General features: G+C 43.5%; 8 protein-coding genes across 14 annotated transcripts in view; 5 read left to right on the top strand and 3 right to left on the bottom strand.

Moving 5' to 3' along the window:
• TTC34 (tetratricopeptide repeat domain 34) overlaps positions 1-6,004 on the top strand; it is a 17,658-nt gene extending 11,654 nt beyond the window's left edge. The window contains exons 7-8 of the mRNA XM_075721745.1: positions 1-206; positions 5,486-6,004. The exon at positions 1-206 is cut by the window's left edge and continues 9 nt beyond it. Coding sequence (XP_075577860.1) covers positions 1-206; positions 5,486-6,004 — 725 coding nt within the window. The remainder of the gene's footprint in view (positions 207-5,485) is intronic.
• Positions 6,005-24,618: 18,614 nt separating this feature from the next.
• On the top strand, positions 24,619-53,647 carry MMEL1 (membrane metalloendopeptidase like 1). 2 transcript variants are annotated; one of them, XM_075721550.1, is made up of 22 exons: positions 24,619-24,782; positions 32,845-32,904; positions 33,734-33,895; positions 34,322-34,402; positions 34,888-34,983; positions 35,600-35,718; positions 36,423-36,488; positions 38,776-38,910; positions 39,548-39,637; positions 39,905-40,041; positions 40,537-40,630; positions 40,868-40,996; positions 41,278-41,376; positions 42,032-42,115; positions 42,397-42,500; positions 45,479-45,537; positions 47,659-47,778; positions 48,897-49,030; positions 49,598-49,663; positions 51,956-52,051; positions 52,983-53,059; positions 53,485-53,647. In XM_075721550.1, the coding sequence occupies exons 1-22, from the start codon at positions 24,629-24,631 to the stop codon at positions 53,582-53,584; spliced, it is 2,262 nt and encodes a 753-aa protein (XP_075577665.1). In that variant the 5' UTR covers positions 24,619-24,628; the 3' UTR covers positions 53,585-53,647. The 2 variants fall into 2 exon arrangements, with proteins under 2 accessions (XP_075577665.1, XP_075577666.1); XM_075721551.1 differs by having other exon boundaries at positions 24,629-24,782; positions 32,869-32,904.
• Positions 53,648-62,534: 8,887 nt separating this feature from the next.
• Positions 62,535-67,794, bottom strand: TNFRSF14 (TNF receptor superfamily member 14). Its single transcript, XM_075721590.1, has 8 exons — positions 67,726-67,794; positions 67,414-67,519; positions 65,786-65,911; positions 64,838-64,993; positions 64,336-64,426; positions 63,639-63,796; positions 63,308-63,324; positions 62,535-62,711 (listed from the first exon to the last, which is right to left on the bottom strand). Exons 1-8 carry the CDS (start codon positions 67,792-67,794, stop codon positions 62,604-62,606), a joined length of 831 nt encoding a protein of 276 aa, XP_075577705.1. The 3' UTR covers positions 62,535-62,603.
• A 7,487-nt stretch (positions 67,795-75,281) lies between these two features.
• On the bottom strand, positions 75,282-76,076 carry LOC104023753 (transcription factor HES-5). Its single transcript, XM_009486493.1, has 3 exons — positions 76,014-76,076; positions 75,652-75,832; positions 75,282-75,523 (listed from the first exon to the last, which is right to left on the bottom strand). Exons 1-3 carry the CDS (start codon positions 76,074-76,076, stop codon positions 75,282-75,284), a joined length of 486 nt encoding a protein of 161 aa, XP_009484768.1.
• A 13,307-nt stretch (positions 76,077-89,383) lies between these two features.
• Positions 89,384-90,437, top strand: LOC104025657 (transcription factor HES-5). The gene is made up of 3 exons (XM_009486491.2): positions 89,384-89,464; positions 89,774-89,954; positions 90,172-90,437. The coding sequence occupies exons 1-3, from the start codon at positions 89,399-89,401 to the stop codon at positions 90,435-90,437; spliced, it is 513 nt and encodes a 170-aa protein (XP_009484766.1). The 5' UTR covers positions 89,384-89,398.
• Positions 90,438-98,498: 8,061 nt separating this feature from the next.
• LOC104026342 (transcription factor HES-5) lies at positions 98,499-99,283 on the top strand. Its single transcript, XM_009486492.2, has 3 exons — positions 98,499-98,629; positions 98,764-98,929; positions 99,030-99,283. Exons 1-3 carry the CDS (start codon positions 98,576-98,578, stop codon positions 99,281-99,283), a joined length of 474 nt encoding a protein of 157 aa, XP_009484767.1. The 5' UTR covers positions 98,499-98,575.
• Positions 99,284-101,139: 1,856 nt separating this feature from the next.
• Positions 101,140-128,311, top strand: PANK4 (pantothenate kinase 4 (inactive)). 6 transcript variants are annotated; one of them, XM_075721557.1, is made up of 20 exons: positions 101,140-101,374; positions 104,662-104,744; positions 105,606-105,814; positions 107,955-108,138; positions 108,689-108,781; positions 110,823-110,976; positions 111,937-112,118; positions 113,634-113,715; positions 114,874-114,974; positions 116,901-117,056; positions 118,020-118,132; positions 118,748-118,835; positions 120,773-120,924; positions 122,353-122,408; positions 122,994-123,043; positions 123,985-124,119; positions 124,453-124,560; positions 124,767-124,867; positions 125,388-125,456; positions 126,198-128,311. In XM_075721557.1, the coding sequence occupies exons 1-20, from the start codon at positions 101,215-101,217 to the stop codon at positions 126,409-126,411; spliced, it is 2,490 nt and encodes an 829-aa protein (XP_075577672.1). In that variant the 5' UTR covers positions 101,140-101,214; the 3' UTR covers positions 126,412-128,311. The 6 variants fall into 6 exon arrangements, with proteins under 6 accessions (XP_075577672.1, XP_075577675.1, XP_075577673.1 ...); XM_075721560.1 differs by lacking the exon at positions 123,985-124,119 and having other exon boundaries at positions 124,456-124,560; positions 126,198-128,310; XM_075721558.1 differs by lacking the exon at positions 123,985-124,119 and having other exon boundaries at positions 126,198-128,310.
• Positions 128,312-128,314: 3 nt separating this feature from the next.
• LOC104024982 (putative glutamate receptor) lies at positions 128,315-140,650 on the bottom strand. Its single transcript, XM_009492969.2, has 10 exons — positions 140,572-140,650; positions 136,843-136,874; positions 134,335-134,394; positions 133,396-133,575; positions 132,280-132,506; positions 131,750-131,847; positions 130,996-131,213; positions 130,204-130,429; positions 129,331-129,578; positions 128,315-128,424 (listed from the first exon to the last, which is right to left on the bottom strand). The coding sequence occupies exons 1-10, from the start codon at positions 140,642-140,644 to the stop codon at positions 128,323-128,325; spliced, it is 1,464 nt and encodes a 487-aa protein (XP_009491244.2). The 5' UTR covers positions 140,645-140,650; the 3' UTR covers positions 128,315-128,322.
• Between the last annotated feature and the right edge of the window lie 600 nt (positions 140,651-141,250).

Raw genomic sequence — 141,250 nt, 5'->3', positions numbered from 1 at the left:
AAGAGGCCCTTGATCACCTTTGGGAAGCGTTTGGCCACTCTCTTGCTGATGATTTTGCTAGTGCAAGACTAGCTGTGCTGCAGCTGAAGAGGAGGAACGTGCCAGCGGCAGCTCACTCATTCAGCATCCTAGCTAAGAAAGATGAAAGAGAGTTGGGGTTTCTCCTGAACTTCGTAGACACTAAGCAACAGCAGCATCTTTCTCAGGTACAATCCTTTTTTGATGCCACATCTGTGGATTCAGTGGGGAAAGAAATAGGAAGCAAAATTAGGCTGCAGAGATTTTCCCTGCCTTGTCTTTAACAGAAGTGTGTGGGAAGACCATTTATCAGATGAACGAGGAACAAACTGGCTTCTTCCTCCAGCCTTCACTTCAGCCAGAACAGGGAGTTGAAGCCAAACTTCTTTCACTGCAGTGACCTTGCTTCAGTCTCTGATAATTCATAGTTACCATTTCTTACCACTTGGGGGAATTTCTTGTTGGTCTCCCTAGCACAAGACCTGTTTAATCCCAATGCTAAAATGCAGGGGATGTGAGGGGCAGCAGCTAGAGATTTAACAAGATCTTTGCTCGTATTGTACTCTGTATGAGTTACACGGTGCTCATAGCTGGCTTCTGAGGAAGGAGAATTCATGGCTTGTTCATTTTCTTGATGAAATAAAACTGAAGGTTCCAATTAGTCATGTCACATTAAATGCTTCAATCCTTTTTGCCCTTTTGTGTAACATTTAGAAATTTAAATATATTCACATTTTTATAAAATGACTAGCCTTTGAGGTTGGTATTGGTTTTCTTAGCTAAAACTGTTTGACACAAAAATGGCACATTGCTCTAGTTCACCCAAGTATGTATTTTTCAGTATTTTTTTCAAGTTTCTCCCCCAAAGTGCATCCAGCTCTGAGAAAGCATCTCCAATAATAAGGCAGGACAAGGTCAGATTGATGGTGAGGAGTTTTAACATTCACTCAAGCATCTGCAATTCTGATTACCCAGAAACTCCGTGTTCTGAGAATCAGCTTGCTTCCTTTTATTCAATTTGTAGATTGTGCGCGCCCTGGTGAGAAGCTATATTGTTATGCTTTCTCCCAGGTTATAAAACAAACAACATGCTGATATACTTAATGCATCTTGAGAGGAGTACTTTGTATGTATTTTAGCAAAACAGCAGGAGGATATAAGTAAACAAGTATTAATTTACCGGTCCCTAGGTATACCCCATTACAGAGAAAAGAGCCCCTCTCCTCTGAATAATGTAAAAAGTTCAGTCTTATGGGGAAGAGTTTGAAGATTTTAGAACAAATTTGCAATCTTTCATGATATGAAGTTGATAAAGGTACAATCAAGAATGTGTCTATGGAGGCCCCAAGGAGGTGTCTATAAATGAAGATACGTTTTACAGCTGAATTTCCCTTGCTGCCACATCACTCATTCTGTATGGAAGTCTCACAGCTAAGTCCATCTGTACTGCTTTCTGAGAAAACACAGGAAGGGTTTTCTTATGCTGTCAACAAGAGAAAAAAAAAAAAAAGAGAAGGAAAAAAAAACAACCCCAAACTAATTTTTGTACATCTTAAACTGCACTGATGTATTAGGAACTGACTGGTGCCTTTCACTAGTGAAACCTTTAAAATGGGAGAGGTGCTTTATTTCTGTCTTTTTTTGGCAGCTGTCCACATGCTCTGGAATAAAACCCCTTAGTGGTGGCTTATTTATCATGAAAGATTTCTCTGCCACTTGAGAAAATAGGGGTGGCTGGACTGATTTCAAGACTGGAACTCAGTAACAGTGTTGGAAGTAAAACAGAGTAATTTTTTTTTTTTTTTTTTAATCTTTAATCTTGTGCTTTTGTTCAACTGAATAAACATTTGGACTGAAGCACCTGGGAGTCATTCCATAATCTCTAATCTTCAAAGATTTACTGAGTGTGATTACTTTTATTACTGATTAGCCCAGAATCACAAGAGTTTTTTAATACATATTTTGTGACATGGGGATAAGTATGTACGCTGCTGGGGTGGGGAAGGAATTGGTTAATTCACCTGCCCCGTGTCTCAAAGGATTTTCCAGTAGCACTTCCTTTTGCCTAAAAGGTTATTCCAGTTTGTGTGTGAAAGGAAGATCTCAGTGAAAAAGCTTACAGACAGAATTAGTGCCCAAAACCCCGATGATGGCCTTACTTTGCCATGGCTCCTAATTACGCGCTAGGGGAGGGTGTTCTTTCTGTTACCTCCATTTCACAAGTAAGGACACTGAAGCAAAGAAGAGTTTAGTAGTTTACGCTCAGCCCTCAGCCTCAGCACTCCATGCACAAAAGTATTACTGCTGCGTTGTTTTAGAGTGTTTGGAGATTACAGGCATTATAGAAATGTGTCATCATTATCCTGGAGTCTGGTCTGAAAAGCTAAAAATAATGCTACATAAGCTGAATAGGAAAGGGTGGAGGAAGGAGAGCTCCTTGATGTACTGATTTTTTTTTCATGAAAAACAAAGCAATGAAGTTCTTCCATTATTTATAGTCTAAGGGGTCCCATGCTAAGAAATTTGTAAACAACTGGGAGAGCCACATGGGAATAGGAATCTGAAAGATTTATTAAACTGCAAAAGGTCAGAGGAAGGGAGTTTGCTTGCTGCTAGTGCAGCTTCAACCCTTCGGTTTCCTATGTCAAAGGTTAAATGCATGACTGATTGCTAGCTCCTTGCCCAGATCCTCCAAGCTGCACTTTCTGTTGGCTGTTGACATGCTATAGGATATGCAGAGCCAACTCCTATAGAAATGGTCTCAAAGGCTATATGGTCTGTGTCAGAATTAGGCCCTCAGCCTAAGGTAGAAGTTGCCATTCCACATGCCTTCACGGCATGTGGACCCCAAATGGGGTCTGCAGGTAAAGGAAAGACTTCTTCCAAACTGTTCTGAAAACATCCAACCCTCTTCCAAAGCTCAATGCTTATCAATCCGTCTTCTGGTATTCACTGCTCAGAGACCATGGCCATAATTCCATGTCCATTAAACTTCTCACTTATTTTCTTTCTAAGGAATTGAACCGTGGTCAACTTCAACATAAGATTAGCCACTAGGGACTGGAACCAAAAAGGCAACAAAAATATTTGTATTTTCAGTCCTTTACCACTCAGTGAGGTAGCTAGATGGTAGAAAGGGACAGAGAGACCTAATCCAGGAAGCAGTCCAATAACCAGTCACTTACGGCCTGCCAAGCCCTTTCCAGATGGGACCAGAATCATTTCAGAAGCTGTAATCAAATCTTTAGTGACAAGTTTGAAGATGGACTACAGTTCATCTGTGAATGGACTACATAGCCGGCTCTTGGCCTTCCAAAGTTACCTGCAGTGAGGCTGATGGAAAAAAGTGCTTCTCAAAAGCCACACGCAGAAAGCAGCTGAACTCAGTTGTGCAATATCCTTCTGGCTTTCTATGCACTTCCGTAAGTCTTCTTTTCATATTTATCTTTGTTCAGAAGATGATGTGCAAGTAATTTTAACCCAGCTGTGTTATACACCAAAAATGGGTCCCAGCTCAGTTCCTTTAAGTCAGGCAGAGCCAAAAGAGAATCCAGCTACCTAATACCCCTGTTTACTCCATTGGTGAAGATGAGGGAGAATAAATTATTCTCAGATGTGCCTTTTTCCTCCAAGTATGGCAGGAAATCCAGAGTCTCGTGGCTTGCTTACTTTGGAGACCGTCAGTGGAATGTGAAGAAGTCAAAGCAGTGGCTCAGTTAAGAAGTGGCAATATCGTATGTGGTGCAGTAAACCAAAATGATCCTGGTTAGCACGCTAGCAGGTTCAGCATTACTCATTCAGGAGAACAACAAAAATTACATTTTTTTCTGCCATTGAAACAACAATTGCACTTTAAAGGCTGAAAATTACAATTTCTCTGTACAAACGCAAGGTATTTTGAGGAACCACACTGTGCTCTTTAGAACAATGTGATCTAGAACTTTAGAATTTCTAGGGGAAAAAAATCTTCTCTTGTCAGGATGCTCCTCACAGGCAGATGCAATTCTATCTTGATCCCTTGTTAAAATCCTGCCAATGAGAAAACACTCGCATTGACTAGTTGCCTTAAAAACACTTGAAAGGATAAACTACATTTGCTACACATTTAAATGTATACACAAACAGACATCTGAGATGGTTTTGGACAGGCTGCCTTACAATTTATGGCCAGAACTATTAAAGCCAGTGATTGACACCATTTGAGTAGAGGTCCTATCTCTATTTCTATGTTTAGAAGCTGAGACACTCTCTAACAAATATGCCTACATAAAGGATTTTACATTCCTTTAGAGCAAAATAACTGGGGTAGAATTCCTCCTAAACTGTTATGAATGGGTAAATTATTTCATGGCACTGGTCTCAAATGAGGTGCTTGGACTTGACCTGCAATATTGATCCATTTCATCCAGAACCTGTTTTCCTTAGTTCTGTTAAACAGCAATCAATTCTAATCTAAGTCAACCAAAATAAGAAGACAAGGCACACAAAGAGACTGAAAGACCTGGGCCGGCTGTCAAGGGTGGCTCCTGACGCAGTGGCTGGGCTAACTGAATTTTGGGGAGCCACAAGCATCCAAAAGCAGCGTGTGATATCCCATGGAGTGAGACTGATGAAAACATTTAACTGATGCTTGAAGCGTCAGCTTGTTTAGCTCAGCCTTCTGTAAGACCTAAGCTGCTGGTGGCAGTCTTGTTTATAACTTAAATATTCACTCTGCTGCAGCATGTTAAAAGCTTTGTTTATTACCAATAAAGGGAAACAATGAGAAATCCATTTGAGGTTAATAGTCCTAATGGAGTTTTCTTTATTGACCTTTGTGAACCTAAAAATTATGTGGCTCTTTCTGCCTTCTCTGTTTTCTTGTTTTTCCCTTCACATAAGGGCAGATAGTTCACTTGCACTTGAGATTAATGATTAGCAAAGCCATCAGTTGGCCATTTTTTCCTATAGCTTGGGTAAACTTCAGTAGAGACCAGCCTTCATTATTAGCACATGCAAATATTTGTGGGGCAGTACATGGGGCTAACTGTCTATTGACCAGAAGATGCAATTGCCATATAGTCACCTGTTAGAGCAGACCGTGGCAGAGATTTGGTTTTGTGAAGAGAACACTGTCTTCTTTTAGAGTTTGGTCCATTCAGTTTTCAGTTCACATATCGTTCCTAAGGAACGTAAACAACTTCAGAAGAAATGTTCAGAGACAGTTTTAGCAAAACATGCAGAAACAAAAAAGAGTGGGTCAGAAACTCTTGAGATAACAGCAAGTGCCCATTGATCCAAGATTTTTATATCTGCCTGCAAAAAATATGCCAATTATATGTTCTCCAACTAGATGCAATTTCAACATTTAAAAAAGTATCCAAAATTTCTTACTGTCTGTGTCTACCTGTGGCCAGTCCAGACTAGATATTTTACTCTTTTTTTTCCCACTTTTAGTAACTAATATTAAGTAACTTTCTGTCCGCAGGTAGCAGCCCAAGAAGGAAATGTGCTGGTTAAAGAATATCACTATGAGAAGGCTCTTGGTTATTACACCCTGGCTGTCCTGACAAGCAAAGATAATCAGAGGTATCTCCGGCAGAGGGCTGCTTGCCTTACGCACCTGAAAAAATATGGCAAAGCTTTAAAAGATATGGAGAAAGTGATCCAGAAGCATGGCTGTGACAGTCTTAAAACACGCGTTGAGGACCACTGCTCAACAGGACACCTGCTATTGTCAATGTCTGAGGAAGAAGCAGCAGTTAAGCAGTATATTGAGGCACTGCAGTTAGACGAATCTATGGCATTGTGCAGCATCACGAATGGCCCTGGCAGTGAAATTTTAACCAAAACATTTCACAAGATTGCACAATGTAATTTTGAAATGCAGCATTATGAAGAGGCCTGGAAAATCACAGACTATGGTCTTAAAATTGATAAAAGTACTGAACTTAAAAAGCTGAAAACAAGACTTAAGCGAGAGGCATCAAGCTGTAGCATACATTAATTTATCTGTTTTGGGATTTTCCAGTGTCTGCTTTCTAGTTTGTCTGTAATGCTGCAAGAATAAGGGAAAGATGAGAAGCTCACGATAAATATGCAATGGACATGGCACTGAACATGGTACAGCAAGATTAGAAGTAGAAAGTTTCAGGTAGCGAAACAAAACTGACCAAGAGAGCTATAAGAAAAAGGCAAATTGCAGTATTCAGTATTCTTTAAAATTATTGTGGATGTATATAAAGTCCCCCTTGTGAAGAAAGTGTTTTGTCTGGCTGAACTGAACTAATGCTACCACATGGGTTCCAACCACAGTGAAGGAAAACATTCAAATAGCTTGCAGTTTATGAATAATAACCATGCATTTCCTTGCTATTTATTTGATTAGCTTTAACACATACTGTTCAATTAAGTAGCCTTATTTTTGTGGGCCAGTCAAAAAGATCAGTCAAAAGTAACATTTGTAATGTGTTTGTGAAGGACCATATGTGTTACACCACCCAGATGACCTACTCGTGAATGGAAGGAACTGCCCTTGTCATAATCTAGTGGATTTGCAATGATCAGCACCAATATAGGGGAGTGGAGCAGTACAAATGCCAAGTAAACTGTTTTTCTATCCCAGAGAACATAGATAATATGAAGGATGAGACTCAATAGAGATGAAACATCCAATCTAGTGCCTAATACCCTGTCATCTGGGACACACGGGCAGCTATAATCCAGACTTCACCTTTGACTTCCAGATCCCTGTGTCTCAGTTTGCCAGTGCAGAGTCATGGAGATAATCTCTTAGCAGGGGCATCAACAAGAGCCCGCTAAACATCATCCTTCATACTCCTGGGTATTCGTGCACAAAAGACAGCACCGGAGCATGAACTAATCAAGAAGTGATCAACGTACAAGTAGGAGGTCGGGTTGGAGGCAACAGCCAAGATGGTAATGTGATTGCTTTGCAGTGATTCAGCGCTCATTGTTCATCATCTGTACTGGACGGCACGGGAGTCATCGCGTGCTCTGAAGGGTTTTGCCCTCTGTCACGTATACAGCTTCACCACCTGGAAGGACAGCTAGGCTTAGGGAGCAGCACGGGGATGGTGCTGATATACCCAATTTCCGCGTGGTTCGGTGTTTCATCTGTGCAACGGGAGTCTATAGCTTAATTTGGAAGCAGAACGCCTATGCTGCGCAAAAAGGAAACAATGAGGTGGGGCCCAAACCAACAGACTTGTGTATTTGTTTTGACTGCTCCAAGTGAATTCCTCCCAATGTTTTTGGAGTGTGATGATACAACCGTGAAGAAAAATAGAAACTACTATTGAAAACAAAGATTAAAGCAATACTGAGACCTGCTCTCCTGCTTTGATTAGGATGAAAGGGAAATGGAACATTTTCTTTTTTGTTACATTGTTTTGTGAAAGGCAACATTCCAGAGTGAAACTTCATTCAGAAGCTGTGCAATCAACCCAATAGGCAATGATACCATCTGTACCCTTGCGTCTTTTTTTCTCCTCTGCATGCTCCTTTTTTTCTTCCCTAAGAGCACAGGTAAGCGTGGGCTTCTTTCCTTTCAAATTCAAGAAAAGTTACTTGTGTTTTAATCATACTGACACTGATGAGTACTTTTTGCTCCTAATTGGCATCAGGATGCTACAGGGTAGTTTCTTTCCAAGCATGAAATTATATCCTTAAACAACTATTGGCCACATTTGCAAGCTGAAAGAGTTAACTTTGCTCATTTTTCTTCAAAGAGTAATCAACAGATAGGAATTTCTCTGGGTCTCATGGTGAAATTTTTGAAAAGCAGTTGTTTAGGGCTTTGGATTTTTTTTTTCTTTCCTTGAGTTTTGTTTTGCTTTTTTGATTGACTGGAATAAATAAATCTCTTTAGAGTTTCACACTGGCTATTCTGTTAGCATTCCCTCTTTTAGTTGCAGGTTTGGTTCAGTGTCAGTCAGCTAATAGTTGCTCTCTTTAGCAGTTTGATCCTTCTGTGGCTTATAGAATAGAATAGTTCAGGTTGGAAGAGACCTACAAGGATCATCTAGTCCAACTGCCTGACCACTTCAGAGCTGACCAAAATTTAAAGCGTATTATTAAGGGCATTGTCCGATTGCCTCTTAAACACTGACAGGCATGGGGCATCGACCACCTCTAGGAAGCCTCTTCCAGTGTTTGATCACCCCCTCAGTAAAGAAACTTTCCTAATATCTAGTCTGAGATGTCTATACAACGTATTTGCATTATATACACAACTGAGACAACATATAATCTCCTTTGCCACAATTAATATTGCTAAAGATGTTATGTAAGCATGGAAATCTAGACACACAAAGAACAGACACACAGATGCTCAGCTGCACTCAAGCGAAATAACTTCATTACAGAGAGACCATGAATCTGGTTCTCCTCCCACTTATCCATGCTGACAGGTAGGAATAATATCAGTACAAAAAAACGTATGAAGAAAGAATCAGGGTTTAAATCACAAAGAGAAGAAAACAGTCCTTATAGCCTACTGGACTAGTAGCCTCTCTGCTGAGAGAAGCAGTCCCAACTTTCTGAATTTTACTATGTACTTTCTAGTGAACCGACATTTTTCTCAAAGCCCCAAGTCTTTCCATCATGTAAAAACAGGATACCCTACTTTTCTCAGACCACCTGATAGTCATGGAAAGTACTGGGAAGACAATCTTGTTGTCCTGTCTCCCAGGCTAATACTCCATCCATTGGCCTGGGCTGCCTCTTAGGAAGTTTGGGGGTTTTGGCATCTTTTGTTTTGTTAAGTAATATATATTCTTCCTTGCTGCTCTGAAGAGAGTGCATTTATGGCTCCTAAAGAAATTCTTCTTTAAAAATAGGGACCACATGCATCCATGCAAGATTGCTATAGAGTTATGCTGAGGAAAAATTTGTTTTCAGGTGCCTACGGCTGCTGTTTCTTTAAGCACCAGGAAGGCACATAACTTCTTATCTATTCCTCGTGGTCTAGATTACTGGCTGCTTCTCTCAGCAGATCCTAACTGTTCTCATCAGCATTTTTATTAGTTTCTTTTATCTTCTCTGTCCTCTTTCTGTGCCCACTAAACTACTGTGATCAAAGTCCTTATCTTTGCCTGTGCCTAAGCTTCTGATTTGTTCTTTATTTCTCACAGTAGTTTATGTGCTTGCTCTTCCAACTAATTTCTTGGAATAGCAAATAGATCTTTCTGATTAGTCACAGTGAGAGGGGTTTGATTAGCAGCATCACTGCATTATGCACGCCTAGCACAATTTCACACTCACCACAACCCATTCTGACGCTCCTTTCCTGGAGTCCTGGGGAGCCGACAGGTTTACATGTGACCCGCCTATTGCAACTGCTGCCCAACCCATGCACCTAATGGCCAAAAGCATCCCTATGCCTGCACATTCGCATACCTCCACCACTCTCTTACGCTCTGCTTTGCCAGAAGACGGTATCTTCCAAAAAAACCAACACGCCGCAGTTTGCAGGGCAGGAGTCCGTCCTGAGTACCCAGCATTTTTAATAGACCGTCACCATCACTGGCTTCGGTTATAACTCAGGCTAATTGTGATCTTTCATTCAGTGCTAGGGAGGCCATGAAGAGCATTTAAGATGCCTTAATAGGATCACTGCACTTGAGTCTGGCTCTAGCCAGACGGCTGCTATGTTAAACAAGCTATCACAGCAATCAGCAGAGAGGACATTGTTCTCGCTAGGGAGCCAGCTTTGGCTGCTTTCCTTTCGGCCCAGGCTCCCCCGCCAGCAATAGTTATGCGCCAGAAATCTATCAGTATTTATCAACAAACATCTCCCTCCGCTCCAGGCTGATAAATCTCATTCTCATCTGTTGCCATACCCATGTCAGGGTCTGGGACCACTCAGCTGAATCACCTACTTCATTATATACATGCCATTTTCTAACAGGATATTGTTTCCGCTTCTTCCAGATTGAGGAATCTGGATAGAAAAACTGCAGTGGTCATTTCTGTATGTTTCTTTAATGTCAAGCTGCAATTCATCAAGATTGTGGAGCTGTTTCCAACTGCTTTGAGACGCATCCCTCATTCTGTGCATGCAGCCAGTGGTTGAAATTATTTAGAAAAGGAACGCCGTTGTAACGCTTGCTCCTTGAAAGTCTCTTGTGCAACATGCTTTAGGACATATTCTTAAGGCATGCTGTTGTAAATGTCAGATAACTGCGAAGAATTCAAGTATATTTATATGAAGCAACACTAATGTAATCAAGAAGAGAATATGGCCTGATTGCCTATGTAAATAGTGGAACTGGATACCCATTGATTTGTAAACCAGCTTGAAGCTACATTCATCCCAAGGAAAGATAAAATACCTGTAGTTCATTCAACTCTGAGCTGCATACAGACACTACCAAATACTTCTTTGCTCCCTATGGATTTTGTTCCTTTACAGTATTCTGCAACCTCAGTAACGCACCAGTCAGGCTGTAATAACTGCAGAAAGGCTACCTTGTTGCACGCTGTCACCAGGTAATGAATAATAAAAGAAAACTTTGAAATAATGATTGAGAATGTTTTTACACAAACGATTGCCTGCCAGTCTTGCCTCTATGAAGTATTCAACATTCCTTACAAGAATATAAAAGGAAAATCAGATGTGAGAATATTTGCATCACAAATACAGTTACACAAGTAAAGTTTCCTGACCTTATGCTCTGTAGTCCAGCAGGCAAAAACCAGCTTAGAAATGATGGCAAATTGTTTGGAATTAAGTATTCAACTGGAAGCTTTTCCTCAGAGTTAAGTCAGAGCTAAACTTGGAACTTTAGTGATCTCAAAAGGTTTTATTTCCTTTACAATCATATCACTCCCATTTCTTTTTCCTATTTCAGTTAGCTATGTGCTTCCAGGTACTAAGAGAATCTAAACACATCAGCCAACTTCAGCAACTGATCAAACACATTTTTGAAGATGACTTATTGCCTAGGAAGTCATCTTCCTGACTTTCAGTATAATTCATTGTGCTTCCCAGATTTAGATCATGGTGGAAATTTGGCTCTGGCTTACAGCCATGCAAAGCCAGTAACTTTAATGAGTTTCCGTGTGCCTAAGTGAGGACATTCCACTTGACTTGCAGAGGCAGATGTTTCACTTTAATGACAGCTAATCTAAAAGCCATTTCTTTTACTATCATTTCCCTGCAGAAGATTAACTATGTTATCATTGTACTGCTTCTGCATGAAGCCATTTCCAATTTGCCAGGGCTCCGAGGAGTCGCTGTCACCATTAATTCAATGTGTTACATGAAATTACCACTGGCATTACAGTCTGCCTTTGGAGTCCTGGCTATTTCAATCATGTTTCAGCTAAGCTGGCCTGTGTTGGAATCTGTTGGTTCAGCCAACCATTACTCAATGGCACCTTAAGGAAAGCGACTCATTACTTAGAAGGCACAGCACTCCAGAGCTGTGGGATTCGGAAGGCTCCTTCTCCTCCTACTCCTGCCGCGGGTTCCAGGAATGACTTTTTTTATGTTCATTTGTTCTGTAGGATGCCAAAGAATACTGCAGACCTGCACCTGCCTTACAGATGCGTACAACTCTGACACCCCAAGCACAGGACCAGTGGTTTATTTGGTCACAAAAGTGCTTGGAGGGCAGAAGACAAACGCAGAATGATATTGCTGTTTGTAGCACTCAGCAGTTGAGACTGTACGAGGACAGGTGGGGAGCAAATTGCCATCCCAAACGACAAAGTCAGAGAGAGAACACAAGCCAGTCCCAAAGGTATGTCAGCAGAGAGTGGAAAACAATCATGATCATAGCGATGTTATTTTCAGTCTCACCAATGGACTGGCAATAAGTGTGCAAGTGAAAAAACATAGCTTCTATTCTGGTCAGCTGCCGTTGCCCGGTCTTGGCCTTCCCTTTTGTCACAGTCTGGTGCCACTGACCCTCTGGGTTCCGCACCTCAATACAAATGCATAACCTGCACATCTAAGACCTGTGCAACTATTTAATTGTCAATTAATCTCATTTCCAAAGTTTATTTGGGGCATATGATGCTTGGTCAAAACCTCCTTGAGACCTTGACAAATCTATGCTGTGTTCCTGAGAACCACCGAGTACTTGTTCTGCGTGCAGTGCGAGTTTAACCTGCCAGATTAGCTGTGGCTTTAGGTATCTTACCATCCAACCTGGTTTTTGTATTTCTCTGTTCCCTACACGATTCCAAAAAGTCAAGAGAATAAACTAGCATAAGGATTTCCCCACAGACTGTAAAGGAAATTAAGACCAGTATCTGATAACAAGTTTGCATGTCTCATTCCTGAACTGCGTCACAGTAAATGAGAAAATTTAGCTGTAAAGCCAGAGGGGGAGCATAGGAGGGAGCAGGAAACACAGGAGGATGTTAATGATTCCATTCCATTCCTGGTTTGCATTTTGTTATGCCCCTCAGTTGTACTTTCATCTCCAGGTCAGTGCTGTGTACGCCTAATGCAACCTAGCAAATACGCTTCATGGGTGTCACATAGCATGATGTATAGGGATCTGAAGTCACAAGGGGGCCACATTTTTAGATGCAGATCAGTAGTGGATGAAATGAAACACTGACAGTGATTAGTATTTCCCCACTTAAAATGACCATCTCATGGAGCATTTTGATTGCTTAGAAACCTCAAATGACATATTATAAGACATTCAAACACTGGTAATATACCAATATGTTCTCTAAAAGTCACATTAAAATCTTACAATATTAGGAACACCTCTGAGGGCTGGTAAAAGTGTAGCATTTGTCCTTTTATTATAGAGTTTTAACAATAGAAACATTTAAAGCTTGCCATTTTCTTTTTTTTTTTCCCCCCAACCTTGCCAACAGTATTTCTGCAATACTGTTTCTTTTCTTCTCATGCATCATTTGCCCATTCCTGTGCAATAAAAATCTACTTTCTGGAGAAAACAGGTAATTAGCCATCTACATAAATTGCCCTGTGTCTACATCATTAATGTGTTTGGATGTTTTAATTGATTGCATTCTCAACTGTTTTGGATGGCTTAAATGCCAGCTAATGCAATCCAATTAAGCCTCCTAATAAACCTGAATGATGAACTGCAATATAATCACACATCAAGTAGAAATGTAGAGGGAAATGCCACAGACCTGACAGTTTAGAATAGACTGTGTCATTTTGAAAGACCCAAATCACTTCTCAACAGGGAAACTTCTAATTGACTCTAACTGGTGGTGGATTTGATATCCAAGACCTGATTCAACACACCTTTTAAGCACCGCTTAAGCCAATTCCTATCCACAAAACATTTTTCATAGAATCACAGAACAGCCCAGGTTGGAAGGGACCTCAAAAGATCGTCTGAGCCAACCTCTCATGGGAAAGGGAACCTAGACGAGATTATCTAGCACCCTGTCCAATCGCATCTTGAAAGCCTCCAGTGATGGGGACTCTACCATGTCCCTGGGGAGGCTGTTCAAGTGATTGAGTGTTCTCCCTGTTTTAAAAAAAAAAAAAAAAAAAAAATCTTTCTTGTATCAAGATGAAACCTTTCCCAGTGCAACTTAGACCCATTGCCCCGTCTTCTCCATGTGGCTCCTTCTGAAGAGAGAGCCTCCGTCCTCTTCGTAGCTGCCCTGTAAGTACTGGGATACTGTGACGAGCTGCCCCCAAGCTTTGCCTTCTACAGCACAAAAATACCTAACTCCTTCAGTCCTTCCTCACAGGGCAGGTTCTCCAGCCCTTCGATCATCGTGGCCCTCCTCTGGACCTTCTCCAGCCTGTCTGTGTAAGGCTCTTACTGACTAAGGTTCCTCTCAAGAGCTTCCCCTAAAATTATCCTCTCCATTCTGTAAACATTTGCTAAAATTTATTGCCATTTCTGAAATTATGCATTTTCTAGACTTTTCAAACTCATAGCAACATCAATTTATTCAATTCATAGACATCTAAAAAGTTTATTCAACAAATATGTGAAGTGATAAGAGTCCTAGAGGTAAGATTAGGAGTTTTACTTTAAGCTAAGCTAAACTAAGCAGTAATTTTACCACAAAACTGCCTTTTAATAGTCCATGATCAGTCACCTGAGTACCAGCTGTAGAGTTAAGGTTTCTCAAGTTGACTGTATTGCTATTATTTTTGTTATATTTTACACAAATAGCAATGCATGTAAGACCTTATTAATGAAGGCTCTAATTCTACAAACACTGGACCACTCATATTTCCAAAGATTCTTATACTACAGGCATTGTAATAGGGGCCAAAAATTTAAAAAAAAAAAGCAGCAGACAAATAAAACAACGTGGAAGAGAACAAATTAACAATAAATACTATAGACACTTTCTAAAAATCATCTAGCATTTTTTTAAATTTTGAAAAGCCTAAGTCCCGTTACCTAAAAGAATGAGTTAACAACATGCGTAGACTAAAGGAATAGAGAAACTCAGTGTTGTCAGCTTATCCTGGAGAAGGCAGCGACTTGATAATTATCTCTAGAGAGCAGAAATGCAAGAGATTTTAGGCAATATGGGGGCCTCTTAAAAAAATATTCTTCAAACAAAACTAGATGAGGCAGCTAGAAGTTAAATAGACTCATACTGGAATATGATGCAAACTTCCAATAGTGCCCTGCAAGTAACTTACTTAAAGGTGGCGTAGCGCCTTTATGTCAGCTCTGGAGGTCTTTTCCTAAGCCCAAACAGAGGTGATAGATTTAATGGACTAATCCGTGTGAAATTCTCTGCTCTGTTCTGCCAGATGCCAGACAAGACACAACAGCTCCTCTGGCATCAATGTCTACTAATCTCATCTTGACTTTGATTCTCTGTGAGATTTTTTTTAATCTGTGAAATGGGGATAATACTCTATTTCAGATACTTGTCAGTATCTCTTTGTTCTGGGTACAAAGTGCTTTGAAGATGACATTATTTTTACATTTTACATTGTTGTTAAAGAGCTGCAGATTGTCATCAAACCCTTTCCCCAGTCAGCGATGCTGGTAAAGGTCGCCCTGCCGTTCCGTGTCCGCTACCCACTTGTTTATTTGTACAGCTGTCTCTGGCACAAGCAAAGGCAGAGCCTCAGCCCTCAGCGGGAACAAGAAGGCATCCTAGGCATCCCACAGTATGCAGCCCGCTAGTACTGATTTTGCATTTACTTTAAACATTTAGATACCTTCCTATAGGCGTGACACTGCCTAAGTTTTAGCCCCAGGGTCTTTGCAGTACATTGGAATCCACGTGCCACTTAGGCGCCCTGTACTGCATGCAGGGTTGGCGGCTTCTGAGGGTGAACCATATGCCAACCAACTGGTACCTAATGGGAAACTCGCACCACAGAGGGGCAGCTAGAATGCAAATCCTTGTCTAGCGGGCAGTCAGGTACCTCTCTGCATCTCCAGAGCCAGGGTCCACTCTAATGTAAGGCACCTCCAGCAGTTACTGCGTGAAAGAACTGACCACACCTCTACCTTCTTGTATCCTGCCGCTCCTGGTACTGCCACAACCACTTTCCACACAAGCACCAATTGTTCATTCAGGATGCCAGTGCGATTACATCTTCAGGCTGAATGATGCAAACCTCCTAGCTTCCGCAGCAGCATCCTAATTGTCAGTGGGCACACAAGAAAGATGTAAGGTATGGGTGAAAAGGGGAAGTTTGCTAAAAGTTGAGCGTATTTATAAGCATTTTGATAATTCAGGACTTCACACCATGAACAGTCTTGCCGAAAGCAAGCGTAACACTTTATTGAAGAGGATCTTATGGTTTGGTCTTCTATGTTCAGTTAAATGATACGTGCATGGTGTTTAAATGCATATAACTATGGTTATATACTCTAAATTTTTCAACTAGTCTGAATATCTTTCCTTGGAAAATGGAACTACTTCTGTCATTTGTAAGATATAGACGGTATATTTAATGGATATTACAGCTGAAATTTATATGTGCTCTGTAGGTGAAAACAATTTCAATAAAATATCTTAAATTCATTTGGTTTGTAATCCATCTTCCCATACAGCAAAATAATGCAAAAACATACCTGTTAAGTAATGCCCATATAATTTTAAAACTTTGTGTCATTAAAAATGTAATTGCAATATTCATCACTATACTGAAATTAGAATCATAGAATCATAGAATCGTTTAGGTTGGAAAAGACCTTTAAGATCTCCCAGTCCAACCATTAACCTAACATTACCATGTCCACCACTAAACCAGTTAAGGGTAGAGCAGCAATTTCGTGTTTCCTGGCTTGGTGGCTGGATTACTTTTTAATGAAAGTAAAAACTAGGAATCATTAAGATTGGAAAGGACCTCTGAGATCATCAGTCCAACCATCAACCCAACACCACCATGCCCACTAAACCATGTCCCAGAGTGCCACTCTGCCCGTTTTTTGAACGCTTCCAGGTGTAAGTGTATGGAAAACGAGACACTGCCTTCCAGAAGAAGTCCTCCTGCCACAGAGAGTTGAAAAATCTCTTGGGAAAGGAGTAAAGTGTGTCACATAAAATGAACACTTTCCTAAGAATGAATTACTGTAATAGGAGAGACTTCTCTAAATGCTAACAAGCTAGGAAATCATCTTGTCCACCTAAGGACAGCATTGCTCATGCCTGCTGCACAATCTGTATTCCAGTCTAGACATAAAATCGACTGATTTCACATATGGTGGAAAGGGTTAACTCTCCCTGATAAGTCTCTGAGCAGAGCATTTAGTTCATTGGGCACTCTAAGCCACCTGCGTGTGAGAGTGAATGTACAAGGGAAAGAGAGAGGGAGATTTAGGCACCGTACTTTGCAAAACCAATGCTGGGGACAGCCTGTTAAAGAGCTCAGTGCTGATCATACAAATAAGCATTTGTTTCTGACTACCAGAAAATGTAAACATTCCAATTACATCCCAGAAAATACACAAGCCACCTGACCTCTGCAGCTGAAAAACACTCTCCACAAGACAGAGGTAAGACAACCTCACATTTTTACCTGCTTCTCTGCGCAAAGTGCATGCATTTAGAAATTCATTGCAGAAATCATTGCATACCTTTTACACATAATACCGCTAATGTCTGGTATATTTTCTTCTGATGATGTTCAAAACATCATTATCTCTAAAGGGAGGGTTAGTGAAGAGTTTTGAAACATTATCTAAACTTCAAGGTTTTCCCAATTCTAATCTGTTTCGGATGTGCATCTACTAGGACTTATTTACACTACACGCATCTGGTAGCCAACAGCTATAAGAAGGTATTTGAGTACTGATTTTTTTTTTTTTTTTTTTAATGCTAGTTGACAGATGACAGGGTTACACTGGCTCTCAAAGACAAAGCCGTTATTTTTGAACACAATGAGTTATAGTCTGTAGTCGGTATCCCTGCTACAATAAATCAAAGGGTAGCATCCAGCCGTTGTCCTGGGGTCATTCACTGTGCTGATTTACCGGGGGCTGGGCTGGCTGGTTGGTTGGCTGGGTTTTTAACGTCACCCTATAGCTTCAGATTGTCCTCTGTATTTAAGGTAAATGTGTATACTAGACTCATTTCTATCACAGTTTCTTAAATACTCCTTTCACTCTTCAGAAAAAACCTGCTTAGACTGAGGAGACTGAGGTTAATGAAGATATTTACTAATATTCAACAGTACTGGAATAGTGCATACTGTTTTGGTTACTAAACAAAACTAGTGATGTTGATAGTAAATCTGACAATTTTAGACATGCATTATAAATCTTGGTTCAGGTGAGTTTTCCTATTCAGATTAATTCATATACACAGAAGAAATACATCTGTGTATCTATGTAACCTGAACATTGAAACCCAGGTCACAACAGAGATTAGCTATCTTTCCAGACTCCTGGTTTTTTATTGTACTAATGACAAAGAGAGATAAGCAACAAAGGATTTTTTAAACAGTCTCTTCAAAGAGTTTTGGAGCTACTCTCCGTACCCCTGCCTCTCTCTCACACACACACAGAGGAGGGGGTAATTTGTAATCTGCACTAGAGAAGAAATGCGAAATATTTCACATGCAAGTGATTTCAGATCCGGTCTTGCACTTCTACTGGGATACGGGGATAGATCCAGTCGCTGGATTGTACATGGTGAATAAAACTGACCAAAAGGAAAAAAATGAAGATTTCACATGTTTAAAAAAATCCACTCTTCACTGACCCATCTCTTCTGAGTGTGAAATATTTGTTATCTATCAGTAGCAGAATCCAAAGCAATAGAATCAAAGTGAAACGCAAAGCCGCAATGCAAGGTAGCATAAGCATGCGCTTTGCCTGTTAACGTATTCATTGACATTCTTTATTGTGCCCCCACTACACTTAAGGTGTCACCCAGTCCTCAAACTTCCATAAGTTAAACAGAACACAATATCCCATATTGCTGTGTTTTCCTCTACTGAAAGAGGAAAGGGCTCAGAAAGAAATCAGAAAGGAAAAAAGCAGACATGTAGGACAAAAAAGTATGAAATTCTTTTTAGCAACCAAGTAAACTACTTGTCTTTGTGTTCTCACCTGTGGGTGACTTTTCAAAACAAGCTGCTTTTGCTGTTTCTATCAGACAAGGAAAATACATTTCCACAGAGCAATTCTTGTTGAATTACTGTTGGAAGAAAACTGTCCATCCAACATACATTACAGAATTGTTGCTTGCTAGACTTTGCAGTGTCCTCCTTTTTGCATGTGTGAGTCAAAAATCCCCATCTATGTATGGTGTCTGTTTATGTGCATACATTATAGAATTGGGAAATGAAACAGTAAGAGAAGTTTTCCAGCCAATCGGTTCTCATTTCTAAAGCCAGAGACAAAGCATCTGATCAGCAAGTACAAAAGCAATGCCCTTTCTGCAAGATTTGTGCTGAATTTTCAGAGACTTCATTGCATGATGAAGTGCAGGGTCCTTTCCAGTCCTTCCTCGGAAGCTGCATCTGCATTGTGCCGGTTTGACAGCAGTGCTGCTGCATCAACACAGAGATAGCTCTTCACGCTTCGATGTGCCAGCAATACCCAGAACAGAAGGTTTGGCCATTCCAGGGGAATAAATTTATAGCAAAGTTACACCTCATAGCCACATCACACCCCACTAGGAGTTGCGCTGAATGCTTGTGGAGTGTCACATTGCAAGCAGTTGCCAAGGCCAGCCCGTTAGAGCCCTTCAAAAGCCTCTGCATTAACCACCTTGGATGGACGTGATGTCGTGACAGAAGTCGCGTGCCCACATCACTCGAAAGGCTTTGGATGACTGCCTAAAATCAAGATTTATATGTGACTTTTTGCATGGACAAAGTACAAAACCCTGGCATCCAGAAGGAGGTGCTTTTCTCTCGCATCTTAGTACGGATCAGTTTATAAGGAGATACAAAGTGCAACAGACAGAGATGGATACTTTGTTTCCACGGTAACAATACTTAAGACACATCACACTAAAGGTGATGTCAGTGCCATGTCCTGTTTGGTTTTGATTGCTTTAGGACACTGAGTTGTTTATACATTTGATGTAGCTGTTTAATTCCTGCAGGAGAAAACCCAGAGCATTGGCTGGGAAATAACTTCCCTATTGTTCATGCAGTCCCTGATTTTCTTGGAGTATACAGAGAGCAGCAACCATTAGAACACCTATTCAGATGACCCAACGCATTCAATCACATCAATACTAAACACAACCAAGTGTCTTAGTGCAACCTGAATAAGTTGTTGGGAGAAGGTCATAGTCAGCACCGAGGGAAGCCTGTGCAAAACCTCAGGATGGCAGGGAACTAAATTAGGTAATACATTATCACATAATCCTAGCACAGGGTTTTTGAGGTGCGCATCACCGATGGTAAAGCAAATATATGCAGAGAAAAAAAATGCATAACCCTTCAAAGTTTTTATTTTCAGAATCAATTCCTTCTAACTGAAGAGTTGAAGGTCAATTTGACATTGTAGGCAACTAAGACACAGCAACCAAACTTCTGAGAAAGGCAGCAGTATCCTTGAATACTATCTTCTCCCAGTGCAGCGTCCCAGGTATAGCCGTGGTTATTCCAGATTCTCCAAGGGAAATATGAAAGCAAAAATATTCACAGCCCTGAATCAAGTGCAGTCTCCCAGGCAAAACTGCAACCCTGCCATTGCAAGCTCTTTACAAATCCAAATTCCAGTAACAGAAGAACCTCCTTTAGTTACAAAGCAAGCAAAAAGGAAAAAATCCTTTCAAAGCAGCCCACTACAAACAGCAAATGCCTCATTGCTTCATATGTTTTGCATCTACATTGCTTTGGGGAAAGAGCATGTTTTCCAAAAACTGAAACCCCCGACTGTTTCTCAGTTTCTTGGAAGAAGAAATCCCCAGATCGCTGTTCATCCTCACGTTATTGTAAATAGAGATTACATTTTTTAAGCTAATTTGTAAAATAAGAGTCTACTGGATTGTGAACTAGAGCAGCAGATGAAAGACTGGTACATGAAACGTTCTGCAGGCAGCGACTGCCACTGTAACTTCGACAAGTGGCTGCACTGTCTTGTGCCTCAGTTTCTGCATTAGGGTATAAAGGAACTGAAGAACTTTTAGCAATTTCTGGTTTAAATGCACTGCAGAAAGAAAAGATTTTGTGAATAACTTAGTTGAATGTGAGATTTAGGAAAAAACAAAACAAACAAACCCCCACACACACACTTCCACCTTGCATCATCAGATCTCCTTTGCCGTAAAGGCTACAAGGTGATACCGAGACTGTGTCAGAAACCAAAATAGGTCTTTCCCCTTAGAAGCAATGAACAGAACGGGGACCTCACTGCACTGGCGGAGAGCTGTCAAAATGACAGATGACTCTATTTCAGTGACCACACAAAGTTGCTCAAGACAATCAAAATTAATGATTCTGCAAATATGTCCTTTACAGTTGCTGGTGCTTCTCCTCGTACAGAAGAGAAGCGCTTTTCTTTTTATTTTTCTTTTTTTTTAACTGTCTTACAGCACAGCAATACTTGTTACCAGATTTCCCATCATGAAGAGAAACAGCTAATCAAAACAAGATACATCCTTCTTAAATCAAAATCATACTGTCTAGTACTGCTATCTCTGTGTCTATCAATAAGTATTTTATAGCTCATGTCTCCCCTCACAAACTTCAGCACAAACCAGAAAAGTATCATGTCACAAGATCCTCTCACACCCATGAAAGTCCTGTAACAAAATATTCAAGTCTTCCCACCCTCAGCGTGTCTATACTAAGGGCATAATTCTGCTCTCACGTACATAATTACAGCTCCCTTGACTGCCTTTAATATTAGCTCTGCTTGGCCCTCCTTAGGGGCGGAATTTGCCAGTAGATGCATCAAGTAGAAGGAAAAAATATTTCTTTCTGAGTTAAAAGGTACAAGGGATTCTCTTCAGCAATGTCCACATCAAATTTTCCCAGTGTACTTCATCAACAAAAGTGCCCGGTGGTTTATTTCACCAGTACCTCAAGAACAATGACAATTCCAGCTTCTTTAGGTCCAGCACATGGGATTTTATTATCCGCTTTCTGCATATTCTCTACAATTTAGTTGTCTGGAAGCACAGGCTGATGGGATGTCCGTTAGCTGTAACAATTACGGGCCACTCCGATGGTCACAGCCTGCCCTGGCTCTGCCTCGCCGGCAGGCACATCCTGTTGGCTTCCAACTGACCTGGTTATACGTGCCTGGAAAAGACAACGTATGAACCTAAGACGCTTAAATTATATGCTGTGTTTGCCAATCAGTCTAAATTAGAATCTTAAGAGGATAAAAACAAGTTTTCCCACTAGAAAATGGTATTAATAGTCAGAAACTTCCTTTACTTCTCTGCAACTGCTGCAAACTTCTGGATGACTGCTTTGGGTTGTGCACTGCTATTGCTCACCTATATGCTGACTTAGTCTAGAAAACAGGTAAAAAAAAAAAAAATTAAAATAGGACCTGAAGGAACACGATAAACTTCCTAATCCATTTTCTCCCTTTTCTGACGTTCTCTAACCCACACGGACTCAGCACTGCCTAAACCATTTGTCACTGATACCTGCCTGAGAAGTGACAAGGGACGTATTTTCGTTACAAATACTAAGCAGTTTATTGCAGCGCTAACCTGCAAGAGTACAAGAAGTACAAAATATTTGCCACTACTGACTTTCCAGTCCAATGTTCAGGCTGGCCTAACATAACCTTTAGAAAATGCAGGCCAATGCCATTGCTACAGCCAAAGTTCCTTGTGCTTCCTATTGGAAACAGTGCACCTTTCCCTCAGCTCTACGAGGAAGCAAAGGCATTAGAGATACAGGAAAAGATTCTTGATATGGTTCCCACTTCCTCCCAAAATGTAAAAAAAAAACAAAAAAAAAAAAAAAGAGAGAGTATTTCTTTGTGATAGGTTAATGCTTTTTGAGGGAATCTATGAATTTTCTGGGGACGCAAGAGAGATCTACATTCTTGGTGCTCCTGTATGACCGCAATTAAGTCACTTTGGGCCATGCTGAAATAATTTATTACAGATGTTGCTTAGGACTTTGTAAGTCCTCTTATCTCTTGATGCCATGGGGGCTAGGGTCTGCGCCCTGAGTAGCGGGCAGTCCGAGTCACTCATAGCGTTCCCAGCCTCAGAGACCGCGTTAGTCACAGCGGCTACAACAGGCGTGCATAGAAAGCAGAAGGAATAAAGCCCTTAGATTCTTGGCATCTTGGTTCTCCACCTGTGAAATGGGCAGAATAATGCCCTTCCGTATCTTACAGCCACGTTACAAGAGTAACTATATTAAATCCTGTGAGGCACTTGGCTCTTGCAGCGTTACGGACCTTAACCAGGTAGACCTTCCTCGGAGCCAGCTACACTGTAAGGTAACACTAAAACTGCTCAGCAACAAGGAGGATTGCCATAAATAGGAAACTAAGCTTTTGTTAGATGTAGAACTTCCTGCAAACAGAAATAAGTCACTTATCATTAAATGTATAGCTTTGTCCGTACAAACAACCTTCCCTTCTGTAGCTAGTTTTCACATATGGACACCCAGGATCTCCAAGTGCATCGATTTATTTCGGATCTTTGTGTGCTTATACTCCTCCTCAGATGGTGGGATGAGAATAGCTGCCTTCACACTTGACAGAAGCCTAAGGTAACATGACTCTGAAATAAAAGGCAAATTCTCACTGGGGTTTTGAGGCAGAACGCTGACTAGAAGAGGAGGCTTAGACTCTCGGCAGAAGAAATGGCATTCATCGTCTCCTACCCCGTTCACGGAAACGGGTCTGCGTTCACATTCTTGGAACATTCTGCGCGTACGTTCCCAGCAAACAGGACTGCCGCAGAGAAATCTCTGCTCTGGTCCAGCGCTTCCCCCTGAATACACACAGAACTTGGGGTGCTGGTGAAGCGCTTGGGGCGAGAGAGGTACCAGCCTTAAAATTTATATAGTGTGAACTTTGGCAGCGAGTTCCACTAGCTCAATAAACCAGCCTGCGGGGGGGGCAGAAGGGGGGAACCGACCTGCTTCTCCCTCATTCCAAAGTCAGTTCTGGAAAAGAATAAAATAAAAGCCAAGGGAAATCACATGCCTATTCTGCCCTTGCTTTTACTGTCTCCCAGTTGTTACCAGATAGATTTCCAAGCAGTAGCGTAAAAGAATTCTGTGCACAGCCTGCAACAATCTGTAAATCGGTGCGACTTCACGCAAGAAGCCGTTCCCCTGTATTGCACCCAAAAGCTGCCAGCACTCTCAGAGCCAGAGGGTTTCAATAGGTTTGCACCCCTCTGACTTCACGCTCCTTCCGTGAGCGCAGCAGCCAAATAACCTGGCGGCAGATTTCAGGAAAGCCAGAGGAAACTTGGGGGAAGCTGCAGCAGAGCGGAGCTCGTGCTGCTCGCAGGCTGCGAGCGCAGAGCCCTGTCTGCTGCTGCGATGCAACCCCTCCTCCCGCTGCTGCCCAGGAGCATTTGCCTGGAGCTGGGAACGGCACACGGCTGCGCTCCGAAGTTTGAGCATGGCTCTGAGAAGGCTGAGAAGCTGGAGGTCCCAAACTCCTGCAGACCTGGGAGCCGACGCACGTTCTAGGAGCCTTCTACTTCCCAAACCCTCTGTCTGTGCTAAGGACGGCGCAGACACAGCTCAAAGGCGCTCGCACCTGGAAGGAGCTCTCTTTGGATTCTACTGCTGTTAACAGAGCTCTGCAGACCTACTCGTATCCACAGAGGAAAAAGAGGAAGATTCCCGGAAAGAGCAAGACGCTTCCGAAGCAGGGAGTGCAAGGAGGCAGGTTTTCCCCTCCTTCCCTCTTTGGGAGAAAGGAGTTGCCCAACCTGGTCATGAGACTTTTCCATACTTCCGAAAGCAGGCTCCTGAAGTTCTGACACTGCACCGCTGAGAGCCTCGGGTCGTGCAGCCCAGAAGAGCCCCCGGCAGCACACCCCGCGTGTGGCCAATCTGGTAGGCACAGGAGATGGAGAATGAGGTTGGCAAATCTGTGGACAATCAAATGGACAAATACATGTAATAATTTGGAAGTTTTCTTTACCTATCTTTGCTTTTATTCTGCTTCCTTTTTCTCCCTGACCTGTCATGCATTTAGCCCTATATTGATTTAGCTGTGCTGTTAATTCTTTTTTACCCTCCCCTCCTCAATTTAGAGTTACAATAATGGGGAAATCAGAAAGTCAAATGGATATTGTGGAAAAATCAACAAAATCAGGGAAGAAATCCTGGAGCTTTGTGGCAATCAGTCTGGCTGTCTTGCTGCTCCTCATGACTTGTGCAGTGGTCGCCCTGGTGATCCTGTATGCCAGCAGCAGAGGTAAGGAACCTGTGAAAAATTCTCCTCTTCCCCTGCAAACAACATGCAAGTCTTTTTGCAGAGCTAAATGAAAACAAAAACACAGGGAGACAGCGAGGTCACCTCTGAGAGGGAGCTGGCTGTCTCTGCCTTGTTCCAACCTCCTGCATGCAGAGAGGATTACGTTGGATTTTATTTCATTTTTAAATTACGTGATGTAAGATTCTATGTTTTTAATTAATTCTGTGCATTTTATTGAGTTCAGCATTGTTTTGACAAAGGTAAAAAAAATGTTACACTGTTTTAGAGGAGAAGATGTGCATCTGCATGTAATGCTTGACATTTCCTTATCTTATAGAAGCCCGAGCCAAGATTCAATATTGCCAGGAATTATAAAGCAACAGCTGCGTAGCAGATCTAAAGGGGAGATTGCTTATTACAATGTGAAGGCTTTTTTTGTTTCTTAAAAAAAAAAAAAAAAGCCAGTGTGCTGCTGAGGGAAGGGAGACTTTTTTTAGTATGACATCAGGCAGCAATTGGATCTCTAGGTGAGATTTGGTTCAGTGACTTTCATGCAAATGTCACGCCAGGAACCTGATGATGAGGCATATTACTTTGAGGTGCTTTGCCTAAATATGTTAGCTGCAGAGCATGCTTACTCAGAAAACTAAGTTTTTCCACTAGCACACCAAATGCAAAGTCCTATTTCAAGATTCTGGGAAGCAATCAACACGACCGGTAGCAGCACCTGCCTCATGTTTGTCATTTCCATGAATGCCTCTTGGATTCAGAGCTTTGCTAAAACACCAGAGAAGCTTAGCACAGCTAAGGAGTATGAATAGCAAAACTGAAGCAAGGCTTTGTTTTCCCCTTACATTGTCTCTGCATCCCCTGCCTGCAGTGAGCTGCTTTCTTCAGCACTTGTAAGTACAACACTGCACAATTCTGAGTAAAAATTCATGAGTAAAGACTTTTTATTCTTCACTGCTCCTGCTACCAGCAAATTGAATGTTACCAGCATTTGTTCCAGTGTTAGATGAAATCTCTGAATATTTGGTATACATAATAGTCATCAGCAAGTTACTTGCATCTATTCTGTTAGCTCAGGAGACAGAAGGAAAAAAAATTCCCCAAAGCTAGGTCCTAGGGTAGGAGTTTCTGTATCAAAATATTGAGCTATGCAGAATTTTGTTGCTTGCATGCATACAGGATTTGAGAAATCTGCTCTACACCTCGCTTCTTGGGTTCAGGCATTCATAATATTTGCCCAGATGTTGGTGTCTCATCCAAACCCATGGGAAGAGTCTGTGCAGGCAAAGCAAGTGCTAACTAGTACATTTTTTTTTCATGAAAGGTCCAAAATCTAAGTATTTTGCAGGCTCGTATCAGCAATTAAACTCTCATTGGAAATGTTTCCCGGATTGAGACATTCCTGAGCAAACTGGGAGAGCAAAGCGATTGCAGAGCTGATACGCGGCTTGTCCTGTGCAGCGTGCAGCTCCTCCCGCTGTTTCCTCACGCCTTAAAGGAGTGTTTTCAGCACTGCCCAGGAGTCAGCTGCTCCCTCTCAGCCTACATTTAAGTGTACGTAGTTGCACTGCTGCAACAGGAGGCAGCAGGATGCAGTCGTACCCTGGAGCAGCCGCGAGCTTTCGGTAATTCACGGGGAGGAATTGAGCAGCAGGAACTTTAGCCTACACATCCTTTAGCTGAGCGCCTATATGCACTGTTTGGGTCCAACACTGGGAAAGCAAGAGCTCTTCAGTGCAACCCCAGTGACTGTTCCTGCAGAACAGGAACGGTTTTGGGCTTGAAAAGTTTTGTCCGAATACTCCACTTGGTTCTGTTTTGATCTAAGGCCATACCCAGTGCTCAGGCAAAAGGCTGAAGTCTCTCAGGCCTACCAAGTGAAGAGCACCTATTGCTCAAAGCTCTGTAATGTAAATATAAACCCTCCACAGCAACAGGAAAAAAATATAGCTGAGCGGCATTCTTGTGATAAAACCAAGAATGTTATCCTTGGGATTCTTTTATTTCTAATTTCACTCAAATGTTCATTTTGAAATGTGCATGGGACGCCGGATTGTTTACTAAGAGCAGATTCAGATTCAGCACTTCATCTTTGTACATCCTTTATCAGAATGACACTACCCGGACAGCCTGCTGAAAAATAATTCTGTTCAGCTAATGAAAAATTAAAAGGATTACCCATCCTGCCTTACGTTCTCTCTTTTTTAATATATGAAGTTATATGTAGGCTTTGTTGTTCAGGGACTGTATTTTTGTTCTGCTTGTATATAGCTTGCAGAAGAGCATTGTGGTGCGTGAACAGGCCTCTGGTTATAGCAGTAATGCCAGCAATACATGTTAATACTGACTGATTTTTGTTTATATACCCAGAGAACAAAACCACTGAAGCTATCACAGCAATGCAGTTACATAGTTCTAGAAGCAGTTTGGGGATTTTCGACATCCAAAGAAGTTTTTGTACCCACAAAGCCTTGTCCAAATAAGCTAAAAGAAAACATAGTAAGACTAGCAGAGTAGTATTTGGGTGATCACAGAAAGGGAAGCAGACAGAACTGAAGTCATTCGGTTTTGAATCTGAATGCACCACGCTCTCAATCTTTCTATCACACCCACACATACATCTTTGCAGCCTTTCCACAGCTCTTTCTCAGCTATGTTCTACAAATATTTACTAAACTCCAAATCTCATCACTTGTTGGAAAGGTTACAGTCTGAAGAACATTTCAACACTTACTGTAACTGCCACATCAAGTCCCAGTCAGTGGCTTCTCCAGGCAACTTCGTTACAAGCAACTTCCATTCTCACCTACTTGCTGGTCCTGACCGCTCAGAAATCACGTTATCGGTTTAACTGATATTTTATTCACTTTCTGGCTTCCAAGTTTGTAGGGTTTCTCAGAATTAAGATTCACAGGTAGGGTTTTTTGTTGTCTCTGCATCCCCACAGGTTGTGACTATTCACATCCATTACACAGGCCGTTGCAAAGCTGGAGGGCACGCTTGTGCACCTACACTCTACCCTTCTAGGCAGGCCACAAACAAAGAGAAATACAACACTTGGACTAAGCAACACCCTGTTCTGGGAGTGGATGTCAAAAAGCCATGTTAGGCTCCGGCATTTCCTATGCTGTGAGCGTGATTAACGTGCACTTGAATAATAGATTTGCAAGAACCTGCTGTCTGGGGGCCGTATCTAAACTGGTCACTGGCACGCTAAGAAAAGGTTGTGGCCGAGACCTGGCTTGTCGCCCAGACTGATGCCTAGTCATTCTCTGACTTCGTGAGTGTTCATTAATGAGGCGTCTACTCAAAGGAGGTGGAGAATTTAAAGAAGTGGCAGTGAACACAAAAGTCACGAAAAAATGACATTTGGGTGGCCAGACTCTTCTCAGTTCTGCTCAGATGGGGCTACATGACTGCAAAGCGCGACTGGAGAGACAGGCCATACAGGGCTGCAGAAGTGGGCAGATAGTTTGCAGATTCTCATATGAAATTCTGTCTCAGCCATGCTTATAGATAAGCTATAGGTAAGAAATCGTAAGAAACGTGGAGTAAAAACCAAACACTTGCGTTATGGAGTCCATTTGAAGACACTGACATCTGGTATAGACAGCCTTCTCAGAGGAAGAAAAGCTAAATTTGGCAACCGCGCTATCTGTTGCGACCAATTCGCTGTTGTAACAGCGACAAAGGCAGTCTGCAGCGCTGACAGCGTTCTGCAGATGAGATCTGTGTCAGGAATAGATAAGGTGCTGAAAGGTAAAGCTCACGCTTGACTGCCTGATGGCAACGGTGGATCTAATTGTTCCAACGTGTGCCATCCCCAGCCATCTGGGGGCCGCAAAACACACAGCGGGAAAACACTAAACACAAACCGCGTGCTTCAGAGACTGCACAGAATTATTTGCTTCACTTTTGCTGTCTAAAAAGGAACCTCAATAAGGCTGTGAAAAGCAACCTGTGTTCTAAAAAGCTGTCATTCAAAGATGAGCTGCTGAGGAGGACTCCAGCGCTCTGCAGATCTCGGCAGTTATTCTTACACGCTGCTGCTGACCAGTAAGCGTAATACTGCTCACTGGCTGCTTGGAGAGTCACATTAAGACAACAGAATTCTCTGGAGTGAATCCAGTGGGGTCAGAAGCTCGTCCCAGCTCTGCCATTTTTCAGGTGAGCAGTTGACCTCTGAAGCAGTGTCAAGGGCTTATTTTCCCCCATTTTCTTCCATCTGGAAGTCCCACAGCTAAGGTCATTCTACTAGCTCTGTTAAAGCTTACCTTCCCTTACCAGTTCTCTGATGGTGCTCAGGTCAGACTGAAAGCGAGGAAAGCCCGCAGTCTGCAGAGGGTTCAGTGGCTCATTTCTACTTACGAGAGTATCAACAGAGCAAGCGTATGACTTTCTTAATGAAGTAAATGCAAGGGTAATACTGTGGAGGTTGTGAATTTCGAGAGTCATGAGGAAACTTAGTACTGCACAAAGCAGTTCCAGTGATGAAATCTTCCTGGCCCATTTCTGTTCTTTTGACATCCCTCTTTGATAATTTTAAAAGGTATACCCAAGAAAGGGGATCTCAGAAAGAGGTAGGAAAATGCAGTGATTCGTTCTAAAAAGAAAAAAAAAAATGTTGTAAGCAGCTAGATCCTAGATGAACTTGGCTGTGGGAGAAGACAAGTGGGAGGTAAGGTTTGATAGGAGGAAACAGGTATCAATTCCCCACAGACCCTTCCACTGGTGCGTTCACTTTCTGTGCGGCAGGGGGAACAGGGGATTCAGAGCTGAACAACCTGTGCCAATTCTCCTCTGCTACAAATCACTATCTTCATGCCTTACATTATTGTCAAATGTGAGCCCATGTCCCACTTGCGATTTTACATTTCTGAAATTTCCCATCACATCCATCTGAATCCTGCTAGAAATCTGTTTCAACCTTTATGCTTCGTAGAACATTAACGCAGGTTGTCCCTCCCACGTCTGTGCTTGCAGCCGTCTTTGTCCACAGATGTCAAAGGAGAAGTCTCTTGTCATTCTAGCTCAATCTGTCAGCGATATTTAACCAGGGAGGAAAAAGAAATATAGAGAGAAATACCTATATTTATACTGAGAACGTGGGCCGTTGTTTTTAGCGAAGTAGTTTGAGAAAATGAAGTACATGGAGTTGTCTAGCTGCGGCTTTAGAAGGTGCATTTTACATTTGCTTCTAGTGATTTGAAGTTCAAGAGGTGCAGCAGACAGAGCCTCAGTCAAGTGAGCAGAGACCCAACAAATGCATTGCAAAGTACAGCAGGGCAGCGTTGGTCAGATCTCACACAGAGTCAGGTTGGCTCGGTTCTTTGTCAGGAATGGTACTGAGGCATAAAAGAGATAATTGATAGAAAAACAAAGGAGCCACTTTTAGAAGTAAACTGAGAGCCCCTCACCAGCCATTTCTAATTATCTGGTTTTGTGGCAGAGCTTCAGAGCCCCGAGTGTGCAACCAAGGTTTCAAAACAGATTTGGCTTCCCTGCTTACACAGCTCAATTACATTTTCACAATCACAAGGGCTTTTTTGAATGTGGGGAGTTAGAATCTTGTTGAAAGCAGTTGGGTTCCGGAAACTGAAGTTAGACATTGTCAGGTTATATTAAAGAGAGGAGCTTTGATTAAAAAAAAAAAAAAGAAAAGAAAAAAAAAAGAAGAAAAAGGCTTCATTTGAGTCCTGCCTGGTCCCTGAGAAACGATGAGAGAAACACAGCATACTTGTAGTGCAGTTATCTCTTTCTCACCTTGCCCATTGCTTTTTCTCCTTTATGGAAAATTTCCATATGCCTTTGAACTACTAGTTTCTTTTCCCCAAAAGAATTTTTTTTTCTTGGAAATACCCTGGGCTGGGGTTTTTTATTAACTTATTAGGGTTTATTAAAATATTAGGGGGTTTTATTAATTTAATTTTTAAAAAAAATATTAGAGAGTTTAGGAAACTCCAAAAATTGGGCTTAGCTTCACCCAGTAAAAAAAAAAAAAGGGGGTGCTCAACCCCTTTATGTGAAGCTTCACATTGTTACATGTGTTTTGCTCATCCCATGTTCAGATTGCTAGACAGTAAACTATAATAAGCCGCACAGTTATTCTAATGCAGATCTACTCCCACACAGCACGACGCCACTCGGCTGAACCCTGAATGTTACATTCCAAATCACAGTGGGGGCTTTTTATGTTGCTTCCACTGATGAACTTCAAAGCCCTCTTTTCTTCCCTACTGTTTTATTTTATCTGAATTACTGTAATCTTGTTTGCTCTCATGTAAAACGCTTGTTTTCGTTGGAAGGAATTTTTTTAGTAACTCTTTTCCACAAGCAGCCTAGCATAAGGATCAAAAAAAAAAGTTTAAAAACATGGCTAATCCTGTTGGAAAGTGAGGGTATCAAGTTTTTGTTTTCCAGTGTGGAACCAAGTAGCTGCCTGTTTAACATAAGTAGACACTAAGCTAGTCCAGTTTCACAAATGGGACATTAAAACAGCAAAATTGGTTTTCTTGTGCCCAGGGCCAAGGCCACTCCACTCAGAGTGGGGCGCTCAGATAGCTCCCGTTCCAGTTCTGTAGTGAACGGCACACAAGAGTGACACAACCAGCATCACAAACACTCTCACTTTAGTATTCAGCATAAAAAGTTCTGTGTTCATGTACAAAGGCTTCAGTGTAAGCCTGCAGCAGAGCTTACAGCTCTGAGTCCACATCAAGACCCTCTGTAATCGCTGCCGTGAAACGCAGAGCGGTAGAGCTAGTGCGGAGCACCACGCAGTAAGAGCTAGGGACCCCTCCAGTTCCAGTTTCTGCTCACCACTGATGCCTTAGAAGTGCCAGGCTTGTTGTGGATCATCTTCACTGGAAGAATTTCACAAACCACGACGAAGTGGTCAAAAATAGAAAATTAATAGCCGAGAGTAACACTTCCCAGCTTCTGCTGGAACGAGCATACAGACCCATTTCCCCATGCAGAGGCACACATAATTTTCTTCTCTTTTAGAAATCACAGCAAGATGCTTCTGCTAAGGTTTCATTGCCTGTGCTCCATCTCAAATTCCTTGTCCCTTCACTCATTGCTCCTTTTCTGCAGGCTGAAACCAGCAGGTCATGAAGGTCCCCAGAATTCCTAAGTTTGATTGCTTTCAGACTACCAAGGAGAGCGATCAACAGGGCTGAGCCAAGGTCTTAATGGAACAAAATTCATATTTTACTAGAGAGGTGTCTCACGTCACAACTGAAACAGCTGATGCTAGTACACCCATTAGCTTTTAGCACAGTTTGTACTACACGTACTCAGATCTGCTACTTGGGAATACCAAGATGCATTGAGATAACTGATAATGACTCCACTGGACTCTTCCAGGCTCATCTCAAAGGCAAAACACAGACTTGAGCATAGGTCCACAGTCTCCTTCATTATACACCATTTCATCAGCCCTAAACATTACTGATTAGGGAGCAACCTCTCTGCTGAACAGCAAGGAATAACCTTAAAGGGCATGTCTGAAATTTTCCCCAAACACAGGTCTGTTACCCACCTCACCCCCTGCCCCACTGCAGAAGTAAAAATAATTTCTTAAATTTGCTCTTTGACTAAAAAGAGTGTGAAAGCAGTAATCCAGCTACAGACTTTTTGTTCCTTGTTTAAACCTTTCAGTTGCGGTGACTTTGAAGATCATGAAAAAGCTCAGATGCTCAAAGCATCTTAGTAGATTGTCTAGAAAGGGATCTCATACTTTCAGTATGTGTCAGAAAGACTGTGGAGACTGTTAGCGGGTTAAAAAAAAAAAAAAGTGGTCTTATTCTCCTTCCAGGAGAGTTAAAACTCACTGTCAAGACTGTTGTAATACTGCTTCCCTAAATCTGCAGATAAGGGATTTCTTCACCGTCGTCATTTGGTATCTTTTACTGGCACTAATACTCACTTGGCTTGCTCTAAAACTAAAACAGAGCTGTCGCTGAGGCTGGGCTGCTGGCGAGTGGCATTGGTAGCAATTTCTTTCCAAAACAACTAACTCCATCTGCTTTCTTTATTCCTGTCCCTGCAGGCACTCACTATGGCACCAATTCAGGCAACATATGTACCACACCTGGATGCGTTACAGCAGGTAATGGCTGTTACCATGGGTGATTGTCGCAGAGGTGATGTGTTACATGCTGTTAGTTCTACTGAACTTGACTAACCAACAGTTCAGGCTTTTAAGGCTGAAGAAGTTGAAAAGGAATGAAATTTCCCCTTGGGCTAGGTGCACATTGCTATTACTGTCAAAGGCAGCAAGTACAGCTGCCCTCAAATACAGTTCCACGTGTAAACACTGAGCAAACCCCCCTGTTCTTCTCCATTGTATACTTTCTTTGTCACCAAGAGTGTCATTGATAAGGAAGTAGTACGGTAAAGTTGCCACTGTGGTCAAGAGTTCTCCGGCTCTCCGAGCCGCTAGGACGCGATTGACCAACACCGTCTATAGAAGTACAATAAGAATCTCCTTAGACTGAATTTTCTCTCAAAGAGAATGCATTCTGCACGTGGGGCTATTCACCTTCTGATTTTTGGCATCTAGTTGTACACCTCAAGAGAGGTAAGGCACCTGGAAACACTGGCTTCGCAGGTGGGTAGCTAAGGTGGGGCCCCAGGCGGAGCACGGGGCAGCACGCTCATGCCTCTGAGGTGCTGAGAATTGCTCTACCGGTCAGGGGCTGCCTCTGGAAAGCAGTACAACTGCAGTGCAAGCGTCTGCTGCCAGATGCTTCCTTGCATTCTTAAGCAGCAAATAGGATCCTTTGCAATCTGTATTATGATACATGAGAATGAGTCTTATCCACTATAAGCAGTGCAAGCAAGGTGCCTTCTTGCCAAGCAGCTTCTTGACAGTCTTTGGCAGTCCCAGAGATTACTGGGCAGTTTGTGAAATGCAACTCTCCGATTTTGATACCCAGCTGCTAGAATAATTCAGAATATGGACCCAACAGCTGACCCTTGCCAGGATTTCTACCAGTATGCCTGTGGGGGCTGGCTGAACCGGCATGTCATCCCAGAAACTAGCTCCAGATACAGCATTTTTGACATCCTGAGAGACGAGCTGGAGATCATCCTAAAAGGTAGGAATGAGGCTACTCTATCCCTGGTTAGGCACTTGCGTTCCCTTTCAGATGTTATTTACTGCACACTACACAGAGAAATAAACTTCCAGAAAAGTGTTGATTGTGATTTTTTTTTTTCCTCTAGTCCTTTAATCTCTACATCTCTTATCTTACTACACCCATTTTGTGGGAACATCCTGTTCCCATGAAAAATTAGCCATAGGTGATTTGGTACTAACTGCAAAAGGAGCAGGACAAGCTGTATGCGTGTCCTCCTTCCTGACACTTTTTCCATTAATAGCTCCTTTAAAGAGCACTCTAGTTTCACAGTAATTGAAGCCTATAGTAACAAGTATTTATCATAGCCCTGAATTCTCAGCGATTTCTATGAAAAGATCAAAGCTCTCCAGGGCAAAAATCTCACTGCAATGGTTCCTTCCCCAGGTGTGCTGGAGACTTCAGATCAAGGGGACAGAGAAGCATTTCAGAAAGCTAAAATACTTTACAAGTCATGCATGAATGAGAGTGAGTCTCTTCTTGTTCCACCGGTTCTGTTGTTCAACACCAAATGTACAAAAGCAGCAGTGTGCTTTTAAGCACAATCAGTCAGTACCTACCTAATCTGCATGGCCTTGCCTGGAAAGCTAATCTTCAGATGAACGAAGATGCCTTGGTACATCATTAAGGCTTAATATACACCTTCTGGGCTGTAGAAAGGATGGATGTTGGTTACCTGCCGCTGGTATCAATGCAAAGGCTTCCCTTCGGAATGCAAAATGTGCCCCATTTCAACCTTCCCAAACCGATTCAGTCAAAATCGGTACTGAAGCCAACAGAAGTATTTTCATTACTTTTCTGAAGACTAATGTAGGAGACAGGTGATTTCATGGTGTCTCTTATTTCCTGCTATGACAAATTCAGTTTCAGATTTAAACTGTTAGGCCCATTACCTATTTTTCTTCTTTTTTTTTTTCTATGAAAATGATTAGTATTTGTTTTTCCTCTCTCAGGTCTTATAGAGCAACGAGATTCATTGCCTCTGCTAGAGGCCTTAACAATGGTTGGAGATTGGCCAGTGGCTTCTGCAGACTGGAATAAGACCAAAGGTAATGCGGTGCCTGAAAGAGTTCAGTAGTGTTACATCAGAATTATTTACTGCACTAAGGACACTACTGTCATTGAATTAGATCCTCCGTTTTAACTTTTTCTTCATAAAGTCAGGGTATCATACATATTTAGCACACAGTGATCTGTATCAATAAGGTAGTATAAATTGAGTACCCCTATTATGAGGTCTCATCCAGGAACAGTATACATTTTAAGATGGGAAACCTAAAGGACCAACGTGAATAATGAAAACAAAAGCAACAGAACCAATATAGCTGTGTCCTAATGCTTGCATGTGAATTAGGGTTTGGAGCATAACTGCCTAACTAGGCAAGGTCGTGGTGATTTATACTATGCATAGGCAACTGCATATATATATTTTTAATATATATTTTTATACATATTAAAAATATTTTACTGACTACTTTATATCACTGAGACAGATCAGGCCAGTCTCACAATTTCTAGCCACTGCAGGAATGTCCTGTACAAATATTCTCACATCATGTCCAGTCTGGTTCTAAACCATTTAAGCAATAAGCTTGCAAACTATACAACTTAATCAGTCCTGATACATACTGATAAATGATGTATATTTTCCCTTTTACCTTGCAGAGCCAAATTGGAGCATGGAAGAAAAACTCTCCATAATGAACTCCAGATTTAACAAACGTGTCCTCATTGACATGTTTGTATGGAATGATGACCGGGATTCCAGCAGACACATAATTTATGTAAGAAAAAAATTGCAGGGAATTATTTATATACCAGAATCATAATGGATAGATACAGATTAGCTTTCCATAAGTCAGTGGGTATGCACTATACTGGCAAAAAAAAAAAATTATGCAACAGTTCTGTACCCCAAGTGACAGATCTGTCTCAAAGTCATATTGGGAAACATTTTATGGTAGCATAATTCTTATTTCAGTTAAAGAAATTAAAAAAAAAAAATTAAAAAAATCAATGGACCTTTGCTGATTGACAGCAAAGGGTTGTAAATTCTTGTGACTTGCAAAATGATGGTGAGGTTTAATACATAGCAGGAAACCATATTTTTGAAACATGTAAATAGTATTTCAGAGTGCGTTTGTGTATGCTTATGCATGATGTCTAGACCTCAAGTCAAGCAACTTCTTTTCTAAGGTGCTTAAATTTATTCTTAGATCTCAATGGTTACTGAAAGATTTTGCTTAATAACCCACACTAAGTATCCATCCTGTCCTTATCTAGAAATCCGGAGACAAAAGTTGTACCTTCCATCTCACCCCTGTTCCTAGAAAGCTAAAGCTCTTTGATTGTTTGGTAAGAGTGTACTATTGTCGTTGCAACACTGAAAGGATGGCACATGCAGCATTTCGCGTTGCCTTTCAAGGAAACCTTTGGACAACACCAGTTCTGTTCATCACTAACTAAAGAAATGTATGATTTCCTTCAGATTGACCAGCCAAGTTTAGGAATGCCATCCAGGGATTACTACTTTAATGGGGGCAACTATCAAAGAGTAAGTATTTCTTGTAATTTATTTACTATGTGCTACTAAAACAACTTTATTCCTTATCTCTGTGTTTCGGAAAACTCAACTACGTGACTCTTCATGTTATGTAACGATCAGAATTAGACTCTGACATTTGTTGTTAGTTTTTTTCCCCGATTGTGCCAAAATTTTGTGAAGTTTACAAAAGGACTGAACAACTGTATAAATATCAAGCCTCCCCAGAACTGGCCAAGTCATACAGATGAGAAGGTTATGGCAAAATAAAATCATCACATTTTATAGTTTAAAATAGTCTCTATTTTTGAAGGATAGGTTCACATTTTCAGTGCAAGTTATCTGGGATTCACTTGTATCTTCTAAAGCCATTAGTTCTGGCTACTGTTTTACAAGATGCTGGAAAGATGGATTATAGATATGGAAGAAGAATTGTCATACTGGATCATATCTGAACATACAATACTGCAAAATACATTTTGCTGAACACCAAGATATTCAGAATTTTTCACATGTTCATTCATGGGAAAAAGTTAAAAAATTTAAAAAAAAAAAGTGTTTTATATGGAGCAGCAAAAGCTATATCAACAGAACAGATACTCAGCTAGTAAGAATCTGCTGCCACTTACTCCCCCCTTTCCCCCAAATTACATGACAGTTGTGAGAGATTTTCTAGCTGCTTTTCTCTGCCAATGCTCAGAGCAAAAAGTGTGTTTCTGTAAATACACAGAAAGCTGTTGCAAACATAACCAGATAATTTATCAGTTTCCAAGATGAAAATACTGCTTTAGTACATTTTTTTTCCCCTCAATTATGTCATACTAACAAAGAGTATTTGCAGCCTAACATCAAACTAATTTTCCTAACACGAATGGAAGGGAATACAGAGAGACAGCAATCAGCATTTTAGACTCTTTTGTCTAGTGGTTGTAAAGGCAGATGAAAACATCAGTGTGACTAGTTTTCTTCTTACTTCAACATATTTGACTATGTTCTCATATATAATATAGTCCTGCAAAGTTTTTACGAGATTGGCAGCTTATAAATATGTGGAAACAATTTCCGTTAATCTGTCTCATGATACAAAACAATCTCCACGTAGTTGTGTTGGGAACTGCAGATAGCTGCTGGAGCTAGGATTCTATTCTGCAAGTTTCACCTATGTTGTGGCAGTTACAGTAGAAAAAAAGGGATATTTATGCATCGTTGCATGAAAGTCAGGCTTAGATTGACTTGTAGGAGGTAGAAAATCAGGTACAGTACACAGACGATCCTAAATTAGCAAAAGAAAACCAATACTACTTAATACAGTTTTAATTTGAAGCTATAAAGAAGAAAGGCTAAGGCTGTGTTTTTAATCTTAATGAATAAGGAGGAGACACAACCCCTTTTTATTTGCTATTTAACAGCTCACTTCCCACAGACAATGAACCAAACTCTGATGACCCAAACTCCCCCTGTGCTTAGTCCAGCATCTTTTGGCAAAACTCATGCTGAGGCCTGTGGGAGTCTGGCCTGATTAACGCCTCAGCATTCAGCCTAAAAACACAAATCATCATCATGTAAGTGCCCAGACTCAATTTCACAACAGTTACTGTATTTATCTGGTTTCCAAGGTCTGTGGAGGATGAAGAGTATGTAGGTAGTATTAAGCTTTCCTGCATCAGAGATCAGTACTCCCTCGGCAGGCAAATATCTTTTCAAGGTCCGTTCTGGGGCATAAATCACAGCCATACCCTCCTATTAGAAATAAAGCAAAGGTATCACTGGGAACCATCTGAGACAGATCTTTTATTTCAGACAGTAAAAGCAGAGAGTTTACAAGACATATGGTATTACTTTCAGAGAACTTAAACCTTCCATGTTTACCCTGGTCTTTTGGCTAGCAGGCATCACTATTCCCACAGCGTAACTCAAAGCACAGAGCTTTCTCTTTGCCCAAGTAGTAATTCTAATCCAGAATGCCGGAGAGTTGGATTGCACAGGGAAGCAGAAAGCATTTCTTTCACTATGTATTTTGAGGCTGGCAACTGCACTGTAAGGTATTGCAGGATGAACTTAGGTCCTAGGTATTGCAGTGGTGTCTATTATAGTAGGAAAAAAAAAAAAAAACCCACAAGAAAAGTGGAGTGGGGAGGGTTGCATTGGAGACAAGGGCAGAGGCTGTGACCCCTGGGCCAAACTTCTTCACAGCACACTGTAAAGCTAAATAACAAAAAGAATGGTTTGCTGAATGAGCAGTGATAGACAGCAAACCTTTTCTTCACAATGCTACATGCGTTCCGTTTCTTGTGCGCAGGTGAGAGAAGCTTACCTGCAGTTCATGATCACCGTTGCCAAAATGATCCGGGAAGACAAGAATACGTCTAAAGATGATTCCTTTGTCCAAGAGGAAATGACAAAGGTTATGGAGCTTGAAACAGAGATTGCAAATGTGAGTACAGAAATCAAGAACTTCCAGGATGTGGGGGGGGTGGGCAAGGGGTGAGGGGGACAGTCTTGCTCTTTTGTGCAGCAGTTTTCAACAGAGCAGAAAGCTCATGGCCTAGAAGAAAGCAGAGGGAATAAGACTGCTTGTGCCATGAGCAGCCCAGAAGTCAGAGCCTCTGTGTGTGTAATTATGTCTACTGTATACACTGCTGCTGTGTATGCTCTAGTCCTAGCCATATTTATTTTTGGGAGTCTCCTAAAGCAGGATAATCTATCTTCTGCTAAACCTACACTATGATAACAAGAGGGCTAGCTCCCTTGCATCCTTAGAAGTCTATAGCACCGCTCCCCCCCCCGCCCCAAAAAAAAAAAAAAAAAAAAAAGAGCTTAGTCTTGCATGCTAAAGAGAATAGAGGGAACCACTTGGCTCAACATATTACTGAAACGTTATTGAACTGGGGGCGCCCAAGTTCCTATACTGAGATTTAGAAAACAGCACCAGATACCTTCAAATGAACTTTCTTTTCCAAAATAAACTGTTTTATTCGCATATTATTTGAGTGTGTATATGTGCATGCAAGTGATTTCGGCCATTGACACTTGTCAGTTGATTCTAGTAATAACCTTGTGAATGTCTTCAGGCAACTACCCCAGCAGAAGAAAGGCATGATGTAACCTTGTTGTACAACAAAATGACCTTAAAAGAGCTACAGGAAAAGTTTGCATTGAACGTAAGTATTTAATGAGCAGTCTAATACTTTCAGCCTCCTCTTATTACCATGCCAATTGAAAATGGCTTTGTGAATTTATCAGTGATGCAACAAGGAGAGGTATAAAATCATTCCCATTCTTAATCTTGTCTTCAGAGTCTCTTAAAAAGCATTTTTCTACTGAACAACACTACAACTACATTCAATCCCATAGACTGTGCAAAGTCCAGACAGTTAGTAAAGGCACTTGAACACCTAGCATTGGTATGTGTCTTTCTGTCTGCCTAGGAATTTAACTGGACCTTCTTCATCCAAGGTGTCATGTCTTCAGTAAGCGTTCAGGTTGACCCAGAAGAAGAGGTTGTTGTATATGGCGTGCCCTATCTGCAAGAGCTGAAAGCAATTATCTCAAAGTACTCAGCAAGGTAAAGAAACTGGAGAATATCCAAGACAAGTGTTACGGAAGTATTGTGGAAATGTAAATTATTGGGCCCGCTTGCTAGTTCTGCCAGAGCTTCTGCGAGAAAAGTGACACCACTTCACCGTAAAATATGGGTGATGTCTTCTAAGGCCTTAGGGTGCCAAAGTACTGTGGTACTAGGTGTGTCACCCACTCACATGCTTAGAAAAGGTTAAATAGGAAGAAAAAAAATATGTTACAGGCTTAGCTCTTGTTACACTCTAGAAGGGAAAAAAAATTAGTCCCTGAACAGACGTGGTAGTACAGTCCTCGGTCTGGATGCCTCTACAGTTAGCCAGCCTGTTAAATAAGAACAGTCACCTGTAGATGCTGTGAAACTGATGACTGCCAGCAATCAGTTGCTTTCTTATCTCCACTCAAAATTAAGATTCCCCCCTGACTGTCTGCACTAGTGTTGCTTTTTACGTGGGATTAAACTCAGCTTTGCTTTCCCACACAGCACCATCCAGAACTACCTCATTTGGCGACTGGTAATTGATCGAGTCAGCAGCTTGAGTCGGCGTTTCAAGGATGCTCGGGCCAGCTACAGGAAGGTATTTCCTCTCTTCCTAAAGAGACCGTAGAGCACAGTACTGGAAGAGAGTCCTGCAGTCACCAAAACAAGTCCTTGTCAATACAATTACGTTATTATGTCATGCAATCCCCAAATCAATCTAAGAACAGCAATCACAACAATGGAAACCTTTGTCTTGGGTTAACCTCCTCTTTAGGCAATGATTTAGAAGAGAGATGCGCAGGCAGAATTAATCCTGTGGTGTTTCGTCTTGCAGGCACTTTATGGGACGACGCTGGAAGAAGCCCGCTGGAGGGAGTGCGTGAGTTACGTCAACAACAACATGGAGAATGCAGTGGGAGCAATGTATGTCAGGGAGACATTTGCTGGTGAGAGCAAGAGGATGGTATGTAGTTTACCCTTCGTATTATTGTACATCCACAATGTCTACAGTGCCCTTTCCCCTCCATCTGATCTCCCAACCTATTTTGTCTGTTAAAGACACCAATCAGCCAAGAGTCAGAAGGCATAAGAACTCATTTATGATGCTCTTTTAAATGCCGAGTACCATGTTTTAGAGCATAGAATTTGGGGACATCATCTTTCAGTAGGAAGCTTTTCACCCTTCCTTAGTTGTGCCTCAAAAATAGCATGTAAATGATTAATTTCTTACTGCCTCTCTTTTAGGTCCGAGATTTAATAGATAAGATTCGTGAAGTGTTCATTGAGACTTTAGATGAGTTACAGTGGATGGATGAGGCATCTAAAGAGAAGGCTCGTGAGAAGGTCAGAGATAATAAGGAACTTCAGTATTCTGTCATGAATATAAAATCTTTGGAGTTTTGTAGCAGCACTATTCCCAGTTCCTCTACAAATGAGAGGAAAAAAACCCCAAACTATGCTGTTATCCATTATCCTATTACATTGTTCTTTTCTTTTTAATCCTTTGTTAGCTCATACATTTTTATTTCCTCTGATAAGTCTTGTGAACCATGTTATAAATGGGGAGAGAAGATGGCACCCAATGCATCAACTAGAATGACAGCTGAATACAATGCAGGCCCCCAAAGAAAACTTTTCAAACTTTTCATTGACTTTAGGACTATCAGCACTGTTCCAATAGCAAGGAAAACAAAAGGTACTAAATGAGGGTTAAGCCCAATCCCTCTCAGATGGCGCTGTAGGGTCTGCAAGTCTACCATAGTGGCTGGACACCAAGAGATGAGGGGAAGACTGTATGTTCCATATTAAAAACAAAAAGTCTCACTAAGCAGCAGGGTGCATTTGAACAGAGTCTTTAAATATTTGCATCCAGTTTCTCACAAACAGGTAGACAACAGCAATAAAGAATTTGAACTATTATATGTATTGAAACTTAAAAAAAAAAAAACCACAAACAGAAAACCCACAATTAACAGGAAACATTAAACTCTTTTTCTAGGCAATGGCAATTAAAGAACAAATTGGCTATCCAGATTATATTTTGGAAGATCAGAATGAAAAACTAGATCAGGAATATGCCAATGTAAGTATGCTGTGCATACATCAGTAAGTACCTCAATATAAGAGCCTACACTTATTTTCTTGCCACTTGGAATACTTATACCTGTGCAACTGTCATTTTCAAATGACTGGACAGCATACGAACTTGATAGTGTTGAACATTTTATAAATAAATGCATGCAAAGAGCTAACTATTAAGTGATACCTTGCAATCAAAATACTTTTTACAAGATACATCCAGCGGCATGAGGAATTCCTCTTTCTGCACAGCTTACTAATATACTTGGATATCTGTTTCTTCAGTTAAACTTCAGTGAACACAATTACTTTGAAAACATTCTGGAAAACCTGAGAGCTGGAGCCCAAAAGAGCTTGAAAAAACTTCGAGAGAGAGTTGACCAAGATATGTAAGTTTCCAGACTCCATGCTACAGACACAATCTAAATTCTGAAATGATAGTTATCGTGTTTAAGTCATGTGCTGTGGATAGCTAAGAATGCTTATGTCTGAGACCTTCCAAGTTATTTCCTGGAATTAAACAAGTAGTTCGTTGCCTCTTGTGGTAGGAATTCATCCACTTCTCTTGGAATCTCTCTAATCCTCCATCAAGCTGCTTTACATTCAGATATTACATTGAAGCTACTTAACACAAAAGCAGTGACAGATCTTTCTGACAACTCAGCAAAAAGGAAAGGAGATAGGCATGGAACTTCTAAAAATTTATAATCGGGGGAAAAAAAAGCTTAAAATATTCTGGCCAGAATTCTGTTGGAAATATGCCCAATCTTGGGGGAGTTGAGCACCAGATCTAATTTATGTCCATTTCCAGCCGATTACTTCACACTGCACCTAGTAAAGTGTAAGTGTATTTTGCAGAAAGTGCCTGTCACAGGTGCAGGTTTGGCTGCTTCACGATCCCTTCTTTGACTCCATGGATGGATGCATCCCGAGTAAGTCTCAGGTCTTAGCCTGTATTGCCCTAGCTGTTACCTCACAGTTCTCTGCTCTTAGGCAAATCCTCAGCTAGTGCTAGTCTTAAAACAAAAGTAGCACGTTCATAAATTGTTAGTAACAGCTCCAAGGTGAGCAGTTGGCATCACTAACCAGCAAGAAGCATGACTACACAAGATCACCAGGACAACCCCTCCAGTCCTTCAAGTGCAGTTGAGCTCCTGCCAAGTCCATGACATGGATACGTCCCAGAAGCCCTGGCTTGCATGTTCAGCAACAAATGCCTTGGAATATGACCCGATTTCCAGAGCTATGAGCTAGCCAATCTGAACTTTTCATAGTCCAGTTAGCCAGGTTGGAGGTGTCTAGCTCAGGAAGCTGTCTGGCAAAGCTACTGCTGAATACGTTAGTGACAGATACACTGCGATGGAAGGCAGACGTCAGGAAGCTAACACCAACTGGATGTGTTGTTCACTAGTAGGCTGCCAGCCCGTGTGATGCCAGAAGAGAATGTCTTGAGACAAAGGAAAGTAGATTCCAATAAGAATTTAAAAAACCTCTTCACAAAATGTAGAATAACACAGAGTTATTAATAAGCAAGCAAACAAACCTCCAGAGGGAAGCATTAGTCAAATTAATTGTTGCAAAGCCTATTAATTTTTTTCTATTCCTTTTCCTGTGAGGTGGTTTTAACTCAAAACGCAACCACACAGTGCAGCCACTTAGAAGCCTCCAGTGAATTACTGATGAATAATTCACCAAGAGTTTTCAGATCAGTCAGCTAAACAACAGAGCATTTTTTCCCGTTTCCTCATTTCTTGAGGAATCAATCATGGTGCTTTTCATAGCAAAAATTCTTGCACAGCATTGGTGTTCTTAATCCACAAACTGTGTCATAGATCACTGCTGCCTTTTACAGCCCGTCTACAGAGACGGATGGCAGCCCTGTAACTAAAAGTCCCAATTCCTCTGCTCGTTCTAGGTGTGGTTTAAGCACATTTGTGGGAACCTTTTTATGGATTCATGAATTAGGCCTTTGCCTGGTAGTTTGATGAAATGCCAATAATTTGCACTTTTTCCATGTAATGAACTACATCTTTCTAGTGATGTCTCGCCAGTGGCTTGAAGAGTTTCCCCAGGGAGACATAAAACCACTTATCACTCCAGATCACTGTTTAATTAAACTGAAGGAGAATATATAACTAATATTGCTGATACTATTAGCTAATCATTGCAATTAAGAAAGTTAGCCATTGTTCATAATCATAGCCTTCTTGGGGGGGGAGAGGGGTTAGTTATTACAAGCTACACAGCCAGCTACAAACATTTCATGTCAGGCATGCCAAGGAGAAGCTTGTGGACCAAGATTGCCTTTTCACAGCCGACTGGCCTTCAGAGCAAAACTGTTTTGAAAAATTCTCAAGTACCCCCTCGAATTCAGGAACAGATTCCTACTCCCTCTCTATGTATGCATTACACGCAGGTTAGTGGCAATATCATCACAACCCATTTCTACCACTTATTCCTGTTCCCTGGCTGAGATGAGCAGTCCTCTATTCTGTTAGTCCACAACAACCAATGTTTCAAAAATGGAAAGATACAGACCTGTGCTGTATCTCTTAAGGAGGAAATCTGATTCCATTCCAGAGCAGCCCACAAGCAGTTAGGTCAAAGTAACGGCAGATACAGCAACTAGGGCATCACAAGACGCTCTAAGGACAAGAGATGAGGGAAGAAGAATGGCTTAGGCTGATGCTGCTGAACACCTCTGATAAGTTCATGGCTTCAGACTGTTATTGCATAGCTCATTAGAGCAGGGTGACTAGAAGTGTGTGTCAGAGGTAGAAGAGAGGGGAGGAGAAAGAGAAATACAAAGAATAAGAAATTATCAAACTATTAGAGTTTCCAGAAGTAGCCTACTTGAAAATTACTTCTCAAAGTTAACACTCATTATCTACGAAATATTGGACTCCAAATGCAGACATTTATGTATCTGGCTGCAATTGCTCAGTTTTAATTTTTCAAAGTTTGGTCTTAACATCCAATTTGAGTAACTGCCTTCTGCCGCTCAAAATGTCCTCTAAATGCTAATTTTCTTTTGAATGCAAACTATTTGTTTCTTCTCAAGCTCAGATAGTGTTAAGATGAGCTGGTAAACAGTTACCACATTCCACCCCAATGCGGCTGTTGAACAGTCAAGAGCAAAAACATTTCTCACTTTAAATTGGCATCGTTTTGGGTGAAAGGTGCCCATAAATGAGACACCAGTTATTTCCTGGTATTAGTGTTTCATGACAGCTGTGTTCAATGGCACCCTTCTTCCCTACCTCAATCCTTCCTCTATATGCAGCCTGCATTTTTTAACAATAATAATTCAATAAAAAGATTGTCTAAAAAAATCATGACTAACTTTGTGTGCAACATTTATTTTTAGATGGATAATTGGAGCTGCAGTGGTCAATGCATTCTATTCCCCCAATCGGAACCAGATAGGTAGGTTTACAACAGCTGCATGGAACTAATTCATCGGTTTTTTGCACCACAAGGGTGCAAGCCTGCTATCCAGAGGCAAACCTGCCTGCGCCCTTATGGAAATTCTGGGCAAGGTAGACAGGCTGTTCTTTTCAAGCAGTTGCTTTGTGGATGAATATTCAGCTCCCCCCACCGCTTGGCAGGCGCAGTTCATATACTGTAACTGGAACAGCCGTGTGTTTGAAAGCCTGAGACAGTAACTGCAACTACACGAGCGCCAGCTTCAGAGACCAGAGAATGCTTGCAGTGTGTTCTGGGCTGTTTGTACTCATGTTTCCACATTCCTGATAAACATACGGGCAGCTCTCCAGTTTGCTGTCTGTACAGACGGTACCGAGTTCTACTGATAAGAGGCATACCAGGCTACAGAAACCTGCCTCTGCTTAACAGAACGTCAGATCTGTGACTTTTTGCAGAGTGGCTGGGCTGACCTTTCTTGTTCTTAGCAGAGAAGATCATCTTCAGATGCTAAGGCACAGTGAACCTGTCTGGCCCCCCGTGCTCCCTGATCTCTGAGCTGGTGCAGGTGGCCAGAAGTCCAGGTTAAGCCTGCAGATGCTGTAGAGTCTGCGCTGAATTCTGAGCACCCCAAACAGGAGAGGAACCAAGTAATTTCTACTAAGTAGTGCTCATTCAAATTCCCAGGCTGCCAAGAAGATCTACTATCCAAGTACTGCCAAATACCGTAAGAGGAAAAAATCCATGCCTTTTTTAGGCCAGATAGCAAATGTGTCCTGCTCACAGGGCAAAGGCCAGAAATGGAAAACAACCCAGCCAACCATCCATCACAAGGGAAAACTTAGATAATTGCTAAAAGCAGAAACATCCAAAGGGCTCATAATCTAGCCCTCTAGCCTCATCAGAAAGAACTGTTTTCCATTTGTGTAGCTTCCACTTACCTCCATACTGCAGGTCCAGTAAAAGCTGCAACCAGTCCTCCAGCCATAGCAGGGCACTCCCTTAGCTTGCTACTGCATGTCATTCATCTTGGAGCTATCCTTGTAGTCAAGCTCAGGCTCCCTATTTTTCCAGGGTGGTTTTACGCTGATCGTAATCAGCTGTGAGCCAGCTTTCCAGGGAGGGAACCCAGGTCTTAAAGAAGACTGGTTCCTCTACAACTTTGCCTGTGTAAGTAGTATGGAAGTAACTGGTTTAAGCAACTTGAAGATGAATATGCCAAAGATGAATATGCCAAAAATCCAAGCGTAGCATTATACCCATGCTAGTGCAGATGTCAGTTAAATCCTGTTTCTTCCTGTCTCTAGTTTGAGGAAAATAATCTTTCAGTTTCCTGCTTCTGTCTTACTGTAGTTCTGTCTTACATATTTCTCTCCAAAATGGTACAGATAAAACCTCTATATAGTCAAAAAAGTTCTTGTCTCTAAATGAAATATTTGCTATATAATTTCAATAACTCACTTCCTAGAAAGTATCTTATTAGAATGAACTTCTTGCAGTCCTTAATTCCTCTAGAAGTGTATATGCTTTTCATCTTATGTACATGGGATGAAGACTAAATGCCATTGATTCTATAGAAGGCTTTCACCAGTAGACTGAAGGAGGACAGACCTCCTACTGCCCCCCCCTCGCCCCAGCCTGGCATCCAAGTGCACTCGGTGGTCTGTAGGAATGACTGCTGTGCGTGTTTTACACACCAAGTATTGTGGGTAATCAGCATATGATTGCCAGCCTTTCTTTAACAGCAATAAAGCAATAAAACATCCATTAGTTCCCTTATAAAATGGCTCTAAAACACAAACTGTACTTATCTCTGTTACTAAACATTTTGTTCTTGACTTACTGCAGCATACGTTATAGACCAAATTAGGCTAAAGTTGAAATGTAAATGATGCTTGGTTCTCAAACAAGGAGATATTGCAGTTGCAGATTAAACCTTTATTAACTTGCCATTTTCCATTTATCAAGAGAAACAATTTCACATGAGGAGGCATGATGTTGTTTCTCATCATGTTATATTTTATGTTCCTTCCTGATCCTTAAACCAAGCAAACAAACTGTCTGCAAAGTGTGCAAAAATAAAGCTACCTTACAGCATCCTCCTCTCTCTTCCCCTCTTTGCAGTTTTTCCTGCTGGGATTCTACAGCCCCCCTTCTTCAGCAAACACCAACCACAAGCCCTGAACTTTGGAGGGATCGGGATGGTTATTGGGCATGAAATTACTCATGGGTTTGATGACAATGGTGAGAAGATAACTGAGAAAATATTATTCTTTCAGTTGCACTCATTGCACCATAAGAAATTAAAGTTACACACTGCTGTGACTGAAGTATCCGTGCACACACGATCACACACCCGCTAAGTCACTATCTGGGAGCAATACAGGCACATTATTAACATTGTGTTGAACACTCTGTAGTGGGTGTTTCATGAAATAAGCAGGTCACACAAGAAGTAAGCAGATGTTAAAAACAAATTCAGTCAATGACAATTCTCAGGAAAAGCTGTTACTTTTGCAGCATTGTCAGACTGGAAATACAATGCAAGCAGATATGCTGGCTCCTAAAGTAAAATGCAATCTGTGAACTACATTCTTGGGATAGAAAAGCTGTCGGTAGTGTCTTGAAATCACAGGAGACTTTTTTTGTTCAACACAAACGTTTGAAATAAATTGACTTTATTACCTTTCTAGAATGCTATGTAAAATAGTTTTGGGCAAAAAACTCACTTCTGATACCGTAAGCCAGTGTTTTCTTATACATGGGTTTTCTTCAATGTGGTTTTTTTATGTTAATTAAGCTGGTGCAGATTACACATAGGCACACAGTATAGCCTCAGAAATCAACATCCATAGGAAATAAAAAGCATGCTCTAGCCAGAGAGCTGAGAACACAAACAGCAGAACTTCAATTCCAGCTTTCTCCTGCTGTGGCAAAGTAATAAATTCTCTATGAACCTCAGTTCTGTCACATGGACACAAAGAATAAGCACCTTAAACACCTCAAAGGTGGTGGTAATTTTTGTTACGTGATCTCTGCATAATCCAATTTGAAACAAAACTAGGCCTTAGTGCTAAAACTGAAGTCAGGGCTGCTGACTGAAGAGAAAATCGTGGAATAATAGAGAATAGAGATGAAAGGACCGCAGCTGATCTTGTTGATTCCCGTGTGCCAAAGGAGAATCAACGGAGCCAAAAGCATTTCTGATAAATCTCTGTAGCACAGACCATCTAAATCAAAGGAGGAAAGAGGGGAGGAAGTGCAGCTTTAACATTAAAAAGAAACAGGTGCTACACTGGAAGAATGGTTGCTTTAACATGTTCTCACTCAAAACATTCCCTTTTTCTTGGATTTTCATACAGGTAGGAATTTTGATAAAGATGGAAATATGTTTGACTGGTGGAGCAATTTCTCAGCTATGCATTTCAAGGAGCAGTCTCGTTGCATGGTTTATCAGTATGGGAACTACACGTGGGAGCTGGCTGGAGGACAAAATGTAAGTAAAAACAACCACTTCCACACCACTGGCTTTTTATACAGAAAAATAACTGATGTAAATGGGGAATCTCTACAGACGGTAAGCATAAAATCCCACATACTACAGCATAATTGTTCCGGAAATAAAATGCCAGGGTTGTTTCTTGTAAATTAGGGATACTAGTGTAGCCTAGAAAACCAGCAATATCTGCGTGCAGTTGGGTTCACGGTGAACTGTGCCCACGTGTGCTTTCGCTGCCAGACCCCGAGAGGTGTTTTTCCAAGGGGGAGGGAAATTTGGTGTTTGCTACTGTATTTTGCCAGTCCTGCTAGCATATGTTCTGCCCAGCAGCCCATGTGCTATTCATGTTGTATTCGTATATATTCTCTCTGTTCTAATCTACAGCTTTTACCCCATTAATTTTTTATTTTCATTCTCTCCTTTCTTTGCCCCAGCACAAAGTCACTGCTTCCATCTGTTCGAGACATGACTGCCTGTCTGTGACGCATGACTGTGCTTCTGCTTGTGGTTCTTAGGGTTGCTAATGCTACTGACTACAGTCAATGAATGATCATTCTTTTACAGGTCAGTGGAATAAGCACGTTAGGAGAAAATATTGCAGATAATGGAGGAGTCCGGCAGGCTTATAAGGTAACTTTCAAATACACTGCGAGCTAACTTTACCCCTGGGATTCAGCAATGGGGTTACCTATTCTGTCATAAAAAATTTGACAATTAACGTGTTATTACCATATTCAAAAACTTAAAGCCTCAATTATGTATCTAGAAGGTTATTTCCCTGTAGACCCAATCACAGCGTAGGACTGCTGGCATTCTTGCACCCAGGAGAAGACCCCCTAACTCTCCTAGCTATGCTTCGACGTACTGCAATGCTTGATGCCGCATACTTCTGTCTCAGCTAAACAAGGGCGGTGTTCATAAATAGGCATAGTATTAGCTAGGAAAAAGGTAAAACACCCTCCATTTTCTAAAGCCCGTAACTCTGAAAACAGCAGCTACAACTTCAAACAGCTTGTCACATGGCAACAGAGCACTAATTTCTTGGCAACACAGTTTGGTGATATTATGAAGCAGAGCAACTGTTTTTTCCAAGTTTATTTCTCTCACGCTTTTCATCTTTGATCTCAAAAGTGACACGTCAGGTAGGATATGAAAAGAATAGATGGAAATACCATCTTTTTCCCAAGAGGGATACAGATCATATCTACCAAAGTACCTGTCTCTAAAAGCCTAGCTCCTTTTGCTGCTTTCTTTATGTGTTTTGTAAGCTTTAGGAAAATAACAAAAAGGAGTCCCTTCTACCTTGCTGCTATTCTTCATGCAGCTAAAAAGGAGAATAAAAATGCAAGGATTGATAATCTCAGAACTGCCTGCCTCTTTCCAAGGTAAAAGGTTGCTTCAACCAGTCAGTTATTCTCAAAAGAAGAGAAATACAACTGGTATTTCAGAGCACTACCGCCCATGCTGTGGTTCAAAAACTTGTGTTGTTCAGCATGGTTTTATCCGTTACAAACACTACTGCCTATCGCCTTATTTCTCCCACTCTACCGGGGGAAGTCAGCTTCCAGACTCAGGGAAGTCCAGTATCTTTAATCCTCCAGGTTTACAAACCATCATTATGAATCGGTATTTATCAGCACAAAGGCTCTTTCCATATAGAGCTCAGGTGTGAGCATGGAATGTTCTTTTCTACGAATAATCCTAACAGGTCTCACGGTAAAACAACTTCTCTCTGGTGTTTTGCATATGGCAACAGTTAAGGGCGTTCATAGAAGAACATCCTGAATTTTCCGAAATCTAAACCGACAATTCTGACTCTGAGGGATGCCATTAAAATTAATTACTTCATTAAAATGAATATGTACTTTGTCCTAAAAGCTATTACAAATGTGGAAGAGTAGTGTGGTGTGACATAAACTGCCTGCATGCAGAATCCTCTCATGTTCTGTGGTGCTGAATGTATTTTTACCCTCAGCTCTACCTTTTATGTTTTGTGTGCTTTGGGACTATCTCAGCAACTGGGAGGATAAGGTGATAGAACGTTTGAAATTAACCAGCAGGAGGACACATTAACTTGTCTCCATTATGTCAATATACCTAAAAAAAGAAAATTGGCCAATTAATCTGTAACAATAATAGGTAATGGATTTAACATTGAGCAAGGTTATTATCTGCTATTTTATGAGCAGTTACCTGAGGAGAGAAAAATCATCACCACAGAACTGTGGAGAAGACTTAACACTTCTCTTCCAGATACAAATTCCTATAGAAAAAGTCATGTGAAAGCTGATGATTTTACTTCAAACTGCAGTCATGGGCATTCAGTCTCCGTAGCATTATTGATTTAATATGTATCAGCAACTATACTTAAACATGATTATTAGCAGTCACACTTTGTCATGTTTGCTCGCTGAGATGCAATAGCAAACTAACGGTCCATCGGGGTAGTGGCATAGCTTTCGCTAAAACGGTGTGTGCCACCCTGCTGGAGAAATTCAGAATACATCTCCAAGTGACTCCATAAAGAACACGCATAGCTTCTTGCCCTGAAAGTCAACTGGCCAACAATAACTACTACTCTAAACTCCACTTCCATATGACAGTTTGGTCTTTTTTCCTGTTTTATAACAGTTTTCAGTTCAGAGGTTACTGTACTTAAGGAGCTGAATGCAAATTATCTTTGTGTTTCATTTTTTTACTAGGAAAGTCAACAGAGTACTTATGTTGACAGCTTTTTCGTAAAGTTAGCTGTACTATTTCTATTAGAAAGATAAAAACTACAAAAATACAGAGGGGAAGACACGTTGGGTTCATATACATTGTGACTAAAATCTCTCCCCCCAAAATAACATTCAAAACACCCATCGTGCCTGAACAGACCATCCTGCTGCTTCTCCGAATTGAATCTGTGATCATTTCTAGGCCTACTTAAAATGGCTGGAACGGGAAGGGAAGGAGCCAAAGTTGCCTGGACTGAATCTGTCCCACAAACAGCTTTTCTTCCTCAACTTTGCCCAGGTAAGAATACTTGGATGCAGCCACTACACGCTGCATGAAAGTGTAAATTGGGTGATCCTAAAGGTTAGAGAGAACATCAGTCCCAAGCTCCACTTGGGACAGTGATTCACGATCAACTGCGCTCATCAAAAGGTCATCAAGACAGATGTGAAAAAGATGGTTTAGTGATGAGAGGACAGTTTTCAGTAACTTTTCTGAGGGCACTACTGAAACCTGCTGGAGTGAGGATACAGAGAAGGAGGGCATCTACCAGCAAAACGGCATCAGACAACTTATGGGGGACAACTGAGCTTGCTGTTTCATGTAAATATAGATTCCACTAACATTTATGAGAAAACTCCTTTTGCTTTTGATACAGACAGGGTTTCATCCATTTTTTTAACATGTGCTGGAGAAAACAATGCCTGAGAAATACCAAGCCAGCAGCCCTCAAACAGGAATACATATTCAGGTCACAGATATTGCTACAGATTCCACTTATCTTCCTCTATACCACTTTATTACAATGCAGAAACAATAAGTTTGCTGAGTTGAATTTCACCCTTCAGCCTGGATGAGAAACTCCCGTATGTTTACACTCTTGGAGTAACAAGTACTTAACAGTAGGTCAAATATTTGACAGTAGGCCAACACACTTAGTGTTGAGCCTCAGACGCTTGGACTTCAGCTCATCTGTTTGAGGAAACACATGGGTGAAATCAAGAGCTAATATATCTATCCCAAAGCATCAGATCTTGATCCAAGAACTTAATACAACAAAAACCAATTGCTAAATAATTGCATCTGTTTTGCCTCCTCTATAAAACGTACACCAACTGTATTGTAACAAATTGGGATGGCTCTTAGGAAAAACTTTGAAAAACAGTGAGAAGGTCCCCAAACTGAATTCCCTTTAATACTGACCCACTAATGATTAATCCTCCTTGTCTAGGTTTGGTGTGGTTCCTACAGACCAGAATATGCTAGCCAGTCAATAAAGACAGATGTTCACAGCCCTCTGAAATACAGGTGGGTTTTACGAACTGATTTACTAATTGATAACTTACTTGGTTCAACCCATTGCACCAATACAGGGCAAAAGGAGAGATCATTGCTAGCAGCTATATTCTACCAGACAAGATGAATCTAGACTAACTTTCAGAAGTTCTCCCGTAGCTGGTAGGACACTGCTGAAGAGAACATTCCTTTACTTGGCCTGGTAAATTTGCCAGTTAATAGAGAATGGACCAGAAGCCGCTTACTACATGCTCTGTTTGTTCTAGCATTTCATTAGTCATATTAGCTATATTTTTCTTGCATAAAGTATCCCATATTCCAAGACTGTAATTGAGTTATGAGACTCTAAATCACTTCATGGACATGGCTTTCTGTTTTCCAGAGCAACAATCTCCACACACTGTATCCATGTAAATAAGTTCCTCCTCTTTGTTTAGGGTGATGGGATCTTTGCAGAACTTCGAAGCATTCTCAGAGGCGTTCCACTGTAAAAAAGGCACAGCCATGCATCCCGCAGAGAAATGCAGAGTGTGGTAACCAAAAAGAACACTGGTGAGAATGACGCATACTCTGGCGACACAACAAACAGGTCTTGCCAATGACGTGCCTGATGTCCTCCCATTCAGTCACAGCCAAGGTTAATGGTGCAGCTACTGTAGTGAGAATCAAGGAAACGACGGCACGCAAGCGCGTACAGTGCCACTGGGAAGCGCGCAGGTATCTCAGCGACTGATGGGCTGTGCTGAAAGCCACAGCGTGCTCCAGACCAGAAACGACTGTTTCAGATGACATCCTGACTGTTATTAAGATACTGCATCAGGGTTACAAAGACTAAATCTTAAATTAAAAAAACAACAAACTATATATCTATTTTTCAGAAAGGAACAATGATTTTAATATGTCTTACAACTACGCTTTCTGAGACTCAGCAAACCTGCTTGAAATGTTTCACTGAACTGTTTTCCAGTATTCTGATTCCGTTTCTGGTGCATTCTTCCCAAATTCAGGTTAGAGCTAGTTTAAACTCTCGCGCCGTCTGTATACTTGCACTTTGATTACCGTTTTGTTGTAAGAGATTGCTATTTGTCTTGATACGTCACAAAGTGAGCTGTATGTGAAGATGCCTGCGGCTGCTAACTTAATGCAAAGCTGCACTCTCCTACTGCACTTGAGTTCCTCTGCTCCAAAGAACAACTCTAACATGACCTTAAAGTGAGGTATTACTAGGTAGAAAGATCACATTTTTAGCAGTACAAATTCTGTTGTTACGGTTAAAATTACAGGGTCCCTCCCTTCAGAGATCTATTTAAAATGATGCTTATTCTTGTAGAAAGTGTATAAAATCCTTTTTGCTAAATAGCGAACATGTATCCATGGAAACAATTAAGCTGTTTTTAATCCTGTGCCTTTTCATTTTGCCGTAGGCTATTTTTCAGTATTTACACTTGAAAATGTAACAAGTATTAATTTTTAATTAAAAAAAAAAAATCATGGTAGCCAATTCAGCAAGCATTTTACTATAGAGTTTTGGCTGGCTTTCCTCAGTAAGCATTCTAATATAATGATAATATTTTAAACTGCCAACACTTAATAGTGAATTTTAAACACTCTTTCAGCAAACGCTTTTCTTTCTAGCACAGAAATGACTGGAAAGCAAGATAGTAGCTACTAGTGCTTAGCTTACGAAGTGCCAAATCCCACTATTCGTTTGCTTCACAGATTTCCTTAGCGCACCACTAGCAAAGGTTTGACTATCTAAATGACAGGGAAGGAAATGAAACTTAACGGAAGCAGCTTTGCCATAAGAGATGGCCCACTGAATTATTCTGGCCATCTGACAGTAAGAGCTGGCCAAATCACTGAATGAAACCCTCCTGATTTTTGCATGAATTTTACCTGCTAAAGTGAAATCAGTCTACAGATAAATTGCCGCTTTTACTGCAGCTGAGAATATATAGTTCAATTAGAGAACATATAGTTCAATTACATTTTATTTCTATCTTAAAAGTAATCTTGGAAGATAACTTTCTCAGAGAATCAGTGCTACCTCAGGGATTAACCACTGTTCTATGCCCTTCGCAGTTTGAGAGTTAAGTACAGAAGGAGAATAAGTAGTAAGAGGCTTTAGTTACAAGTTTATTTAATCTCTCTTCAAAAGACTAAGAACAGACTGTTCAGCACCCAGCAGTAGAGTTGCCTACTGCAAACAAATACTACACAAAGCATAAAATTTGGCTTTCAGTGCAGTTAATAGGAATAGAAAAAGTGTTTCACATCTAATCTTCTCTATGCTGCACCTCAGATGGCTAGATATACAGACCTCTTTGAGAGAACGCAACCTGAATCACATTTGGGTTTTGTGTTTATTTCAGCTACATCTATTACCTGAGGAGAACTGCACTTGACCACATGAATTCTAACAAAGATCCTGATTCAAGGCAGATTAAGTGGGAGGGAAGGATATTTTTTTCAGATGGGAATTGTTGGATTCACATGTATTAAGTGCCTGAAAGCCTTAGGATTGACCCACACTAAAAAACAACAACAAAAAAATGGTGAATAGGAGAGTGCACTAATGAGCTCTGAGAGCCCTTTTTCAAAAAAATAAAAAGTTATAGCAGTCTACCCTAGGATTAAGCTCCCCTTTAAGTGACTGATAAGCTCTTAAAGGCAGCCTGGAGGTACAGAACCCGGCACGTATGTGTCCTCCTCACGCCTCCATGCAGTTTGAAGCGCTTCAGATGTTAAAACTTTTGGTTCTGCTGAGACACAAGATGTGTATTTCCTGTTAGATAGTCGGATAAGGTACTGTGCGTTCCTGGTACTTTACCTCAGATCTGGATTAGTTTAGAATACACCCCCCCCCCAAATTCACAGTAGTATTACTATACTTAATGCTTGTCCATTTTGGTAAGTCCCAGTTCTCTCTGATACTGAACACCAAAACCTTATGAAGTCAGACTTCATAATGCTACTAGAAGACAAGAGGAGCAATGTCATATAATATTATAGTAAATCATCCGTGCGACTGAAAAGATTAACAAAGAGGATACAAGTTAAAGCTAGTTGGGAGATAATACAGACTCTGTAAAACACAGATGGACAGTAACTAATTTAGACATTAATCAAGGTTCAACTCAAACTAGGACTGACCATGAGCTTTTGGCTCCATCCAGGACTACAACCACATAGTTAGGTTACAGATGTAGCAGCGGATTGGTGACGTTCTGATGTCCTAAAAGGCTTCATGCCAATTATATTATTTTCTGCCTACCATCATTAGGGAGGTAAGAGGCCAATAGATGGGTGATCTGGTGAGAATTACGAAGCCTAAGTTCTGCATAACAACAGTACTTTAAGATGTTTGCAACTGGATGTTGAAGACAAGCCTAATTATGTTCCATTCTGGGTTTTGTTCACCTTAAAAGAGTTTTGGCTCTTAAATTAACCAAATGCTTATGTCCCGTGCCTTGTTAAAACTGTCACACAGACTAGGTTTGTATTTGCTCCTGGATTGGACTGGACACATAATAGGCTAGGGACTTTATTTTTCTAAACTGCTCTTTATCTGTATAAAAACTGACACGATCTACAACCCTCCTTAGTATGAAATGCTGTCCAAGCTTTGTTCTGGCCATTAAGTGAGGTTCACCTTTCTCATCACATCTAAAACTGATGTTCACAGAACAATCATTTGACTACCATTTCCTACTGGAAGGATTTTAATTTGTTTTAACATTAAATGACAGGTTACAAGACAGTCAAGTGCTCTGATAAATCAGCTTTTGTTACTTAATTATTTGTGTATGGTGGCAGGCAAAATAAACTGTATTTAACTGCATTTTGTCTGTCTTCACTTACTCAGATTTTCCATGCCAGAATGCATGCATACAGTAAAGCTAAATTTCAGAGCCAGGTAATAAATCTTCTTCCCCTGTGCAGCTGATATTTTCATGTGGCACATCCAGTAAGCTAAGCTGGCCAAAGTGCTTTTCTTTCCTCTGTCCTCACATGCCTTTAAAAGCCAGGTGTTTACAGTGCAACTCTCCAAGAGAAGTGTCCTGGCCTGAGCTGCCTTTAATATTTGCCCCCTACGTATCACAGTAACAGACACCTATCTTTTCAGCTTGTTCTGAGAAAAAGGAGTTATCCTCGGACTCCTCAGGGGAGTCCTGCTATGCTGTGAACGTACAATTCCTTTTGCCAGCTTCCCCTCAGAGGCTCATCCTAACAGTTAGGTCTAGATTAGCATGACAATCACAGATTTCATAACAAGTTCAGGGAGTTTGCCTGCCATCGTGAAAATGTTTTTATTGTAGGGTTATTAAGAAAAGAGTGACATTTTAAATACTACACGGTTCAATAGTTTAACTTGTCTATTAAGTCACCAGTAATCGTACCTCAGGTTAAATTACAATTGGAATTCTTCTTTAGGGACAGAAAAGTTAGGTAGCCTACATCTTTTGGCAGCAGAATATCAGAAAAAGGAGCAAATTTGAAGAGGAACTTTTTAATGTAAAATTAAGAGATACTATGTATGAAGGGAAAAAAAAGAAATAACACAAACTATTGATTGCCACTATGAACAATATCACAAAGGATAGAACCTGGCACAGTATCTTTCACACAGAACACTTACTCATATTTGCAGTATTCCAACTATCATACAAGACCACTAATGCAAAAAGGCAAGTTTACCGCAAATAGGGAGTAACAGAACAAAGACAGTCCTTGCCAGCTTCATTTTTGCTTAGGTATTTCATGCTCCTGGTTTTTGTTATCAGATGTAGACTTTTTCATTGCACTGCAAGAAATACAGAAGTAATTACAGTTGGGGAGCAGGGTGTATAGCCACTACGTTCCCAGCATGCTGGAAAAGTCCCTTGCTCACAAGACGGGTCACAAGACAGGCACAAGAACAAAAGCATGAGATTATGGAAGAAGAGTCAAACCCAACGTTGTGACTAGTAATACAGTGCTATTAACTGTTTTAATTGGACTGTAACAGCTGCAAGTATACTACAAATATTACAGTAATATTAACTTAGCGTGTACTCTACAGATAGCAAATGGTCCTAGGGCTAGTCAGATTTGCATGCAATCCTTCTCTAAAAGTACAAGTTATTGTCCTTTGTTACCACAGTCACAGGACAGTTCTGGCCTTGAGAATTGCATTCTTTTATATTTGGGCACTTAAGTCTTTGCAGAAGGACTATGAAACTGTCTGACACTGGACTGCTAGGCAGTCACTGCCTACCGTGAGGGAACTCAGGAAAGCGACAGAAGTATTTATATGCCAAGCAAGGGAAACGGCACACAGCCGTGCAGAGGTCAGGTGGAGGAGGTTCACATGGCTGACAATTTAATTACTCTGCAAAATCATTAAGCTCTGGAGATGTGCCATTAGAAGTTCTGGCACATGCAACTGCTAAAGGGATAATTAAAATGTGCCTGGGAGGTTTTATTCCAAGTTATTATTACAGCACATGGAAGTTACTTTATTTTTTCATGTAAGTTTATTACGCCTCCCACCTGCAGAAGACTCTTTCCATCTGTCGCTTCGCGCCTGTGCCAGCACAACCCAAGTGCATAAGCTACAACCTCCCTTTACAGTCCCACACACGTCCTTCTATTTTACCGCTACTGCATTCACACCTCCCCTCTCCAGTTACAGCCCCCCACATCACACCAGCTACCACTGACCTCGATGAAACGAGAACAGGGATAAGCGACAGGCCCAAACCAACCAAGAAACAGCACTCTATTGACCACTATGCTGCTTTTCCATAATTGTATGCACAAGGGTCACAGAAGAAGCGAAGATGTGCTACCACAAGTGAGAGAAAATTCAAGTTGAGGACAGGGGCAGCAGTGGAGTTTCACGGACCTCAACCTATCAGTGAGTGAACATCTACAAAGAGATAGATGCAGAGGACCTTGAAATTAAGATTGTGGCTTGTTAAGCAGGGTCTGTTACCGTGAGCCTAGTTCACCACATGGCATTAGGTTTCCACCTGACACCCGTGCCATCTGTAACCTTCCCTTCCAGCTAAGTTTAACGCAACTGCCAATTCAAAGTTCAGAGCAGAAATGATAATACCTTTCCAGGAAGACCCAGCTCCTGACCAGATGGAGCTTCAAAAAGCTTCAGTCTATCAAGTAAAATCTTCCAGCACAGCACGCATCGCATGGTACAGTCAATCACCCTCGTGTCCAGCCATTCTGCTGGACTGTCTGGCATCTGACCATTATGTTGCACGTTGCTGGCGGCAGCATACTCGGTTTGTGAACACGAACGGTAGAGACAGAACACAGCTTTACCAGCATTCCGTGTTTGAGAGCCAGGGTTGGTAGTAGAGGGACCATTTGCTGGGCTCCTGAGACACCAATTATCATTTATCCCATGATCAGGTGAGGTTTAAGCTACAACTGGTTTCCCCTTTTCAAATCAGGACAGCAATTTCAGCTACAAGGAACACCTGCCCCTACCTGAGGTTTCATACTTTTTCATTGTCAGCCTTTGCGATGACTTTGCAGTTATTTTCAAAGGAAAAGAGTCACCTGGGGAGCCCTGTACAAAACCATGTTTTTCTTCACCTGCACAAGTAAATAACATATTGTTAGGTAAGAATGAAACTGTTTGTCCCCAAAACAAGGTCTGTAGTATTTTTTTAAAGGAATTCCCCAAAATCCAGAGCTTTCACTACTGAAAGAGGGCTTATGCACTCCAGGAAGGAACAAGATGCATATTCATAATCTGCAGAGCTTTCAGACACAAAGCATTCTCCACACACATACTGCCCGACCCAAACCAATACAATCTGTCAGACACCAAGACTGACGCATGCACACAGAGTACTACTTTTGTCATTTACAGTCGCTTCCAGGCCAAGTTATATATAACGTATGTTCGTATGTCTCAGTCAGAGACCGGTGAACAGCCTCCATTTTAACCCCCTCTAACACCCCTCACCCCCAACCACAACAGAGCACCTTAATAACTAAGACAGTGGACAAACAGATGTAACCAGACAGAAATTAGCAGATCCCGCAGAAAATACTTTAGCCTAGTAAAATTCTGGAAAATTCTGTACCCAGAGGTGTTTTCCTGCAGATCTGATTCCATTTTAGACTCGTGGGCAACTAAGCATCAGAGAAGTTTTATTACATGCTTAGGAAAAGAAGAAAGATTCAGATGTTTTCCAGAATTAGAGGAAATGAAGTCTTTCCTTCTCCCATGCTGCCACCTGGTGACAAATCAGGCTCCAACTTCTAAAACAGACCAAAAAACACATCTAAATGTTAGCAAGTTTTTCAGACTCCGTCAACCACGCACTTGCTGTAGACATTAAACAGCAGGCACACACAAAAAATATTTTTTGGTTGGTAGATTGCTGATCCTAGTCTGATGCTGCATCCTATCTCTTTACCTGACTGTGCAAAGCTCCCAGCTTATCTACAGCATCTTCTTCCAACTCCAACTGAAGCCATAAAAACCAAGAGTTCCCACCCAAGCCCAAGTGCCTGCCAGTATCTTTCAAAGGGTCTTTCCAGTGGTTAGCAGGACGAACTTGGTTTCTCAAGTCAACAGGAAGTACCAGCTGAAACATTCTTTGTGGTGTTGGCCCCAGAATTCTAGTCATAGGCTACTTCTTCCTACAAGTCTTGCCTCTCCAGTCTTAGGAGTAATGAAACAGCAAAGTCTCTGCGCTGTTTTAGATACGCATCTCTAGCTTCTGATCATCTAGTAATTATGGGGCTGGAGGACAGATATTTCTTTGCAAAAACATCTTTGGAGCAATTGCTGCCTGAACACTACAATAAATCCCTCCTCGAAATGACAACACTGAACAACAGTAATATTTAACTCCTCTCCCTTCTTAAGATCTTCATCTGCTTTCACAGCTGTTTAATTAAAAGTTCATCTCAGTAAAAAGTAATACTGAATAACTTAAGCTCCAGAGTATGCCAATATAATTTAAAAATCACACAGACCGTAAGGCAACCAGACAGCCCACGGTCCAGCAGCAGCCTGTCAGCACACGTGCAGCACCTATAAAGGGTTTACACATGTCTAGCACCTGTCCACAGAGGTTTACAAAGTGCTTTACGAACTCTCGTTAACCCAAAGTGAGAATTAACAGATCTGGATTACGCAGAGACGAACAGCAATGAAATCTTCAAAACTTGAATACCACTGTATTGAGAGCAAGCTCTATGCCTGCCAAAAAGCCAGGCACCCTGTCAAAAATGTTACTGCCAGGTAATGAACTGCACAATTGGCATTACTGGAAGAAAACAACGTACATGTCGGCCAGCAAGGCCTGCTACACCTGCTACCTGTAAGCTGAAAGAAGTACTGAGAGTTGCAGAGTTCTAAGATTCGAAGTCTGCTCAAAGCCACACGTATCACCAGTGCAGGTGCAAAAGCAGGATGCGACCACCACCAAAGTAGACTGTCGACAGTAAGATTAAGTCATTAGAAGAAAAAGCCAGAACTTACGCCATGGTTGGCATGTGGCACAGAGAAGGCCAAAGTTTCCTTGCCACTGTTCTCTGCTCATTCCATCAGCCCCAGTACCTCCTCCCAGGCATCCCACTGCACCCATCATGTGTCTTCTCCATCTTCTTCTACATCTTATTTTATATACAATTCTTTGCCTCAGGCTCAGCTGGTAAATAAAGCATTACTGTCCTCACCAAATCCTTCCTCAAAAATCTGCGTCCACATTACGCTCTGTAAGAATAATGCTTTTCCCCAAGATAATGCCTGGTGTTTTCACTTCCTCAGGTAACAGGAAACTTCTTTTACAGAGAGAATGTGTTGTCATGAGTAAAAACTTTATTTCTCGACATAACTTTCACGTAGGACCTTAACTTTCTTTGTTGTAACACACGGTCACACATTAGAGCAGAGGTGAGTAGCAAAAGCTAGTAATTGTGTACATGGCATTCATTACATTACCAAAAGCTCCATGCCTCTTGCTGTGCAAGACTGCATTTTTCATCAATATTTTCTTCTAAAAAGGAAAAACTTGTACAAAACTAATTTGGAAAAATATTATATATGTGGAATCTTTAATATTAAAAAAGCGGGTTTTTTTTCCCCACTAACAAACATATCTTGGAATAATTACATGCGTACCAAGTGGTAACTGTCCGAGTTGGTAAGCAAGCAAGAAACTCCAGGCATAACACACGAGCCACGGCTCCACAAAGTGGGGATGTAAAAGGGAAGAGCCTTACAGCCTCTGATGGTACTTGATCACTCAGCTATTTCAAACTTTGATGCTTCAGAAGATGCCACTTGGTGATTTGCTTGGCTCCTTTACAGATCCTCCTTCTCATTTTCCAGCTGTCTTTTTCTCCGTGAGTATTTGGAAAAGAGGTTGGGCTTTTTTTTGTCAGGGTGTTTTGGAGCTTTTTTCATCACTGGTTTTTTGGGCTTGGGCTTTTTTGTTGCTTTTTTGGGGTTAGTTTTTTTTGGTTGTTTTTTTTTGGTTTTGTTTTTTTTTTTTACCATCTCCATTATCCACAACAGTTCAACCAAAAATGGCTATTTGGGCCTGGTTTCTTCAGGATCGGCACCGGTTTCCTGCAGAGGAACAGTTGTTTGATCACCATTCTCCACGGTTGGTAGCAAAGCCTGACCATGCTGTCCAGTCTTTAAAACATGTCAAAGGAAAACACAGAGTATGAAGAGTCAGCTTTTATTAGCAAGTGCCTGCTATTTTCACTAACAGCTAGACTTTTGCTTCTTCCTTAAGAGCAAGAGTCACTGCAGGTCCCCTCTCAAATCAGAAGTGCAAATTACACCTTCCATGCAATATTTTTCCTACAAAACACATCACACTCTGCCCAGATCTTGCAAACCATTAACAGGAACTTTTAGAGAATACATAAGACTGGAGGATGGAGAGATAAACAAACACAGTTACGTAAGACAGACTTGTATTTTTTAGTAGGAGTCCACCTCCTAAATCCCCTTAAATATTCATTCTCAGACAACGTCAGGAGGTAACAATGGCCTTGGGACTAGATCCCAAGCCTCCTAGCGAGAATCACACAAAATGAGTTTACATTGCACAGTCTTGGGGATTCTGGAACTCGCAGACACTCCCAGTATCCACAAGCTGCTCCAATATGCACTGAGCCCATCAAACACATAGTACAAGCAAACACTAAACAAAACCCCTACTTCAGATTTCAACACATTACAAACAAAAAAAAAAAAAAAAAAAAGAAAAGAGAAATACTCACCACTGATTCCTGCACCGCTGCAAAGAAAATGAAACAATCCCATCAAAATGCAGCAAGGTCAACTTTATACTAATGCATTTTTCTAACCATGTTATCTTGTCCTTACACACATGTAGGAGTGGTCAGCAGTGAGCCTGCACAGGCACACCCCAAAAGGGAGGCCTCATTACAACAGGTTAACTGTGGCACACAGAAATGTAGAAGTTTCCTTGCAGTTCACTTCTAATCGGCTGTTAAGGTTTCAGCTCAACATCTAGTGAAGCAAAGACCACTCACTCTTCAGAATACTATTACAAAACTACCCCCTTATACACATGCTGTTCGTACTTACGTGGCATATAATTTTTCCTTTTCTTCCTCCGCCAGATATATGTAAGGACAACTGCGACGAGCAGCGTGGTTCCAACAACAGAAACAACAATTGCTGTAACAGAGGAACCTGAGGAAGGATTCCCATTCTCTCCTTGTACCAAGCCATTCTCCTTAAGTCTGATGTGAGAACAGAAATAATTGTGGTCTTAGAACATGTCAGCAGACCTTGCAGTGGAACTGCTGTACTGTTTTGAACATCACACCTCCACATCCAGGGGCACTCACAAAGTCTTTCTGACTTGGTGGGTAATCCAAGGAGCTGACTTTTACCTCTTTGTTTTAATGCTTGTAAATGCAAACTGATTCTCCTCAGAAGCAAACTCTCACCTGTTCTACTATAGCTAAGGGATGTGCCAGCTGAAACCCAGAGGAGCGCACTGCTCTTCATGGGTCCAGATCTAGCTCTGTTAGAGCTGTCTGAGAGTCTCCTATGCAGTGACAAGTTATGACAAGAGGCCGAAGGCTAAATCTGTCATGTTAATGAGTTTATAAAGAGAGAAGTTAAGCTGTTCCCAAGAAGAAGTGGGACACAGGAGCAGGATTCCACACTCGGTGCCTTACTGGAAGCAGGCAACTGCTGTTTCGAGGACAACAAAATGCAGACCCAACAGTTAAAGAGAATAGTCCCATGCTCATAAAGGGTAAGAGCTGCTTACTCGTGCTGCGGTATGCAACTGTAGGACATGTTGGCTGTTGAGGTGGTTCCAGGAGGACAGGCTTCACACATGTTGTCAGTGGTCTTTGTGCCTGTAAGGGAGAAGACAACAGGATTTCTATCTGCATCTGTGGCTAAGGAGAGCTTCAGTTCAGCATGGTCTTTGTAAATGCCCAAGTAATTACTGCAGAGACTCTTCACTACAGACAAAAGCTCACATGCATCCATCTTCGCAGACAGGAGAAAAAAGCATTCTTGACCACATCAACTACCTCAGCATCTAGGACACATACGGATCCTACAAGGTTGCAGCTGTGCACTGGTGCTGACAATTGCAGTCAGTACAGTGGACCAGTACACATCGTACCTAGTATGCGCTATCCATTCACTTCAATCCTTCACTGATTTTTTTCTGGATGAACTGACAGCCAGCCTCCTCAAAAACACACTCCAAAGGCATCCCCATAAGAAAGTTGGGTGGTGTTTGTGCTATGTTGGCTTACCCCTTTCTTTTACCATAGTGCCAGGAGAGCAGACAGTATAGCGTTGACAAAGTTCACAATCTTCAGTCCCAACGTAACTGCAGAAATACCCAGGCAGACAGCCACACACAGTGTTCTTTGTGTACGAACATGTTATTTCTGGCACTAGGTTGGCTCCTAAAAGAAATGTACATGCACAGCCACAGTATTTACATGGGTACAATCAACAGATACAAAAGCAAAAGTGAACGTTTAGCCTTGCCTTGATGCACTGGTGAAAAGCAACCAGAACTAACAGGATTAGTGAAGATGACTCCTTTTTTGATGTATAAAGAGAGCCCAGTTCCTCACAGACACAGCATCTTGGGTCACATTTACGTCTGTCCTGAGTGACTTGCATGGCAAAAGCAAAATACTCCCAGCTCAGATGTTTTTAAATTACCTGTCCTTTCAGGACTGAAAGTACCCCAAGACAGCTCTTTAGACACCATGCTGCAATCTAAAGGAGCCTTTAAATCATAGAATCACAGAATCATGGAATGGTTTGGGTTGGAAGGGACCTTAAAGATCCTCTAGTTCCAACCCCCCTGCTGTGGGCAGGGACACCTTCCACTAGACCGGGTTGCTCAAAGCCCTGTCCAACCTGGCCTTGAACACTTCCAGGGACGGGGCAGCCACAGCTTCTCTGGGCAACCTGTTCCACTGCCTCGCCACTCTCAGAGTGAAGAATTTCTTCCTCATATCTCATCTAAATCTATCCTCCTTCAGTTTAAAGTCGTGGTCACTGCCAGCTTTTCCCTTCCATCACCCAGTAAATAGCATTCTGAGGTCTGCAGTGACATGAGCCTCTCTGTTCTTCACACTCTAACCAATTCATCAAGCGAATGAGGCAAGAAAGGAGAAGGGGAGAATGTATCCACAAAAGGCACGAAGAATCCATTTAAACTGGTTCTTTAGCATCCTACTTACCTTTATCACACAGTTTACATTTCCTGCAGTGTTCTAGACCATTGGGATGATCTGTGTATGTATCTCCAACACAAGGTATGCATGTCGTGCTGGAATTGGCAGTGCAATGCTTGAAAACCCGAAGTCCTAGAAAACAGAAACAACCCCCCCAAAGAAGTGGCTCCATTAACAAAGTTTACTTGGCCGGGGACTGGACACTGGCATTAAACCACTCATAACTATTATATATAAACTACAAGGACCTCAGAAATATCCTAATAGCAATTGCAGGGATAATGCTAAAACTGAAACCAGAACCCCAAATTAAAGTCCTCGGAAACTGTGAGATTACCAACTAGGCACAGCAGAGACACTCTGGCAATCGTTGCTTCCACTCTGGAGGCTCCAAAGAAAGGGACAAGGCCTCGCGCTGTTGTAAGCAGGGTGTGAACACAGGCTGGAAGAGGACATTCTGGCGTGACGCTCACAACTGTGAGCTGCGAGGCTCTTGTCAGGGTGCAGCGGGCATAGCCGGCTACAGCAGAGGCGGTGGGTCACCGTCACAACCCGCTGCCGTGCTGAGGGAATGTGGTGGGTTGACCCCGGCTGGATGCCAGGTCCCCACCAAAGCCGCTCTATCACTCCCCTCCTCAGCTGGGGAGGGGAGAGAAAATACAATCAAAAAGCTCGTGGGTCAAGATAAGGACAGGGAGATCACTCAGCAATTACCGTCATGGGCAAAACAGACTCAACTTGGGGAAAATCAGTTTAATTTATTGCCAATCAAAACTGAGTAGATGTAGGGTAATGAGAAATAAAACCAAATCTTAAAACACCTTCCCCCCCACCGCTCCTTTCTTCCCAGGCTTAACTTCACTCCTGATTTCTCTACCTCCTCCCCCCCGAGCAGCACAGGGGGATGGGGAATGGGGGTTGTGGTCAGTTCATCACACGTCTCTGTCGCTCCTTCCTCCTCAGGGGAGGGCTCCTCACACTCTTCCCCTGCTCCAGCGTGGGCTCCCTCCCACGCGAGACAGTCCTCCACGAAATTCTCCAATGTGGGTCCTTCCCATGGGCTGCAGTTCTTCAAAAACTGCTCCAGCGTGGGTCCCCCGTGGGGTCACAAGTCCTGCCAGCAAACCTGCTCCAGCCTGGACGCCTCTCTCCACGGGTCCACAGCTCCTGCCAGGAGCCTGCTCCAGCACGGGCTTCCTGCGGGGTCACAGCCTCCTCCGGGCACATCCCCCTGCTCCGGCACCGGGTCCTCCATGGGCTGCAGGTGGATCTCTGCTCCAGCACCTGGAGGACCTCCTCCCCTCCTTCTTCACTGGCCTCGGTGTCTGCAGAGTTGTTCCTCTCACATATTCTCACTCCAGCTGCAGCTTGTGTCCTAGTGTGGGGTTTTTCTTCTCCCTTCTTAAATATGTAATCCCAGAGGTGCTACCACTGTCACTGACGGGCTCGGCCTTGGCCAGCGGCAGGTCCGTCTCGGAGCCGGCTGGCATTGGCTCGATCGGACACGGGGGAAGCTTCTAGCAGCTTCTCACAGAAGCCACCCCTGCAGCCCCCCACTCCCAAAACCTTGCCACACAAACCCAGCACAGGGAGGGAGCCTTCCTCCGCAGCTGTGGAGCGGTCCAGTTACCTACCAGCAGCACACATTGGGCAGCACTCGGCACCTATGGGATATTCTCCCAGCCCACAGTCCAAGGCATCCGCAGGATCCAGCCGCACGACCAGCACAAGGACAACCACCTTTAGGCGAGACAAGAACGGGTTTCCGCTTCGCTGCCTGCTTACCAGCACCGCCACCTCGCACCGGCGATGCCGCCGAGTGACCCCGCCCGCAGGGCCGGGCAGGGGCCGGGCAGCTCCTCGCCGCGTCCCGCCCCGACGGAACAGCGGCGGCTCCGCGGCCCCGGCCGGCTCGGCGGGGCCCGGCCGCGCAGGCCCGCACTCACCAGCCGCATGAAGCGCCGGGCCGGCTCCCGGCGGCGCGGGGCTCCGCGGCGCCTCAGCGGCCTCCCCATGCAGCGCGCCGGGGCCGCCGCCCCATGCAGCGGGCCGGGCCGGGCCTGGCCGCCGCAGTCGCAGCGCCGCGACACCGCGAAGAAGGCGAAAGCGAAAGGGAGCGGCGGGGCGGGGCGGCGGGGTCGCCTTCGCCGCGGCCGGGAAGGGGGAGGGAGGCGAAGCGGCGGGCCGGGCCCCGCGCGTCGCCGCCACAAAATGGCGGCGGCAGAGGAAGCGCCGGGCGGGGCCGCAGCCGGGGGCTGCCCCGCTCCCTTATCGCCGCTTCCTCCCTCCCCCAGCCGGTTCCACCGGCCGAGCTTTTGGCGGCGGAGAGCCGGGCCCGAAAAAAACCGGCCCGCAGGCCTCGGTTATGTCGCCATCCGTGAGAACGTCTCCACAAACACAGGCGAGGCTAAGCGGCAAACAGCCGGCGACCGAACAAAGGCGTTGCAGATGCCCGGGCCATAAACTCTTTGACCTAAAGCAAAATGCCCACGTCTGCCATTACAGTTGCTTCAAGCTCTTTCTGCGCCTCTTGTACGTTTTCCAGCGTTGGCGAGCTGGATTACTAAAGCAGCTCAGGTTCTCGCTTTTAGTCAGCTTCAACCTCCCAGCAGACTTTTGGATTACCAAAAGCCTAGGCAGTATTTACAAAACCAGCTGTTGTCATGAATATTAAAAATGTTGTTGAAATGGGTCACCGTTCCTCGAATGCCACAGGGAAGCGGTTTATGTAAATGCAGATTTTCCCCCCACTCTTTTTGAAGAAAAAAAACTAGCGGTAATACTTTACTAGTTTCTGAAATGAGTAGGCAGCGTTCCTTGCAGCAGGACGCAGCATGAGAAGACTAGAAAGAGATGAGCGTTTCGTTGTGGGGTTTTGATGAGTTCAGAACTGCGAGGAATCTCACGGAGCAGGCAAGCGGACTTGCAAGACAAGGGAGCTGCACATCTCCTCTGCCATGGTGTCCACCAGGCCAAACCAGCTCAACCAGAGTGTGCCAGGGACCGTATCTTCAGCTAAAAGCGGGTTACCTGCCTGCGTAGCAAAGGCAGCGCTGCTTTCCTCCGGCAGCCGCAGCGTGCGTGCTGGCTGCCGGCGACTGCGAGGTGGGGTGGCTTGCCAAAGGCCAGGCAGCGGGTCACGGAGGCAATGCCAGCGCTGACTTCGGAGATGCCGGGGATGGCCGGCTCCGGCACACACTCGGTACATGGAGCGTATGTGACCAGCGGTCTGGGACATGTGGCAACAGCCTAGCTGTTGGTGGTGCACCCTGCGTGTAGTTTGCTCAACCTTTCCTCTGATTTTCAGGTGTTTATGCTAACTTTTATAGCTATTTGGGATGGACAAAAGCTGAAAGGAAGTGAAAGCTCCTTTAGACATGAAAAGTAGGGAAGTACAATTGTGAAATACGAATGTCAAGCTTCCTTTTCTCATAATGACAGAGTTTGCGGGTTTCTAGATTTGGTAGCTGAGGGACAGGGTTACTTATTTTTCTCCACTCTAAAGTGATCGCAGGTAGTCTCTTGAACTGATTTTACCATATGGCAGCTGTCTCCGTTTCCTACACATCACCATTTCCTTTCCACTGCTTCAGGTTTTACTTGACACAGCAGATCACGCTTTTCTGACAAAGGACAGCGGCTGCTCATGTGACAGGGAGGTTGGAGCTTGCCTCGCCTTGCCCTGGAATGGGTTTGACAAGTCAAAATTCATTGGTAGTATCACATTTGCAACCGGATTTTTGCTCTTAGAAACCTCTTGGGCTGTGGCCAGCATTCTGCACTCATGTAGCACTAACTTTTTAAGCAAGAAATCAGTAGCACTCTCGATCACTGTGATCTAACAGCAGCTGGGAAAACCAAAGGGCCATCCTACTTAAAGTGCAGTTCATGGCTGGGTGGGAAGTGCGTATTTAGCTCAGCAGTATTCCTGTAATCAGGTCATTCCTGACTTGGATCCCTAACTGCGGACCAAGTTTTTTTTTTCCATGTCCCCATCACCATTTCAGAATACAACAAACTGGACCCTGGTGTAGATTCATATGTGACTGAAATATGAGAGCTATGCTCTTTGAGTGCAAATATCTCTCCTGGGTGGGGAAAATGAACAGACTTAATGCAGCCTGTTTGAGAATGAAGAGAGATACATTTCCTCTTGTGATCAAATATGCTTGTGAGCAGCGGAACTTGCAAGGACAAGTTTCCTGTAGCTTTATGTTCAAAGTATTTTGTGCCTGATAGGGTACAAGCTCTGATCAAAGCTTATCTTGTGGTGGAAAGACTTGTAACATTTCTCTTGCCTCTGAATTCTTCAGTATACAGCAATAAAGGTGAGTTCCTGTTGCTGTCTTTCCCTTAAGGGACTAGCAAATCGCGTCTCCCTCTCTACCTCATTGTCTGTTTTCCCCGCACTCATGTCAACATAATATTCCTGAGACCTCCAACTGTCTTTTAGGTTTGGTTGAAATTGCCAGTCAGTCTCAGTGGCTTTTTTGCTCCTGTTTGGATAGCAGCACCAGCGTAGCATAGTGCATTTCAATTTTCCCAAGCAGGCAATGTGAGACTGAGACACAGAAGATACTTAGACCACCAGAGACAAATGAGGCCTGCGGCATCCTGGAGCAACCAGACCATCAGTTTTGGTTATGGTTTTCCTGATCTTGTGGTTTTTTCAGTTTTTTTCTCAATCACCAACTCTTGCAAGTTGTCACTGCAGTTCTCTACTTCCTCTTTGCCCCAGGTTGACCGCACAGTAGGGTACTACAAGCCTACTTAATTTACGCTGACGTCTTCATTCTGACAGGCCAACACACATGCTGTTTCCTCATACAGTTGGCCAAAACATTGAGCAATTCTTTATTTGAACCACATTATGCAGTTCCCATGACGCTGTAGTCAGTAGATCCTGTGACAGGAGTATTCGATTCATGAAGTAAAACAACAGCAGTCCTGTAAGTAGAGAGTCCACTGTCAGGTTTGGGAAGATCCATGTATGCGCCCCTGCCCAGGAGCAAGGGCATTGCAAGGTGTGGAAGGGAGAGACCCAGTCAAGGCTAGAATCTGAGCCTTCATTGTTAGGCAAGAAGGAAGAGGAGAAAAAAATAACCCTAGATCTAGGGCAGGGGATAAAAAGGGATTAGTTCAAGACTAAGTAACAGGAAGTCTGTTTATGAACATCTGTTCATGCATCTCTGTCATGGTTCAGCCCCAGCCAGCAACTCAGCACCACGCAGCCGCTCGCTCACTGCCCCTGCTCCAGTGGGATGGGGGAGAGAATTGGAGGAGTAAGAGTGAGAAACACCCTGGGTTGAGATAAGAACAGTTTAATAACTGAAATAAAGTGAAATAGTAATAATAATAATGTAATAATAACATACAAAGGAAGTGATGCACAATGCCATTGCTCACCACCCACCAACCGATACCCAGGCAGTTCCTGAGCAGCGATCGCTGCCCCCCGGCCAGCTCCCCGCAGCTTATAGACTGAGCATGACGCCGTATGGTATGGAATGGCCCTTGGGGCAGTTGGGATCAACTGTCCTGGCTGTGCCCCCTCCCAGCTTCTTGTGCCCCTGGCAGAGCATGGGAAGCTGAAAAGTCCTTGACTGGCATAAGCAGTACTGAGCAACAACTAAACCATCAGTGTGTTATCAGCATTCTTCTCACACTAAATCCAAAACACAGCACTATGCCAGCTACTAGGAAGAAAATTAACTCTATCCCAGCCAAAACCAGGACAATCTCCTGTTGTTCCTGCTTGGTCACCAAGCTGACAGGGGCCAGAGCCACCATTCCATCTGCACCTGTCTGAAGTTGCTGGCTGGTTCCAGTCCAAAGCTGTGATTCCAGATCAGGAATCCTGAATCTCCCTCACTTCAATGTCCATCTAACCCTGGATTACGTGGTATAATCATGGTTGCTTCGGGACAGCACCTACAGAACATTTCCAGGGTGTTCTCTACCTGAAGACCGTTGTAAGATTTCCATGACTCGGGTATTACCTCTCCGTATGCAGGCTGGTGACTCTCATGGGTTTTTTTTCTGGATGGAGTATGGAAATTGGTTCTATCACTGTCACATCATTACACGCTCAGATTTGCATTGAGATGTCTAATGCCTGTGGCTGAAGATTTTGCTGAAAACCTTAACTGCTTTAAGAAAGAAAAACAGTCTTCTGCATCAGGGTTCTGATGCAAGCGGGTTGCATACAGCTTATCTATATTTTGAAAGTACCGACTAGCACATGACGGCTGTACATTCATCCTTCAAAACAGGATCCACCAGCTACAAAGGTGCTGTAGACAATGCTGAACTTCCATTAACACAGACAATGTCAAATTCTACCCCTTAAAAAAAAAACAAACCACAAAACCACGCATTAGACATGTGTTTCCAATAGCATAGTAGTCTATGGTCCAGTCATCCTGCACATTTTTAAAGCTTCATTCCCTACTTACTTTGGTGGGTTTTTTCCCCAGTGCTTTTTTTCTGCTGCAATGGCATGACAGACCTGTGTAAGCCACCTGGAAAATGTGGCCAGAATTAAAATTAATATTCCCTAGTACATATAGTGAAATGAAATTTTTCCAATTTAAGTGATACTGAAGGCATCAGACAGAGAAAACTCTTTGTTCCTTTTAACTTTGATTATTTCTAAAGCTCTAGCTTTAGGAAGCATCACTAAAAGAATACATAAGTGTCTGTCAGTAATACCTCAGTGGTGGTTTTTTCAAAGGACTCTTGTGTGGAAACGTTGAGTAACATTTTGTGTGGGCAAAACCTTTAAGTGTGAATCAAAGCAACAGACCTGCAGAGTCCTTTTTACAGCATCAAGGAATTCCTTAAATTATACAGTTCAAATACTAGTGAGAGAAGTGATAGAAAGTAGCTTATGCATCAGATTAGGCAACTACATTTTAAAAGAATTCTACTCCAATACTGCTGGAAGAAATGAACTCTCTACATCACTTTTATGCTTCATCAAGTTACCCTATTCATCTGTCCACATACAAACAATTGCAATGTCATACACAGAAACCGAGAGGTGGAAAAGATTTTATAAAATGTCTGCAGCACTGACTGACCACTGATATCTGATCATTAAAATGAAGACAAAAAAAAAAAAAATCACATGTAGCATACACTTGAAAAACCCTAAAATTCTGCTTGAACTGAATTCTTAGTCATCCAAGGGAGAGTGTTTTTACAGTAACTGTGACCCCTGGTGGCTAAAAATAAAAAAGTTAAACTATGGTTTATAAACTTTGCAAGGGCTTTGGCTTCATAAAATTGTATTCATACTGCAATATGAAAAAGTTGTGTAGATCTAAAGAATGTTTTGCAGTAAGGGCCTTTTAGTGTTCTAAATACTCTGACAGCCATTTTGCATAATTATAGAAGTTTATTTAGCAAGTTCTCTGTGTGGCAAGGCATTTCACTCGCTGGATAACAATAACAACATCATGTCATTATTGCTGTTATTATCTACGTTATAGTAACATCCCAAATCCCCAAATGCCTCTCGCTTTACAAAGTTACTGCCAAGAACTCCAGAGTGAAAGAGTGCATGGGGACTCTGTCACCTAATGGTACCTCCTACCACAGACCCCAAATTCCCTGTCCCAATAAAAAGCATACATATGGCAAATCAATGATAAAACGGGGCAGAACAAATCGCTCCTTGTCATAACAAAAGACAAATGAAAACCTGCATAAGCAAGCAATGTGTGATTTCTGGCTAACGTAACCGGATTATGCATTGCTAGCCAAAACATTCCATAACTTCCTATGCAAATTGCAGAACCGTCACATTTCTTTTATCAAAAGATAAGGTTTTTCAGCTGATTTGTGCTTGCACAAACTTAGCTTATTATCACGATTAGGTTGTTGCCGTAGAAAGGGAATTCGCGCCGAGCTGCAGGTGCCTTCCCTGGCGCAGGGACTCCTCGGAGGGATGTAACTCGCTGCTAGCCCAGGCACACCTCCCACCAGCGCTGCTGCGGGACGCGTGGGGGGTCCCAGCACAGGTGGGCGCGACAGCAGCAAAAGGCCTCAGCCGGGTCTGCGTGTCCCTGCCAGGGTAGCGCTCACCCACCCGCGTCCGCAGGAGTGCCATGGCTCTGCCGCCACTGCTCCGTGCCGCAGCAGGGAGAGCTGCAGCACGGCTCTCGCCCGGGCCTTTGGGGGACAGTTGTTTCGCCCCTCTGAGCTCTCGGAGGAGAAATCACGGGAGGGCATTGGAGGATAAACAGCACCGCAGCGACTGAGTCTGCTTCCTCACAGTGAAAAAATCGTGTGAGAGGAGCACTCAAATTCCAGCCGCTGCCTGACCAGATGGCCGGGTTTAAGGCTTTATTGCTCAGGTGAGGAGGTTTTGTGTGGGTAAGAGGGGCAGTGACTAAGGAAACGCTCAGTGTGATTCAGCTGAGAGAATCTGTGTTGAAGAAGCGCTTGCATGCTTCTTGGGGTTAAGGGTGTAAGGTACTGATGGGAGCCGTGAGACTATATAGAGTATGAGCTCCTTTCGCTTTACAAAATATCCCACTTCTCTGGAAGACTGACCAACAGTCTTTTTCAGGGGCGCAAGCGGCTGCATATCCCTCGGAGGGAGAGGACCAGACAGAAGTTGCACACAAATGCATTTTATTGCTCTCTACAAACACAGAGACGCATACACAGTATGCATGTAAGCCATAGGGCTGTCCCAGTAGCGGGAGAAACGCTATCCACCATGAATTAAACCACTTAATACAGACAAAAATCATTATTATAATGAAAATGCTAGAAAAAGCATAGCTTACACCCAAAATGTATAACATTGACCAATTAAGCCTTTTACTTACTACCTTTTCTTTAACATAAAGCAGTAACATACTCTTTTTCTAAATTGAAAAAAGCAGCAAAATAGTAGAAATATTCCACATCATTTCCTAGCTTCTGTTCCTCTGCCACACTTTATATACTAGGACTATGAAGGGGTCACTGGGGAAAAATCCAAAACAAGACCAAAACCATCTTTGATGCTGTACAAGTTCTAAGCAAACAGAGGGAAATTGATTTTAATCAAGTGTGCGTGAACCAAAGGGTAGTAAATTTATCCTCTGGAGTGACTGAGCAAACAAGCGTCGCTCGTCAAGCCAGAGCAAAGCTGATGGCTCTTACAAGCAATATTAGAGAAATCTCTCCTACAGCAATTCTTGTCCGTCACAACTGTAACATTTACAAAAAAACCCTCCTTCATTTTGAAGACGTTTGCCCCCTGACTGGGCAGCACGCTGTGTACTGTTATCACCAGCATCTACACAGCCTCAACAGAATGCCTGAACTTTTGCCAAAGGATCCCATAAAAGTCAAAAGTATGCCATTCTTTTCACACATAAATAAAAATACCCGGGGAAATAAAATTCCCTACAGAAGAGAGGATCAGAGCTGGACTATCAGATGCAGTCAGATCCTTCCTCTGGACTGGAAAAGGCAAAGGTCGGCAGCGTAAGGGCTCCCCTGACTACCAGGGCCTCCAGAGAGTGCTGGCGTCTTTCGGAGATGCTTGCTTCAGGGTGCTGGGGCTCCCAGGGGAAAAGGCGACCTCCGTAGCGGCTGACTGGCTCTTCTGGAAGTGGCTTAAAAGTTTGGTTTGTGTTTCAGTTCGGACTTTATGAAGAGAGAGGAAATGGAAAGCTTCTTGCAAGCACCTAGAATAGCCCTCTCTGAAGTCAAACTGAGAGCTTTTATGGAAGGATCCTGCAGCTAGAGAAGGGAAGAGAAGAGGGAGGGGGAAGAAAGAACAGTTTAGAGACGTTGTTCGTGGCTAGAGATTCATAAAACTGTCAGAGATTTGCAGTAAGCTAGAGACTGAAACAAAATTCACTACTCACTCTTCATCTGCAGCTGGCTCTGCTGCTTCAGGTAGCTGACGGTCATCTCCAGGATGTCGGCTTTCTCCAGCTTGGAGTTGGGCTGGTGCCTCTGAAACTCCTTCTCCAGGAGCAGTTTCAGCTGCTCGATGCTGCTGTTAATCCGGTCACGGCGCATTTTCTCCACCACCGGCTTCCTCAGCTGTAAAAAGCAAAGGAAAAGAGACCTATTATTAGCAGGATCTTCTCTCTGCCATTTCACAGGACCGTTTCTTGCCCGTCACTGCTCCTAAACAACGTGGACCAGTTTCTCAGCGGGTGTAAACTGCTATGAGGACAGCTGAGAGCGTGGCTCGAAGCTGCCTTGCTGTGCCTGCACTTACTTTGTTTTTCTCCTTTGGTGTCAGCAGGTTGTCGGGCTCCATGAAAACAGTGCTGGGAGCCATCTGTCCTGGGAAAGGAAGGAGGGTCTCCGAGTGGAAGTCCAGGAGAAGCGTCTTGCTGGAAGCTGCCTCTGCCCGATATTTATACTGTGCAACCTTGCTGAGAGCCTGTGGGTCTCCGGCTCGGTGGAGTTTCCCACACTCCACAGCCAATCGGGGAGACAGGCAGCACAATAGGAGAAGCCTCTATTCTTGCATGCTCCATTGCCAGTGAATAGCCCGGGCATAATGACCTGCTCCCAGATGAGCAGGTGGGGAGTGTGTGGGACGTGAAAGGCTGGGATCAGAATTACGTGTCAGAAGCTGGGAAAGAGCTGGCCTTCAATGGGAAAAGGCTGCTGACTAATGCCGCGGATCAATAGCATTCCAGACGCAGCCTTGGGTTCACGTGTGTGGATGAAGGAGGTGGTCAGCTGCCCAATGGCGGGAAATAAACTACTGTGGGCCGACTGCTGCGTGGGGCTGCATTCCCCTCTGGGGACACAGAGGCACACGCTTAAGCGTGCACAAGTGCACATGCACACACGAGCGTGTTCTGGCTTTCTGAGATCAAGAGTGGCATTTCTGTAAATCCACTCACCTTGTTTTCTCAGTAAGCCAGACCCAGTTATTCTCCCCCAGGTGACTGTGACAACCATTTTGCCCCTTTGAAAAAGAAAACAGCTTGTCCAGTTTGGCTTACTGCAAATAAATACCTTTAATTGTAAGGACACACAGTTACTGAAAATGTTTTCTGTTTTGGTCTTTGTTCTCTCCCCTTGATATCTTAGGCACTTCTTTAGAACACTCTCAAGCCATGTCACAAGCACGTCATGTTTCTGTTTTCAAATACCTGCAAGATAAATCTGCAAGGAGAAGGATCTCAGCATGTTTTGGGATCAGTTCGGTCTCACGTGCTGCTTTCTCATTTCCTCCCCAAAATGTGTTTAATTCTTTTCATTTAATCTATGCAGAAAGGAAAACTGAGTGCAAAACAAATTCGTATAGTCCATAAAATTATTAGAAATTCGAATTCCCAATTCCTCATTCTCCACTGGGGAAGTTTCTATATTGAGATGCACAGTCTTTGCTCAATAGGGGCCTGCAGCTGGAAGGGTTAACAGTCTTGCTATTTGTATCCCATAAAAACCCAGCCAGAGATTCGTGTTGGAAACCTTGAACCAGATCTGCCTGCATTTATCCTGCCTTCCGCCCATGCAAGTACTGCTTTCTTTTATGAGCTCTAACCTCACACGAGCCACTGAAGAAGGAAATGGCAGCCGAGTGTTTTCTGCATCCTCTGGACATGCATCCTGGGCTGGGTGGAGCAAGGCTGACGGCAACGTCGCCCTGTTACACCACAGGAAGGGCGAAGCGGGCAGGCAGCAGCATTAACCACACGTCCAGAACCTGCGGTCCAGTCCCAGATTTACTCCAAATGCGCTGCGTGACCTAGTCAGTTCAACACGCTTCTCTGTGAGCACCAGTATCTCCCTCTGTATGATTCAATGCAGAAATAATAGTAATCAGATAAACTACTGTCAAGTAATGTGAGGGCTTATGTTTGGGGATCTCTTACTGACAAAGAAAGGGTAGTAAGTAAATACTGTTTGTGTTTACATTAATATATGTGTATGTGTGTTCGTGTGTATATCAATATATATGTGTGTGGTCACGCATGTCTAATGTGACTGCACATCCACAGGGACACATTTCTCTCGCTCTGCAACTCGTTATCTGTAAGACCAGGTAAGGCTTAATGACCTCTTCCAGGATCTGCCTTTCCATCCCTATTGTACTGCTCTTGAATAGGCTCCCTTCTTCTCGTACAGAGCAGCAGCTGTTGAGCTCTGAGTCTTTTATGTCAAGTTGTGGGAAAGCTTTTGTGACACTATTTCACATGTTCTCCTCAAAGCTTGTGGATTATCTTTGAGCCCATGTAATACCACCTCTGAAACCAATCTTTCGCTCCATGCATCCCTCTTGGGGAAATTCTCTGAAACAGAAACTCCTGAGTAGTAACTCATTTCTTGAGCTCGTTAATCAAGTGCATGAAGAAGAAATGTGCCAATTCCGTGATCAGCAGGGTCCACTAGCAGTTTTGCTAGAGACGGTTTCTGTTTCCCAGATTAACTCACTAATAAGCAGCTATAAGAACAGCAAGGATTTCCCCTTCCAGCACAAGTCATATAAACAGGCACTCTAGTTTTAGTCCAACAAAGCTGTTTAAAGTGTCAGATGCCTTCCCTGCAATCACCCACAGTACACAACAAGAAACTAAGCCTACTTCTCAGGAACCTGTGCATTATTGCATTCCTGCATCATAGGACTTTTATTCCAGGGGAGGACAAATTAACTTTCCATGATAAAACTGTAGCAGAGCAGATGTGTGACTTGAGTGACTTGGTCTGCCTTTGGCTTTCTTCTGTCACATTGGCAGGCTCTGGCTGTGTCTGGGATTTGCCCAGTGGTTCTGAAGATGTGAGGGAGAGAGGCAAGAGCCCAGAGTGGTGGTGGAGTCACCATCCCTGGAAGGGTTCAAAAAACGGGTAGACGTGGCACTCTGGGACATGGTTTAGTCTAGTCTACCCTTGATTGGTTTAGTGTGCACTTGGTAATGTAGGTTAATGGTTGGACTGGATGATCTTAAAGGGCTTTTCCAACCTAAACAATTCTATGATTCTATGGGCTGGGGCAGCTGGCTGCAGCCCCTCAGCCGATCCAGACCAGGCTGAAGGCATTGCCACCCACACATCTCCCACCGCTGATTCCACCTGGGATCTCCACAGCAGGATTTTACACATGAACCTCTTATTTCTCCACTCAGCACCCAGGGGATTACAAAGTAACTCCATGGGAGCAGTCATGCAGTCATGCTAGCCTGAACCACCCTACTCTCCTTGGTCTTGGTAGAAATTTTGCTTAATTGACTATTAAAACATTTAGCTCATGTTAAGAGAGAATGAAAACCTCTCTCTTTACTTTCTTGCTCCAAGAAAGTAACTTCTATATACCCTCTTGAAGGAATGAATGGTATGGGATAAAAATACCGACTTGATTTTTTCCAGGATCCCAAGCATCAAGTCCTGTTCCATGTCTGTTTACTGTGTGTGCTTGAGGCATAATGGACCTTTTTTTCTCCTGCTCTTTAGTAATTACGTGGTTAGGCATTGTCGCTGTAACCCAAGCCTTCAGACTTCCTGCCTTTAACCCTGCCACTGACTCGGTTTCAGAGCAATGTAAGCTCAGGTCCCTTACAAAAAACCCATAGTCCAGCAAAGGCAGTATCAGCTTTCCTAGCAGGGATTCCAGAAGAGCTCCACTGCCCCACATTTGGCCAGTCCAAAGCCAAATGGAAAGGAGTAGGAGACAGTTGTGCCAACACTTTGCCTGACTGCACTGTGGTAGTGGTTGTGCACTTGGCACAATCAAGGGGTCAGTGCTCAAAAGTTCTTCTCCTTTAGCATCCAAACTGCCCTGAAGCCTGCTACTGAGCAGGCTGAATGCTAAGTGGCCTTGAGAAATTCACTTAACTATAGAGGCTGGAGGCCCTACACATTTAGAACGTGTGTGGTAATAAAAATTACAATATTCAATCTATTATTGTGAGATGAATGTAGCAAAATCTCTCCCAGATAGTAAAGCCACTGAGGTTCCTACTTCCTCACACTGTGTCACATGTGAATTTTAAAGCATCTAAAATAAGAACATAAATTTAAAATAGCTTTTTATTTTCTCTTTGGTTTCACAGTCTGTGAGGGGAAAAAATAGTCAATTACTGACCATCTTGGAAAAGTTACTCAGATTAGATGCTCAGTTACCCAAAACTGAAGCTCTGCTTCTGCTTTGGTTGGAAATCCTAAAGAAAAGTGATAACAAAAATTCCTCCCTATTATAAAGTCAGCAGAGTCAGTGGACTTTACACTAAGGATAATGAATTCTGAATTACACACCTTCTGCTGTGGTTCCAAACATACACAGTATTGCATAGAAAACTTAGTAGGATCCCAAGATACTGGATCTGGATAACATGTTTGAAATACGGCATTAGCAATAGCCTTCCCCCAGAATCTCTGCCAGATGTTAGCCTCTTTAGGAAGACTTAAAGATGCTGCTGCTTTCCCAAGTCTTGAGAGATGCTCATTGCTCCCATCGCTTCTCTCCCGATATGTGCTGCCCAGATGGCCTTTTGGGAGCAGGGTTTCCCACTGAACACAATGCAGAGGCAAGCACCGTTGCTAATGTGGTTTGTAGTTAGGCACACTTCCTTTGTGACAGGAATGAATATAGTTAAGAAATGGTGTGGGAAACTCAGAGGTACACAAACTTCCATAGCCTTATGTTAGTAAGTCATTTAGAAAGCTAAAACGCTTGGGAGCAGGGACAGAGCAATGCTTCTGAATAGAGAACGGGAAAGACAACAGAATGTAGGAGACTCGGTTAGTGCCGAGTCCTACAGACCATCCTGAGGTGACAGATAAAACGGGCCCAATCCTAAGGGTCTTACTTGGATCCTCACTGAAGTCAACAGAAACCTTGGAGACTCCATGAAGGGTGAAGCGGACTGCTAGATTTGGCCTGCAGCTTTTGTACCTCCAGAGCTATTTCCTGATCTCCGGTAAACCAGTGTAAATACAAATTACCTCTACACCTACAGTGGAATTTATCAAAATCCTAATCAGCAAAGTTTGAGCCTGAATTTCCACCTGCTAAATACCAAGATCAGAATCTGGTCTATTGTTTCCCATTTCTTTCATCCAAGCCACACAGAATAGTTTAGAAATATTAATGAAGAGAAAAGCTTCCCCATAGTATTACTGGTATAAAATCTGATCTAATTTTCTTAAAAGCCAAGCCCAGCTCCTATAGCTCTGTATGGGTCATACAAAAGTATCACGATATCCTCATGGTCCATCGGAGTCATCTTTTTCCCTTAGCACTGTGCAAAGAGGTGCAAAAATCCCATTGCAAAACTGCAGCGACGGCTGCCTGAATGGGACCTGTTATAGGCTGTGTTTCAAAGCTTGGGATTTCCAAGTTTGCTCAAGGAAAGCACGCCAACTGACACGTGGAGCTAGGGAATCGGTGCCCTGCCACACCATTCTGGGTGATGTGCTGCAATGGTTGCCGTCATATTTGGGCAGGCCAGCCTTTGGTAAAAAGAATAGCAAGACAGAGGTACTGAGCAGCCTGGGGTATGGGCAGTCTGACTGTCAAGTGACGCCTGGTAGCAGAGCCTCTTGGTACCTGTCAGCGACTCCATGGACAGTCCTAGCAAAAAAAAAAAAAAAAAAAAATCACATTATTCTGGGCAAAGCTGAACTGAGGCAATGCCTCACCTACAGCAGAGGATCCCCAAGCTGGCAGGAGGAAATGGGTCCTGTATGTAAACCCCATATTTAAAATACAGCAAACAGCAATTCAGATTAACATGCCAGGGCAATAAAGGATCGGAGGAGCTTCTGTATCTGTTTGCAACAGTTTGCATAAGCTTACGAGCAGCTTGACTAATACCAAGGGTCTGTGTTTCCTGGGACATATTAAACACACCCGGGGAATTAGAGGCAAACAGAGTATGGGGCTCAGAAGTCTTAGTGTGGGCCAAAACCACCTCTGCCACCTTCAGTGGGACAGTTTTCTTTGGCCTTACTGGTGGGTGAGCAAGATTCTGCTCCTGCAGCTCCCTTCCCTGTCATTTCCTCCTCGCCCTTTCTCGCTCTGCTGCTTGGCTCTCCCCGTTTGAGCCTGGCACAACTTCTGTTTGTCTGCATAGCTTCCTTCACTTTTTTCCTTTTACTCGGGGTTTATTTTCCCTTCATGAAGTTTTTATAATCTGATTTTTCGTTCTGTCACTCTTTTTCCCTCTGTCTGTCACAGGCAGATGTGGTCTGAGGACAGGAGTGTCTTACAGACCCGCAGACTGTGTGAGTTTGGAGTTCCTTCCAGTTTCCCACACTGCTCTCCTATTCACTGCATTCAGGCAGAGGATAAAGGAAGTGTGCCATGCTACAAGCTGAATTAGAAATGGTGTTTGACTTCCCTTTGTACTTCACAGAAACCTTGCTCTGGGTAGACCATCTGCATAGCACTCACTGTGGAGAAACCCATTGATCAAGGCCTGTCAGCCCAGCTGGGGGAACTTGGGAAAGTAATTCCTTGTGCCACTTCAGTTCTTTAGGGCTTAACATCTGGCTGGAGGGGGAGGCGACAGTTGATGGTTTAACAGTCTTGCTTCCTTTCAAGTTTGGGATGCTGTTTTGATCCCCGATAAGCCTTTCTGAAATCCTGATTTTAATAACATGGAAAGCATCCAGAAGACTAGGAATAATGCACTGGCTTTGCATTTTCAAAGTGCTTTACAAATACCAGCTAATGAATTCTCAGCAGCCTCCTCTGTGAGATAAGGATGTATTATTAGCAATGTTTTACAAAGGAAGAAAAATGAGGCAGACAGCAGAGAACCGAAATTCCAATATTTCAAATAGCCTACTGGTTGCAGTGCTTCTATTGCCAAGTGGCTATTTGAGACATCTGGTTTGCAAAGATGCTCAGCACCCACTTTTGTTTTAATTAGCTTTGGCATCTCTGAAAAGGGGCCAGCTCCCTAGCTTGTGGGAGAATTTGGATTACCGGCCTGGACCACACTCGCAGCCATGCACCACCTAGATAAGCAGATGCAAAAGTTCTCCTTTGTACTCAAGTTCAGTAGTGGGTTTTGAAAATCTTTCTTAGGACAATTTGTTCAAGCCCATGAAATGGCTGGAAAGGAAGATGCACTCAAATCCTTGATCAGGAAATAATGATCTATTCAACAGAAATTCACTTGATCTCTCTAGAAAGTAAACTAAGTTTTAATCTGTTTATTCATGCTCCTGAAGACCTACCAAAACCTCAGTCTTCAGCTGTCCTTAGTCCTTGTGCAGATCCGTCTGTCAGCACCACCTAATTTTGATCAGCTGCCTCCCAGCGGTTACGGTTATTCTGGCCTTGGAGCTCTTTGGAGGGGAGGATGCAGTGTGCCCTGAATTACATGAGCTCTCCAAGTTTATAAGGGAATTTCAGGCCCTAGACACTTGGCCTGGATAAAACCAGTGACTTAGAAATGGGAAAGGAGCCATACCGCTTTAGTTAACAAGTCCAGTGCCGTCTGCAGCTACAGTGTGTGCTGATCACCGGTCGTATACAAAAGGTGTCTGCACAGTCTCCTGATGGCAGCTCCTGGGGACTTCGTGCCAGATTCCCAGTACCTAGCGCTGCAGATGATTGTAGGGCACGGTTTATGCTACCAGCTACACTGGAGATGTTCTGGGGGTCCTGGTCCTGTTCTTAACCCTCTCTAGACTGTTTTCTTTAGAGTCTGGCTCTGGTTATTGCACTACATTCCCCTGATCCTCACATCTGACAACGTGCCTTGCCCTGTGGCGTGGTGATGAGGGCATCCAACTCTGCCTTGTATGCCTTGTGAGGACCAAGGTCTGTCAGCTCTTGCATGTGCCCCTCTGCTAGTCCTTTGCCTGGCTCAGAACTAGGTTATCTAGCTTTTGAAAACCCGTTCTTGCCTGCAAGGCAAGTGCCTGCTTTTATCAGACGTGATCTCTTCATTCTGCTGCCAGCGGGACATGGCAAAGATGTTCCTCAGTCCTCCAAAATCCACCTGCCTGGCAGGGCAGGACTTGACACTGAGCCCCAAGACACTTTCAGCAGGCACACGTCCATTGTCCTCCGCAGTACGGCAACTGACAGCCACCAAGCATGAGAAAGTGGATTCCGGTAGGAGCTTGCATCCCGAAACTCAGGCTGAGCTCAGGGGAAGGGGAGAGATTCGCTGGGGCATACGGGAGAATCAGCTTCAGGTTACAAACTTGTTCCCAAGGTAGGGAACAGTCAGATGAGGCTCAGGGGACACCAGGGACGTCTGTGACTATTATCTCCCTTCTCCACCGCTGCCCTAGAGTTGAGTGATTAAATATCTGACACATGCAGATAGGATTAATTGCTGCTCTGCTAAGGCAAGAGGTGACTGCCCTCCTATCTGGCGCAAACACACCGTTCCCATCTTGTCAATGACAGCAAGTGGTTGCTGGGGCCAGACCTCACGAACCACACTCCCAATTCTCAACCTGCTCCTCTGAAATATTCTGTCTGCAGGATACCTTCTCCTTGCCAAAATGCTTGGCAGCACTATTTGCTAAGTCCTGTGATTTTTATCATGAGACTCATAATACTTATGGCCTTCAGTAGGACTTCATGTCCAAGCCTCATGATTCTATACAGAGAGAAAATTAATGATATCAATCCAAACAAAGTCCAAATGCTCAACAATCAAAAGGTAAGTTAAAAAAAAAAAAAAAAACCATCAAAATACTTCTATTTTTATTAGAAACATGTAAATGTTTTTGTTAAATCCCTATGACTTTCAGCCCATTTCTTGGTTTCTTGAAGCCCAAATTTTGACATCTGAAAGGTTGGCAGTAATGCCAGATCCTCAGAGATGCTGAGCCCATTGTAAGAACTGAGTATCACTGTCTTCCAAAAAAACCCCACCCAGAACAATGAAGGAAGTACATGAACTGAGCAGCTTCTGTGTTTGCTCCCTCCACTCCACTCCGTGACAGGCTGTTCTCGCTTGGCCAGCGCCCAGTAGGTGACTGACTGATGGGGTCTGGGTATTGCAGAGGACTTTTGGGGAGCACGTGCTCCCGCTGAAGTCAGCGGTATCGGGGGTGCCTTAGAGCAAAACTCAAAACCGTCTGGTAGTGTGTGTGAGAGAACTGCTGGCTCTCAGCCCTGTTGCTGAGATGGGGAAGAGTTTCGTTGCTGAGATGGGGAAGAGTTTCGTTACTAAGATGGGGAACAGTTTTGTTACTGAGATCGTGACTAACTTAGCACTGACTGGCGTAACTACAGAGCAAGGTGCAGCTGAGTCCCCTGGTAAAAGCAGAAGGACAGGATACATTCTGTGGCTGGTTTATATGGGTTTTTGAAGGAGGAAGGTGGTAAACACATAACATGGTGGCTCCCGCAAAGCCCGCTCCCAGGGCAATGTGTTCCTTTGAGACATAATTGATTCCTGCCATCAGGCACCAGCCTGCTCTCCCCCGGGGTCAGCGCTTTCCCACATCCAACCCCATTATCCCACAGACCATGCCTTTTGTACAACACACTCCAGCTATTCATGTGCAAAGCAGCTGTAATCCCCAGACCTTTCAGAGTCAATATACCAGGAAATAATAAATCCCTCTTGTGCACTCTTGAATATGCTGAGAGGTGACTTGTGGGAATTTCAGCTGGGCAGAAAAATAATAAATTCTCCTTAATTTTTAATTATTTGGAATGCTCACTGTAGGGAGACTGTGTCATTGGTGCATGACTATTTCAGGGTCACCCACACAAGCAGCTATAGAAATTGCTTTTGCCTCTAACAACCCTGAAAATACAGATCAAATTGTCTCATATGTTTCTTAATGATCAAAGTCCACTTTCCTTCACTTATGCACCTGGGAACGGCAGTATATTAAGCATTCTGGATCTAAAGAAAAAGTAATTAAAAAAGGTTAAACCTGTGAAGAATGTACTTTACAGTAATAAAAGACCCCTTTTTGCCAGGGTTCTAATGTCTAAAGGAGGCAAGATAATGCCATGCTAATGACATTTAATGGAATATTTTATACAGTAGGTCTAATAACAACATAACCTTTACCCTGAAGGAGGCAGATTTCACTACACTTCCACTCTGTTCAGACAGCAGAATTATGCTTGGCTTGCGAGAGCAGGAGCAGCCAATCCTGAATAGCAAGTTTGGCAGGATAATTTCTTTATATATTGCCTCCCATGCCAAACCATTTTTTTTTAACCTATTTACTGTGTCGAACGTCGTAGCACTGAAACACCCTGAGCGGAACACGGTAGGGAGGGCTAGGTGCACCACGGGGCTGGGAGAAGGGGTCTTCCTCTGTGACCCCAAAGCAAGCAGTGGCTCGAGTTAAAAACTGTCAAAGGATCATTAGGGTTCACCTCCAACAGGCAGTACCCTGTCTTTTCAAACCTTATCCAAGAAACCTCCACAAAGCAAGTCGTAAGAGTGTGAGGATGATGAAGGGATGTGGTAATACTGCAGGGATTTGTGGTGCTAAAATCCAGTAAGCTTAAACATTAGGGCACGTCTACCCAGCAACAGTAAGGCACGAATGTGGCACAACATACAGACCCGATAGTTTCATCAAGCGTTCAAAGATAATAATTCCACGCCAATGTGTCAGCACAGGTCTACTTGGGACCCTGGCAGGTGTCCTCATTGCTGCCGTCTTCCTCGGTGATACTGCCACGAGCGCATTACCTGTGAAAGTGAGATCACAGCTACCTCGGTCCTAAAAAGCCTTCCGTTTTACCTGTGTAAAGCCTTTCCAGCAACGCTAACCGTGGGCTGGCCTGCAGAAGAGACAAAAGCCCACTCGAGATCCGACTGCAGACAGGACGGATCCTGCAAGGCCCGGCTCTCCAGGCAGCCGTGATGACCGAGGGTGTCCCAGGGAAGAAGTATCTCTGCCAGGCTCCCAGCAGACGGGGAGAAAAGCAACTCCTCTGCGGGAAGGGGCCACACGTAGCACTTCCACTGCAGAGGAGCACTGTCCCCAGAGGCTCTCCTCCTCCACTTCGCCCTCGCAGGTGTTCAGCGCTATCCCCAAGCCGTGCCAGAAAAGCACGGGGGCCACTTCGGCCCTGTCCCTACCTCCCACCACAGACACGGGCTCAGCTCCTCATTCCAAGAGGGCTCTGCCCAGAGTTTAGCAGCACCCCGTAACTCCCATTGCCCAGAAGAGCAAACTGAGGCACGGTGAAGCAAACCAGCAGCCGCCGGGCCAGGCAGCGCTGCAGCTGAGCTCGGGATTCCTGCGTGCGAACCGGCGTCTCTGCCCCCTTGCCCTGCGTTGCCCCTTTCTCCTGGTGAACACAGATCTCTGAGAAACCCCTGCCTGCACGGCGAAACACGCGCTTTTCAGCCTTACTCGGTGAAAAAGCCATGCGAGTTCATCGTGCCTTGACAGAAGTGCAGGCTCCACAAAGGAGTTATTAGCACCAGGCTGTGTGGGTTTGAATTTCTCTGCGTTTCCCATACTTTTCCCCTATTGATAACATTTCTTGTTGGGACAATAGAAGTGTGCCTTGCAACTACTCACGACATTAGTGACGGTGCTTGAGCCTGAATGATTTAAAGGGAAAGAATCCAACTCCCAAAAGACCATCTGGCTATCAGTTATAATACAGCAATAAAGGTCAGGGCTGCTTCTCAGGAGTTGGGAAAAAGATGGTTTTTGACACTGAAGAGTCTCTTCAACCAGCTTGGTGCATGCCTACCCGTCAGCTCCTAGCTTCAAGGCCTGCCGCCATTGCTCCCTTGCTAGGAAAGGGATAACACGGGACACCAGCTTTTGGGAGGAAGGCCAGCCAAAGAATACAGGAAAAAGGGCAACACCTTATTATAGCTGGCAAAAGCTAGGGCATGGTCTCTGAGCTGTGTCTTATTTTGTATCATAATCCTTTGATTGCTTCAAAGTGTTCATGAGATGTCTTGTCTCCTGGCTTTCCCACAACGCAGGGAATAAAGGGCTCCAGGGACAACATCTGCCCTTCACAAAGAGCTAAGCCCATTCAGGCCCATACAATGAAAACCACGAAGCTGGCTATTTCAGTGACACCTCTCTCCTTCCTGTCAACTGCCCATTAAACTCAGGCTTCGCTTCAGGATTTCCAAGTAAGAAATTGTCTTTGGCTTTCTTACCTCACTGCACACTTCCCTCCATTTCCACTTCCAGATTCTCAGCCACGCTCCCGTGCACCAGCATTGCACTGGGAGAAGACAAGCATGCCTCTGCCTCTGCACTACAGGCTAGACCCTCGGATGGCAGGATGCAGCACAGCTTTTCTCAGATAGGTTCTGGGTTATTTTCAGCGCTGCCTCAAGGACTGTATCCAGGCAGAGATTTTTCTCATAAGACAAAATCAGAATTGACTTAAAGTGTCCACGCAACTTCATTCTTTTTCTTGCCTTTACCACAAAAGAAATAAGGTTTGCTTGATTTTTGTTGAAATTTTCATGCAAATACAAGCAAGCAGCACTATCCCCATTTTCCAGATAAGAAAGTGGAGTGGGGATGACACGCTAAAGGTTATACATGGAGGTCTCCAAGATCTCATGTTCTGCAAGCTGTGGCAGGTCCCGTCTGCAGTGGAGCAGTGTGATGCTGCTTGGTCAAATGAGAACGGAGCGCAGCAGAAATAGAAATCTCAGGCAAGAAGCAGAACTGACCTTGCTGAGGTCCGAAGATGGGCCTCAGCTACTAAATCCCATTCATGACCTGCCTCTGACTTCCCAAGGCTGAGGGCTCCTGGGTTGAATCTGATGCTATTCTTCAGCCCGTCTTAACCACCATTCTTGTAAATGTTGGTAGGAAAGAAAGAGTAGAAAAGGGAAAAGAGCGAGCTACAGGCTGACTAGGCATGGGCCCAGTTCTGCCAGGTGTGTGGCTGTCCTTAATGAAGGCAATGGGAACACTGGTGCGACGGGCTCACAGACCTCGGGGCATGAAGAGAGAAACAGAGGTTACCGTTTCCATTTGCTTCCATTTCCTATTTATTCACCCTGTCCGTCCAACATAGAATAGAATCATAGAATCGTTTAGGTTGGAAAAGACCATCCCACCATCCTGCCTGTAGATTCTCCACAGCATTTAGAAACGTCATGCAAACAAGCCTGTCGGTTCACACTGGTAACACTTTGGCTCACCCATTAAAAGTGTAATCACTGTATGGACAAGCGCAAATACACCCACCCTGGGAGGCTGGCTGGAGAGTGCCCTCTCTAGAAAGGGTAGAGAGGTGTCCTTGGCGCTGTTGGTTGTGCCCCTAACAGTGCTCCCCTTCTTCTTTTCCCGCCTTCCCCCAAAAGCGTGCCTCCTCCACGCCACAAATGTGACTGGCACATGCAGGGACCCGGGAATGCAATTGATCCCAGATGACCAGCTGGAGGGTCAGTGTTTTCCCAGATCCCTGGGCAGCCCTGAAGAGCCACGCTGCACACTCCACCAGTCGGCGTGGGCAGAAGGTTATTTTCTCCAGGGCATTTGCAATCAATGTACCATGCACTAATAGATGCTTCCTCTATTGTTCAGCTGTGTGCCTGGATTGGCTGAGTGGCTGTGGGAAACACCAGCAATCCCCAGACTCACAGATCTGCTGAAGCTCCCCGATGTATAAATAGAGGCGGTCGGGAACTGCCAAAGCATAGCCTGACGCTCAGCACAGCGGCCCGACGTGGGGGTCTGTGCCCAGGACTGAGAGCACTAAGAATGGCTCCCAGTAACACTCTCATGATCCACATGGAAGAGAAACTGCTGCCAAAAGAAAAGAATAAAGTAAGTAGAGCCCTTGACAGGATTGGAAAGGCTGGTCTGCGCTCTATGCAATGGGCTGCCTCTATCAAATAAATACTACACAGGAAAAGATGAGATAAGGAGGGAGAAAGTGGGCTGGGGGAAGGAAAATAGGTGAAAGAGGGATAAAGGAGACTACATAGGTTTTTAAAAATGAAATTGAATGGGGAACAAGTAGGCAGCATTGCAAAGCTCTCCTACCAAAAGAAAGCGTCTTTGAACATGTGTGTATCAGGGCATCAGAAGGGGAAATTAGGTCAGGTCTCAGAAAACCCTTAACCTCTCCTGCAGCTGAGGAAGCCGGTGGTGGAGAAAATGCGCCGTGACCGGATTAACAGCAGCATCGAGCAGCTGAAACTGCTCCTGGAGAAGGAGTTTCAGAGGCACCAGCCCAACTCCAAGCTGGAGAAAGCCGACATCCTGGAAGTGGCTGTCAGCTACCTGAAGCAGCAGAGCCAGCTGCAGGACCAAAGTGAGTGCAGAGCACGTATTGCACGCCACAAAGTCTGCTCCCGCAGGCCCTTGCCCTCCCGTGTAGCCCTGGCCCCTGAAGCATGCAGGGGCTGTAACGCACCAGCTCTAGCCACGTGAGCAAAGCTCGTGGACTCAGGCTCTTGAAAGAAACTTAATGCCTGTCCCATGTTTTGGTCATGATCTTAACCCACTGCTCTTGCTTCTTTCTTTTCTAGCATTCATTCACAAGAATCTAGAGCAGGACTTTAACAGTGGATACCTGCGGTGCCTCAAGGAAGCTATGCATTTTCTGTCCTACTATGAACCCAAGAAGGAAACTCAGGTGCAGCTAATCAAGCATTTCTGCAAAGCTCAGATGGGCGCAGATGTCATGCACTCTCCTGCTCCGCGTAGCCCACCTCTGTCACCCTGTCTGTTTGCCAGAAGGCAACCTGCCCAGAAGACTGTGGCTGCTGCTTCTACTATCTGGAGACCCTGGTAGACCTGTTGAACTTTGCTTTATTCCTATGTTTTGCCACAAAAACTAGAGGGACCTGTGATTTAATAGTTCCTCTTGAAAGTAGGAAACATTGCTTTCCAAAGGTGGGAGGGGGGCAGTTACTGTTTTTCTGTCACAAGAAATGAGGGTCGCTGAGTAGTTTCCCTTCATAGTGAAGGAACGTGTTTGTATCTTGCAGCAGATTTGCTGCTCTTATTGGTGGCTCCTAGCCAAAGAGACGACCAAGTTCTGCGGTGATTTAGAGAGCCAAATGCCATTCACTTTCCATCACGCTTTTGCTTGGCAAGGCTGTTGAGCCTGTGGCTGCCAGTAGAAATCTTTTTACTAACTCGCTGGGTCACTGGTTCAAGTGCTCCATTGTCTCTGGATAATGCATTGACCTTCCTAAAGAAAGAGCACTTTGAAGAATGTATTTTGTATCATAAAGAGAGTATTGAGCCTTTACCTTTTGAGTGAAAGTTGTTAGCAAGAAATGCTGATTCTTCTGAAGTTCCTATACTATTTTTAGTGTACCTTGTTACAGAAAGTTATGATGATAACAGATAGCTCTAGGGAAAATTCTCTTAATGTCAGTACGTGCTACTCTCAGTTGAGGGGTAATTGATGCCTTTTGTAAAGGAAATGCCTGCGATATACCTTAAGGAAAAGGGAGAGGAAGGGAGGCAATAAGTACTTTATGATCATTCACTGAACATGCTAAAGAGCTTAAAAAGCTTTTATAAAGTTGTGATGTATTCATCCTGTGTGATGTTCAACTTTGGTGTCTTCACTGTACAATACAATAAAAATGGGTTTAGTCATTGATACTTTGGTTTGAAATGATTAAAATGGCTAATGCTCCTGGACTGTGTTGCATGTAGGCTCCTCCTGCGGGGGGAAGCTGTAAGGAGATGTCATATTTCTGAGCCCTTCATTCCAGTACGTAGTTTACATTTGTGACATTCATTTGGCAGAACAGGATTTCAGATCCTGCAAAGCAGCAACCTCTGGAAAAGTTATCAACAGCTGAAATGGAGGTGAAATTGAAGTGAGATACTGAGAGGTGTAGATCCAGGTACTGAACAGCAACCTATTCAGCAAATCACTCATTTCACAGCCAGTTTATTTCCCCCCACTTCCCATTAATTTACCCACCAACCTGAGTTCAGCCGTATCCTTTCTGTCCATTTAGGAGGTAGCAACATGCAAAACTCCTAATAACTTCCAAAGAGTTTGGCACCTGACGCTGCTTGGGGATCTCACCCTTCTCTTTGAAACTACCCACAATCGGGTGAGCTAGATTTTGCTGTCTTTTAATTTTAGCACCTTCTGTTACCTAAACATGAATTCTGCTGGCAATAACAGAATTGCTTTCTTTACTGAAGTGAAATCTGCTCGTATATGGCTAAAAGTATACATAATTTGATAGAAAAAGCATTTGCTATTCTAAATTATTTCCCCATACTCTTCTCTTCTTCAAAGGTTTTATTCTCTTTTGCTGACATCCACCTAAGGGTCCAAAACATGCCATGAACAGGGCCTGTGCCTCACAGTTGGGAAACTGCCACGCTCCTCCGGGCTTTTGAGGGTTTTTTTTCTACCCAGACTGTTGTAGCGATGGTCTCTCTGCCCAGTATCTTTTAGATGATCCCCCCTTGATTTTTTCACCCCACCTCAATTCAGAAAACAAATCTAGCATATCCTCTTACACGGAGGTTTACAACAGCCTGCCTGCCTGGCTTGCACCAGCTGGGTGACCCAAAGTAAGCAGCCTGGGCTTCCCGGGACTTGCAGAGAGGCACCGCAGCCTCCGTGCGCGGTCTCAGCTCCAGCCCTGGTAGACTCTGCTGCAATTCTCTACGTACAGGCCACGTGATCCTGTCTCCCGAGGATTAAGCCAGCTGCACTGTGGTGATGTGAGGAGGATTAGCACCTGTTGTAAAGGATGTGCTTGTCCTTCTCGACACGGCTACACAAAGAGGGAATGGATGAGGTGAAGGAGCAAAAAGGGATTCCGAAGGTATTTGGGGAAGCAGGAAGAAAAGCACGAGGAGGGGATCCTAAGGCCACCCTTGAGCACCTTACATACCAACAACCTCTCCAAAACACAGCACTTTCCCCAATAACATTCACTCACTTTTCCTTAGGAGACTTCCCATTCATTGCCCAGTGGGGACTTTTATTTGCCCTTCTCTTCAAAGTAAAATAAATCCACACAAATAATCAGTTCGCAAAACTATTATCTAACCACAGTAATACATTCATTTGGATATATGACACGGAACCCTCTCATTCTTCCAGAGATATAGAAACAGCATTGGTCAGCAGTTTCTACTCTCCTCAGATTCCCTGGGAGAGATGCCCCTGAAAATCGTCGTTTCTAGCGTATGCCTTTTTCCTTAAAGAAAAGGAAACCTAGAATATCTGATCTTGTCAAGGAGCTGCTTAGATAAGCACTAAGCAAACTCGGATCTGCTAAGCTGACAAGATCAAACTGCGTTCAAACACTGCTAGCCTGTCCTCACTTGATTTGTGATTAAACCCTTTGTTATACGTATGGAAAGGAGCACAAAGCCAGCTAGCCAGGTCGAGAACATACTGCTCTACCTCATTACAGCTGCAGGGATCATTTTGGTATTACTTTACCCTGAATGCACGAGCTGGTTGAGCGCTCTTCATCTGTCTGCCAATGCAGTACAAGGTGGGTTTTTGCTACTGTTCTGCAAATTCATCGGGGGCTGACATCAATGCTGCGGACAGATTTGTTCTTCCTAGCGAACTACTAAATAATTCAGAAGAGATATTTCTAGATTTTGCGGTTGCTTAGCGATCTTGAAAAAGTCACTTCACCTTGCTGTGCTCAACTTGTCTTTGTCAGTTAGTACAAGCTTCTGAATCCCAGCTAAATCCAAGCTGTTCATCCATGCCTGTGCATTTTTAAATAAAGCCTAATTAAGGCAGTTTGCGGGTAGGAAGTTTGGGGGAGTTTGGACTCGGCCAAAATGCAACGTGCCCCAAAGCACACCGCAACCTTACTCCTGCTCCCTGTGGTCCGTAGTCGAGTCACACACGGCACAGAGAAGTCTGCCGCTGTTATGTGGACGGGTATCTCCTGCAGCTAATGCGTTACCACCCAAGTAACCCACGTTGTGAACGTCACCGTTGGCAGCATCACTGCAGTTTCTTGAAAACCGACAGCATAAACACAAAAGAGAAAAGGAAACCGAAGAAGAGCTGCACAAGCTGAAGACTGTTGGATTTGAACCCAGTCCCTCCAGTTCTAGGCCAGCACAGGAACAGGCTGTAGAAATGACAACTCGTGCAAAACTCATGTGAGATCGCAGCCAGACTTCTCAGCCCAGAACTCCTGCCACCCATATTGGCATGAATCTGGAGGGACACGGCTACTGTCGTTCAAACCACAAGGTCTGATTCTCATTTACACCGAGGCCGTATTGCATTGCCTACAGGGGGGGAGTCGATCGTGCTTAGCTCTCAGTCTACGTGAGATTCAGACCTACTGTTTGCAGAGTGGGGTAAGGGAGAGAAACAGCAAGCGCCTCCTTTCTGGGCAGAGGGAAGAAGCCAAACCCCACCAGAAAGCCTCCGTTTGCTCCAGGGAGTCAGATCCATGGCTGGTGCAACTGCACCGCTTCCGTTTTTCACCAGCCAAAGACTTGCCCCGCTGGCCTTTAGTTTACCAATTACTTGAGAGTTAAAAGCCAGACCTCTGGTTTCACCAGTCAGCACAGCAAAGGTTATGTTTACAATTTATTAATTATTATCACTTATAATAATCGAATGCCAAGCTCCTTATTGCTCCTCTGTCCCCTGGGGTGACCCTCCCCTGCTCCAACACATTCCCACCCTTAGGGAAGATGTTGTTTATTATGCTGATCCCACAGCCCAGGAATACTCTCCCGACAAAGCCCCTATTAACCTCAGAGTGTGGGCCTGAGTTTCTCAGAGTTTCCCACACTTTCTTCCCTATTTATGACATTCAAAGGGACCACAAAGGAAGCGTGCCTCACAACAGCCCACATTAGTGACGCTTTTTGGCTCCGCATTGTGATGACCAGCAATTCCTGTCCCGATAGACCATCTGGAGAGCTATTTTCCCAAGGAGCACATTGATCGATCAGTATTATGCGAGAGCCCTTTTAAAACTTGGGAACGTTATGCTCTTTGACACTAAATAGGTGTCTCGAGAGGGCTTGTCAGAAAGATTTTAAACCATTTAAGGAAGGCACAGAAAAAATAAAAATCGTAATTATTTCTTTAGAAACACCATCAATAGCATTTGTGAGACAGGCTGACATGAATGTAGGAAATGGTCTAAAATAAAAATGCTCCAAAAGTGATACAGAAAGGGAAGCTTTAAGCCATCAAGTTGTGTGCTATAAGTACAGCCCCAGACATGCAAGAGCACCGCTTTTTAGATCCACACAACATAGCCAATGACATTCTGGTTTTCTGTACTCTTCTCTGATAGCCCACCTTCCTCCAGACCTGTCGCTAGCTTGCAGTACGCTGGGTTCCCCTCCACGGAAAGCTAAGTATCAGACTGCGCACCGTAGCCCAGGGTCAGATGGTGAGCATCCACAGTTGGAGACAATTAACGTGGTGGGTCTTGCCTTAGGAAGAGCGAGGACTCCTGCCTGACACGCAAGGTCTGCAAGTACAGGCACTGACAACTATTTGCAGATTTCTGTTTCCCCTTACACTCTCCAATATCTATATATGGATATAATATATATAATACCCTGCTTTCATGTGTGATTTTGAAGCCTGCATCTTCACGATGCCACTCATGACTGTGACGTGACTTACAGAGGAACAAGGCCGCTGAGAGAGCAAGCCTCTTTGTCCACAGCATAGCTGCCGTCTCTCAAGAGCGGGTCCAGGTTTCACACCATCCTCCAAAGAAGGGAATTATTGTGTCACACTATTTAGTCAGCTCCACATGTTTGGCGGTTTTGGGGATTTGTTTCTTTTAAGCCTTCATTCCAAAACCAGGGAAACCCCTGCTTTGGAGCCTCAGACAATCAATCTTTCATTCTGGCTCTGCAGCGAGGGTCAGAGAGAGGCACGAGCTGCTCCCACAGATGGGAAGGACGGGGACATGGATTTGGATCACAAACGTGTTTCAGTGGGACAGACTATTGCACTAACAGCTGAATTTGAAAAGAGCCGAAACTGAGCAAACCAGTTACAGACTTTTAACAAAGAGCGACTGGACTGCCTACAGCACATGATTATTTTTTTTCCTTACTGAAATCCTTGCATAAAGCACATACTGTACCCAGTTCCATAATGAATATATTCTAGGGACAGCCTTAGTCTAGACAATTTATTATTATGAAACATCAGTTGGGAAATACGGTTGCCATTAAGTTTTCAGGCCTGAATAATCAAGCCAAAGCAGCGGAAGGGGGACAGATACTTGTTCCTCTCTTACCCATCAACAGTGTGCGGAGGGTAGGTGGAGCAGGCACGGGGGGAACTGAAGATTTGCTATCTTTTCAACTGACAGAGAGAGGGGGAGAGAAGCCGGGAGCTTGCGAGCGCAGAGGGCTGTTGCTTTGTGTGCTCGCTGCGAGGCAGCGTGCCTGGTTCACCATTCACATCAGATGGTACGAGGCCGCAGTTCCGAGGATTTCCCACATCGCCCCATTCACCGTGTTAAACTGTCAACAAAAGAAGTGTGCCTCTGCGGGTCCTGAGAAGAAAGCTAACGCCTGCTGGACCATCTGCCCAGCAGCTAAAAGAGGGGATAATGCTTTAATCAGTGGGAGTTGGTGTTGCCCTTTGGAGTCCAGGGGCATTGTGCTGTGGATAGGATGGCGGTATTTAAAACCACTCATTTCATATTTCCAGAACGGAAAATTGGGTCAAAGCTTCCCTCTCATCTCACTGTGCCCACTGCTGCTGCAACATATTCCTTCCCATACGGTGCGTGGCAGGACCTGCTGCCCGTTCCATCTCATCTGACCCCCGAGAGAGACGCGCAAAGCCCCGTGCTCGACTTCAAGCTCCCATAATGGCACAAGTACATGCAGCCAGGGATCGCCTTGGCTGCAAGCAACACTGCTGATTACAAGCTGACAAAATAATTCAGGGAACTGATTTTGAATAGGACTCATACTCCCTGTTCAATTATAGTTTTTTGACACCCATCAACAATGTATGTAGTTAGTGATAGGACGAGAGGAAATGGGCTCAAGCTGCGCCAGGGGAGGTTTAGGTTGGAAATTAGGAAAAATGTCTTTACGGAAAGGGTGGTCAAAAATTGGAACAGGCTGCCCAGAGAGGTGGTGGAGTCCCCATCCCTGGAAGGGTTCAAAAAACAGGTAGATGCGCACTTCGGGACATGGTTTAGTCTAGTCTACCCTTAATTGGTTTAGTGTGGACTTGGTAGTGTAGGTTAATGGTTGGACTGGATGATCTTAAAGGGCTTTTCCAACCTGAACGATTCTAGGATTCTATTCTATGATTCTATGAATTAAAATTGTCACACCCTAGGGAATCCATCTAAATGTAAAATGTCCTTGGGCTGGAAAGGGAGGAGGGGAGAACGGCTGGCCCATGAAACTCACTGCCAGGAGAAGCCAGGAAGTTAAAAGGGGCTTTGCAAGCATCAGGTTAATAACTAGTTACAGGATCATCCTCTGCAGGATCATATCCTTCCATGCAACAGCCCTGTATGTGCTGGAACACGTTGCTATCTATGTACCCACGGGCACAGGTTTTGGCCCTGGCTTATCGAGAGCAATGCTGAGGGCAGGTGAAACAGGCTGATGGCAGTCGACAGCGAAATGAAAGGTTTCCTTTCTGGTTTTGAAAGGCAAACACAGGAAATAGGTAAGGTTTTCATGAACATTGTTGTTGTAAGAAACAGGTATTCAAAAACTAACGTCCCCAACCTGCTAGCCTATTAGCGACAATCTAGGTTTATGCCCTGTTCTAGCCTCTGACCATGGAACACGCATTAAGGAAAAAAATTATGCCCATGCACGACTCCCCATAAACCCGTCAAGCTCCACATACTACAGCTGAAACAGATGTACCATAAAGCACAACTGGGAATTTGTCAATCTGAGGCACTCCTGGATTCTACCTGGTCCTTTCCACTTCATTACCTGTGCTCATTGCAATACACGTGGCACGTATACTGAGAAAGCCCACGACTGAACATTCAGAGGATATCCTAGCACCTGTATTTACATTCTGCAAGTGGGATAATACAAGCAAAGTAATAGACAAGAATTGACTTTTCACTGTGTCTCAGGAGTCTGTAAAGGAAAAATACATTTAGGTGCTTTACATGGAGACTCGAGACCAAGGGAACAGTGAGGCATTTGCAAAGTGGCATGAAATTAAATAGGACATGTTTGGGAAAGGCATCATAATCATTACATGTCACGGGCTGCCATAGGAAAGCCCAGATTACCCAAGCACAAGCAAGGAGGAGCTCCGAATATAACTTACAGAGGGACTTTAAGCATTTAAACAATGGAGAGGAAAATATTTCAAGCTAACTGCTTAGTGCAAATTGCTTTAAAGGGTCTTCCCTCGATTTTAGTCTTTAGTTGTCCCAAAATTATCTGGTACTGTATTCATCTAAGCACGGTTTAATGTCAATGAAAGGGTTTAGTCCCTCTAATTCTGCATCTTTTCCTTTTCAACCTCTCTTTTGGTCGTGGGCACAGAGCATTATCTCTTCCCGGGATCAGTCTTCTGTGCTTAATTTCACCACAGCCTGGGAAAAGGCAGCACATTGAGATGTTGATGTTCCCAACATCAGGCAGAAGTTTGATTATAATGACGGCAAACGCTTTCCCACGTTCTTACCCCAGCGCCGTAATGCCCAGCCTTATTGTGTCACACACTCCCCAGTCCACCTGCTCCTTTGGGAGCAGGGTATTATCCCCAGGCAATTCACAGTCAATTTGCCATGCTGTAATAGATGCTTTCTCTATTGTCCCAGGGCACGCATGGATTGGCTATCGACTGTGGGAAACTCAAAGTCGCTTAGGACCCATACATTTGTATGCAGCCACGGCGTATAAATAGAGGAACACCGAGCTCCCTTCTCCACCCGCTAACCGGCAAGCTCCCAGCTGCAACCAGCGCTTGGGACAATGGCACCCAGTGCCCTCTCCCTGGAAATCCTAACACCCAAAGAGAAGAACAGAGTAAGTATCTGCTGTCTCTGCGACCGCGAGGGCAAAGAGCCGAGAAGGGCCGAAGCCCTTTAGCGGCAGGTTACGTAGGGATGGGAAGGGGAAAGTCTCACTGCTAACTGTCCTCTTCCCATTTTGTGTTGCAGCTCAGGAAACCCATTGTAGAGAAACTGCGCCGTGACCGGATTAACAGCAGCATCGAGCAGCTGAAACTGCTCCTGGAGAAGGAGTTTCAGAGGCACCAGCCCAACTCCAAGCTGGAGAAAGCCGACATCCTGGAGATGACCGTCAGCTACCTGAAATACAGCCGAGGTGAGTGCAGCCCCCGATCACGCTTGCTGCCCTTACTTTTAGGCAAAACTCCAGCCTGAGTCTCCCTGTGTAACGCTTCTCTCCTCTTCCGCCCTTGCAGCTTTTGCAGCATCTGCCAAAAGCCTACAGCAGGATTATTGTGAAGGGTATGCCTGGTGCCTCAAAGAAGCTCTGCAATTCCTGTCTCTTCATTCAGCGAACACGGAAACCCGGATGAAGCTGATCTGCCATTTCCAGAGGTCACAAGCAGCGCCCAAGGGCTCTGGTTCTTCTTCTGCACCCGCTTCCACCCACCAGCCCCCTGCAAAACAAGCAGCACTGAAACCCTCCTGCAGCCTCTGGAGGCCTTGGTAGGCCAAGAGGACGCTCACGTGTTTCCTGGACATTTGCTCGTATTCCAGAGGAGATCGTGACTTGCTAGACAAGTCCCCCCGCTCCTCTCATGAGTAGGGAAGAATGTTTTCCTTTTGCAGAGCATTACTATGCTTGGATGTCTGCTTCCCTTCTTCCAGAAGGACTGAAACGATCCCACCATGTGGAGAGAAAGTTATTCTAAGAGAATGTGAGATGTAATCCTCCTGCTAGGATGACTGAGAGGAGTTGTTCAGAGAGGAACACCGACTGTTCTTAACCTTAGTGAGGTTGTACGCGTACATCTGTTGAGAGAGCAGTAACTTCTAGGACGTTCAGGCTAGCGTTTTCAAAAGTGTCCGTCCAGGAGGAACCCTCTCCTCTGACCTGTCCTGCTTGAGACTCCCACGTGTCCCCGGCTACGCACACCCGTATCGTCGGCTGCGGCCGGAGCCGGGGGGGCCCACGGCGTCTCAAGCAGAGCAGCGAGTCTACCTGGATGCGTTTGAAAACCTAGCCTTCCGTGGGTGCCGTAATGGGTTCTATAATATTTGTAGACTGTACTGAGCATGCTCTGAAAAAGGGTAAACCATGACTCAAACTGCACAGAGGAAATTCCTCAGGATGTCTTGCTCACAAAATCAGAGTACTATTTGTGAGGTTCAGGATACGTATGCCTTTTATAAAGGCAAAAGCTCGTTTTTTATATCCTTATAGGAAAGGAAGTTACGGCTGTGTTGTCGATTTTGCAAGAAATATTTATCAAAGTCTTTCATGAAAGGCAGGCGTATAAATTGTATTTACTCTTTGGTACCCTACCACCGGGGGGAATGCGAATTCCTTACTGTCCTTAGAGGATGCTCTGACACGTTATATGTGAGCTGCACCAACTGTATAACCCGTGCCAGAAATTATCTTGAACGTCAGAAGTCGCAGAAACTTTTAACAGTACAAAAATAAATAAAAATCTACTTAATAAATCCAGCAAGTTATTCTTTCTCGAGTTGTTCGCATAGCTGATTTCCCTGTGGTCCCTGGGGTCAAAGGACACGAGACAAAGATTTCAGGAAAAGCAAAGCTATTCAGAATTGGTATTTAATTGCCTCACCAGTTTTGCGGCCCTTTGGAACCCCGGCGATGCTGTTTTCTGCGGCAGAGAAATACATGGCTCCAGAATACCCAACCCCAGCCCTGTCAGCGCGAGACAAAACCGGAGCCAAACCAATTCTTTGGAGATTTCAACCCAAGAGACTTGTCCAGAAAGGTCACGGCAAGGGTGAAGTCAGGAACGCTTACGCCCGACTCCCAAACACCAAAAACACTTTTTCATAGATGAAGTTTGCCCGGGCACTTCACGTTACTTTCAGGTTCTGGTGGCGCGTATCCGAGGCACAGAGCAGCCCCAAACGCAGGGAATTTAAGTCCGGTTTTGTCGCCTAAAGGGGAGACGCGCCGAGCTGCGCGGTGCGGGCGTGGGGATGCAGGAGGAAGAGGAAGGGGAGGGTGAAGGCTGCCAGGGGCTCACGCCTGCACCCTGCCCGGCGGGGCCGGCTGCGGGGGGGGGGGGGCTGCCGGGGGGCTATGGGGGGCTGCGGGGGGGCTGTGGGGGGCTGCCGGGGGGGCTGCTCGGGGGGGGGGGGGGGGGGGCTGCTCCTCCGCGGCCTCCGCCGCTCCCGGGCTGACGCTGGCACCCCCCCCCTTCACCCTCCGGCTCCCACCTCCCCACCCGCCAACCGCGGGGGCCTACTGCCCAAGCGTCGCGCCCCGGGGGCCCCGGCCCGAACCCCGACAGCGCCCGGGGGCCCCGAACCCGGGTCCGGCCCTTCCAGCCCCCCCCCGCGGGCGGGCCGGCGCAGGCGCCTCCAGCTGCCGCCTCATTCGCATAATCTATGCGCCGGCCTGGTTAGTATGTAGATGTATGCGCATACATTTGCATGCCGATGAGGGCAGGCGAGGAGCGGGTCGCGTTCAAAATGGCGGAGCGGGGCGGGCGAGGCAGCGGCGGTCACGGCAGTTTGGACAAGAGCATCACCCTCCCGCCCGACGAAATCTTTCGCAACCTGGAGAACGCCAAGCGCTTCGCCATAGACATCGGTAACCGGGCGGCGGGGAGCGGGGGCGGCGGGGAGCGGGCGCTGCCCGGGGGACGGGCGGCGGCTCTCGCCGCTCAGGGGCTGGCCGGGGCCGGCGGCCCGCGGCGCACGCCGGGAAGCGGAGTCCCCCGGGGCGGCCCGGCCGGCGCGGCCCGCGTTGGCCGCACTACAGCGACCGGCGGGCTCCGCGGCGGCGGGGCGGCGAGGGGCACGACGGGGCGGGCAGTCCCGCCGCCCGCCGCTGGCGAGGCGGAGGCGGGGAGCGGCACTACAAGCCCCAGCGTGCCGGCTAACGGGCGGCGGCGGGGGAGCCGGGCTAGGGACGGCCTGGGGCCGCCCTTGGCGGCGGAGCGGGGAGCGCCCGCGGGCCCGGGCTGCGCTGCCCGGAGGGGAGCGGGGGCGGCCGGGCCTGCCCGGAGGGGAGCGGCGAGCTCGGGCGAGAGGAGGCCGCAGCGGCTGCCCTGGGCCCGGCCGGGGAGCGGCGCCGGGGATGCCCCCGGCCCACCCTGGTAGCCGGCCGCGGCGAGCCGGGCGCTGCGGGCCGCTCCTCCGCGCCCCGGAGGGGGCCCTGGCAGAAGGAGGGGGGTGGGGAAGGCTGCTGTCCCACCTGCCCTGGCCAGGCGGGCTGGCCGCAGAGATGAGCGGGTTTGGCAGGGGCTGGGGGCCCGTAACCGTAGCTGGCTGCGCTTGCTTCCTCGGTCAGCCCCAGAAACACCCCGTGTCCTGCGCATAAGCCTGAGAACATCACATTCCTGGGCGTACAAGAGCCTGCACCAAAGGACAGGGAGAGTAACGCGCATCGAAGTGGCACCTGAATCGCGCTGGTGTGGAGGGCCGCGCTGGGACACGGCTGAGCTGAGCCTGATAACAAGATTCACCTGCGCAGGGATTAGCAGTCGTTCTAGGGAGATCTGCAAAACTAAAAATGCCAGTTCACACAGTTTGCTTCTGTTTTGCAGTTACTGGGTCAGTAGGACTATCTAGTAGGGAAGCCAAAAGAAAAGTGGTCTTCGGCCATGGTACTGTGTGGTACTGGTGCCCACCTCCCTTAGTCCTCTGGTTAACACTGCTCGGGGCAGTATAGACTTACTGGGCAGTGGGAAGAATATATGCACCATAATATACAATCTTGTCATATTGCAAGTTACTTAGCTCCTTCAGAAGCTACTTGTTTCATGCCTGTTAAAATAACAGCTGGAATTGGTCCTTTCTGTGGGTCAGAGTGGAATTAGAGTTGTGGGATTAGTTATAAAGCCTAGTGACATGTCTCAGCTGGTGTTCTGAATAGATTTAAGTCTTTAAAAACTGGGAGTGGAAAGGGAGAATGTATAAAGCATAGCTTTGCATACCATTTATCTCGTGATAAATTAATTGCTAAAGCACCTGTATCACTATCAGTGTTGTACAAACAGGTTGACATTCCAACACAAGCTTCATGATTCCTCCACTTAGAGGTTTGGAAGGAAGCTTTTCCTCATAGCAGAGACCTACTGAGTTTAGGGTTTTTTTTAAAAAAAAAAACAAAAAACAAAACACAAGCCCCACAAAAGCTAAGAAAAGCCTCACCTTTAAGCAATGAGCTAGCAGAACAGAGTTTGGATTTTGTTTACCCGAAACTTTAAAGCATTCACTAGTACACTGAAATAAGATCTGAGGTCAGGAAAGCTTTACTGCTTTTGTTACTATAAGTGTCTGTCAGTGATCACTCTAAAGTGACCTCACCTGAATTTTGCTGAAGCTGCCTATTTTTCTCCTACAGGTTGCAAAAATTTTCTTGTCTGAGCACTATAGAAGAAATGAGAGTACTGTTATAAAGGCAAAGCTATAAGCACTACCTGATTAGTTTTCATTTGCCCGTGCAGCATTTCTTGATTACACTTGTTTATAAGGCAGCAGAGTGTAGGACCACTGAATTTAGCCCTTGTGTTATGATCTAACATTGCTAGGGTTTTATTTACTGTTGGGACTTTAATTTTAAACCAGTAGTTGGTCATAATTACTTCCCCATCTTGTACACAGCATGTTCTGCGATACACACTGTAAACTTGCTGAAAGGGGCAACATGCCAGATCTTTGGCAAGAGGCAAGTAATGCATGCAGACTTAAATTCAGCTATGTGAGGCCTGTAGCACTGAGAGATATGGACTGCCCGACTGCCTTGTGCTCCTGTTCTGAGAACATGGCTGCACTTAGAACTGGCTTTCTGTACAGATAGGGGTGGTCATGGTCTACTTTTTATGCAGAGTTAAAATAAAGGGTTTTTCTCCAACAGCAAAAGCAGTTTAGAGGTTTATGAACCAAACAGATACCTTCATCAGATCCTGATACTCAGGAGTAGTTGAAGAGGCATTTTTCTTTCTGAAGGGGGAAAAAATTAAAAGCCTATTTTAACAAAAATAAGCAGGCTTTGACAGCCTCCTACTTTCAGGCTCAAATATCTACTTGATTAAGATACCAGAGGTGTCAAAAGCACCAGCAGGTACTCTTTTGTCCTAAGGAACAGTCTAGCTTCATAAATTCACTTTTGCAGGTCAGAAGCAAAGACAGCAGAGATAGGGCAAGTGGTTAAGATCTGTTTCAAGATGGGAGTTGGAAGTTTTGTTGCCTTGATGTAAGCAGACCCAAGGCCTGAAGGGAAGAAGGTGATGGGATTAGTCTGCTCAGACTTGCATGGTGGTAATATCACTAACTGGTGTGCTTGAGGAACATCACCCTAAGTGTTCTTTACCCCAAAGCCAAGAATAATCTTGCAAAATAGTTACTCAGTACAGGAAGTCATCTTCTAACCAGCTGTGAATTTGTAGCTTGTCCTTGGAAGCAGGTTAAGAACATTTACTTAAATGTTCCTGAAGAAACACTTTTTGTTTGTGCATATGGCATGCATTGCTCAGTTGAGGCAAACCTACTTATAAAATCCTTTTATAAGCAACAGATTTGGGGGTTTCTGTAAAGAGTTGTCAAACGAGATAAGTGGAAGTTCTTAATTGGCTAGGCTAGCACACTTATTTATTTCTGCTCATCTTAAGTCATCCTCACATCAGTTGGGCATAAGCTCAACTCATGGAGCTTTTCCCCATGAGTAGTGCCTTTGGAGTTAACCATGCCAAATCAGTTTCCAGACGAGGGTTCTTTGGCTCACTGCATTATGCATTTAGCTTAATTATATCTGGCTTCAGCTGAGGAGATCTTAAACCAAGAGCTTTTAGGTAAAGCATACATAAACATAAGTTATATTGTTTGCTCTGAAGGCAAGGCATTAATCATAACTTGTCATCTTTTTATTAACAGGTGGTTCATTAACCAAGTTGGCTTATTATTCAACTGTGCAGCACAAAGTGGCAAGAGTGAGATCCTTTGATCATTCTGGAAAGGTAAGAGCTGTATCATTAATCAGTTGCATGCAATTGACTCCTAAGAGCCAAGTCCTGGACTGGCTTCTCATGGTAGAATAGAAACTTTATCTGAAACCCATCTAGTAACTTGTTCTATGTAAAGCTTTATCTAGAACTTTCTTATAGTTTAAGTATGACCTTCCATAATGTCTGTTACTCTGAAGTAAGTTGTCACAACTGACATGTTTATTGTCAACACACATTCTAGTATGTACTGACACTTACAGCCATCCCTGAGCATTTGTACTGCAGCTCAGATGAGCGCGTGGCTCCTGTTAATAACCCTTTGCTATATTCCAGGGGAAATTAGCCATTAGCATGGGTTTGGCAATTACTTTTGCTTTGCAAGCTTAATATAGCTCTAGATCAAAATTCATGTGATGATACATCATATGTGTTCTCTTTACCGAAAAACTGATTGCAAGGCTTCAGAGTTGTGCAGCCCATGCACAGGCTAACTCAATTACATCCCTTGCCTTCTTGGAAGTGCTTGAATTGCCAGTTAGTGTTTGAAATCATTATTTTCTAGACAGACAGGTATGGTACTTTTGTAAAAAACCCATACTCCCATGTAACCATAAAACTTTCCTCATACAGAGATATTTCCTGCATGTCTAATGCACGGGAGAATTTATTATATTCTCAGCTTAAGGAGCATTAAGATCTGTTGAAACCATATTCTTCTTTGAAAGTAGCTTGGGATGTTATGTTTTTAATAGCATTAACACAGTTTCAAGGCAAAGGAAGCACAGGTATTGATGTTCAGTAGTTTAGCATATAACCTGGCTACTTGAGGAAGGGTTTTGAATGATCTATAAGAAATTCTTTTCTCTTTTGAAGGACATAGAAAATGAACCTTTGTATGAAATATCGGTTCAGGAGGAGATTACAGCTCGACTTCACTTCATTAAATTTGAAAACACTTACATTGAAACCTGCCTAGATTTCATCAAAGACCATCTTGTCAATACAGAGACAAAAGTCATCAAAGCTACAGGTGGTGGTGCCTATAAATTCAAAGATCTTATTGAGAAGAAATTGGGGTTAAAGTAAGTGGAACTGTTTAAACTTAGCTATAGCAGTGTATTTCTTCTTTGACAAGATTTTAGTAGGCTAACCTTCTACTTTGCCCATCTGCCCTCAAAAGCCATGTACACCACAAGAGCGAAGCAGTAGAATGTGTGTTTGCGTCTTGGTCAGACCAGGCTGAATTGACTTGTTAGTGAACATAAGCTGCAGAAAGATAACCGTTATCATTAACTGACACGGTAGAGGTGCAGGAATAGAGCCAACCGATCAGAACACAGGGTTCAGGAGAAAAACAGTAAGAAGAGGAAAGCTGGATATTATCACAGCTGTCTTTTATGAAGGATCTAACTTGCACCTACTCCACTTTTAAGATAAATTAGTCTCTATCGTGATTATGGTAATGGTTTTTACTTTTCACCTCACAGCTAGCAGTGTTTCAGTGGTGGTTTCCTAGCTGTCAGAGCATGCTTTGGACACACTGTTGAACTCTACTGCAGTAGAAATCCACATACACAAAACCTGCAGTGGTATATAAAATGAAGTAATATTTGAAATAAAGTAGTAAGTAGTTAGTAAATTCGTTACTAACAAGAACTTTAATTGAAATCTTTGATCAGTTACTGTGATGAGGTGTGTTTAAGTGTGTCAGTCTTTCTACTTAAAAGTCTAAGGATGAAATCCACAAGACAACCTTATTATTAAAACTGAAAATATTGTTGGCAAACACTTTTTTTCCTGGATGTATCTAATCTCTATAGTTGCCTAGGTTCTCAAGTTAGAGTTCCAAAAGCTTCTAACATTTTTCTGTGCATGCTCAGAAGTGAGCATTTAATACAACATAGTAACTTGCTGCGTAGCTCTTTCCTAAACTTCATGCAGGAGCATAGGCTTGCAGGAGACTAAAGGACAGTCTCATGAATTTACAGCCTCAGAAATTTACCACTCAAACATCTTTATCAAACACCATATGCTGAAAAGCCGCTGTAAGTATAGACAAAAGTATCATTAGTTTACACCAATGTAAAACATTACCTGATGTTACTGGGGAAAACTTCAAGGCTCCTCTCACGCTGTAACTCTATGTAGTACCTGCTCCAGTTCCTGAAGTACTGTGTTCATCTTCTTTTATACTACTTTTTCTTCTTCTGATAGGTAGGATTCTGTTAACTTTTTTTTTTTCAAGCCAGCCTACATCAGTACCTTATTGGCTATTACTAAGTATCAATTAATCAAGACAAGGAGGCAATTCCCCCCTTTTCTCATGTGGTGCACCTGTGTTTTGTTTCTTTGTTTTTTATTTGGTAATGACATATTTAATTGGTCCACAGGCCCAGAAGGCAGCACCTTCTCCATCCTGACAAACAGGAAGCATTCTGTATTAATTGAGATGCGTATCTGTGCTTTGTTCATGAGTTTTCAACAAGGCTTATGATATTTCACGTAAGAAATGTACCATAAATCAGTAACAATGCATACGATGTAGAAGTTTACAGAAGTCAGTAAGTGTTAGCTGACTTAACTACATCGTTCATCTTACCTAAATTATGTGCCACGTTCCTAGACTCCATACTCGGGATATATACTGTTGTGAATCCTATTATTCTGTGAGAAGTCTTTTTTCCCTGTGTGTGTTAATCCCAGTAGTAGGCTCCTCGCAGTCACTTTACTCTGTCATAAACAAGTGCTGAAATGTTGAGGGGGGGCCTTTTTTCCTTGATTGGGAAGGAAGGAGAAGAGCAATAGAAAATTATTCCGTGTTAGGAAATTGTTTTGTCAGGATAATTTCCAGATAAGTTTCCCAGCCTACTTCATTGCACGGGTGCACATATACTTGTGCTAGCGCTAGGGCACTGAAGAGGCGACGTAAACAAGCAAACAGGGGAGCAGGATTATTTTTAATGACAGCATGATTAATGTAAGATAAAAGTTACTACATAACTACAGTCTAACTTCAGCCCGTGTGTGCTGGCATGGAAGATGAACATCAGAACGTATGCAGATGTAGGTTTCATGTTTTAAGAGATCTGGACTTCTGCCATGTGGTGTGGGTTACTCTCTCCTGTTTGTAAAGTCTTTAAAAAGTACTGTTCTAAAAGCATCTTGCTTATCAGTAGGACCGTGACATTTATGTAAGGGTGTTTTTGCTCGCTTTCCCCTCAGAGTAGATAAAGAAGATGTAATGACCTGCCTAATTAAAGGATGCAACTTCGTGCTAAGGAACATACCCCATGAAGTGTTTGCATACCAGAAAGACTCAGATACAGAATTCCGATTTCAGACAAACCACCCAAATATTTTCCCTTATTTACTGGTGAATATTGGCTCTGGGGTTTCTATAGTGAAGGTGAGTGGTTGCTAAAATGTTTTACTGTAGAATTTGATAAAGTTGATCTAAAACACCTTACTGGTTTAGATTTGTAGTTTCTTCTTGGGTAATGAAAAGTTTAGAAAGAAAATAATGATTTTTTTTTTTCCTCCATTTTTTATGGAGTTATGAATGCTTTTCCATTCACTACCATAGTTTCTTTTTAATCACATTTAATTCGGTGTTTAGAGAAGTTGTTATATTAACTGATGAGGACACAGGCTGTCAGATCAGAGTGATTTTTAATATTTGTTTGTTTGTTTTGGTACACTGTTGAGGGGACCACGTTGAATAGCTACGTTTAGGATTATTGGCCAAGAATTAAATACAAAGATTTCAGAAACTACTTGTGGTATAAATATGTGGAATGTGTACCTCTGGAGAACTTCTCACCTGATATTTACACAATTAAATAGTTCCGCCTACACTATTTCCACTGTTCAAAAAAACTCCCACGCTCTCATATCTAACTGTGTGTTTATAGTTATAATAGGACCTTCTAGACAAATCTGCCTTGTTTTATTGACAGGTAGAAACAGAAGACAAATTTGAATGGATTGGAGGGAGCTCAATTGGAGGTGGAACCTTCTGGGGTCTTGGAGCACTGCTCACAAAAACAAAGGTACCAAAGTGATGCCAAGAGGAAGCTTGGAATGTTGGAATGCCAAACTCTTTGAGTAGGGAGAAATAATTATTTTAAGTGATGTTTGTATGGGAAACCAGAAGTGTAACGTAAATGTACTAGAAGATGAAAAACATTATGTGTATCTCGTGGGCGGGGGGGGGGGGGTGTTACCTTTTATTCAAAGAATCGCTGCCCTTGTGCAGAAACAGAACAGGCAGTTCTGCAATGCTCAGGATAATTTTAATACTCTCCATTAGGTGCTTGTGGGCCTAGACTGTTTGATAACAAGGCTGGGTCCTTAATTTATGTTCATATTTTCGACGCTTCTGATACATAAAAGGAAGCTTTGAATGCAAAAAGATAGTGGTAGAATATAGGGACAAAAATGATAAGATGCTCATCAGTGGCAAAATAGTGACCCTGCTTGGGACCCAAGGAGTTTGTCAACAAGGACAAATAATGTCTGTAACGCAGAGAATAGCCTCCTCAAGGTGGCCTGTTAATTTTCTGTACTCTTTGTCAACATGGAATGCCTGCCTAGTTCCTGCAATGTTATCTGCAGAAGCAAAGCAGAGAGCACCCAATTATTGCAAAATGTCTGGGAGTAGAGAGGAGGAATTCTGTCGCTCTTTGTTACACATTACAGTTTCAGGGATTCGTCACTTAAATCCCAGGTTGGTAATCTGCCAGAATAAGGCCTGATTTAGTACTGCTCTGCCTAACTCAGCTCTTAAATCACACTGTTTTTTCCTGTCTCAAAGATCCATGTGGCTTAAATAGGTGTCCCTAAATGTCAGCAGTGTAGAAAAAGCTAGAGTTACATATGCGCCAAATAAGAAAATGTCAAAGGGAAGACCCATACTTGCAATATTTTGTTTGATGCTTTTAAAAAAAAAGTCTTAGAACATGACAATAATTCTCTTTGATTTTGTAGAAGACATTAGGGTTAACAGACTTACTGTTGTGGTTTAACCCCAGCCAGCAGCTAAAGCACCACGCAGCCGCTCGCTCACTCCCCCTGCCCCGGTGGGATGGGGGAGAGAATCAGAGGAGTAAAAGTGAGAAACACTCCTGGGGTGAGATAAGAACAGTTTAATAATTGAAATAAAATAAAGTAAAATAGTAATAATAATGATAACAACAATATAACAGTAATAATAACATACAAAGGAAGTGATGCACAATGCCATTGCTCACCACCCACCAACCGATACCCAGGCAGTTCCTGAGCAGCGATCGCTGCCCCCCGGCCAGCTCCCCGCAGCTTATAGACTGAGCATGACGCCGTATGGCATGGAATGGCCCTTGGGGCAGTTTGGATCAACTGTCCTGGCTGTGCCCCCTCCCAGCTTCTTGTGCCCCTGGCAGAGCATGGGAAGCTGAAAAGTCCTTGACTGGCATAAGCAGTACTGAGCAACAACTAAACCATCAGTGTGTTATCAGCATTCTTCTCACACTAAATCCAAAACACAGCACTATGCCAGCTACTAGGAAGAAAATTAACTCTATCCCAGCCAAAACCAGGACACTTACAAGATAAGTATTGGTGTAATGCAGATGGTGTGCAAGTTTAATTTTAGGGATGTTAATGCATTTCTGCAACAGTAAAGGCAGATGTAGTCTTCAGGGTTTTAAACATTTTTCTTATGCCTCAAGAAGACACAACTCTGTTTACTCTTAGTTACTGTGTTTCTGACTTCATTCCAAGATAAGAGATGCATGAGGCTTCTGACTATTGCGTATGTGCTGATCCATCTCTAGTTTTCAGGGGAAATTCAACAAATTATTTGCAGATAACTGAAGAGGATGGTTGTGCTTTTCATCAAAAAGGAACTCCAGATCAGGCAGTCTGATAAGATATGGACTCTGGATAAGTCCTTGTAATTAGAAATAGTGTATCTTTTGCTGGCAGGGTTGATTCTAAGACAAGCCAAAACCCCCAGTTTTGGTCCGTAAAGATGCTGCAGAACTCTGGGTTTATGGGCAAGGTTCTCTGGCTGTCCAGGAAAGCTGGAGTAACTCTGCTTCTCATCCTCAGAAATTTGATGAATTGCTGCAACTGGCTTCAAAGGGACAGCACACAAATGTAGACATGCTGGTGAGAGATGTGTACGGAGGCGCCTACCAGACCCTGGGGCTAAGTGGAAATCTGATAGCTAGCAGCTTTGGGAAGTCTACTACAGCAGATAAAGGTATTGGTATATAAAAGACCTACCCAAGATTTGGTATACAGTTAATATTTTTATATTGCCTGTCAGCATGGATTTGCTGCTTGTGCCAGCTTCCTGTGAACACTTAAATGGATGGAAAAATAGTTGCCAGCTTCATCAGCACAAGCATATCCGTTTCCCTGTGTTATGCGTGCTGGGCTGAGAGGGGATATGGAGCACTGCTCGAGTTGCTCCAGTTATTTGGAGTTGTTGTTTGAAACTAATGAGGAGAAGAAGTGCAACTATCTCCTCTGGCCCTTGGAAATCTGGTGTTTATCATGATCTAACAAGTAGAGCTGGAAAATAACCACCAGTCCTTTTCATGATCTTGCCTACATGTGTTTTGCCTGCACAATATTTTATTGATTAAAAATATTATATAGTACTGCTTTACAAGCAGGCATTTAAATTTTCAGTTTGGGATTGCATAAGTTTAGGCAAACAACAAAAATAGCTGTCTAGTTAGCCCAACATTAATTTATTGCTTTGGGAAATATACATACATGGCTTTCTTGGTTCAGAAAAGGACCTGTGGCAGTGATTTACTATAATTTTGCAATTTTATTTGCAGTATGATAATAAAATGCTTGCAGTGCATCTCAGGTCAAGATGGATGGATGAACCATCATCCATGGTTCCTAGAGAGAAGAAATGGAGTTTTTGCCATTTGCTGTTGGCCTTTCAAGCAGGTTTCTTTCAAGCAGTATCTCACAGAGGCTTAGTGGGGTTTTTTTCATGGTATCTTCAGCCAAATACACACTCCTTGTTGTTTGAAGCACTTTTCTTATAACAGATTTTTGGCGGGGAGGAACACCTTTCTTCTACACACATAGACTGGTCAAATTCTGTATTTTTTTTTCTGCAGCTGTAGACTATCTGTTAGAATCCATTTGAGCGTTCTTCAGCTGTGTTTAATTTGGTTTACTATTTCTTTTCTTTAAGAATTTTCCAAAGAAGATATGGCAAAAAGTTTACTACATATGATCAGCAACGACATCGGTCAACTCGCCTGCCTCTATGCCAAACTCCATAACTTAGATAAAATATATTTTGGAGGATTCTTTATTCGGGGTCACCCTGTTACTATGCGCACAATAACCTACAGCATCAACTTCTTCTCCAAGGTAATGAAAACAGAGATTTTCCTAATAGCAAAGTCACGTGTTTAGTTATCTTTCTAGGTAGTTGGGAGACTTTAATAAACGAATTTGCACATGAAGTAAGCTTAGAGGGCTGATGTTTAGGTAGGTAAGGCAGGGCTATAAAGATCTGTCATGGGAGGGGTAAAATCAATGTGAGTTGCCTGGGAGTTCTGTCCGGCCTCTCTTTCTCTCTCCCTCCCTCCCTCTCTCTCTTTATTATTATTTTTTGATTGACAGTCTGTCTTGTAGCTGCCAAGTAATGAGTTTTCACTATTTTCTTAGATAGCTACCATTGTTATTCAATTCCTCTTGCTGACTTGCATCTATTTCTTTTCAACCCCTAGGCTATGCAATGTGGGATTGTTCTGCTGAGATAGTTAGCAGTTAGTATCAGTGCGGGTTTTTTGTTGTTTGTTAAAAAAAAAAAAAAAAACAAACCTAAAACAACCAAGCTGTACTTCTTTGGAGGTTTTGAAGCTATGGAAAATATTGAAGATTTTTCACTAGAAAACGAGTCAAGTCCAAAAGCTCACTTAATGGTTGTTACAAGTAGATTAGTTCCTGCACTTTTGCAATTGTACAGAATTTTTTTTTCTCACGTCGGTGCTTCAGGCAAGAGACTCCTGTATGCTGCCTTTTTTTTCCCCTTTATTTCACTATTGCAGTCCCTTTCTGTAAAACTTTGTTGGGTTTCAAGAAAACTGTTGCAAACCTACAGCTTTAGATTCTTGTAATAATAGCTTTATCAGCGATTCAAATCCAAATCTGACTGTGAACTGTAGCTGATCTTTGCCTATAGCTTCCCTCAGCGTTAGCTGTTCTTGCCGTCGCTGCTGCAGACACGGCTGATTGCCCCTTGGGGAAGGCTGTGTCTCACCCAGCCTTGCCTCGGGAAGCCGAGGGAGCCTGCTGCGGGATGGAGGGTGTTCTTATTCTCCCTGGCTTTCATGTATGGTATTAACAATGAAACCAACTGATCTGGTGGGGAAAATGCTTGCCTGTGGATAATACGCGGAGTGTCTGTACGTTGTTGAATGTTAAATAGCAGCGTAAGGAAATAATGAGCAATGTCTTGAACGTGTTGGATGCACAGTGGCACACGCTTACGTTGATGACCTAGAACTCAGGTGACCTTATATTTCCAGCCTGTTCAAGCAAGAGGAGTTGAATATTCATGGAATGATGCAGGGGTCTTTTCTAGCGAAGGCACTGGCTTCCCTCTGCTTCTGTGGGTGTGCAGGCTTAGAATACACACCACTTCTGCATGTATTTTTTTCCCCAGCTGTTTAATAATTGTGGAATGATGTATGTAAGCAGTTCCTCCTGAAGCTGTGTTTCAAAAGCACCATTAAAGTTACTGAATGTGTTAGAATGTAGCACAAATGAATATTACCATCTTCTAGTTGTTTCTATTAAATTTAAGTGTAAAACTAGTGACAAAGAAGTACATATTAGCCATCAGGGACCATCCAATTGCAATGTTTCATATTGTGGCAGGGAGAGGTTCAGGCATTGTTCCTGAGACATGAAGGCTACCTGGGAGCCATTGGGGCATTTTTAAAAGGAGCTGAACAAGACAGTAAGTACAGCACTGCTATGTTCTGTATACGCTGTGTTCTGAAATGTCAGTGTAATGTCCAAGTTTCTCTTACGAGGCTGCATGTAAGTTGTTGCCTAAATAAATACATTTGGCACTAATAAACGCAGATGCTGGGCTTCGGTTTTATATATTCTGGCAGGGACATCTTAATTTCTCCCTGGTTTTCCTGCTCACCTTTGAGAAGCCAGCAGGATTTGGCTCTTCTCTTTCCTGCATTTCTGCAAAGAGCTGTCATAACGCTAAATCAAATTGGGGAAATGTGGTTTCTGAGAACTTTCTCCCTCTTTAAGAGGCCAGCTTCTGAATTCAGTTAATGTACTGAAGACAACCAGCATCTCAAAACTGTGTTTGCTTGAGAGTGAAAAGCCTCACAGACCTTTATGAAAGATGAGATGCTTCTGTCCAGCATTCTTTGGGTATAGGCTGCTTTGGTTGAATTCTGCCATTTTTATTTTCCTTTTTTCTTGTCGATGTACTAGCAAGCCACTCAGTATATTAGTTATAGTGGAACAGATAGTGAGGTTGTTAATGGTACTTAGTTCTAGTAAATACCAAATATACCTCAGAATAATGGATGTGGAATTTTTTTCATACCCATTTTATAGATATGGGCAAGGAACCAGCTACTGAGGAGTTAAAGACCTTACTTCTGCAGCATGTACTGTACATCTGAACTTGATTAAACTTCTTCTCAAAAAAAAATTCTAGAAGTAACTTCAGTGTTTATGTGAGACCTACATTGTGCTTGGAGAGTTTTGTAATTATATTTTGTTAATAATGGATCTAGATTTAGAAATAAGAAATTATCTCTGTGATGAGTGATAGTTCCTTGAAGACATGCTGATTATAGCCCTTAATGACAAGGAAAGGGGGTTAAAAAAAAGAATTATTTTAGAACTTTAATTGTCTTATGTCTCATTCAGGTTGAAGCTCTTTAGAGCTAGGTAATTCACCAAGTGGTTGAAACATTTCTTTTGGGGGTTAGAGGGAAAAATTATGTTTACTTATAAAGACAAGGGAAGATGGTTTTCATAGTGAAGCAGCTTCTCTGAAGGGACGCTAACGCTAGACTCGCTCGTGGGAGTATTTTCAGTTTTACTTTCAGATTATGTGTGTCTCTGTCTTTGTCTTTTCTAGATCCAAATCAGTATAGCTGGGGAGAGAATTACGCTGGGAGTTCTGGTCTTATGAGCACATCACCTGATGTTTACCCTATGCAGAGAACAAGGAGTGGTACAGTATGTGGTTGTCTTTTCTAGCACTAAGTGCCTTCTCTTAGTAATAGTGGTTTGGAAATAGATCATTATTCTCAAGCTAGTTGCTTCGTGCCCCGGGACTCCTGCTTACCAAAAGAAGTCACTACTGTGGTGTCTTGTGTCACGTGTGATGTTGTCTGGTGTCTTGCGTGATGGTTTGATGTAATGCCTCATAAAAACAGATTGTGGCTGCTACTTTGTCTTATTCTCCTTCACCAAAGCAGGGGTAGAACATTCATCTCTTACCCTTTCTCTGAAGTAGCTGGATTTTGCTACAGTTGAAATATTGTGCTTCAGGATTTTGAATCTGATGTTCCACTGTCTTTAACCAGCATTTATTTACTTCCTATGAGAAGAGAAATATATAATTAGACAGAAGAGCATGAGCCCAGTCATCTCTTAAATACACTGACAATACAGTAATTCCGATTTCACAGTGAAACTGGCATACAGTAAGCAATCGGAAAATACATTAAGGTTCTTAAAATATCCTAATACTGCATCTACTGAAGTGCTTTTTGAGAAGAAGCCAGCATAGTGGAGCTCATTTTGGTTTACTGTCTTTTATCGGTTCACATGACATGAAAAACCCTGACAAGTTTTTAAAAATTTCCTCCATCATTGATTTATCTCCTCCCAGTTTTCAGGAATTAGTTTCCTATACTTGCTATAGGGCACGGGGGCGGGGAGGAGCAGGTGTTGGCTATGGCTAGTTGGTTTCTGTGGTTGCTAGGCTTTTTTCGGCCTGAAGATGAGGTGCAGAACTCTTTCTGAATGGTTTCCCAGACCAAACCTTAATAATTAAGTCCACTATGAGCTGCAGATGATGGATTTTGTGCGTTGTGCCCATATATAAAAAATATATCTAATTTAAAGCTCTGCCACAGCTGAAATTACTGTAATGAAACTGTGGATTACAAGTATGACCAACAAAATAACACCACGATCCTTCTTAATCATAAAAGATATGACAGATTTTAAAAAGCATTTGTGCAGACGTAATGATCTCCTGTTGTTTGTCAACCCTTGAATCTGTGAAAAGATTATTTTTTTTTTCCTGCTGGCAGTGGTACAGGACTCTCAAACCAGCTGTAAAGTTTCCCACTGTAAAGTTTTCCACAGTTTCTCCATTTTGAATTCTATTGCTTGGCACTCACTTTGTCACATAAAGTGAAATCTCTTTGCAACAATCACGGTTCAGAAATGTCCACTTTTCAGCAGTGAAATTAATACTGAAGACAATCTTTCTATAGCAACCCCTTTGGTTTATGTACACAAAGTCTTGTTACATTGTGGGCTTTAACCTTTAGTTATAGCCTGAACATTTCTAGGCCGTGCAGTGTTCGCAAATGCAATGCGATTAGATAGTTGTATAAATATAAACGTGCACAGGTTTTTTTAGATGCAAGAAATAAGGCACACTTTATGTACAGAGCTGTGTAACTTTACATATTTCACATGAATTTAATCTCTATCATTAGAAATTTGGTCCCAAGCATTGTTTTCACAAGGTGTAAGGAAAAGGACTGTGGAAGGAAGTTGTAGAAGTAGCACAGCAACATTTCTTTACAAATAAGCCTGTGCTCAGCTCTTTGTGCTCCTGTCTTTGAACTGGATAGCCCAGCAGATTTGACAGTACTGGGGAGGAAGGGAAGGAAAATAATAAAATGGAGGGCCTATAGTAAGTTTTCAACATGAAACCTGATAATCTCTATCTATAGGGTGGGCATGGATAAATAATCCATGCAGGAGAGCGGATTAGTTATGATGGCATGTACTCTAATACAATTGTCTGCAAATTTGTCAGTCTTAACTGTGGATGGACTTCTGTAGCCCTTGTACTAGTTTAATTGGTTATGAATCAATTTCTGAGTAAGTTCTAATAAATCTCTTTCATGTTTCACCTAGTTTGACATGCTTGAAATGGATAGGTTGGAGAGACCGCTTGTTAACCTGCCACTGCTGAAAGACCCATCAACCTATATTCCAGACACCGTTGACCTCACAGATGATGCCATGGCCAGAAAATACTGGCTGACCTGCTTTGAGGAGGCACTGGATGGGGTAAATGTCACAAAACAGTCATATGTATGAATGGTGCAAATATTTAGCAAATAAGTCTGTGGACCAATGTGTTTACCCTGCAAAATGTATCTGCTGTGTCAAACCTTTCGTGTGTAAGTACAGCTCCTCTTTCCGCTGTTAACAGAGGCATTTGTCCCAGTCTCCTAAAGAAGTGCTTGATACCTTCAAAGGCAGAAATGTTCTTCTCCTGTGGTGCTTTTTTTTTTTTTTTTAAGGTTTTTTCAAAGCGTCTTCTCTTTTAAACAGCACTTACCACCTCTACACAGAGCTGGCAGGCAGGGTGGTTATACAAGCAAAGGCCAAAAAGGCAAAGGCCAAAAATACTGCATTGTTCTTACTCTTGGGAGCAGTCCTACTGACTTACAGCCACTTTTGCATTCAAAGAGCATGATTTAATCAGACTCAAGTTATTTTTTCTGCACTGTGAAACTGACTCAGTCAGCACATGCTGGTACTTAAGAGCTACGTGTACTTAGTAAGTAAATCCAAATCAGAAACTTCCTGAGTGTGTGTCAGGAGGAAAAGGGCTGGGAAGAACACAGGGGCAACACATTGACTGCACCTTACTGTAGGAAAATGAAAAAGAACACAAGGGTTTGATGTGAACTGTTAAGTTTCTGCCTGTTTCTCCTTTTGTGTGTGTGTGTGCGTTTGTTATTTTTTTTCCCCTCCTAAAAGTAGTTAGAACTTGTGTTTAATTTTTGAAAGTACAGTCTTGAAAATAAACTTTAAATCTTCTGGGAGGAAAGGAGGTATTTAAAATTATTCTTTGGTGGCTGGAGTAAAGGAAAGCTGGAAGATACTGGGGGGGAACACTAGATAGCACGCAGGCACTCAACAGTATAGCAGATGGAGGGGTTATTTTTCAGACTGAACTTCAGATCAGTTACATGGAGGAAGAATTCATGTGGTAACTTCAGTCTTGCCTCATTTCTCTACCAGGTGGCAAAGCGTGCTGCAGCCAGCCAACCAGACTCTGTTGATGCACTGGAGAGAGCCGAAAAGTTCCGACAGAAATACTGGAATAAGCTCCAGACACTCAGGCAGCAGCCTTTGTAAGTGTCTTTATTTTCCCTTTTTCATCACTTGCTGCTTCTGTTGAGCAGAGCAAATTAAAAGATAACTGGAAACTAACTAAAAGCTAAATAAAAGCTAATTAAGTTATGAAGCAGAGCAAACTGAGAGCCAAATAGGCTGAAGGCTATAGCAAGTTGATGTGCCAAACGTCAGGTCCTCTGCACAGAACTTCTGGATCTCGTATATTGGAATTTAATGGAAAACATGTTCTCGACAGAAAATTTATCGTTAGAAATTGTTACATGCTTATGAAAAATGGTAGCACATTAATTCAAGTATCTAGCTTTGCTCTGAACATTTTCCCTCTCCGTATTTAAATAAACTGTGTAGTAGATTCACCACTTAGAGGCAGTGTTTAGCACATGTGGCACATAAAGACTTTTAACTTAAGTGCTTGTGTGACGTGCTGTGACCTTACAGAGGAGAAAATCACTTTTTTCTGTTTGAAGTAGTTGATGTTGTAGTGGACTTGGCAGTGCTAGGTTAACGGTTGGACTTGATGATCTTCAAGATCTTTTCCAACCTAAACGATTCCATGATTCTGTCTCTTTTGTGTTTTCCCCCCCCCCCGCCCCCCTTCTCACTTTTTAAAGTGCATATGGTACCTTAACAGTCAGAAGTCTTTTGGATACAAGGGAACACTGTTTAAACGAGTTCAATTTTCCGGATCCCTATTCAAAGGTAAGTTGTTCTTGCTTTACAGGGTGGACAACATGTAAGTTCAAGACACTTTTTCCATACTTTGAAACTTTATATAAGTAATGGCTTATAGGGGAGAGATTAGTAACTGGCTACCTTGCAGCAGCATTAACCGTTGGCGGTTGTCACTGAGCAGAAACAACAGTGGGTCACGGGTGCTCGTGGTGAGGGTAATGCTAACCAAAAATATTCCCAGCTTCAGTTGTCTGACACATCTGAGAAGCGAGTTGATGGTGGCAGGCCTGTTCGTGATGAGCGCGTGGTGTCTGGCAGCAGATACTCTGGTACCCTGCTCCCTCAGCGGGAGCTGTGTCCTTCAGCGTAGAACTGAGGCGGCTGCATGGGCGGGCCTGCACTTCTGATCATGGAGGACCTCACAAGTGACCCGAGAATTTCAGTTTTGAGGACAGTCAGTTTACTTCCCTTTACACTGAGGCTACTACTGCAGTCTGGCAGACTCGCCTCCTCATTCTCGTAATTCTCGTCATGGTGCGGAAACCATTTTCAAATTTGAAGCGATGTGTAGCTATGTAAGTACTTCCCAACAAATATGTAAATGGCAGACAGCTGTAAAAGACACTTGGCGTTGTTACCCTGCAGAGCAGTTAACAATCGCAACAGCTCCATGCAGAAGTCCCCAGTGCTATGAACTCACATTTCTGTGTTCCTGTAACTACCACTACCTTCAAGTGTGGTTTCTTTTCTTCTCTCGCCACCCCGCCCCGTGCAAAGGACAGAAAGGGAAGGGGGGGTGTTCATAAACAGATAGGCATCCTCCCCCACCTCATCGTGGCCAAAAAAGGCCTGGGGGGGAAAAAACCCCACCCAAAACTTCACACATTCCCTTACTTGCTGAGGCAATCTGTCCTTAAACCAGACTGTGCTGCTTTCCTACTTACTGTCGCTGGATTACTGTACTGTTAAATGATTGATTGATTACTGATGGATGCTGTGAAAGGATTCTTGATTACTTCTGTAATTTTTGAGATACTCAGCAGAGTTGGTTTGGAGTGTATACGAATGCATAACCTCTAGTTCTTAAAAACATTTGTGCCATTGTGCAGCTGTTTACTTTGTATTTTATTCTGTAACATACTGTGGTTGGGGGAGAGGACATGGGAAGTCAGTATTTCTCAAAAGTAACTTTCTGTAGGTCTGATCCTCACACTTGTCTGTGTGGACATATAAATAATAACAGTGCCAGCATCTGGTTAGAGACTTTTTTCTGACTGTTGATATATTTCTACGAAATACATAGAAGGTTCTCCCTAGCTGTATTGTCAGATGTTACATTCACTCTAAGAAAGAGGTAAAAAATACGTGAGGTGGCTTTTACTTAGGTTTGCTTTTTGGTAATTTGGACAAGACATTGGCGGGAAAAGATCATGTAAAGATAGAAGCCAGTATCGCTTTTAAATTTTTTAAGATAACTAGCTATGTGCCACTGATCCCACTGGAGATAGAAGCAGAGAAAAAAATTCAAGAGCTTCTAAGCATCTGGGATGATGAAACTCTTGATGCAAAAATTAAAAATGTCTTCTCCAGTTTCTGTAAAACTTGATAGTGGTGAGCCTTCTCATGGTAATTACCTGGGTTTGATGGATCGTGTTGCTATTAAAATCCTCTTTGTGTGTCCACTCTCCCATTCCCCAGTCTGCTCAAGATCTATTGCCTGTCTAACTTAAGAAAAGTAATTCTTGGGCTACAGGTCATATCCTAGCACTAACGAAGCTTTTTATTAGAATCCCAGGAAACTTTTTTCTTGTTGATACTAAGCATGCTGATAACAGTAACTTGTTGGTCCATTAGAGGCCATGAACGTAGAGGAGAATGCTTGAACGTGGTCTTGGGACTGAGACAACCAATGATGGGTAAGAAATTTTTATCTATAAATCCAATGTTTCATGTCTTTCTTACAGGTAAAGCAGAAAGAAAATGGCATAGCCTTAAAATGTTTTCAAAGCGTAATCGAATCTTTGGATTCATTAGGCTGGGAGGAGAGGCAGTTTGCTCTGGTGAAAGGACTTCTTGCGGGGAATGTCTTTGACTGGGGAGCAAAAGCAGTCTCAGAGTAGGTGTTAAATATTTTAAAAGCACCCTTTTAAGATACAGAATATCCGATTGTTCTTTTTTAAATAAAGTGCACCAATCTAACTTTAATTGTAGTTTGTATTTTACCTTAAGCAAATGTTGGTTGTTTATTTACAAGCATTGCTGTGGTGTGGGAAAGTTTATGTTTCCACCCTTTAAATCTGGCAGACATGTCACTGTGAATGTTTGAATTAAGTGATAGAGCATTTAATATTCCAGTCCAGCTGCTTTGCTCGTAGCTTTGTTATTAGCACTGCTTTTGGGTATGTGTTGGACTCTGTTCCTAGAACAGAAAATACGCTGGTTTTGTGCAACATCCAGTTGTCCTGATGTCACAGTATTTATTCAGTGGGCTGTAAGTTAGGTTGGGTGCTCTCTTCTGATGACTAAATGCTAATTGGTTTTGATCAACACACATTTCTATCGCTCTTTGGAGAGCTTTTTTCCTTGTATCCTGTCAGCAGCCATTAATTCATTTGAGGATATTAATGCCAAGACTCTTGAAAGTTGATATTTTTCATTTTTCAGTTCTAGAACTTTCTTTTTGTGGGGCTGACAATATAGATCCAAGAGAATGGGAGAGGGACGCTGTTTTACAGCTGCCCTTCAGCACTTCCTTTCCCTTTCTGCATCTTTGAGGAGTTTTCCCTCTGATTAAATCGAGGAAAGTCCATTAAAAGCCAGGCGATTCGAGGCTAGGTGGGCATTCTTAGCCTTGCGTTACTTCTGCTGTTGCCCACAACCAGAAGCTGGAATGGACGCCAGCTAGAGCAGTTAGTCTGCTTGCCGCTCGTGTTAGCGTAGCTCTCGGCCTCTGTAAGGAAGGAGCTGAGATACAGCCCGAGTTAAGTGTCACTTAGTGCTGGATTTAAGGTGTTTAGGATCTCGCCATCTCATTATGTAAATCCTCATCACCGCCTAAGTGTTTGGGGCTGCTTTACTGTGCACATAGCCAATGGCAGTACCTTTTAAAACCTGTATCTGGGTGGTTTAGTTCCTTTTTTCCCCACACAGGTACAACTTTAAAAAAACTTTTGTAGGCCAATCTTCAAATTAGACTTTGTAAAGCACCGTTTTACCACGCAGGTATTTTAGATCATGACTACATTTTGTGGTGGTCTGCAGACCAAAAGGTATCTGTTTTGCCTGTAGTCTAGTGCCCGCAAGCATTCGTATATCGCTGGAGCCTTTTGCTTTTAGCGTAAGAACTCTGATTTAATGTACATCTGAGCCTTTTGTTTTTAACGTAAGCACAGAGTATGTGTTTCTCAGTCATTGGACCTATCCACACTCCCCATTGTAACCGATGCAATAAAATTGCTGACCACTTGCTAAAGAAATGTTTGAATTATATTTATGCGAGATGAAGTTGCTTAACTGTGTACCCTTTATTTCTCTTCTGATACAGTGTTCTGGACTCTGAGCCACAATTTGGATTTGAAGAAGCCAAGTCAAAGCTACAAGGTATAGGGAGATCTGTGGTGGTGGTTGGAACTAGATATTTTGTTCATAGGAGAGTAGAGAGGAGCGCGATCGTGTTTATTGTGGCAATTCTGCTGCCCAGATGACAAGAAATCATTAGTACTTGCTAGGGTTATCTGAAATACAGGCTGTGGAGTTTTGGTGGAATGTTCCTGTTTGTGTTCCAAAGGAACTGAAACCTGAAAACCTCTCTCCTTGACCAGAAGTGTTAGCCGCACAGATACTCGGACCATCTTGCCCATGCTATTTTTCAAACTGTTCTAATCCTGTCAAGGAGACAGTGTCCTGGGACATACACCACCGTCCGTCCTAGGATGAGTCATTGTGATAGCCAACTTGCATGATTCCATTGCTTTATTCTGAAAATTCCATTTTGAGACTGCCGTAATTGAGCTATTTCCATAACTAAGAGCTCAGGAACTCTTTGAATCTACATGTTTAACGTTCAAAACCTGAGCTCAAATGCTTTAATGCTGAAGCAGCTGTAAAGAGACACGTCCTGCTTTTCATATGTACAGAATTGCTGTTTGCCTAAAAGAAATGCTAACGTGATTTTGTCTGATACAGAACGTCCCTGGTTAGAAGACTCCTACAGTCAGTGGCTAGAGCGACTGAAGGTACGACTCCGCGGTTGTTACTAACCATTGCACAATACATTAATCATAAAATCACCTTATTCATCTTGTTTTGTTTGGTTTTTTTAACGGATCTAACAGAACTCTGTTCAGACAACTCAAAATAAATTCTGGTAACACAGTACCAGTAATCGAGTAGCCTTACCATAAAGAAAGGAATAAAAGGAATTAGTCTGACACACCATTACTTACCGAGCTTCTTAGCTGAATTCCTTCCGAAACTGCAGCATTTAGAACCCAGCTGCTTTGAAAGCTGTGCCACAGTAACCATCCTGTGTCCTGTCTTTATCAGGGCACCTGCTTCTGTATGAGACCTGTAATTCTGAAAACTTAGGGCCGAATGTAGTGCTTGGATTGTTCCTCCATCTCAGTAGCCAGCCTACAAATGATGTTAATTTATAAGCTTGCTGAAAGTAATTAACCTATCAATTAGCAGAGCTTTTTTCGCCCTGTGTGTTCTCTATTACTATTTAATTAAGCTTAATTGAAAAGCTGTTGTTTCTTTGTGTAAATGTCTATGTTGGAAACGATAGCCAAAAGGTTTGGTATGAGCAGACTATTACAAATTGTTACATCTTAAAACAAAAGTATCAGCTAATCTTGTGTAACAGTGATAATTAAGGAACTTCAAGCACTGTCCTGACTTTTTTTTTTTTTAATTAGGAATTAAGCATTGTTCACTATAAAAAAAAAAATCTTCTCCTGGTACAAACTGGAGCGAACTAAGTTTCGTAACATCAGATTTAGAACAAATTAAGAGGTTAATGGAGAACAGGAAATATCTTTTCATTTTAGGATGTCACTGCCCCCAGCAGTCCATCCTGCCCTTTCCTGGCAGAAGGGAATCCTGTTCACCCTACAGCATGCTAGCTTAAAACAGCCGCAAAGGTAGGTTTACCCTGACAACCAACGCGTTCCCGCAGGCAGCTGCCCGTGCTGCGGCCTCTCTTCTAGAGGACGGCATTCTCCAGCTGCGTGGCACGACAACGCGCTCGCCCTGGCCGGTCTCCCGGCAGCAGGGTTGTGGGCCTGACTGCGGCTGTGCAGAAGCCTCTGACGTACGTTGCTGCTCAGAGCCGCTGGAGTTTGGCGTGTCTGTCGCTGGCAGATCTAGGTTTTATTAATGGAGTTGGCAAGACCGCTCTCAAAGTAAAGTACCTGAAGGCTGTTTTAAATAACCGTGCAAAGACAATGTTAGGGAAACCGATTTCTCCTAAGAGCGTGGGTAGGTGATGTTCTGATGAGTTACGCTGCTACTAGGTAACCAGAATTGCCAGTCATTTAAGGGTATAAAATGTGGGGTCGTAAAGTGAGTAGTTCTAAACAATGCAAACTGTTTGCTGAAGTGAATTGTGAACTCAATCCTGAACACATTGGTTTTTCTCTTACAGGAGGGTCCCCCTCATAAATGTGCCTTAATTTTCGCAGATAACAGTGGAATAGACATAATTTTAGGAGTCTTTCCTTTTGTCAGAGAGCTCCTTTCTAGAGGGACGGAGGTAAGTGGTTTTCCTTGTGAACGCGCTGTGTATTGGAGCCTTGGTCGCTGGCGAAAGGTTTGTGGTTTGTTAGCCACCTGCCAGCAGTGCGCGTCACCAGACCGGCTCCCAGCGCCTAAACTGGGGCTAGGCCCAACCCCTTTAACAGCTTTAACACCGGTTGTGACTGCGCTAATTGGTGAACTCTTCTGATGCCTTTACCTCAGGTTATATTGGCTTGTAACTCGGGCCCTGCCCTAAATGATGTCACCTACAGCGAGTCCCTGATTGTTACCGAGCGGATAGCAGCCATGGATCCAGTTATTCAGTAAGCACGTAACCGGTCTTCCTTATGTATCGTACAGTACGTAGAAGGAAAAAGCGAGTTCCTTGTTACATACTTAGTTCATATTTAACTGTGTTTATTAGTTTCTGAAATCTGCCACCTGGAAGGGAGCTAAGGCAGATCATTTTGTTTCATTAAGGTGAAAAATTCAGAAATCAGATCTTTCTTGCACATCCATAATTACATTTCTTGTCTCTGTCTTCCCCGATAAGCACGCAAGCTACTAAAACATAAATTTTCTACATTAAAAAGAATAGAGGAAAATACATGTGTTTCACACATAAGAGTATCCCAGGTAGGATCCACAGCTGACTAAATAAGCCGTTCGTGCAAGGAAAACTTTGTGCTTTGTGGTGAAGGCCTAGCAGGAAAAGAAGCCTTTGCAAAGATGCCTTAGATACTCATCTGTCGTCTGGCTTGTTACCAGATTTGCATGACCCTGTTGAGGCAGCTGTTTAATGTTTTTTTGTCTTTTTTTTTTTTTTTTTTTTTTTAAATAAAGATCTGCACTGAGGGAAGAGAAGCTGCTGTTGGTTCAGACAGGTTCGAGTTCTCCGTGTCTAGATCTAAGGTATGTTGGCACGGTACCGATTTGTTATTTGTCCCTATCAGCTGCAGGATGCGCAGAGACTTAGCTCTGGAGTATCTCCGGCACCTTTCCTGATAGGAATCGCTTTGGCAAAACCATTAAGAGTTGCTTAGTCTGGACTTACAGACTTGTAATATTGACCAAGCCTGACTAGTTGTTGGCCATCTTATTTATCGTGCTCGTGTTCGGCAATGACACACTGTCGGTTTCCTGAGCACCTTAGTTACGGTTGATGTAAAGTCCTGCATGCAACCAAGAAATCCACTTGACTATGAGAAGCACTTCATGTTGTTAACCTATTTATTTTTAATGAGTGGCTCTATTGGAGACAGAACTTGCCTGTGTTTTCTGGGAAATCCCAATTCTGTATGCGTTTAATCATCGAATCGTTTAGGTTGGAAAAGCCCTTTAAGATCATCCAGTCCAACCATTAACCTAACACTACCAAGTCCACTCTAAACCAATCAAGGGTAGAGTAGACTAAACCATGTCCCGAAGTGCTACATCTACCCATTTTTTGAACACAAAATGAATGAAGCTTCTAAAACTGTATTTCAATCCCATTTGCTTTGATTTAAAGTGTTGCTGTTTATTTACATGAGTAATTCCAGCCACAATGCCATATCCCGCTACATTTTATGCAAACAATAAAGCCCTTGGAACAGCCTGTCTTTCATTTGTGGCATGTACGAGGATGTTTCTAAACCAGACCTCTTGTTTCAGCCGTCTGGATAAAGGTCTGGCTGTGCTGGTCAGAGAACGGAAGACAGACTTGGTTATCATCGAAGGCATGGGTCGGGCCATCCACACGAATTACTACGCGGCTTTGAAGTGCGAGAGCCTCAAGCTCGCTGTTATCAAAAACTCCTGGCTTGCTGATCGTCTCGGAGGGAAGATTTTCAGTGTTATTTTTAAGTATGAAGTGCCATGTAAATGATATGGATCTGGTCAACTGGGTGGACAGGAGCAGGAGAATGGACTTGCACTAGTTTTACTTTAACTGTAAAGAATGTATTTTTATTACAACAGGGAAAAGAGTTCACAGGAAATTCCGTATTTATATTGTGCTTTTGTGACTTAAAAAGCAACAATATGATTCACTCTATAGTATACACACTCAAATATATATATGTATATCACTCATTGTTTATTTTGGTAAGTGTTTATTTTAATGCTGCAGTATTTGTGATGAAAAGACTTTATTTTTTTGTTCTGTGAGACATTCATATAGAAATATATTTAAATGTCAATGAAACCTTTTTTTATACATCTCTGCCTACTCTGCCAGCAATGACATGGCGCATACCAAATAGTTTCTAAAGTGCTGAGTGAATCTGACATTGTGTTTTCCATGTCAGCTTTTCAACTTACCTAAACCGTTTCATGCTCTTTGCAGTTAATTTGATTGAAGGACTGATCCACCTTCTAACCTAACAAGCATTGCTTAAGCTGTATTTAAAATAGAACCGTCGTGGTCTGAGAGCGCGCAGCAGATAACCGAACAGCACTAGTTTACCAACAGTTGGAAGAACTCGTAACGCCTATTGCTTTCACTTTGTTCTTGTTAGCAGTTGGGTGGGAGGGGAATTCTGCACCTACACTAAATTACTTAGCAGTAGTTGGAAGTTGAGTCTCACTAAGTTACCCTCAAAGTGAACGCACAGTGCTCTATTCAGGAACACCCAGCTATTTTCCTGTCACAGGCACGGTAGTTTCTGGTGCCTTCAGTTATTTAATGCTGGGACTGATAGGAATTAGTCTCTTTGTTCATGCAGTGCAGTGAAAGCCATTTCCAAGTAACTGAATTTGCTTTTTCCCCCTCCTCCATCAGATGTGCAGTACATAAATGGAGTGATTTAACCATGAATTTGCAAACCAGCATGTGCATGCATCAGTCATTCCAGCTCTGAAATGAAAAACAGCTTAATTAGAAAACTATTTAATATGCAACTGAGATAACTGTTCCCATGGATTTCAAAGATTCTTCGTTGAGAGCAAGAGAATAATGCAAAATACCCATTACTCACTGCCTCACCCTTGCCTGGTGAAGTCGTACTTTAACTGACTGATTACCAAACTTCATGCTCTAGTACCATTGGATCTCAACTATCATTCTTCTTCCTAAACTGATCAGGTCAACTAGGACAGAACATCCTCTCTAGGGAAACTTACCCCGTCATGAGGAACTGACAAAGCGCAAGTCCACGTCTTGCGTTTTTTTGAGGCTAGTAGCTCCCGAATTGCGTGGTCTCCCCTTCTCGGGTTTTAGGCCACTGCAGAGGATGCAGGGCAGTCCTGCGTTTTGGGGGTTTATGCAACAGTACCGTCATTTCTGATTCAGAAATGACCTTCACAGTGACCAGCATCTTCTGCTTAGAAGAGGGGAAGAGTACAGTCTCTTTATAACTAAAATGTTTAAGAACCAGTTGTTCTTGATTAGAACAGTCAGATGGGAGCTTTAATTTTCAAAGTTGTACCTCATACTGTCATTAGTAAGCAGAGGCTTCATATTAACCTATCCCATGTCGCTTACTCCTCCTGGCATTCATGTACTTACATAGTAAACTTCTAAACTAAATACGGATCCACCATCCTAGCCCTCAACTTTATTTTACCAAGTTGTTAACCTCCCGTTTAACAGTTACACGCTATCCCTTATCAATTTAAATTCTTCCAAGCCACTTAATTTTCTTCTGTATCCAGCTCCAGAAGTGCTCTCTGTGTATGTCTGTAATTAGAAAACTAACACTCTAGACTTGCAGAAAAACATCTTTCTACAGTGATGTAGTTCCTATGAAATATGTATGGTATAAACCTAATACATGCCCATTCCTTAAGCAAAAAATTCTTAAGCATTAGCCCTCCCTGAAGGCTCCTGGCTTTGTCTTGTATTTTCTTTTATGCGTAGACGAGTGCACATTTCTTCTGTGAAAACAGAGCAGCAAGATTTCTGAAAAATAAAAGGGGAGGAAACAATGGGGTGAGTGGTTCTGTGTCACAGGATCCACCTGCTGAGTGTGCACAACCCAGCCGTTGGAACGGAGGGGAACAGGAACACCGAGGTGCACACTCGGATCCCAGTGCACTTTCATTTACATGTGTTTTCCTGCTTGTCAAATGACTTAAGAATAGCCATACTTGAGAATAAACTTGTTATTGATGCTTTACTGTGCTCTCTACACGCTCAGCATACGGGAATGCAGGCTGGCTGCCTAGGAATTACAGTATATATTTCTGTGTAATATTTTGGGGGGTGGGGGGGTGGCGTATGGTATTATTGTTGCCCTGTTCAGGCTCCAAAACTATCACACAGCCCAGGCTATGAAATTTCAGAGCTTTAAAGAGTAAATCCATAGCATGTCTTCCTCCCTCACCACACCACATTGCTTTCCTTAGAAAAAGCAAGATCCGTACGGGGAACATGGAATCATAGAATCGTTTAGGTTGGAAAAGCCCTTTAAGATCATCCAGTCCAACCATTAACCTACACTACCAAGTCCACACTAAACCAAGCAAGGGTAGAACAGCAATTTCATGTTTCCTGGCTTGGTGGCTGGATTATTTATAATGAAAGTAAAAACTAGGAATCACTTAAGATCAGAAAGGGCCTCTCAGATCATCAGTCCAACCACCAACCCAACACCCCCATGCCCACTAAACCATGTCCCCAAGTGCCACCTCTGCCCGTTTTTTGAACACTTCCAGGTATGGGGACTCCCCCACCTCTCTGGGCAGCCTGTTCCATGCTTGACTCCCCTATCCAGTGTTGTGTGCAGTGGAGCACTGGCGCTAGCTTGGCCGAGCTAAACAGAAGGGATATGGGGAAGCAGGGCGGGAGACAATACCCATCACCTACCTTTACATGTCCAGCAGCGTGTCTGCTCTTATTTGACAGCTCCACCACGGCGGCAATCACTCCCAGCGCAAGGCCGATTGCAAGGGTAAGAAAGAGCCCACCCAGCGCCTGGGGCTGCAGAGGACTCCATCTGTCTCTACTTTTGTGAAGGCAACTGGTCTCCCACCACTTGTTACGCAAGTAGTCAAGGTCACCCGACTCACGCAGTTTGAGGACAGCAATGGAGAGCTTCTTGGTCCACAGGGATGCTGGCAGCAGTAGAATGAAAGAGAGAGAAGAGCATGGGAGAGAGCACAGCCACCGTAACGTTTCTAAGCAATCCGCTGCTCTACTACCAAGCAGGGTGCGCTGCTTCCCAGCTGTCAGCCGGTCATTCTGCGAACAGAATGCAACAGGCTCAGCCAAGTGCTCTCCCTGGATAACAACCCGTCCTGCCCTATCCGCAGAGCTGCGATCATACCTGCAGAATAATGAGTGGAGGCACTCTGAGAAACACAAGCAGTCATGCTCCACAGGAGAACAAACCGTCTCCCCTGCTAACTGCATTAGGGACTCTGCGTTACTGGGACAGAGGCAAAACCAAAACAATACCAAAAAAACCCACAGGAACCAATGACACCCCTGAGAGTTGGAATTTTTTGCAGTTCGAAGTAAGAGGTGGTGAGTGCTAGCAATAATTCATCTACAGAATGAAAACATTGCCTGGCAGGATGGCCGCTTTGTTCATACTAGTGCATAGTTCATACTAATGCAGAAAATGCGTGCGAGTTTCAGGACTTGGCTACGCCAGGCTTTTTGCTCTGTCAATCTGCAACTGCAGACCCATGAAATCCAAGCGGGGAGGTGGGACAGAAGCGGTGCACAATGACTAACCCTGGGTAGTGGCAATGCCAAATCCTCTGGCTCCGATAACTTCAGGGGCCCTGATCAAATTGCAGTGCCTGGCAGCTGCAAGGTCTTGAGAGATGGATTCACCAATGAAGGCGTAGTTTGATTCCATCACACGCTGAACCGCTTCCTGGTAGGTTTTGACTAAAACGCGGTCTCGTCTCTTGTCCATATATTCATAGATCATCTGATGGATAGGATTCTTGGAGTTCTGCAGCCCAAAAATCCAAGTGTCAAACTGAAGTGTAAAACAATCACCCAAAAAAATCTGCATATATGTGCAGTGATTGCAAAACAAGTTGAGAATAACAGTACTTAAACTATTGCCCTTTGAGCCCTCCGTACTGTAAACTAGCATAGAGCTAGCACAGATTTCCTCCCTAATGCAGTGTTACAGGAATATAAGTATTAAATATTCCCCCCCACACACCCAAACAACCTTTGCAAGCACCCAGTTAACGTACCCAGAAATTACCTACGTCGGTCCTTGTGTTCACGGTACACAAGGATAACCCCTGAAGCCTAGCACCGCTTTTTTAAAAGAGAATACACTATAAAAATATAGCCCTCTGCATGCTTTTCTCTCTGAGAAAAGGCAGAAGAAGAGATGAACAAAATAACCGACACCAATCACATTATTTGAAGTATTACAGGAAAACTGATGGAGTCTACAGCAATGAGGGTGGTGTGAGGACCATTAGGCATGAGCTAGACGACTTGGCCACAGCTTAGCAGTTCTACGGCACGTGTGTATGCGCACAATGAGATTCTCTGCACCTTGAAGAAGTAGAAAGTAGAGGAGCCATCCAGTGTCCCAAACTCAAGCTTTCTTTGCTTCACAAGATCTTCAAAAGTCTGGATTGGGAGCTGCTCGCTGCCAGAGCTCAGCAGAGCGGTGAGGTTGGCGATGTAGGCAGCCAGCAAGGCGATGGTGAACAGCCACCAGACGGCAGCGATGACCCGCACGGAGAGCGCTTTGGGCCGAGGGGTGACACCTGCACAACCAGAGGGGCCGGCAAAATGTATTGGAGGTGACATATGGTGAGAGAGAGACAAAGAACTTTAGATCCATGAGCCTGAGTTACAGACTTCCCTTTAAATAAAGGCCAAACTGCAAAACTTGCCCTGCAGCTACTTAACGCACGAGCCTGAAAAGACCCGCTACGGCTGCTTTGAACTGCATCAGAACTGCATGCAGGCAGAGTTGCAGCAACATCAGTGGCCCAAAAGAGCAACAAAAAACTCTACAAAGCACCAGTGCAGTGGTTCGCTTGGCATTCCCTAGGACAATTGTTACAGCAGCAAATATGCATTCCTCAACTGAAGCCAGCCATCTGTACAATTCCAACAAGTCTGTAGTCAAAAATCCCCAAACTGGGAGTTTTAGTGTTGCCAAGTGTCCCTATTGGAACGTCTTTTCCCTCAGCAGCATAGCGCACCAGCGTTACAGACAGATGAGAGCTGGATGTACAATCAGCTTAAAAACCCATTCTGCTCCCAGAGCTGCTGTGTTGCAGTTCTCCCAGCTCACCTTGCAGGGCAAGCGCTCCTGCTCCAAACCAGAGGCTATTTAAGAAGGTAAAGTGGTTCTCTTCGTTCTTTGGCTCATTCCATTCACAGGGGCTCAGCCTGTGGGCAAATGACAGGATAAAACCAGACATTCAGGGGGAAAAAGAATGGTGGCAGAGAGAATCTCTTCCACAAGTCAGCGGAAGATACGGTGCATAGAAACACACCAGGAGAGAGACCTCCACACAGGAACATGGTCGTAGTTCAAAACAAACTGATAAAAGCGAGAAAGAGCTGAAGTACACACACACAGTTGTTTAGCAACCCTAGGTAAACCACGTCAAGAGATACGGTGCTCTTTGTGGGGAGATCCTACTCTTAATGCAGTCTTAATCTGACAAGACTTAAGATTTATTAACCCTGGTTCTGGACCTGTACAGAAGGTTCCTCAAAGCAAAATGCACCCTGGTACTTTTTTTTAAAACTGAGATCTCTTCATAGCTGAGAAAGCAGTTGACTTGAACAAAATCTGTGAAACAAATTCATTTATACCTGGCAACAAGAAAGAGGCAGAAGCACGTCAGCACGTAAGCAAATAAAAGGCCAGTCCAGGTCTCCTTACTGAAAGGAGCCAGGAAGTGGAAAAAAGACATCTCTGGAGAGACGGTGTCTTTTCGAAGCAAGATTCCAATCCCAGTCTGCAGGAACGGTGTGGTGAAGGAGACCACCTCTTCCCTTGCTGACGTGACTGTCAATGGAGCCACTGCAATGTCTGCTTCCTATAAGATGGAGATAAAAAACAATCAACCATCCAACCTACCTGAAGACTTCTGTCACTCAAATAGAATGCTTCCCAAGCTAAGTGGGCAGATGTCTACATGGCAAATCACTTCTCTGTGCCAACAGACAGCTACCATCTCAGACTGCAAGCTCCAAGAAATGGGATAGTTTTCCATTTTGCATTGTTCATAGTGGGGCGGTGGGTGGTATCTGGGGCTTCTGGTTTCCTGCTACAGCATCACACACGCAAGCTGAGGCTGCGCACCATGAACCACGTTGGTTTTGTTTGCCAAACCCCGAAGGCATGTTCCTTTCTTTTTTCTGGCTGCAGCATCTACGTGACTGACAGCTGGCCACAGTAACGAGTTCAGAGGAGCAAAGAAGGTTTAATTCAAATGTTACCAACAGATGAGAGAACACTAGCCATAGGGAAGGGCACGTGATGGGGCGAGATGTGCCTTCAAGCATCTCCGTAAGAGTCTAAGGGATTACCATTCTGAAAGAGACAAGTTTCACCTACTGGTTAAGTTCAAGGTGAGTTTTCCTTAAAGCCATTATCTTTGTTTCATTAGTGAGCTAAGATGACTGTACAGTCTCTCAGACTACAAAGAAACACTGGGTAGCCTCTGAGACAAGACAAGCGCTGCACCAGGAGCGCCTTGCTGTAATGATGATGTCCTGCGATGGCCATTGTCTCCTTGTTCCTCAGTTGCCATATTTGCAGGACAAAACCAACTACAAGCCTTGCTATTTGGCAGTTCTACACAACAGGCAGAATGACTGCAAGTTGCTCCATCCCTGAGCAAATTCTAATGAAGTGCAAGAGCTGCCAGCACTGTTCTTTCCTTCTAGAGCTGCAGTTTGTCAAAAACATAAATTGAAAATTACCTGTCTCAAAATCTCGCCAATCATCCCTGTCCAGTTCCCATTGGAAGAGACGGCACCGTACTGCCCATCTCCCACCACCTTCACCTTGTAGCTGAAGTGAAGCATTGCAGCAAGTGCTTTCAGCAAATCGATGCAGTAGCCCTCCAGTTCTGCACTTCTTACCATGACGTAAGGATCTTCCTGCATATTGAGGGAAAAATACACAATTACATGGTCCCGCAGTCTGCAGCGCAACTGATTGTGAATTAAACCATTTTTTGGCAAACCCTCCACATGATCAGGGGGACAACACTTCCAAACTTGAAAGACACTCACTGGAGTCATGCGCCACCACTAGTCATAGACTACAGCTCCAGCAGGACAGCGGCATTCTGCAAGCCACATGCACCATAGAAGTGATAATCTCTTCTCAGTCTAAAAGCCCAGATAAATGTCTTTTGGCCCATGAAAGCACCAGGTGAGGGTCACATGTTGGTGCAGAACCTGACATCAGAATCAGAAAATTTCCTGCTGCAGCTTCTACTGAATAGTCCTGCTTGTCTGGTGCATGTGGTAATGCATTTTCTTGGTTTATAGCCTGTTTTTAATCCCTGCACATGTGCTATCTTTACATATTTCCACTGCAGGACAGAAACAAGATAGGTAACATGACAACCCTTAGATGCAGCTAAACAGAGTGAAGAGGCCTGGCTGTCTTCACAGAGCAGTCATTTATAGAAGTCCATTTTGCGGGCTGACTTTGACAGCCCTCGAATCCTCTCACTGCAAGCTACAGACAGCTTGCACGTCTACACTCCAAAAACACTGTCTGTGATGAACAGGGATATTGGTGTCAAAGACAGCCCAAAGGAGCACCTGCAAATCCATGGGTGGAAAAAAAAGGCAAAGTATAATTCCAGCTGTCTCCCAGCCACCACCAGGGTTGTGTCACTGCCTTACCAGGATTGTCGTGACAGTCAAAGTTGGAAGACCTTCTTCTGGTCCCCGTGACTCAGTGCCCTGCAAATCAAAAAATGAAGAAGAAATAATTGGATTTCGAAGTGCCAGACATGGCCTCACGTAGCTAGGGCTTACATTATGACTTGGGGCGGGTGTTGGGGGCGGTGTGTGCATGTGTTAAACCAGCTATAAATCTGCCCCTGTACCCTGCAGCAATCTCGCCACCACTGTTCCCTAAAATTAATTAATAAATCCCAAGCATTTCATTTTATTGCATGTTATCAGCACTTTGTCCAAATAAAAATCACTTCAAATGTTGTCACAGTTCTTCAGATACACAGTGCACACAGTCTTCCAATGAGATCAATTCATGTTGCTGACAGAACAGCAGCCAATTAAGGTCTCATTAGAGAGCAATTCCAGGAGACACAGTACAGTAGGAAACCTGAGAGGAGGAGGAGAGGAAACACGGATTCACTTCTGCACGGAACACTGAATTCAAGAGTACATCTCCCAACCTTACAGAGTCACACAACTCAAGACGATTTCTGATCAGTACTACTTCAGAACAATTCAAGTTTTTGCCAGTAAAGCAGTCAAATTCTCCAAGATTTGTTGGTCCTAAGTGTATCCCTTTATTCTAAAATTACACAGTAACGTTGCCAGACAGAGCGAGAGAGCATGTATATACATATGCAGTACAAGATCTGCAAAAGAAGCTCCAGTTCCTCCAGCAGCTGAATGATCTTGCTTCAATTCTCTCTTTGCCATGGAAGGATTTGAGGGATGAGCTTTGTCTTTGAAACTGTGATCAGAAGTTACCTAATGCAGAATGTTCTGCAAACAATATTGCTATATAATAAGCTACAATTCACTCTTAGATAAAAGCAAAAAAGTCACGTTTCTTTTCAGGTCTGTTTAAAATATTTATGCCTACTGAACAAGAGGGTGACTAAAACAAAAGACCAAAAAGTCCTGGCCTATCCCTCTCACTTGCCTTCACCCAGCAGTTATTGAAGGTTTCAAAGTGGTTCTTAAAAAAATCCCAACAACATACTACAACTTTTGTAAATACACAGATGAGTATTTTGTTGGGCAGAAGTTGCAGGGTTTCGGTAGCAGGAGGGTGGGCACAGGGGTGACCTCTGCAGGTGGTCACGAACGGCCCAGTGCTGGACACGCCATTTCAAGCCGGCTCAGGGATGGACAAAACAGGCCCCCAGTGCACCAAAAGTGAACAGATCAGACAAGGTTATGGCGCCTGTGCAAGAACTTCTTTAAAAAAGGGTGGTAACTGCTGGGTGAGAGACAAGGCTAGAGCGGGAAGAGACACAAAAGACAATGTCAGGTCAGGAGAATCGCCCAAGGGGGAGCAAAGGAGAAATAGGCAAGCTACCAGAGCAGGAGGGACAGTAGAGTCCAAAGGGCAAAGAAGAGGAACCGCCCCACGCAAGAAGAGAAGCACAAGAGCTGCCCCAAGAAGGGAGAGAACGGAGACGCAGAAGGAGGTACAACTGTAACGGGGCTGCAGTCAGCGGGGGAACGCACACAGGGGCAACGGCGTAGGAACCACAAAACGCTGACCCCGTCTCCTGTGCCGCCTCGTCGCCTCACCAAAGGGACGGAGTATGACATGCGTGCAGCGAGGGCACTGGAGACCAGGAAGAGGGGAGGACAAGAGGGGAGTTCATATGCGTTTCTCTGGGGTTTTTTGTTTGCTTGTGTTTATTTCTCAGTGCTGGAATCAACAACTGGAGGTTTATGCCAATTGAAACTGATTGAAATTCCATAACTTTCCCAAAAACTCCCTTTTTGGCATATGACAGGCATTCGGCATGCTATGAGATTGAGAAGTGAGCTAATATTCAGGTGACACAAGTTCTATCTCTACCTATGCCATTTGGACAATTAATTTCATTTCCCAGTGCTACCATAACCAACACTCCCATCATTTTTGATCGGAAATTCTTTAGGACAAATACTCTCCTGCACCATGTGAATATATACACTTTCTAGCAGGTTAGATTTTAAGTGACATTTGCCACCTCTCTCCTAAAGCCTGAGGAATCACGTCCCACACAGACACTTCTTATGTTAAGTGCAAACTTTGGGAAACAAAACACACATCTTATGAACTAATAAAGGTACCTCTGCATGTTCATATGTGTCGGAATTTTCTTCAATGTTAAGACGTTTATAAAGATCATAAGTGATGGAATAATTCTGAGGTTTAAATTCTGTAAGCCATGAAGACAGGGCTATAGGCAGATTCTTCCTTGGGGCGTGACTGAATTTTGAATTCTGGACAAAAGATTGAGTAAAAAAAGCATAGACACACAGACGGACTTAGAAATGGCCATCACCAACATGAAAAGTGTATTTAAAATAACAACTTCACAGATTAAAAGCATTGCACAGTGTGACCACATCTATTTCTGGACTTAAAATGTAAGACCTTTTGCACATATGCCTTCATTGGTAGCTCTGCACCAATGAACTTAAACATACCTTACTCATAGCATTGCCATTCCTTGTAGTTCCTGCAAAAAACCAACAACAACAAAATCAACTTCTTGCAGGGCTTATATTTACAGCCTCTTAAAAGTGATGTTTCATACCATCATATTGCACTTAAACGGAATGATTATCCTTGACACTCCAGCTCACAGTGCAGTTGACTTGCAGCAGTTTTGTCAAGGTTGTTACCTCATTGACAGCACGTATTAATGCGAAACAAAGAGAAGCAGAAACAGACACAGCCAGATTCGGGCTGCAGAAGGTTCCAGTTGTAACTTAATGATTATGGCTGTCACCCACACATTGAGGAATGGATTCTGCAGAATCCATTGCCTTATTTCCTTATTGCCCTCCCTGACAAGGTGAAAAGCCACCTCTCCTGCTACTGCACACAACTAAGATATCCCCCTAACTCCTGCAAAACTTTGTCTGTACCCCTAAGGAAATGCTCTGCCAACAACCAAAAATTCATCATCATCAAGTTCCAAGGCACTAGGCCTTCTTATTCTTCCCTTCCCCTACTAATGATAGGTTCCTACTGTCAAAGCAGCCAAAGGGGTTGCAACCACTGGGGTAGAAACCCTTCGCCACTATGTTCTATTCTGTCCCCCCCTCAAATTATAAGCACTCTGACTTTTCACTCCTGTGAAAATGAAAACCTCCAAAAAAGCCATGACCAAAACCAGGAGCCAACAGTGACAGCATTAGAGAAGGAGGGACCAGGAAGCCTGTCTCGTGTTGCCTGTTCTCTGTATCCCATCAAGGAACAGAGAAGAAGGGAAGTACAATAAATTGACGAAGAGTTTAAGTGTGATGAGAGCCCGTGCAGCTCTGTAGCCTGTATTGGAGTGAACACCAAATGTCAAATTGTCAAATCTGCTATTGACCTTTTCTGTATTACTTCTCCTTCCTATGCCTCAGTTTCCATTTGTAAAACAAAGGTAATGATGCTCCCCTCTTTGGTAAAAACACCAAGATCCACCCATAAAAGTACGATCATTGAGGTTAATCATGCTTCTGCGTTCTACTCTCCACTCTGCTATGTGACTTTTAACAAGTCCCGTTAAATTGTTTGATCTACAGCTTCCCTTTTCATAATACTCAGGAGAATGCCTCCATCCCACCCCAGCTGCAAGACAGCTAAACTGCAATGACTGAGATGCTGAATTAAACCCACAATTGTGTCAATAAACGACTCATTAATTGCCCAGGATGCTTTTTCTAGAATGTGCACAGCATTGCTCCTTGGAATCAAAGAATTGACAGTGCAAAAGCCAAAAATCCCTCAAGATAAAACAAAAAATTTAGGGTGTTTTCACTCTTTCAAGCAAAAGCTGTGAGTTTTTCATTAAATATAACAACATATTCATTCATTATGTATTATTCATTCTTTGGTTTTGCATTTTCTGGCCTTGTGCTGAACTCTACATTATTGTAAAACAAAACCTGCTTTTTCCCTCTCCACTACAGTTCTCCATGGGAGCTGGAAATCTTCACAAAGGAGTTCTCTTGTCTCCCTTTAGAAACTCATTAAAGCCAGTAAAAGCTTTTTGAGGCTCCTTTTTGAAGACCTGCTAGGGTTTCTTGGAAGAAAACAGTCTGTACTGAGGGCTTCAGCTCCCCCACAGTGGCACTGGATGCAGCTGTTCAAAGCCCCATTGTAAGAACTCCTGAAAGGACCATAAAGTAATCAAGTTGCAGCACTAACTCAAAGTTCATTGCAGTGACACTCCTCTGAAGCCAAGAGCTCATTGTGAGGATCCTTTATGAGAGTCTAGAAAAACATAAGACAAAGAGACGAGACTCATCCCTCCACTCCTGTTCCCCAAAGGCTGGTGGCTGCAGGAAATGACTGTGGTTGCAAAAATCAGACTTGTCCTTACCCCTTCTACTCTGAGCATGCCCAGCCTTCAAATGGGAGATGACTCCCTGCCTAAGTTCAATCACAGAATCATGGAAAGGTTTGTGTTGGAAGGGGCCTTAAAGATCCTCTACCTCCAAGCCCCCTGCCATGGGCAGGGACACCTTCCACTAGACCAGGCTGCTCAAAGCCCCGTCCAACCTGGCCTTGAACACTGCCAGGGATAGAGAATCCACAACTTCTCTGGGCAACCTGTTCCAGTGCCTCGCCACCCTCATAGTGAAGAATTTCTCCCTCATATCTCATCTAAATCTACCCTCTTTCAGTTTAAAGCCATTACCCCCTGTCCTGTCACTACATGCCCTGGTAAAAAGTCCCTCTCCAGCTTTCTTGTAGTACTGGAAGGCTGCTATAAGGTCTCCCCGGAGCCTTCTCTTCTCCAGGCTCGACAACCCCAACTCTCTCAGCCTGTCCTCACAGGAGAGGGGCTCCAGCCCTCCGATCATCCCCGTGGCCTCCTCTGGACCCGCTCCAACAGGTCCGTGTCCTTCTTGTGCTGGGGGCCCCAGAGCTGGGCTCAGTACTCCAGGTAGGATCTCACGAGAGTGGAGTAGAGGGGGAGAATCACCTCCCTCAACCTGCTGGTCACTCTTCTTTTGGTGCCGCCCAGGATACAGTTGACTTTCTGGGCTGCAAATGCACATTGCTGGGTCATGTTGAAAAAAGCTTGTAGGACTGTTAAGAACCGGCGACCTCACCCCAATTTTCTACCCCATCCTCACTCCCTAGGCTGGGACCCTTGTCTTTGCATCCTTTGCGAGTATTTCCCCTTTTGCAGTTTGTGCCCAGGAGAGACAGCTGAACTAAAGAGGCAATGGGTCAGGTGGATTACAGTTTTGGAATATGCTGGGACATTCAGGATGAGAGAATTTGACCATCATCACAGAAACACATGGCTGAAGTATCTGTAACCTGAGGTGATCTGCTGCTGCCATAGCTATGCAATTACCAGCTCTGGGTAGGCAGGAGATGGGTGTGGGAGATGGACAGGGGAGACAGCAGAGGCAGTGAAGTTGCTCTCTGAACAGAGAACCAATTTTTCTCTCCTAGTAATTTTGCAAGGTCAAGCTACTCCTTAGCTTGAGTCTGACCTCCAGGCATAGAACACCAAAAAGCCACAATAAGATTGAAACAATAGCATTTGTTGTTCAGTTGCAAAAGCAAGCTCCCCAGCTCCTCACACCGAGAGCGAAGTGTGATCCAGCTGGCTGACCGCTGTGCACAAGTCCCTGGCAGGCTCCTACTCCTGTCCCTTAGGAACTTCAGGGGGGATGTAGTGTTACCCTTGGTCTACAAAAAGTCTGGGGACTCACAGAGCTGACAACTTCAATGCACTAAATCCCCTCTTCTTCCCAAAACACACCATGAGCAGAGGGGCTAAACGAGTAACATGGAAAACACTACTCACAGAAGAACAAGTTACTCAGCATATCTTGCTGCAATTCAAGGGACCATAGACTCAAAAGAGTGCAGCTTTAGCCACAACAATGGTGTTCATGGACACCTAACCACGCTTTTTCTAGCGTTTTTCATCTTCCCTGATCTCTGCCATCTGATTTACAACCATAGCAGCGAAGACACTTAGTAATGGCACTCGTAACGTGATAAAGTCACAATCACAAGCTGTAACAAGAAGGTAGGCCCTGCTGATGTCTTAATAACCAATTCGAAAGCAAATTCTTAGATTAAGACAAAATCCTGTAAGCCCCAGCAGTTAAAGGCTGAAAGAATTAACACTCTGTAAAGAAGAACAAAACCAGATTTAGATGCAGCCAGCATTTTTGGATCATTTCTCTCACCTGTCTGGCTTGATTCTCTCAGGAGCAGCATGGTTGTAATCAGACAGAACATGAAGTGAAGACCTTTGTCCATTGGAGCAGAAATATCTACTGCCTAAAGGAAACTTCCTGCTAGAGATGAAAGGCAAGTAGTTAAAGCTGGTTGTACAGTTTGCCATTGCTGGGTTAAAATCAGTATGTCCTGGATTTTCTGCACCTCATTCTGAAGAGTCCCAGCTCAAACCAAGGTCTCCAGGTGAAAACACAGTCACTTCTGAGACCAGCCGTAACAAATACTAAAGAAAAGATTCCAGTGAACGCTTCCCTGCAGCAAAAAGGATGTGACAAGCCTATGAAGTGGATTTATCCACTGGTTCTTGTGCCGTTTCTCTTCCAGCCAGCTCTCCACAAAGGAGAGGCATGCCAGCGCGGTGTGCGGGCTCTGGGGAGAGGCGGCTGCAGGTACGTGCAGTAACGAGGGGCTGAAGATGCACGCACCCCGGGGCTCGCGGGGGACGGAAGCAGCTGAAGGGAGCTGCTCCTGAGTACTCGCCCCTACGCACTGAGAAATGGTAAGGTGCTGTTAAAGACATTTTAGTAGCCAGCTGAGGCACTAACAAAACAACCTCCTCCAGGAGGTTCTCATTTGGGGGCCTTAAAAGCAAAACCTTAACTTCACTTTCCACTTGGGTTGCAGAAA

This window comes from Pelecanus crispus, chromosome 15 (genome assembly GCF_030463565.1).
Source record: "Pelecanus crispus isolate bPelCri1 chromosome 15, bPelCri1.pri, whole genome shotgun sequence".
Lineage (NCBI taxonomy): Eukaryota > Metazoa > Chordata > Aves > Pelecaniformes > Pelecanidae > Pelecanus > Pelecanus crispus.
The sequence above is the reverse complement of the archived record's forward strand: the minus strand, read 5'-3'. Positions and strand labels throughout refer to the sequence as shown.

Coding starts and splice junctions, on each gene's coding strand:
- LOC104023753 (XM_009486493.1), bottom strand. CDS start 76,076: ATGGCTCCCAGCACTGTTTTCATGGAGCCCGACAACCTGCTGACACCA. Junction 75,833..76,013: donor CACCAAAGGAGAAAAACAAA/GTAAGTGCAGGC, acceptor TGCTTTTTACAG/CTGAGGAAGCCGGTGGTGGA. Junction 75,524..75,651: donor GAGCCAGCTGCAGATGAAGA/GTGAGTAGTGAA, acceptor TCCCTTCTCTAG/CTGCAGGATCCTTCCATAAA.
- PANK4 (XM_075721557.1), top strand. CDS start 101,215: ATGCCGATGAGGGCAGGCGAGGAGCGGGTCGCGTTCAAAATGGCGGAG. Junction 101,375..104,661: donor GCGCTTCGCCATAGACATCG/GTAACCGGGCGG, acceptor TTTTATTAACAG/GTGGTTCATTAACCAAGTTG. Junction 122,409..122,993: donor AGCCAAGTCAAAGCTACAAG/GTATAGGGAGAT, acceptor TGTCTGATACAG/AACGTCCCTGGTTAGAAGAC.
- MMEL1 (XM_075721550.1), top strand. CDS start 24,629: ATGGGGAAATCAGAAAGTCAAATGGATATTGTGGAAAAATCAACAAAA. Junction 40,042..40,536: donor ATCTCAAAGTACTCAGCAAG/GTAAAGAAACTG, acceptor TTTCCCACACAG/CACCATCCAGAACTACCTCA. Junction 42,501..45,478: donor GAGAGAGTTGACCAAGATAT/GTAAGTTTCCAG, acceptor ATTTATTTTTAG/ATGGATAATTGGAGCTGCAG.
- LOC104025657 (XM_009486491.2), top strand. CDS start 89,399: ATGGCTCCCAGTAACACTCTCATGATCCACATGGAAGAGAAACTGCTG. Junction 89,465..89,773: donor TGCCAAAAGAAAAGAATAAA/GTAAGTAGAGCC, acceptor CCTCTCCTGCAG/CTGAGGAAGCCGGTGGTGGA. Junction 89,955..90,171: donor GAGCCAGCTGCAGGACCAAA/GTGAGTGCAGAG, acceptor TTTCTTTTCTAG/CATTCATTCACAAGAATCTA.
- TNFRSF14 (XM_075721590.1), bottom strand. CDS start 67,794: ATGGGGAGGCCGCTGAGGCGCCGCGGAGCCCCGCGCCGCCGGGAGCCG. Junction 67,520..67,725: donor CCCGGCGCTTCATGCGGCTG/GTGAGTGCGGGC, acceptor TCTCGCCTAAAG/GTGGTTGTCCTTGTGCTGGT. Junction 64,427..64,837: donor CACTATGGTAAAAGAAAGGG/GTAAGCCAACAT, acceptor TCTCCCTTACAG/GCACAAAGACCACTGACAAC.
- LOC104024982 (XM_009492969.2), bottom strand. CDS start 140,644: ATGGACAAAGGTCTTCACTTCATGTTCTGTCTGATTACAACCATGCTG. Junction 136,875..140,571: donor GAGAGAATCAAGCCAGACAG/GTGAGAGAAATG, acceptor GGTTTTTTGCAG/GAACTACAAGGAATGGCAAT. Junction 133,576..134,334: donor TGACTGTCACGACAATCCTG/GTAAGGCAGTGA, acceptor CTCAATATGCAG/GAAGATCCTTACGTCATGGT.
- LOC104026342 (XM_009486492.2), top strand. CDS start 98,576: ATGGCACCCAGTGCCCTCTCCCTGGAAATCCTAACACCCAAAGAGAAG. Junction 98,630..98,763: donor CACCCAAAGAGAAGAACAGA/GTAAGTATCTGC, acceptor TTTGTGTTGCAG/CTCAGGAAACCCATTGTAGA. Junction 98,930..99,029: donor CTACCTGAAATACAGCCGAG/GTGAGTGCAGCC, acceptor CCGCCCTTGCAG/CTTTTGCAGCATCTGCCAAA.